Source organism: Diadema setosum, chromosome 16 (genome assembly GCF_964275005.1).
Source record: "Diadema setosum chromosome 16, eeDiaSeto1, whole genome shotgun sequence".
In the NCBI taxonomy this organism is placed as follows: Eukaryota; Metazoa; Echinodermata; class Echinoidea; order Diadematoida; family Diadematidae; genus Diadema; species Diadema setosum.
In genome coordinates this window covers 24,174,937-24,319,115 of record NC_092700.1, presented here as the reverse complement: position 1 = coordinate 24,319,115, position 144,179 = coordinate 24,174,937, and the positions used below count along the sequence as shown (strand labels likewise).

General features: G+C 37.9%; 2 protein-coding genes and 2 pseudogenes across 2 annotated transcripts in view; all 4 read right to left on the bottom strand.

The window, feature by feature from the left end:
* Positions 1–647: 647 nt before the first annotated feature.
* Positions 648–12,433, bottom strand: LOC140239731 (uncharacterized). Its single transcript, XM_072319553.1, has 8 exons — positions 12,271–12,433; positions 11,283–11,411; positions 10,295–10,363; positions 8,826–9,002; positions 7,997–8,158; positions 7,601–7,685; positions 2,712–2,779; positions 648–880 (listed from the first exon to the last, which is right to left on the bottom strand). Exons 1-8 carry the CDS (start codon positions 12,431–12,433, stop codon positions 648–650), a joined length of 1,086 nt encoding a protein of 361 aa, XP_072175654.1.
* Positions 12,434–36,190: 23,757 nt separating this feature from the next.
* LOC140239947 (uncharacterized) lies at positions 36,191–64,046 on the bottom strand (annotated as a pseudogene).
* A 13,975-nt stretch (positions 64,047–78,021) lies between these two features.
* Positions 78,022–120,466, bottom strand: LOC140239730 (uncharacterized; annotated as a pseudogene).
* Positions 120,467–130,747: 10,281 nt separating this feature from the next.
* Positions 130,748–144,179, bottom strand: part of LOC140239729 (uncharacterized) — a 22,443-nt gene continuing 9,011 nt past the window's right edge. Inside the window, exons 7-11 of the mRNA XM_072319551.1 lie at positions 143,126–143,287; positions 142,478–142,565; positions 135,067–135,134; positions 133,224–133,540; positions 130,748–130,777 (exon numbers count right to left, since the gene is read on the bottom strand). Coding sequence (XP_072175652.1) covers positions 130,748–130,777; positions 133,224–133,540; positions 135,067–135,134; positions 142,478–142,565; positions 143,126–143,287 — 665 coding nt within the window. The remainder of the gene's footprint in view (positions 130,778–133,223; positions 133,541–135,066; positions 135,135–142,477; positions 142,566–143,125; positions 143,288–144,179) is intronic.

The following is a 144,179-nucleotide window of genomic DNA, read 5'->3' as shown; positions in this document are numbered from 1 at the left end:
TCATTTGCTTCAGAACGGTCTCATATTCAAGTAATGTGCAGTTTAATGCCCCGTCACTGTACAGGCATGCTAGCCTGGAACCATTAAACTGCACATTACTTGAATATGAGACCATTCTGAATAATTTTCACACAACAATAGATATATAATGCACTCTTAAATGAATCCCACAAGAATTGGAACAACCATCCCACGGCATTCCCACTGATTCCCAATGATCAGATACTAGCCATACCCTTTAAGAATACCAATCAAAACTGTATTTCCGTTTTCTGATTTTTTTTTTTTTATATAAATTTAGCTGTGATTGCTGATACTGCTTTATTTACCAGCCTCTTCGAGTGAAATTGAATTCGTTGTTTCTTTGTTTAGAGAAACCTTCTGTGCTAATTGTTACTTGAGCACGTTATGGACAAATGATGCCGTGTTTTCTACGAGCTGGATAAAGCAAAATATTTCGTTTGTGAGGACTATTGATAATGGGATGACATACTAGAATGCTTTATATGTTGCTTTAAGAAAAACTGCTACTGCTAAAAGTGGCAATATCATCAAAGAATATCATAAACGAATTTCCCTTATACGCACTAAGACAAATGATAAACCATGATTGAACATTACGATTTTTATCCTTAACCTTTTTGACATTACAGAATCTTCTTCTTGCGGTGATAGATCGTCTCATCACAAGTCTGCAGAGCCGACCAGAGAAATTTTAGATATTCCGCGTCTTTTTCAATGACCTCCTCATTATTCGTAGGGGTGTAGTTCTCGAACATCCAGATTTTTCGCTTGCCTGTGGACCCTGATATCTCATGACAAACAGCCTCGGGGTCTTCATAGTCGCTTTTGTGAGTTACCACAATAAGTGGCTCTGTGCCTGTAAAGAAAAAAGGAGAAGAAGTAAAAGTTAAAAAAAAACAACAACAGCAACAACATACAGACTTGAATGCTATTTTCGCATCTGTAACATTAATTGGAGATCCAGCATTTGACCTTTCTAACACAACATAGTGGTATAACCTTAGACTAAATAGCGATAGACCAGAAATAGACTTGTTCTTTACAAAACAAACAAACAAACATAACTGCAGCAATGTAACCATCTATGGGGAGGCACTGGGGGGAGAATACACAGGAAAAGAAATGTTTTCAGAACTGTTTGTTTTAAGGAATGGGTAGCGCCATGATTAATTTTGAAAGCTGCTACCCATTTATAAGAAACATTTTGTTATGAAGATCACAAACGAAAAAGAAAATAAATTTTGTTTAGAAAGTAATGTGTTTGATTCGTTTCAGTAATATCTCTCATGTCATCTTCAAATGATGCGAGGTCAAACCACACTTCCCTTCGTCTTTAGATATCTGTCTCTTTGTATTGGCCTTCGTAATTTTTTTTCTAAAGTGCTCCTACTCAAGCTAAAATTGAGAACTATAACACTATTCAGACTAAAAAAATGCATGTCTCTGTTAAAGAAATCTATCAACGAATTGAATAAATATTTCTGTAACTGAATTAGAAATTACCTTAATCGTTGAATACGTTATGAACAGGAAGAGTCGGCAGTTGAGTAAGCTCTCTTTTTCACTCAAATGTGTTATAATAATTCAATGTGTTCAGCAACAGTTACTGCCATGTACTTTCATCTACCCAACTGAAAAACGAGAAATTATTTCTTGTGCCCTGTAAGCTAAGTCAAGCTAACTAAAGGTAACTTTCACCAATAACGCTATTTGTGATATACCCTTCAATTTCATTTGAACTGTTAACATTACAAAAAAAAGCCTGTTACATATAACTTCCAAGAAAATGTCATGTGTGCTTATTGTTATAATAATAGTTTCTATACCATTTGTCTGTAGGGGGAGGCATGTCTACTTAGTCTTCTGTTTTTTTCTCCGTGTGTGTGTGTGTGTGTGTGTGTTTGTGTGTGTGTGTGTGTACGTGTATCAGTGATTTGCCATGTATAAGTCAAGAGGACTGGTATTCTTTTTAGATCCTAGTGCGGCCGCTCGAAATACTTGCCTCTCTGAACACTGTTGAATGCAAGTATCACCCATGTTTATGTGTAGTAATTTTCAAATAATTCAGCTATAGATTATTCATTTTGATCCGTTGCAGTATTATCATTAACCTCAACCCAAGATTTGTTCTTCTTGTATTTAGTTCAAATCTCATATCGGACATTAGATGTTGAGTCAAGTACTCTCTAAAAAAAATCGAGTGAAAATATTCACTCTTAAAGGAGTGAATACAAAAAAGAGTGAATTTAGAGTGAAATTGGAGTGAATTTCGAGTGAAAATGCTCATTTTCACTCATTTTGGAGTGACCTCAGGGATCACTCGAAGATTTAGGAGTGATCCCTGAGGTCACTCCAAAACGAGTGAAAATGAGCATTTTCACTCAAAATTCACTCCAATTTCACTCTAAATTCACTCTTTTTTTGTATTCACTCCTTTAAAAGTGAATATTTTCACTCGATTTTTTTTTTAGAGAGTATATCGTTTTCATTATTTTATGTTTGGATAAAATGGGTGAAGTGATGCATTTATTTCAAAAATTCAGTCTCTAAAGTTTTATTTTAAGAATGCGCTCGATCAGTGTTTTTGGTGTACAGAATGATGTTTGTAGAGCGTTGAAGAAACTAGAGACGAATATCTCAAAGCTGACTTTATAGACTGATGACACCTAGGAAGTCTGAATACGTACCGAGATGACGCTTCACCATGTTGCAGAATGTTTTAATGAAGTTTTTCCCGTCCTTTTCCGCGTCTGGTCTGAAAGCATTCAGAAATATTTCCAACATCTTTGACATGCAGTTTTCTTTACGTTTGTCGTGTGAAAAACACGACAAGCAACACTTCCCAAGAGTAAAATTAATAAAAAAAAAAAGATGCCATCATTCATTGAATGAAAACAAACACGTAGATTAGATGTCATTAACATGAATGGCTAATATTGGCTATCATGTTTTTCACTGGGAACAGTTTGGTTACTGGTCGAATCAAATAATGAATCCATTGAAAAAACGAAAGACACCGTACACGACCATTGTACTAATTTAAATGATGAACAACAAAAATCACTAGAGTGATATTAAAGAATCTGCAATGAAATACAATACGGTAGCATAGACGCAATTTTGCATTAAAAAAAGACCTGAAACAAAAGAAAAAAGAATACTAAAAGATCCCTAAAATAAATTAGGCCTACTTCGCTTAGCCCTCAATAACGTATGCAACAAACATTCGTGCTCATGTTTTGGTTAAGATTCAAGGATAATTCTATAGCTCCCGCCCCCTCCCCACCTCTCTGTCTCTCTCTATCCTTGATGGGAATAATTTCCAAAGAGGAATTAATGTATTTCTGCAGGGGCGTCACCAGCTTTTTTTCAAGGGGGGGGGGTGCGTTTTGACCCTATATGTAACGAGATTTTTTTTTTTTTTTTTGACAGACATTTGGAATATAGGAAGCTCTCAATCCCTATAAACTTTTACTGTTTTTGAGGGAAACCAAGCGGCGAAAAGGCACCGGCGTAGCTAGGATTTCATCTTGGGGGGCGTTAGTATGCGAGGGAGCGAGGAAGGGGGGGGGAGGGTGTGGAAGTGCCTGTTGTCCCCCCCCCCCCCCGCACGGTGAGAACTTTTTGCATTTTGATGTTGTAAATGGTGCAATTTGATGCAGGCTTTTTGCGTGTTTTTATCGACTTGAAACAGTCCCACTTGTTTAAGGTAGCAGTACATTTTGATGGAATTTGTTGTTGAACAATGTGCCTATAAACTATATCATTTCAATAAACTTATTGTATTGATTCTTACACTGATGTCATGAACGCGACCGAGCCCGATCAAGCGGAGAGAGCGAAGGGGGATTTGATGCATGTTTTGCTTGTTTTATCGACTTCAAACAGTCCCACTTGTTTAAAGTAAAGCAGTATATTTTGATGCAGATTATTATCGAACAATTTGCCTATAAAATAGTTGTATCATCCAAATAAACTTCCTGAAAATCATGAACGCGGCCAAGCAAGAGCGAGAGGAGTGAGCGAGGGGGAGGATGTGGGAGGGAGTGTCCCCCTCCCACGGTGAGCACTTTTTGCATTTTGATGTTGTAAATGGTGCAATTTGATGCAGGTATTTTGCGTGTTTTATCGACTTGAAACAGTCCCACTTGTTTAAGGTATCAGTACATTTTGAAGCCGTAAATTGTTATTGAACAATTTGCCTATATAAATGGTATAATTCAAATAAACTTCTAGTAATAATTCTTACACTGATGTCATGAGCGCGACCGAGCCCGAACAAGCGGAACGAGCAAGGGGGAGGTTGTGGGAGGGGGTTGTCCCCCATAGAAATGGATTATGGAATGACGGTGTGAAACGACAAATTACTGGCAGCAATATCGAATATCAGGAGAATGGCTTAAATGTACATGCGAGCGAGCGGAGCGAGCGAGCTTTAACATTTTGACATTTTACAGTCCCAAACAAAACTGCCGATTGTAGCCATATTTTTCTGCTTTGGAAATTAAGGGGGGGGCGCACCGCGCGCAACTGCTGGCAATTACTGGCAGCAACATCAGGTGAATGGCATAACGATTAAATGCGAGTAAGCGAAGAGAGCGAGCTTGAAAATTTTGACATTTTACAGTCAAAAAACTACCATTTGGAGCTATATTTTATCGCTTTGGAAATAAAGGGGGAGGGCGCACATGGCGCAACTGCCGGCAATTACTGGCAGCAACATCAGGAGAAAGGCATAACAATTAAAGGCGAGCGAGCGGAGCGAGCGTGCTTGAATATTTTGACATTTTACAGTAAAAAAAAAAAAACACACACACACAAAAAAAAAAACTGCCGTTTGTTGCTATATTTTTTTCGCTTTGGAATTTAAGGGAGGCGCATCGGGCGCAACTACTGGCAATTACTGGCTGCAATATCAGGAGAGCGTAACGATTACGAAAATTTTACATTTTCCAGTCCAAAAGCTGCCGTTCTTAGCCATATGTTTTCGTTTTGGAAATCAAGGGAGGGGGCGCACCGGGAGGAACTGCTGGCAATTACTGGCAGCAACAACAGGTGAATGGCATAACGATTAAATGCGAGCGAGCTTGAAAATTTTACATTTTACAGTCCAAAAAATGTTGTTCTTAGCCATATTTTTTCGCTTTGGAAATTAAGGGGGATGGAGCGCATACCACCGGGCGCAACTGCTGGCAATTACTGGCAGCATCATCAGGTGAATTGCATAACGATTCAATGCGAGCGAGCGAAGAGAGTGAGCTTGAAATTTTTGACATTTTACAGTAGAAAAACTGTCGTTTGTAGCTATATTTTTTCGCTTTGGAAATCAAGGGGGGGGCGCACCGGGCGCAACTGCAGACAATTACTGGCAGTAACATCAGGGGAATTGCATAAAGATTAAATGAGAGCGAGCTTGAAAATTTGACATTAAACAGTCCAAAAACTGCCGTTTGAAGCTGTATCTTTTTTGCTTTCGAAATTAAGGGGGGCGCACCGGGCGCAACATATTACTGCTTGCAATTATTGACAGCAATATCAGGAGAATTTAAATGCGAGCGAGCGGAGCGAGCTAGCTTAAAAATTGTGACATTTTACAGTCCCAAAACTGCCGTTTGTAGCTATATATATATTTTTATTTTTTTTGCAGTAAGGGGGGGGGGGGCGCACCGGGTGGAACTGCCGGCAATTACTGGCAGCAACTTCAGGAGAATGGCATTACGACTAAATGCCAACGAGCGGAGCGAGCGAGCTTGAAAATTTTGACACTGTACAGTCCAAAAACTGCCGTTTGTAGCTATCCTTTTAGATTCGACTAGAAATGTGGACTGGTTATACCCCCGCCAAACAACATTTCATAAGCTTTGGTCAAAACAACATTTCATAAGCTTTGGTCAAAAAACTGAGGAAGTAGTTAAATCCGCAAGATCTTTCCTTGATCTTCTGCCATTAATATGCCGTTACCATGGCAACGTACTTTCGGGTACTGTCGAAAAATGCGTCTTGCACATCTACAACCAAAGGCACACATCTGTACCAAGTTTCATGGAAATTGGGCAAAAACTGAGGAAGTAGTTTGCAACACAAAATTTTCCATCATTTTGGCTCATAATATGTGAGCTGTTACCATGGCAACATACTTTTTGTCACTGTCAAGAAATGTGTCATGCTGACCTATATCCTAAGACAAACATTCAATATGAATTCCATGAGAATTGGAAAAACACTGATGAAGCAGTTTTGCCATGAAGCATTTTGCCCTATATTTTACCAATAACATGCCGTTACCATGGCAACGCACTTTTTGCCACTGCGGAAATATGTGTCTTGCACATTAACATATTCAGATGAACATCTGTACCAAATTTCATAAAAATTGATCAAAAACTGTGGGAGGAGTTCGCGACGCAAGATTTGTACCCATTTTTGCCCATAATATGCCGTTACCATGGCAACGTACTTTTGGGTACTGTCAAAAAATACGTCTTGCACATCTACAACCCAAGGCACACATCTGTGCCAAGTTTTAAGGGAATCGGTTGAAAACTGAGGAAGTAGTTCGCGACGCAAGATTTGCAACGGACCGACCGCCCGACCGCCCGACCGCCCGCCCGACCGACCGCCCGACCGACCGCCCGACCGTCCGCTGATTCCTATACCCCCTTCAAACTTCGTTTGGCGGGGGTATAAAAATTAAGAGGGGGCGGTGGGGGGGGGGGGGGGGGAGGGACGCCCGGTGCGCCCCTCCCCCTGATTCGCCACTGGTAGTCAAGGGTGTCGGTTTATGTTCATGACTGGGGGAGGTATGACCAGCGAGGTAGCGTCAAAGTGACCAAGCATGGGAACGATGTCCAAAATCTATCTAAATAGTAAACACTGTATAGAATACACTTGTACTATTGGATATGTATAAAATCAGTGCTGCCAGAACCAGGGGTGTGAATTGTTTTGTGTGTTTGTTTTTTTGTTTTTTTGTTTTTTTGTCCCCGATGCAAAATTTCAAAAAAAGAATAAGTAGATAAAAAATTATTATTATTTTGGGTCCGGCGTTGAGGTCGCTCGCAGACTTAAGTTGTTTCTGTTTTTTTTTTTTTTTTTTTTTTTTTTTTTTTTTTTTTTTTTTTTTTTTCAAAGGGTCTGAAGGGGGGTGCGTTCCCACCCAACGCACCCCCCCCCGTGATGCCCATGTTTCTGTGACTGTGTTTATTATCTTCTCATATTTTTTATTGTAGCAGCCCCCTCTCCCGTCGTTCCCCGGCTCCTGCATGAGAGGTATGTATGAGAACGTTTTACAAGGCAACTGATTTGTAAAATAATGAAGACTTGCGTAACGACCAAAGGGAGAAAGAGATGATTATCATTATCACTTCGAACGTCGTTTTACCAAATAACACTGTTGTTTAAAATACGTTGAACACAAGAATGGAATTACTCTCTAATTTATCGTGAGATAATAAACCTTCATCATTACAAATTATGGTGTTATAATCTAACTACCCCAACGAATGGAATGTGAACTGATAATATAAAGCTGATAACTATACTTCACTGTCTGAGAACGTGAAAATGAATCTCTCACCTTTGATGATAAACAAACACAGCACAATGACATTCTTCTTCCTTTCTTTTGACCCCTGTCTTACTACTTGCACGGAATATTCCCTCTGAAAGTAAGTAAAAAATAAGACGAAATAAAAATGACTATTCATATCGAAATGATGACTATACGTTTCACTGTTAATATTGGTTAGTATAGTAATAGTTATCATATAGGATACACAAAAGGAAGTGAAATTTGAGTGGTTTGTTGTTTCTGGTAGGGCCTATATAATTATTACAGAGTGGACGAGAATGACTGAATTGAAGTGGTAATGATATATTAATATGAACGATACATTATTGCTGAAATAATATCTGTTGAATACAAGTCAGGGAGTGTAACCTTAATTGATTTCATTTAATGTAATATACTTACTACACTCTTCCTTTAGGCGTTCCAAAGTCTTGGAAGAGAAATCTTGTATACCACACGTGTCGATCAAGTCGATTCTCTCTGCTAATATGTGGTGGAAGCGGCGACAGGTCATTCTTCCTCCGTCTTCTCCTACTCCTTCCTTCGTCACGATGGAATATTGTCCTGTCAGTGAACACAAGAACAAAGAAGACCCAATGTTTAGATTTCGTATTTGCAATAGACTTCTTGCTTTTTTTTTTTGTCCGTCCATTTAAATGGGAGTTAAGATATAGCAATGCATATTGTCACGGATACAGAACATTAATTATCTGTATCTACCTTTTCTTAGAAGGAGACTGCCCCTAGAATATTATTCATTGAGGCAAACTCATTGCCATCTTACTGTACTTTGGGTTTGCTACACCAAGTGTGAAAATAATCAAGATGAACGAACAAGGAGTAGATATTTCTGTGCAACGATCATATTATTGTAAGGGTATTCAATGTCATTGTCATGGTCTCTAATGTAGTGTCATTGTCACGACCATCAGTTCTTATACTTCTTCCGATGTATAATGCATACATTCACATATTATTCACTCGCACATGCATAACATTACATTGCGGGTATATAAATGATTTGTGAATTAACTTCATACTGTTCACTTTCGAAAAGCAAACAAGTAGCTGATATAAACCCAAAGTACTTTGACTATGTGGGTGTCAGAATTCCAATATAGTATGGTATTTCTAACTGTTTGTTACAGTAAGGGATATATGAAAATGAAAGCTTAGCACTCTCTGAAGTGCTGATAAATTTACATAAACAACAAGAAACAAAATCTCTCACCATTTAGGGCAAAGTTGAGCGAGTTGATAAGACATGATTTGCCAGCAGCAATTTCACCGAAGAAACTGATGTTCACCTTGGACGGGTTTTCAAAATCCTTTTCATAACGTGCCCTTCCAGGTTTGTAATCCTTGATTTTCTGTCGAAGCTCGTCTCGCTGATTCCGTGAATCAATCACTGCGTATAAAAAAGAAAAAAAGTTTTACAATGAATATTCAGATGCTATAATCATGGTAACGATATGAAGCCGTAACAGATAAAACGAGGGAGAGTCTGTCTTTTTTTTTTTTTAAATTGCGGGGGATACTATTGAGACTCACTTTGGCTCCAATAGCTTTTCATTTTGTTTTATCTTTTCCTTGATCAGGGTTGCGTTTCCAACAGACAAACAAAGACAATCATGGATGAAAGAGTACCTATTATTCCGTCAAAATGTTTAACTAACAAATTTTAATTAGTAATTGATTCACTCGTGTAAATATTCGACACTCTAATCTGTAGATTGCATGAATGGGATTTCAATAGCACCAGCGGAGATATTGCTAATTCTATTAACATGATAATACTAAATGATAAGAATGATTTCTTATGGTTAAAGAAAGACGCGTGCATTGCAACTAAATTCGACAACATCATGCTATAATTTATAAAATGATAATGAAAATATTATAAAAAAAAAATCGAAAGCCGGCACACGTGTAATCCCTTAAAATCAGTTTACAGAAGAAGAAAAAACATAAACAAGTTTTTTTTTCATTCTTGTATTTACATAGAGTTGCCTACAATAGAGTAAGAGACACAAGCCGTAGTTAACAACTACAGGTGTCATCAGAGGGTATAATAATGATTTTTTGCTTAATTAATAAACAACAGAGTTGTCTCTGACCTGAGGCATTTCCGTTTGCACTCTTGATCAAAATAAACAAATAAGAAAGGTTTGATTTACATTGATAGCCCAACTTGAATATTAGGCAAACAATATACACAACTTTAAAATCAATTTGACTTTATAAGTGATTAGTTATAGGTCGTCCAAATTTTAATAGAAAGTTTCAAAAAACCTTTAAAGATGAAACAACAAAAACAACAACAACAACAGGAAAAATTAGATTCGGTCAAAGTCATGCCGCGGAATACTTTAACTCGTAAATCAATTATCTATACGCCTCTTAAAGAAAATGTAATTTGTCTGCTTTATCTAAAGAAAATCTTTACATATCAGAATAGACCATCTCTCTCCTCGGAGAAACAAATACACAAACATGTTCCTTAAATTTTCCTGGCTCTTATAGACACCAATCATTCTTTTCTTGATTGATTGTAGAACAACAAATGCAGACAAAAATGTGTACAGATGATGCACAAAAGAATTGGTTATTTTGATATTGGCTACTGACTAATCAACCCCTCCCCATTTTTCTACCAAATTCAATCTGGACAAAGTGTGCATACACCAAGGATTTTCATACTCGATTCCATTTCCTCATCAGTTGGCTCTCCTTCCTGTGGTCTCCTCCAGCAGGGATTCCACTCACATCCTGTGAGATATTACATAATGAACAAAGTTAATGTTTATAAATATGAATGTGTAACATACTTTCTAAATGGGTAACTTGGTTTTCCATGAAGACGTACACGCTCATCGACAAAATTAATGTCTGCTCCAGTCGAGCTTTTTCGGCATTCTGTGAGGTCCTTCTTCTATACTGAGATCAATGATTGAGCTGTACACAATTCGTTACGATGATTCGTGAATACATCATGGCAATCTTTCCTAACCAAGGTTCGTGTATACCATACAGATTCGAAATATTTCTTGTAAGAAATATCAGCATTCTTATGTTTTCATAAAGGGTTAATTTCGAATCAGTTTAGGTCAGTATATTAGAAAATGTTCAGATTGCTATGAAATGTAAATCAATCTAATATAATAATTCAGCGACAATAAAATCCAGAAATGTATAGGTTGCTATATGTCTGACATTTTAAAGACTAGAAACTGCTAAATATCACTACACCATTGAATGTTTCAGAAATGATAAGAAAAGGGATGTTGGTGGTCAACTTGAATCATTTTCATCAATGCCTTTTCTTTTTTGATCGACCCTGTTCAAACAAAAACAAAAAACCCGAAAAGCCTCATAATAATCGCTATGACAAATTGAAGAGTTTGTTCGCAAATACCGATAAGTCCATTTTTGAAGATTTTGAAGTACGGTCTCTGTCATAAAGTACAAAATAATACCTTTTAAATGATATATTGGTCACTACATATAAAGGTACATTTTTGAAGTTATGGTCAAAAGAAGCAAAAATTGTCTTATTAATCTTTTTATTTTTCTTGACCTTTAATCGCAAATATAATAGTCCAGAAACGTCTGTGGCAATAGGCGTCAAGCGTGCCTGCCAATCAGCTAACAAACTAAACAAAATAAGGAACAGATGTTTGGGGAATACCTTTTCGCGGTAGGTAGTCTGGATGATACTTTTGAAGAATCTTTCCAACAAGGAAGAACAGCGTGACTAAGGCAACAGTAACACAGATGACTAGTCCAATAATGAGACCTAAGCTGTTATATTCCCCTGCTGTTTGATACAAAAACAACTGAAAGGCGTTAATCATCAAGAATCACATCTAAATGAGAATTGAACACGTAGTTATGATCTGCTTTGTGTTGTGCACAAGAGCTCAAAAATAGACCACAATAAACATATATTTTTTACATATTGTACGGAGAAAACACTATGAATACTTTTCAAGATTTGCTGCTTTTATTTGTAACTGAATTGTCAAGAAGATTGTTCACGTATGGCATGACGCTTCGACATTTGCGAGAGTTTTCCAGTGGAAAAAAAAAAAACAGCTTGTCACTGAAATGATTGGAACATTTAAAGAAACTTACTTTTGTTTTTGCTCTTTGAGGCTCATAGGAATTTAGAAGTGGTGATTTTGTTCTACTTCCATCAGAGAGAGAGAGAGAGAAAGAGAGATAGACAGACAGATGGGGGGGGGGGGTAGGGTAAGGATTGACATCTTATTTCGGTGTTAATTTCTGAAGAAAAATTAGGTGCATATTTCTCACAAAATTAAATGCCCTATAGGCCGAGAACAGGGAGATGTAAAAATGTATCTCTTGTGTGCTCTTATCAAAGTAAGACACTGTGTTCGTAATGTCCATCCCAGATGTAGAGAACTACAGATGTTATAATAAACAAGACAATTCCAAAATAAAGGGGATTTGTTCTTCCTATAAATATTCACGTAGCTCCAAACGTCATGATAAAAAAAAAAAATACTTACTGCTAACTGTCAGAAAAGTGGAATTTGAAAAAACCTCGAAATTCCTCAGTACAATCTGGCAGTGGTAGCGACCTTCATCTGCCGTTTGCAAATCAGTGATGACGAGACTAAAATTCCCGTCCATATCGAACCTCTCCTCCTTACTTATAAAGTTCCCATTGAAAAATGAAGCTTTTCGCGTTGTTAGCTCCTGATGCGTGCTGTTTTCTTTGGCCCAGATCGCAACGAGTGGCTCCTCCTCGAAGTAGCATGGCAATCTGATGTCTGCCCCTTCCCATAATTGAAACGTGGGGACAGTGTCAACCATAGACGCTACGCAACAAGAAAGAGAAGAACGTAATTCGTTATTTCATGCACTGATAGCTGGTACACGATAAAGCTGCTGTTAGCATCAGACCTATAGGATCAAGTATGCAAGAAACTCGTATGTGTACATCCAGCTTACCTCCCCCTCCCCCCCCCCCAAAAAAAAAAAAAAAAATAATAATCAACAACAAAGCTGTATTCTCCTTTGCTTTAATTCTTGGAATAATTCGGGCTGGTTCACTATCATTTCGAATAGCTGCTTTACCTATCAATACGAAGAGGTTTTGGCAGCCCATATGAATTGCACTCTTGGATTCAGCGATGGGTTTGTTTTGACACATTAACACAATTTAAAACAAAGAGACAAACAGAATATCCCAAGTTACGAGGACTAAAAGAACAAACAAACAAGCAAGCAAACTATAGTCCAATGCTACATGCGAAACTTGCCATTACCATACGCCTATTAATACCCTTTATATAGTTAATAGAAACAAAAAGCAGATGTAAAATGTACAATGATTATGTTAACCTAGCATTATCCATTTGTGGGCTCAACTACCTTTTACACCAGTCTGGGAACTGAAATGTAGTTGCACAAGTACTCGATTGTTGCAACGTATTATTAAAGTACATTCCCATAGACGTACGAAAGTATAGGCCTACTTGTCAAATGTACTAGCCCATTCTTATCATTCAGTTGTATATTTTATTCTTTATCATGCAAAGTTCACCTTGTTTCTTCCAATACAGTTTTACGTGCGTTTTTACAATCAACAATACGTGAACAACCATTGTTATGCTCTCTTGCTGTAAAGTTCCCGCCTGCTCTAAATGTTTTTTTTTTTTTTTCTCCTTCACGACGTGCTGGATCAAAGTGCGTTTGGGATTCCACACTGCCTCAGTGCTGACCTTTCTAACCCCAATGTTTGCTTCTGCGCCTTTTTTTGAACGGCATATCATAATTGCCTCCAGACAGAAACAAACAAACAAAAAATGCTATACTACGTCACGTGATGTTTGCTCTTTGTCTCTCTAAATGTACGAAGCTGACAGATTTTCTACATCGTGAAAATAACTTTAACTACATTTTTCAAGTACTTACAATTTTCATCTGTAAAAGCTTGGTGGCTGTCAAGACTCAAATTATGTTACTAGACTAGTATATATGATTTCATCAGTGTCGTCGGACCTCGTTGCATTACTTAACACCTCGCTTCCAAACCTCCATGTACACAAATGCATTGATCAATTGAATGTCTTCGCAATCAAAGCCCTGAATGATTATTACTGCAAAAGAAATAATTATGGAAATGATGGATACAAAATATTACGTGTCTATTCTGGTAAAAACTCCTTATACACTTAACATTTTAAGAGTGGTGTAAGACATTTCACTTAATTTATTTGGGTCTCAAAGAAGTAGGGTTGAATATTGAAATATTCATTATGTAAATACTTAAATGGCTATATGATTTACAAATGTTGCTCATATCTTCAAGTTCTATCCTCAATCATCCCCCTAAGAAATGCAAAAAAGAAACCACAAATTATGATCTAAATCCGAAGAAATAAACTCTTATTGTGGCATTCAGGTATAGGTGATATAAACCCTTCACAAGTTAAAATATAAGATTATTAGCAGTGTTACAAAGTCGTACATACGGAACTGGAGATACCGTTGGTGCTTTTTTAACCTATCATTCCATTCGCCCAATGATTTCTTTTTTTTTTTTTACGTTTCCTACTATTCACTTTTTATTTTTTATTCCCACATTTGCGAATACAGCTCAATCCACCTTTTTTTTTTCAATCGATAGTAAATGTATACATGTATATCGTTTCCACTCGACTCTAGAATACACTTCAACATTTCATTATTATCAAAGTACGTTTCTATACAAATAACGGAAGCTGCTTTAAACATTAAACGTATTATGTACTGTATTGCAGTAGGGAAGACCTGTCTGATTTCTAATTAAATCATAAAAATATTCCCCAAATTACTTCATATCTACAAACAAAATGAACTGATTGAAACTTATATATTATCATTACAAATACATTTTGGTTGTGATTACTCACACAACATTGATAAGAATTAGATCATATGTGACCGTACATTACAAAACGAACAAAAAGTCGCACCCCTTTATTTTACGTGAGCACTCAAAAAAGGTGACACGGGTCACCCACGTCAATATTAAGTTTTTCATATTATCTGAAAGGGCTACCCTTCTTCTACATTATTCTTAAGTTTGGGGTTATAAAATCAAAGCAAAAGTGCATTTTCAGCATTTCTCCTACAACCATTAATTTTTTTGTAGAGTAGTGATATCAGGTATAGCTTCATAGCCACTTACACACTCTTCACTTTCAAGTCTGATAACTTTTGCAGTGATAAGCTACTGGTTTGAAAATTGGCAGTATCAATGGACAAAATGTGTTGATAGAGCATGCCTAGTTTCAACTTAATGTGATAGTCCCTTCATTGTTGTCGCTCCAGTAGTTTGCATTGTTGTTGTTTTTTTGTCCCATTCATCAAATAGCTAGCACGGCTTGGTAAAGATTTAACGCTTGAATAGACAGTTAGCCCCGGTACTTTCGAACCTCTTTTCTCCTTTCACACATTTCCAGAGTGTATGCTTTCTTTCCAATATTTAGATAGGTTGGGATATTTCATTTCAATTGAGCTATACATCATTTTAAAGCTCAGAGTCTGCTCTTTCAGAATCTGCCCTTAATCAAAAATCCATGTCTGGCGACTTTTTGTTTGTTTTGTGGTGCAGGATCACATATATACTTCTCCGTCTAATGCTTAGAAACATTCCTGTTTATTTCCTATACTTTTTTTTTCTTCACAGTTTGTTTCCAATTCATTATGAGAGACAGAATGTAACGATCGCTTATTTATATACTCGGGCCAAAATCAGAACTGGTACAAGTGTGGTACAGCCCATAGGATATTCTTTGAATACTGCACTCAGTACGTCGCTAATTCATTACAATATCATCATTAGAAGTAGATGCATCAGTTCAGTGAGAATTTAGTTCTGACAATTAAAGGAACAAATTCCATAATCAAATGCATATAAAAAGTAATGCAAACCCACGATGTTGTTACATTTGTCTCTTATTTTTCTTCAAAGAGTTTGTTTTTAAATCACTCAAGTAATAATTTTCACCATTAAAGGGGCCCTGAAATCCAAATGCATGTTTATCTGTGTTGATTTATAATACCTTCAATATCACTTTTGCGGTGAAACGAATATCTAGAAACATTCCATAATTATAAGTGACCCTGCACCATAAAACAAACAAAATGTCGCCAGACATGAATTTTTAATTAAGATCATATTCTAAAAGAGCAGACTTTAAGCTTTAAAATGATGTATAACTCAAATCAAATGGACTCTCCTAACCTATCTAAATATTGGAAAGAAAGCACAAACTCAGGAAAAGTGTGAACTGAGAAAAGACGCTCTGAAGTACAGTGTCTATTCAAACGCTTAATCTTTACCAAACCGTGCTGGCTGTGCGATGAATGGGACAAAAAAGAAGTAAACCACCCGAGTAACAACAACGCTGAGATTATCAAATTAAACTGAAATTAGGCATGCTTCATTAACACATCCTGTCCATAATTAATGCCAACTTTCAAAGCAGTAGCACTATCCTTTCAAAAGTTATTAGAGTTGAAAGTGAAGAGTGTGTACAAGGTTTTTCAGAAATTGAAAAGGGACTGTAAAGACACCCTTAATCACACTATTCTGCCAAAAATGTTCGAGATAAACTGCTAAAAAAACACACTTTCCCGCCCGTTTTATGAATCCAAATTTTAGCATAATGTAGAAAAGACTTGCTCTTTCAGAAAATATGAAAAAGTCAAGATCGGCTAGGTTGACCCATTTCACTTATTTCCAGTCCTCACACAAAATCAGTGTGTGCGACTTTTTGTTCGTTTTGTGATGCACGGTCACATATTTTTAATGATTTTTTCTTTTATTTTTCTTCAGATTACATGGGAAAGCCCACAAAAAAATCCTTCCAAACCAATCAATATTCATATTCTTGAGATAAAATCATCTGTCAATCATTGCTAAAGTGCTGAAATGTTTAACAAAAGACATTGGAATGCACCTTCCCCTCGACTCAGCATAACTTGTATGTTTCTGTCATATTAATGTGACTAACCAAAGACATAGCGAGGGAGCATCACTATGATTTTTTTTTTTTCTGATAACAGTGAACGCTTCTTGTTGTTATTCGAAAGGACTCCTTTGGGTATTACCATTTGTTATGTAAGATTACATACTGGACAATGGCTCTTCTATCTGGCTAAAACATTTATAAGCAAGAGATGGCTCATTGCATATAATTCAATGGAGATATAACAAATATGTGCTGACTTACATTTGTGACCCTGCATCAAAAAACCAACAAAAAGTCGCCAGACATGAGTTTTTAGTTAAGGGCGGATTCTGAATGAGCAGACTCTAAGCTTTAAAATGATGTATAACTCAATTCAAATGGACTCCCCTAATCTGCCTAGATACAGGAAAGAAAGCACACACTCTGGAAAATTGTGAACTGAGAAAAGTGGCTCCGAAGTACAGGGTCTATTTAAACGCTTTAACTTTCACCAAGCCGCGCTAGCTGTGCGATGAAAGGGACAAAACATATGATGTTAACCACGTGAAGAGCAATAATGAAAGGATTATCAAATTAAGCTGAAATTGAGCATGTTGTATTAACACATTCTGTCCATGATTAATGCCAACTTTCAAAGCAGCAGAGTTATCCTTTCAAAAATTATTAGAATTGAAAATGAAGAGTGTGTAAAGGATTTCAAGAAATGAAAAGGGGACTCTTAAAGACATACCTGACCATTCCATTCTAGAAAAAAAAAAGGAGTTGTAGAAAAACTGCTGAAAACACATATTCCCATGCATGTTATGATCCCAAACTATAACAATGATGTAGAAGAAGGGTAGCTCTTTCAGAAAATATGAAAAACTGAAGATTGACTCTGTTGACCCATTTCCCCTTTTTTGAGCCCTTGTGAAATCAACGGGTGCGATGTTTGGTTTGTTTTGTGGTGCACGGTCACATTTTAATACATTCTGAATTATTTTTGATTACTAAGTCTCCACAATTAAAGGCTCATAACAACAAATACTGGGTACACAAGTCATGCATGTCAATAATCATTCACATGTACTGTATTGATCTATGCCGTTACCAAGTGAGCGGCAAGTAATCTACAGAGGCCCAGACTGCTCTTCGTATACATTCATTCTTGTTGAATGTGTTAAATGGAGAGTAACAGTGGAAACGCGTAGTGCAAAATGTATCAAAAATACGTACACTTACCTTTTGCCACGAAGATCACAAAAGCAGTTACCAGTAGAAGAAGTCTAGTGCAGGTTTTCATAAGTGAAAACATTTTGTTGCAACTGTCAAAACATTTATAGGGCCTACCACAGAAGTGATAAGTAGATCATATCTTCGCATATTATAACAGGAACAAATGCACTGCAGACCTTCTCATCTAATATCCACACAGCCGGTCTTCCTGAATCCTCATACGCACCCAGCCTTGTACATATGTGGGCATGGCAGCATGCACTTATGTTCTCAACCAGACGTCATGTGATCACGCCACAAACATTGATGACGTTCATGTTGGCGGGTTATGGGGAATCCCAAGAGGTGAGAAGGATCGATAGTTCCGTATGTACTATATGTACTCCGAAATGATATTCTGTGTAGTGATGGAATGAAGTGATCTCAGCGCGATCTTCACAACGATGTTGAAACCCGAGTATTGTGTGAATGGTTTTTATATCAAGAGCCTCATTTTACTTCGTCATAATTACATTCTTAAAGCGATGAACGTAGTTTGTTACCTTTGTTGTTGGTATTTTTTTTTCATATAACATAATTAATTATAGGTCTACGCATAACGTCAACACGCCAACATCCAGCTACTGGCAACCTCGTCTATGTGGTTTCATACTACCAAATTGTGAGCATGGAGACATGCCATTTTCTTTTCATAGGGAAAAGCGTTAAGTGCATCTGCACAGCTGAGTTCATTTTGTTTTCAGAAGAACAAACTTTATTTCACCTCTGGCATGACAAACAATATCTATATATTTTCCTGATTGACTGAACCACTCAATTTCTGATGCAGGCCTACAAACTACAAGCCTACAGAAATTACTATCTAACTGTCCATAATACCTTTCATACATTTAAAGAATGCTTGTAGATGATTTTTTGACTTTTGCAATTGAACATCAGAAATAGCTTTACAAGGAACAGAGTTAAAGAGTTTATATAGTTATTGGGATTTTGAATAGGTACATAGTTCTTAAGAAGAAAAAAAGCAACAAATCAAGATGAAAAATTAAGGAATATGACACAACATGCACCTTCATTTGAGAATACATGATTGGATGATCAAGGCAGCAGAACAAAAGAAGAAAGTGTGCATGAACACTAGACAGGTAAACATGTTGAAAGCAAGTGGTATTTTAATTGAACATTACATTTTTACGTCGTAATAACATGTGATTCGACTATGTCATCATCTGTGTTCCCTGTAATATGTTAGGGTTACCTTGGTCGACATGGTTGAACTGCCCAAGACCACAATATATTCCACAAATCTATACCATGCATTGCACTGTATATCTTTGTACTGCATGATGTGAAAATGACATACATTGTCCATGAAGAATGTCTATTTGTTAAAAACTGGCCGAAAGTCACTGGCATGAAATCAATCTTAAGTGAATGTAATAAATCAAAAATTTTCTTTTCCTCAGCTTTTCAATGGGTTGAACACATCTAATCTTGATGAGTTGCTTCAGAACTTACACAAGAGAGACTAATTTCAAAATTTCAGCTCGATAGAGATTATTCTGGTTGTTTGTTTATTTGTTAAAATGTATTCTGCTTATCAATTCAAACAAATACACTTCGTTGTAAAGAGTATAAAACATAACTAGATTACAAAGGAACAAAGAAAATCACAATACCAAGAGATAATATTCCATCTTTATTATAAGATATTCATAGTTGCATAACTCATAGAAGGCTGTATATGCCATTCAACAAGGAAGCAGGAGACATTCAGCATATCATAGCCTGGTTGGCTTGGTTGACGGCCTCATGGGCATCTGAACTCAAGTTTGCCTCTCCAAAACGCTAGATTTTTGTAATAATATGTCGTTAAAGAAAGATGTACGGTAGTGCTATGCGCGTGCAGCATGTTTGTACTTTGACCAAGTAACATAAAACGTTTCATTGATATTGATATAGTAAGGGATAAAACCAGAATCTAGACAAGCCTATTTAAAGGAAACAGTTAGGATGTTTGTGTCGCTAGGGAGTAAGAATCTCAATGTCTGGTCCGTGATGTCCTTATGATAATGTCGGCTGCCAGTTTTTGGATTGATTCAGTGAGTGTTTTTATTACAATTCAGTGCATTTACCTCCTTAATTGAAGAACGGGCAGAATACGCTACATACACAGAGTGTAAACTTTGGTATGCTTTGTTTACACGGAGTGAATAATTATTGGTTTATGTTGTGATGGGTCAAACAGTTTGTACATGAACGATTGTAGCTCTATCATTTCCAACCATGTGCTTTCAACTGAGCCTTCCTAATTAGCTATCTGTTGGAATATCAAAGATACAGGTGTAGGGGAGAGTGGGGTGAGTTGGGACGCGGGTCAAGTGGGACATGTTCCCTGAATCAAAAACTGTTCAACTGCAATCAGCGATTGGCTTATATCTACAATAAGCCCCTAGCAACCATACATCACACTAAGAAAGCCAAGCAGCTCGGCAAATTCTAAGTATGTATAAATTGCTATTGAAAATTTTCCCCTAAATATGACATTTTTTTTTAAATCAGGTTAATTAACCTGTTGTCTTTGTATTCATGATGTCAAGGGCACAATTTAAGCTGGTAGTGAGCCTTACTGATATGCAACTAATATAACTTGTTTTTGACCAATGCCTGCATGGTTACTGAGCAGTCGTACATATTTATGTATCTGCCATGCGAGGGACAGTTGGGACAACGTGTCCCATTTGTCCCTCATAGTAGCATTACATGTAAAACAGTTCAGATTTTCAAACATGTCGTTCAAACTTGTTTTGTTGAAATAAAGATCATTTTAAAGTATGTTTCACTGTTTTTATTACCATGTTCCATTGCGCCTTCCAACATTGACATTTCCGACATTTCTATAGGATGTCACACCTTACCAACACCGTCCCTTTTCTCCCTTGCCATTGTCCCACTTGACCCACGGGTGGGTCAACTTCTCCCCCCCCCCCCAAATAAGGTTTTTTCTTCTTATTAACTGCAGAAAATTAAGAATAGTGCCACCCCCAGTTTATAGCTCTTTATGTAACCTACCATATGAACCTTCATGCAAGCCCGAAAGGAAATGTAATCATCCCTTCTATAAAAAGATAAAAGAAGAAAATCGTCGAACTTGAAATAATGTCCCACTTCTCCCCGCTCTCCACTATTATGTCAACTCAATTCAATTCAATTTCCATTTCCATCATCAGAAGTAATACATAAGAATATGGATTTGTCTGCTCCCTGTGTTGGGCAATGTGAAAAAAAAAATGCAGATCATGTCAGATACTTCTGATTTGCAGACTCCTTTCCTGACAAAGACATCCACGCATTTGAGTTGCTCTTTCTATACACTATTTTGATTTAGATTTGTGGTTTTCAAAGCTGATAATTAGTTAACAGTAATGTAATTTTCGTCGATATAGGTGTATACACCCATATTGTATTATTATACATCTTCCCAATAAATATAGCTACTCAGTCTTGGCACTCTGTGTGTTGTGACGGAGAACCGTGATGTGCCTTGGTGAAACCAGGGTGGGGTGGAATAAAAGTGTCCATTCGGGACATGAGAGTTGGAGCTGGCAAACATGGCGTGAACAGCTGTAGTCATTCGGTGCTGATCCAAGAATGTTTTGTCGGTGTATGACAGATGTTATGTCGGTGCTGACGGGTGTTCTGTTGGTGCATGACATGTGGGGAACATGTCCGGGAAATGAACATACAAATAAGCTATCTTTTGGTAGTATTTCGGTGTTTGGTACATCGTTGTAAGTGTTGATGCCCGATGGAGGTATGTGTGTAGTGTTCGCACTCATGTGAGATGTGTACACATGGTAGCGAACGTAACAGTGTCGTTCGTTCGTGGCGGTATTGTATACTGCGTGACATTGCATGGTATGTGTAATGGGGCTGCGTTAGCAGTGGTTGTGAATGGAAGTGCGATTCGCGAAGCGATGCGATGAGTATGTTTTGCGCACTTGTACTGGTCTTCTCGATAGCTGAATACCAGGGTTGCAGCATTGATTGCTGGAAAGGAAGGGTACGTATTACCGTTTCCGTGATGTCATTCTATCAGATTAGTTTGTCACTTTCTGGTTATTTGGATTAGCATCGTTAGATGTGGCTTTACGAGGATTGGCCTCGAGATATACGAGTGTTTGTCAGGTCTGAATTGCTTAGACTATTCTCGTAGTTCGGTACGCAGTGGAGTGTACTGTGGAAGTTGCGTTAGCGACGTAGTCTTGAAATCTAGTCGGAAAGCTAGATGTGAATAATCATGGCAGCCAAGTTCGATGCTGCATAGTTTGTGAAAGACGTCACTCTTGGTAGATTGAGAGGGTTAGTGAAAGCCCAATTGATTGAAGTTGCAACTCATGTAGATGCTGATATCAGAGAGTGTAGTCGAAAGAAAGAAATCTTTGCAGTTCTGATGAAGAAGCTTGAACTGGGTGGTGTAGAATATGAACACACAGACCAGAGTGAGAGTACAGATGAGATAGAGAGTGCTGGTAGAAAAACTGCTCCAACTACTACTACTACTACTACTAGACCTAGTGAGATGAGGGTAGATTCCACACAACTAGAACTGGCTAGATTGAAGTGAGAAAAAGAAAAAATGAAGGCAGAAAATCTGAGACTCGAACAAGAGTTAATGCAACGTCAAATTGAGTTGACCCAGGCCCAGGCCAGTAGCGTCCCAGGGGATAGGCCTAATGTTACTATGTCGAGACCAAAGACGCCCGACATTGCAAAAATGGCAAACACAGTCCCCCGCTTTGATGAAGAGGATGTAGACTCTTTCTTTTTCTCCTTTGAGAGAATAGCTAGGAATTTGGAGTGGGAGAAGAAATATTGGTCCATGATAGTACAACAAAAGCTCACAGGCAAGGCACATTCAGTAGTGTCTGCTCTCTCGGATGAGGAGGCAAATAACTATGACACAGTTAAGGAAGCAGTCCTTCGTGCCTATCAGTTAGTCCCAGAAGCTTACAGGCAAAAGTTTCGAGGATATAGGAGAGGTTCGAGACAGACCTATGTAGAGTTTCAGAGAGAAAAAGAAATTCTGTTTGATCGATGGGTTCGATCAATGAAAGTAGATCTCACTTATGACAATTTGAGAGAGATAGTGTTGATGGAGGAGTTCAAGAAATCGACACCTCCAGATTTGAGAACATATTTGGAAGATCGAAGAGTACATGATGTAAAGAGTGCAGCAGTCACCGCTGACCAGTATGAGTTGACACATAAAGTGAAAACAAAAAGTCCTGAGGGAAGGAGGAAGTTTGATCAGTCGAGAAATCCTGACACTCAAAAGTGGCACAGTAGTCATAGTGAACGCAGGGATAAAGTAAAGACTGAATCACAGATAGAGCGCCCAAAATCGCCACGGCCTCAATACAAAGAAGTGAGATGCTTTTTCTGTGGGAAAACAGGTCACATTAAATCTGAATGTAGGCGATTGCTGGAACAAAATGAAGCAAAAGAAAAACAAAAGCAAAGAGCAACACATGGTTTAGTCCATGCAGACACACGTACACATAACAGTTCAGATGCTGAAACAAACGAGAAACCGAACCAGACAGCCACCAATGGTTTTGTTAAGTCAAGTGTAAGTGATGAACAGCGTCATCCAAATGTGAAAAGCAGTGTCTCAAAAATGACAGATAGGTGTTCAAGTGGTGTGGATGAAAAGTACAAGGACTTCATTTCCAAGGGTACAGTAACCATTGCTGAATTTAGAGTACCGGTTGTCATCCTTCGTGATACTGGAGCTACACAGTCCCTCGTGGTAGGAGATGTGAAGAGTATGCCCATAGACTGTAACACGGGTAGGAAAGTACTGATACATGATGTCAATGGAGGAACTCAGGCGGTCCCTCTTTTCCGAGTGAATTTGGATAGTGGACTGATTTCAGGGGAAGTGATTGTGGGAATTGTTCCATTTCTCCCCATGGATGGAGTTTCCTTTTTGCTTGGTAATGACCTTGCAGGAGGTCGAGTGAGTGTCCTTCCGGTTGTTTCTGAAGTCCCAGTGTACGAGCGGGAAACCGAAAAACTGGTCGATGAATTTCATTTTCATTTTCATTTTACACATGCATGTTCACATGCATGTTTTTTTTTTTTTTTTTTTCATTTCCAATCAAACACAGGTAATACACTTTGACATGATTACATATATTGGAACATAATAGTACATATTGGTTCTTAAAAGAACTTCATGGAAATGGAAATTGAGGGGCTGCTAAAAAGCGAACTTGTAGATTGAAGTCCCCTCACTTACGTTACGTTACTACAATACATTAATTATATATGACTTTATAACACAATACAACGGTATGTACCGTACAAGCTAATCATTGAAAGTATACAGTTTTCATTCAATCAAATCGGACGGTTACATGAAGTACAGTGTATACGCTTTCACATGTATACACATACACATAGACATAGACATAGACATAGACATAGACATACACATACACACATACACATAGACATACAAATACACATACACACAAGCACACACACGTACCCACATACACATACGCACACACACGCACGTACACACACATGTATGCATCCACATACATTGTGCTATCACAAGGTTTCGAGCAAGTGAAGCAGAGCGTGAGAGAAAGGAGTCTGAAAGTGAAATTTCTCTTGGTGACACATTCTTTGGAAAGGTGACTAGTGAAGGTGAAAGAGAACAAAGTTGGGAAGAAGGTGTGTTCAGTCAGCCAGCTTTAATCAAAGCACAGATGGAACATGAGGAGTTGTTGAAGTTGAGAGAGGGTGCATTGACTGTAGATGAGGCGAAGGGAGTGCCAGAATGTTTCTATGTAAAGTCTGGTGTTTTGATGAGGAAATGGCGTCCTCCAGATCGTCCCGCAGATGAGGACTGGACGGTTGTCGACCAGATAGTTGTTCCTCCGCCGTATCGAAAGGAAATTCTACGTCTTGCACATGAAATTCCAATGGCCGGGCACATGGGTGTCAAGAAGACTTTGTGTAGAATCACTGAACTCACTTCTTCTGGCCCAAGATGAGAAAGGATGTGTCTGAATTTTGTCGAGCGTGTCATGAATGTCAAGTGGTAGGAAAACCACAACATGCCATTAGACCTGCGCCGTTGATTCCTATTCCGGCTTTTGAGAAGTTATTTAGCCGTGTGATGGTAGAAGACCTAGGTGCAGTTGTGAGTGAGAGTGTCCTACACAGTGCTGAGAAAAGTGCAGAAGAGTTTGAATCTGATGCTCCAGATTCTCAGAGTGTGAGTTTCAAGTCAGGAATGATTCCGCGAGTAGAGAACTCAAAGGCACTAGAAAATCTAGAGTTACTGCTCAGTCATTTGTCTGATTCGGAGAGGCAAGATGTTGTCGACATCTTCCAGGAATTTCCGGAGGTTTGTGATAAATTGGGCTATGCGAAAGACACTGTTCATACGGTAGATGTTGGTGAAAATGCACCTATTAAGCAGCATCCATATCGGATGCATCCTGCTAAGAGAGAACAGGTGGATAGGGAGGTAGATTTCATGCTTGCAAATGGAATCATAGAGCCCAGTAACTCAAACTGGAGTTCCCCGGTAGTGCTAGTCCCAAAGGCAGACGGAGCGTCCAGGTTTTGTATCGATTACAGGAAGGTCAATACCATAACCAAGACTGATTCGTTTCCGCTTCCTTTGATTGAGGAATGTATTGATCGGGTAGGAAGTGCCGAGTATGTCAGCAAATTGGATTTGATGAAAGGGTATTGGCAGGTGCCATTAGACAAAGATGCAAGAGAGATCTCGGCGTTTGTCACGCCCTCCGGGTTATACCAGTGTCATGTCATGCCCTTCGAGATGAAAAAATCCCCCGCAACTTTTCAACGGATGATGAATCAAGTTATTGCTGGTCATGATAACTGTGTTGTCTATATAGACGATGTGTTGGTTTTCACCAATACGTGGGAGGAGCATGTTGCTCATCTTCGAGAGCTGTTCCAGAGGTTGTCACATGCAGGACTCGTGGTGAATCTGGCCAAATGCGAGTTCGGGAAAGCTTGTGTGACTTACCTAGGTCACAAGGTAGGCCGAGGTAGCGTCGCACCACGAGATGCTAAGGTCCGAGCCATCGTGGACTTCCCAGTGCCGTCATCGAAACGGGAGCTTCAGCGCTTTTTGGGAATGTGCGGATTCTACCGGAGATTCGTCCCCAACTTCAGTCACCTGGTGGTGCCCTTGACGGACCTGTTGAAAAAGGGTACAACGTTCCAGTGGTCGGCGAGCTGCCAGGATGCGTTCCAGAAGCTGAAGGCCGTCCTAATGAATGATCCCGTGCTTATCGCACCAAACTTCGAGAGGAGCTTCCAGCTAGCTACGGATGCTAGTGACCGAGGAGTAGGAGCCGTGCTACTTCAGGATGACGACAACGGACACAGCAAACCCGTGTGTTTCTTCTCCAAAAAACTGAATCGCCATCAGCAAAAGTATTCAACTGTGGAGAAGGAATGCCTCATTGTCGTTCTAGCCGTGCAACATTTCGAAGCGTATTTGGACGGTGGAAGAGACATCGTGGTGTACACTGACCATAACCCACTGACATTCTTAGAACGCTTCAAGCACAAGAATCAGCGTCTCTTCCGTTGGAGTTTGATTCTCCAACCGTACCCACTGAGAATTGTGCACATAGCAGGAAAGGACAACAAATTAGCAGACGCTTAAGTTGTCGCGAGTTTGAAACTGTGCGCGCGCTGATAATGTTGCCGAACGATAATTATATCAAATCTACAGTGAAACCTACATCAAGCTGAACATTTCGAACAGGACTCAAACCAGACAAGAAACTGATGTTGATTTTTTTTTTTTTGTATATGACAAAGTATACATGTGTTTATGTATTTTCGTTCAGTTTTTTCCTTTCCCAAGGATCTGTGAAGGAAGGAATTGTATTTATGTTAATCATGTTTGTTTTCAGCGAAAACAGTATATGTGAGTGATACTAGGAAGTATGAGAAAGTACTAGTACACAATATTCTGTCTTTATAAGAAGACATCGCTTGAAAAATTTCATGATGTGTTACACGCCAAGCATTATATGATACACTGTATTTTGAAAACCCAACATTACAGAAACCAGGATACAACATTTGTGGTGTGTAAGATTACAGTGAAAGTTGTGCTTCAGTTGCACACTTCTACATGTATTGTGATTTCATTCAATGTACCAAAGAGTCAAAGGATTCAGATTTGTATGTGTACCGATACGTTACCGAGTTAATGCTAGCAAATGCAAAAACAGTATAGCAAAACACAACCGGCCAGTCACCGGAAAACTGTTGATCAAATTTTGAGTTTTATATCAACGATTTGTGTTAAAACACAAGAATTTGTGTTGATTTGTAAAAATGAAAAAGTGTTGAGTGACAGTGAGGCATAAAGAAGCCAAGATGTTATAATGTCACTTTTGTAAATTAATAACCCGTATATGTATTTCGTTACAGAGTGACAGCGTCACATCTGTGTGTCGAGTATGATCTCGATATTTTCCAGAGTTTGCACATTATAATGGTATTACAACATCTTATCGCGTGACAATACATATGTGTGAAGGGACAAAAAGAAATGTCCGATGATTAAAATTTTGTTGTTGTTTTGGCTAACGTATGACGCAGAGTTTACATAAGTATAAGATGTATTAGCAAGTACATTGAGTAGATGTACACATGTGTTGACGTGTTTAAATACGATTTTATTATAATCAAGAAATGTGTGCTGTTACCACATTCAGTGAAACTCCAGTGAAAGTTTGTGTTGGAAAAACAGACATATCTTTGCAACAGTCAGAACAATTTCGTGAAGAAAGTGTATTTTTGGTTTTCACATTTTAAGATGAAGTGAATGTGTTACCAAAAACAAAATACTATTCATGCCTGAAGTTATGTAAGTTTCTTGGTCAAGTATGCGAGGATATAATTACAGTCGAGACTACCAGAAAGCACAGTCTCAGTCAAAATATTGATACTACTGGAGAAATGATTGATTACATTTGGTGTAATTTTTCCGGATTATGTGCACTCGTATGTGCACCCGTTGAAAACAGTTTCACATGTGTATTAGTGTAGACATGTATTGTGTTTACATGTTTTGTAGGGGGCTTGTCAAGTTTTCATATATTGTTCTAAAGGTGGACAATATGATGCCGGAGTGAACTGATTCTGATAAGGCTCAAAATCAGTAATTATAAGTGTAGTATGCCAGGTGAGGTTTTGAGAGAACAACACAAAACTATTTGAGTTTGTAATCGTGTGAGCTGAATACGTGTAGTAAGCAAGAACAGTGAAGTAAGCCTTACAACGAAGGTGTTTATAGTCGAAAAGTTACATTCATAACTTTCCTCTTGTTGGGGGGAGGTGTGACGGAGAACCGTGATGTGCCTTGGTGAAACCAGGGTGGGGTGGAATAAAAGTGTCCATTCGGGACATGAGAGTTGGAGTTGGCAAACATGGCGTGAACAGCTGTAGTCATTCGGTGCTGATCCAAGAATGTTTTGTCGGTGTATGACAGATGTTATGTCGGTGCTGACGAGTGTTCTGTTGGTGCATGACAGTGTAGATTGCGTCGGGTCATTTGTAGAAGCATGCACACAGACACAAAAAGAGCACTCATGAGGTATCATTTATGTCGATAATAAACTTGAGATTGTAATTATATCAATAATGGAAAAGGGTTAGTGTATGACTACAATCCAAAAAAAAAAAAAAAAAACCCAAAAATATAAATAATTGGTGTTAACTACTCCTGCTACTTCACCACCTCCTGTGCTGACAACCATGAGTATGACTAGACTAGAAAACATCCGTGCGAGCTTTGGGATGCATGATGCTATACATGCTACAAGTGGCATAGTGAAAAAAATAGATGTGATCTGAAGGCATGGAAAGCTCTGCGTTGAAGGATTAAAATAGTAATTTCGTAGAATGATCTGACATGGTTATTACGCACAGATACAATGAAGGCTCCTTGCAATGCCACTGACTACCATTTGATATTGTTGCACTATAAAATGTCTGTTTCCTCAAAAGAGTTCCGCTGCAGACATAGTCATTCAATTACGAAGAGAATATCATGTATTTCCCACTCAGATAGTCCATGGGCCAAGACCCGAAAAATGGGTTGTTGGTACCACCTGAGGTGGCATAACCTTTTTGGTGTCAGTTTGTTTGTCGGGCATAGATATGCTTATCAAGCTATGATAGCATTTCCAAATGAGTAGCTTTATAGTCATGATAAATGATTTTTTAACCAATTTGGTCTCGTTTTTATATCCGTATACTTCTGAATCGAAACTAACCGCTATACAAAGAAGAGCACTGTCTCCCGTATGTCCACAGGTGTTCTGTTGTAAACGCTGTGCGCTTAGTCTTTATTCAAGGCAGCGAAGGGAATATCCAAAGGGCTATGATGTCCACAGCTGTCACGCGGTGCGCGTAGTCTTTATCTAGACCAATGTACCGTTATCATATCTAAAGTTCCGCATAAAAGGGATTATCTATACTGTTTTTATACTACCCTATCAACAAATACATCAGTTTTAAACAAAAATCACTCTGTTCATTTACAATATTATTCATCATAATGTATCATAGTGTACATTGTTTTTGCATTATCTTATATTGTTGGATGGAAATAAAGCGACATTGGCTTGGTATTAGCGTTTTCACCGTAGCGTTTTCGCCGGAAAATGATATATAATTGAAAAATACGGTAAAATTCACGAGGAATTGCTTTATTGTTGTTGTTTTTAGATAAAAGGATATACAGTGTATCATACGCTTTGGATATTCCCTTCGCCGTCTAGAATAAAGACTAAGCGCTGTGGACATCATAACCTTTGGATATTCCCTTCGCTGCCTTGAATAGAGACTAAGCGCACCGCGTTTACAACAGAACACCTGTGAACATACCATAGAGCTGCATTTTACAGCTCTATTGAACATACAGAAGACAGTGCTCTTCTTTGTATAGCGGTTAGTTTCGATTCAGAAGTACAGGGATATAACAACGAGACCAAATTGGTTAAAAATTCATTTATTATGACTAAGCTACTCATTTGGAAATGCTATCATAGCTTGATAAGCATATCTATGCCCGACAAACAAACTGACACCAAAAAGGTTTTGCCACCTCAGATGGTACCAATATCTGGCCTGGCCCATGGACTAAGATCATCATACATTCATAGCACCGACATTATTTGAACGTGATCAGACAATGTGCGTGTTTACACAGGAGCCTCTCGCATCGGCGCGCATGAGCCGGTATTTTACCTCCCGCATGAGCGCTTATTTCTCGTGTTTATACAGAAGTCAAAATACCGGCTCATGCGAGCCGATGCGAGCCGATGCGAGCGGACATCAGCTGAACAGGACCTCTCGAATTTTGGGGTGAAGCATAGGTCACGTTCGCAGTGCAGTTTATTGCATGATGGGAAAAAATGAAAAAAATCAAGATGGCACCGGCAAAGTCATCAGGACCACCGAGCTTGAAGGTCATTCTTGTAACGTTCCTCTTGACAACCACCTGGCCAAATGATCAATTGAAATCCAGTTTTTCAGTAAGAAGGAGAAGACGTGGTTCGATCATGACAGATACTGAAATACACGCTTTCCGGTTTCCTCTCGAATTTCGGTCGTCTGTATAAACACACAGCAAAATACGCGAGGCTCCTCTCGCATCGGCCACCTCAAAAGGTGGCGGACGGAACCTCTCGCATGAGCCTGCATTTGGCGGCGTATGCCGGCATACGCCGTGTTTATACATAGCAAAATTCGAGAGGTCCTCTCGCATGAGCCGGCATGAGCCGGCATGAGCGCGTATTTTGCTTCTCTGTATAAACACGCTCAATGATGTTGTCTGCGTGTGGGATTTCCGTAGGGGTCTTTTTTCGCCTTGAATACAATCCCTGTGCCTGTGGTTTCTCTTTTGTCATGTGTGTGTGTGTGTGTGTGTGTGTGTGTGTGTGTGTGTGCGTGTGTGTGTGTGTGTGTGTGCGTGTGTGTTGTGTTTGCATTTGTCACTGGCGCATGTTGCCTGCCCTTTGATACCATTTTGAATGCGTACTGTTAGGATCTGTCCTTCCCTCAACACAGTCTGCATGATCATGGCACATTCATTACGTTTTATTTGATCTCATGTCATTCATTGTGATACTGGTTTTTTTTTTTGTTTTTTTTTGACTGTGTGTCTCTTACATGCTGCTGATATAAGTGTTAGCTTCATTGTGTAATGCATGGTGCATCTGTGCAGAACATGAAACGGGTGAACACAAATGATCAGGGCTGTAACATGATATGGCGCATACCCTTAGTCTTGTAAACTTAATCAAAGGCGGTTGCTGGATTTCAATATATCGCATTGTTTAAAATTGTCTGTAGGTAACCTGACTGAACATATGATTGTGTGTGCGCGCGGGCAAGGTATGATCTTTTTTTTTTTTCTAAAAGCCTGTATTATCAGGTAGGAATATGACTTCAGTGGTCTATCTGCCACGTCGATAAACAGACAATAGAGAAGCCTGACAGAAGTAGGGATGAAGGTGTTTTCAATAGCACAGTCTGGCATTTATCTATCGGGAAAAGAGAAAAAATAAAGTAGACCTGTTACGTAGAAACTTTTTGGCATGAATCCGTTGGGATCAACCGACCAGATACCTCTGTATTTTAGTGTTCTGGTATATTCTGTAGCACTACCCCCAGGCTTTTATTCCCTATCTCAAACGGTGAGCACTGCCAAAACTGATGCTTGTCTATAATGAAAGTAATTACTACCGGGTTAATCACTGTTAATTCTTAGGTATAGGCTTCCATCTGAAACAGCCAAGATAAGAACTTTCTAGTATCAGTTTTGATTATCTCTCCAGTAACGGTGCATGAACATAATATCAAAGAAATGACTCCCACGAAATGGAAATACTCTCCACAGCATTTCATTCATTTTATCCTTTTTAAGGTAGAGTGAATTTCCGAGACCTTCCCTGCAGTGCCAAGTTGGAATTCCGTAGCCGCTAATATAAAAAATCATATTCCTTACGTTTAAAGGTATCTAAGTGCAAGAAGATTATTGAAGTGAACAACTTAATGTCTCGGATACTCTTCAGCCTCTCAACGGTCCTCATTAGCGTTAAAGGGAGGGGTCTTCTTGGTTTGATATAGCTTTTATTCCTCTACCCCTAAAAAAAAAAAAGTCAAATTGTAATCAAAAGTTTGCAATACATATGGAGAGAAAAGTTACCTTATTCTTATTTCTGTAGCCTCATCAAGCTGGTGAGCATTCGAGTAACTCTGTCAAAGACAAAGCCGATGTCAGCTTTGACTGCCACTGCCAGATTAATGTATGTGCTCCTTATTTCTAGGATTTTCTACGTGCGGTGTGACTTTGAGCCTTTCCATTGGCTGAGCGTCGAGCCAACGAAGGCAGTAAGATCCCCCTTGAATACACAAGGACAGAGCATTCTTTGCCTTCCCATGTTCTACATGTGCTCTTAAACAATTGGCGCTTTTTCATTTTGCTTCTAGAATCTGTGCTTCCCAAAATAAAGGTCATTGCTTTCCATTCGTGTGAATTCATCTTTACAAACTAACAGCATTTTTGTAAGGAGCACTACAAAAACAACATAACAAAAACTAAAATATATACAAATCAATATATATATATATATATATATATATATATATATATATACACACACACACATATTATATCATCGGGACAGGTAGTTTTCTTTCGTTATATCGAACGTTCGTTACAACCGAACAACTAAACAAAAAAAAATATTCATTGCTGCGGCCTTAATTTTCACTTTTTTGCAACTGGAACTTCGTTATAACCATGTTCGTTAAAACGGGAGTGCACTGCATATTATATATATATATATATATATATATATATATATATATATATATATATATATCTGTGTGTGTGTGTGTGTGTTTGTGTGTGTGTGTGTGTGTTCATATAAATCTATACCTGTAGGCTCCTACATGAAGAGTTTCATCGCAAAATTTGTTACACGCCATATTTTTCATTTCTATTTCTTTTCCAGGTATTGTCCAATTTGAAGTATTTAGGACATATAGACAGATGGAGCGAAATTAAACATTTCAAGTTATACCTCCCTTGAGAGCACCACAACAGCAGCGCAGGTTTAATTGTGAATATTTCAGCTTAACAAGAATGGCGCTAGCTCCTTCTTTGACCTTTGATACTGTAATCCCTCTCGCAGCTCCAAGAAGCTATACTGGGATGAAACTACACATGTGTGCCATTGGGAGGTGCCATGGTGATGATCTCTATTTACAATAAAAGTGTGCACTGTGCGAGTAAAATCTGAATGCATCCTCCTTTAAAGGATGAGTGATCCAGAAGAAGGCTGCAGGGTTGTAATACATGGGAGAGCAGCTTCTCTGAATGTTGTTAAGGTGGTGGCATGTACAACTTGACTAGGTAGGCAGTTCCAGATCCAAATTGTCCTTGGAAAGAATGAGTACTTGAATGCATCAATAGTTGTCTTCTGCAATGAATCTCTCTCTCTCTCTCTCTCTCTCTCTCTCCCTATCTCTCATAAATTGACGGACAATTTGATGCAATTTTCAGTGTTATGATTAGCGCTTTTTAATTCCGAAATCTGAAACCCTGCAATTCAATGTACAAAGTATGGAGAAAGCAAAGTTTTTACAACACTTGGAAAGATAAATCTTTGCCAGAAATAAGATATAATTATCATATCAATGCCGTCCTATGTTCTACAAAAGATGATTGATCGGTCTCAGATGATAACATTAGGTTTTCTTAAGCCATGTAAGCCTTCTCTTTTCGTTCTTTACGACTACGCCTTGTTGTGTTACTTGCTGGCGTTGTGGATTTCGTTGACATATTCGTATGTCATGCGTATACGATGAAATTTCTTGTCCCCGGCTCTAGTTAACTTCAACGGTGTGCTTGCTAATAATTTTGCGTATCAGAGGAATACTGTGTTTGATATGTGCTGGGTTGAGACTAATCTGGCAAGAAACAGATGTGTAATTCTGGCATAGATATCACAAGCTGTATTTGATAGAACTGTCCCGTAAAGGGTTTTTTTTTTTTTGTGCCTGTATCCTTCCAAAAAAAGTAGTTTTGAAGCTACATTTGCGTAATTGAAGGTTACATAGTTTTCCCAGAACATGTTGGTGAGTACCCTGCGCCTATCATTTAGAATTAGTTATCTCTAAAACCCCCCAAAAAATGAAAAAAAAATGCGGAGGCTGTTTCATGTAATAATGAAAATAAATTCATATCAAGGTGAATGATAGATTATGACAAAAGTAACTCAGCCTTTTTGATGTATGATACAATTTCAAACTATGTACAGAACTAAATATAAAATGACACAAAAAATATCACAAGATCTGATAGTACTGTTTTTGGATTCTTCACAGAATTCGAAAATTCTTGTAAAAATGAAGGAATAAGATCGAGTGGGAACTTCGAGTATTAATAAGTAGCCATTTTCATGCGCTCGATGTACAAAAAAAAAGGCCTCAATTGATTACAAACATTGTGCAGCGAATAACATCAATCAGCCATGAATTTTGTCAGAAAGAAAAAAAAAAACTTGACCGAACAAAAATAATAGCAGAGTCACAGCATAAAACAATGCTCTTTCTTTTAGTCACTGCAAACATTCAATTTCCTCCACCGTTGTATCTTTCACAAACTGTGTAATACCAGATAGGATTGGAGAAACTGTCGCATTCAGTACCGCCAGAAAAAGAGAAAAACACATGAAATGACATTAAACTAAATTGGACATATGTAATATGTACAAGTTTCGATACACAGAAGAGAAGAGAAGCCTGTACAAAAAAAAAAAAAAATAGATATCAGTTCAGCAACTAGCATCGCTTCTATTATGCATCTGATACTCTTCAGTTAAACAAAAGAAAGCACCGAGCATTAAAACACAGCTATCAGTCTTGAACCAATTCCGGAAAGGTGTATTCACATGTACTTACTCTGCACTCATACATAATTATATTTTATGTATACTGCATGATACGTAGAATTTTGCTATGAAAAACACCCTCTGTACGTTTGCAATTTCGTTACCTGTAATCAATGCTTTTCTTTTAACAATGACCCATGCATGCCATTGTGTAAAAAATAAATATATACAATTTGCATGTAAAGAATGCAATCATTTTCGGGTAAGGCGGCATTATCATGCTGGTCTAGGGCTATTACCCCCTGGGCAATTACCTCGGACCCTCCCCAACCATAATCTTTACTCTAACCTTACCATTAACCAGTAATTAGACGGGGGTAATTGCCCGGATACGGGTATTATACATGCATCCATGGCATAATCATGGATTTAAAGGCTTTTAAACTGGTCTCTAATAAATACATATAACAAAACGTCTATAGATAGTTCATTTTCAACACACTGCAAAATATGGTGTCAACAGTGGGGAAGATATATGACAAATGGTAAAGAGAAAAAAATGGCATGGCTATCAGTATACGTTACAATCGGAGGTCTCTTTTAAAAATCATTATCATAACTGCTGTACATTTCTATGTGTATAACCTTGTGTACAAGTAATGTCGTCACAGTGCAGTTTCACAAGTATGGACTTGGAGTGCACTTATTCTAGTCATTATGAATTTAACCTCTCTTGATATATACTTTTTTTCTACAGCATTCAAATTCTACGATCTCAGTTGTGACTCACTTTTATTTTTCCTGAGAGGCCACGAAGAAAATAGCGCAGGTAGTGTAAAATTGTGTGACATTAATGAAAATTTACATCATTAATCGAAAGCCCGAGAAAAAAAAAGAAAGAAGACCAATTGAATAACAATTCAGAATCCAAATTGCACCGCAACATTTCTCGCTTTCTCTTTTTTAGATCTACCTCCACACACACACACACACACACACACACACACACACTCACACACACAGTCATACACCCATGGAGAACATCTGCTTTCAAACATTTTTAAAGAGTAATAGAAAGAACACAACAATTCTCACCTGTTTTTTTTTTCTGTGGTCTTTTCATGCAGGAACACATTATTTCATGATAGGTAAAGAGTTGTATTCACAACTCAAGGCTTTAACGAGAGATCTGTGTAACACGGAATAATTCAAACATACTTCTATTAACCTTTGACCTCTTTCAAATTACGGAATTATAAATTACATATGAAAAAAATAAGAATAATAACACATTAACTATTAAAACAATAGCTGACGGGCAGTTTCGGCGATTAAAGTTACTAATAGGTTTAACAATAACACATTTTGTCTGTAGGAAACGTTGATATACGCCCGATTACAACTTAATGTTCAGCAGAACTAGATCCGGCCATCCTGCCAAACCACTCCATCCAGGTTTCTCGAACAGGCGTTTCTCTCTCTTTGAGCTGGCGTTGATAGATCGTGCGATCACAGATTTGCAGAGCAGACCAGAGGAACTCTAGATAGTCCACGTCCTTCTTGACGTCTTCTTCATGATTATTAGAGGTGTAATTCTCAAACATCAATATCGTTGATTCACACAGCCTGTCGGACATCTCCTGATGAAGACTCTCAGGGTGAGTGTATGAGTTCTTATGGGTTATCACAATGATGGGACTTGTGCCTGGGGGAAGATAAAAGGAGAAAGAGAGATACACCAAAATTTCAAAACTACAAGGATTGCTGACTCAAGAGGTCTTATCTTTTGATGCAGCCTAAGTACGTCTCTTGTTTTCATTTTCCTTCAGTTTTCTATTGTGTCGTATATTTCATTTCATGTTTCATTCTATGTAGGAAAGTTGGACGGTCAAAAGCAAGTTTACACACCTAAGGAACTATAAAAAGTAGTAGGAACTCTAATGTGAACTCGAATTCGTATTTTACTGTCCATAACGATGTGGTGATTTTAGCTACCTTAATAATTCATTTTGCTATTCAAATCCTTTGCACCCCACTTTACAGGACAAATATTTTGACTGTTATAGACGCAGAGAAATAGAAACCCCTTCCCCGTTTTGTTTTGTTGTTGTTTTTTTAATTGTTGCAGGTTTCCTAATCCATTGAATGTCACCAACATTAGAGGCTTAACATAATAAAATCTGCCCTCACTAACCTCTTACTCCCGGGGAGAGCAGATGTGGACTCAAAATACCAAAGGGGATGGAACACTGAACATGTGAATTGAGCAATATAGTAGAATGCATCTGTAAATGTCCAACGAAAATCGGAAAATGTGAGTTATGATTTTCAAAACTTTGTTGTTGCCATCACGGGATAAGTAAACTAAACTACAATTCGTGACTTCACATATGAAAAAACAACAACATTGCTATGATGAAATTCAAGATGTTATTTTCTCATCGTAACGAAAGAGCACTGTCTATTATATGCTCTAAGAATGAGTATGGAACAAGTCGAGGGAAAATAATGTGTATTTTTTCACGAAAAAAGGTGAAATATTAAATAATTCTCTCCATACTTTCTTATAAGTGTTTCTATTTGGCATACACACACACACACACACAGATCTGTCATTCGAATCACTATTTCAGCAATGCCCATAATGAGAGGCATGATTAAAATTGCACGGTCTCGGCACTTGTGAAAACAGCCTTGCTTGAAAAAAAAAAGTCTTCGGTCTGTGTCCATCAGCTATCACGTTCGTGTAGACCAACCAGATCCGCAAGATTTCTCATGTCTGCTTCATGTCTGGTCCTTCTTTGTCACAACGATGCATCTCCTCTTTCATGTAATATGTTGTATTCAAGTTCTCTCTTTTATTACGATACTTAAATTTTCATTAGATCCTGCTAAACCAACAAAATCAACATAAAGGGAACGATATATACAACTACACGAGCACACAGAAAGAGCAAACCTCCATCAAGCAGCCAGGATTGAAAAATGTTTCGGAGGCAGTCTCTTCAACAGAAATAAAGAGTTATGGAGACATCTACGCAATACATTTAGTGAAAATCTAATAATACATGTACATTGTTGAATTATTGGGAAACTGAGCTTATGTCTTTATGAACCGCTTTGACCTTTGACGTCATGAACCCCAAATGGAACATTTTCTTTCTTGCTCTATTATATACACAAAATTTGGTTAAAGATCCGATTATCCTTACATAAATTCTTGAGAGATAACACTTTTTTAATGATCTTAATTGCCTTTTACCTTTTACTTGATGTTCCCATCACCTCATCACATCATTCCTTTCTTACTCCATTGCTAATATCCCTCCAAGTTTGGTGAAAATCCGGCCATATGTTTATGAGTTATTTGGGGAATTAATTCCATCCGTTTATGAGTTATTTGTGGAATTAATTCCATGCCCTTTTTGCCGTTATGTCATTTGGCCTATGGCCTTAAGACCCCCTAGAATTGTTTCTTTCTTGCCTCAGTATAAAAACTCAATGCAAAAAAAAAAAAAAAAAAATGAAAAAGAAAATTACCCTGCTCATCCGTTGTCGAGTTGTCTCGTACACAACAGACATACAGGCAAAAAGATAGACCCAAATACCAACATACGGAATCAAAGACGTCCTTTTATCCTCTGCAAGCCGTATAGGCTTGATGATCTTTCCCTTCAATGGTCTACTCCCACTTTGGCTAATACCGGTTAGTATCAACCGAAAATGTCTAATCCTGTTTCGTCCACAACCAGTTTCTAGCAACCATTCAGTCCGATCGCCACTTGACCTCCCTACCAGTTCGTGTACTTGGGCTAGGCCCACACTGAGTCTAATATCGATTTAGTCTCTCGCCATTTGGTGTACCACATTGTCTAATCACCTGACCAATCACCGTCTAACATTCAACTCGATAATTAACGTGCCACGATTGTGGATCTTATACTTACAAAGATTATCCCTCACCATCTCGGAGAATCTTCTGATGAATATGGTCGCATCATTTCTCGCAATAACTCTGAAAGAGTAAACCATGTCGATATCTACTAATAATTGTTTGCATTGCAAGTATTTTCATCTACTCTTAAAAAAAAAAAAAAAAACATCTCTCACTTGGAACAGACTCGATAACTCAAACTTACAATGAGGTATTTACCACGTAACGCAAGTTTCTATTTCTTTACATCAAATGGGCATATGTGATATGACTGACAGTCTTGATTTGAACCGCTATTTAGCATTCAAAAATGCAATGTGCTCAATGTAGCCACAACTGAATTGGCTCGAGAAGATTGTTAACGGCTAGAAGAAAAATATATGCATTAGAATTGTTATGGGAATTAAGACAAAGAGTTAAATTACTCAGGCGAAAAAAACAGAAGAATCAATGATAACTCGTTCAAAAAAGTTAAGTGAAATACCTCGCATAAAAAAGGCACGGTGAAATTGTCGTTAGAAAAAAAAAACTAGAAATGTTGCTACAGCGACTGGTTATACCCCCGCCAAACAACATTTCATAAGCTTTGGTCAAAACAACATTTCATAAGCTTTGGTCAAAAAACTGAGGAAGTAGTTAAATCCGCAAGATCTTTCCTTGATCTTCTGCCATTAATATGCCGTTACCATGGCAACGTACTTTCGGGTACTGTCGAAAAATGCGTCTTGCACATCTACAACCAAAGGCACACATCTGTACCAAGTTTCATGGAAATTGGGCAAAAACTGAGGAAGTAGTTTGCAACACAAAATTTTCCATCATTTTGGCTCATAATATGTGAGCTGTTACCATGGCAACATACTTTTTGTCACTGTCAAGAAATGTGTCATGCTGACCTATATCCTAAGACAAACATTCAATATGAATTCCATGAGAATTGGAAAAACACTGATGAAGCAGTTTTGCCATGAAGCATTTTGCCCTATATTTTACCAATAACATGCCGTTACCATGGCAACGCACTTTTTGCCACTGCGGAAATATGTGTCTTGCACATTAACATATTCAGATGAACATCTGTACCAAATTTCATAAAAATTGATCAAAAACTGTGGGAGGAGTTCGCGACGCAAGATTTGTACCCATTTTTGCACGTCTTGCACATCTACAACCCAAGGCACACATCTGTGCCAAGTTTTATGGGAATCGGTTGAAAACTGAGGAAGTAGTTCGCGACGCAAGATTTGCAACGGACCGACCGCCCGACCGCCCGACCGACCGCCCGACCGCCCGACCGTCCGCTGATTCCTATATACCCCCGCCAAACGAAGTTTTTTATACCCCCTTCAAACTTCGTTTGGCGGGGGTATAAAAACCCTTAGGGAAAATATCGAGTTTCATTTACTGATGGTTGGAAGCATGTCATGGGTAAAAATATCGGAGGCAAAGATGTCGAGAATGACTGAGAGCAATAAGAACGTGCAAGTTGCATTTTAATCTCCTCGATATTGACGCCTCTAAACTGTAACCTTGGATTTATTGAACCAATAACTATAAACATGCATCATGCATGACCTAGATTCGTTTTGACAAGAAAGCAAACGAAAATAAAGAACATTACTAATCCGTCCGTCAGGTCACATTATGACTCACATATATATTCTTCCTCCGTGGACAAAAAGCTTTAAAGGAGATTATTGTTTTCATTTTCATAACCATTACGTTTTCTGCGTGAAATATTTTACCTTCCACTTTCATCACTGTTTAAATTCTTTAACGTTACAACTGAAACAAAATCATCTTATTTAGTAATTATCTAGTCCTTAGAAGCTTATGTTATTGACAATATTATTAAATTTAACACATTTTTCTCTGAACTGTAATTTCTGTAACGGAAACCATTCTCCTTTGATGCTTTACCACTTTTCGATGTTTCGTTCAGACATTATTACGCCACATATCTTATGATTGTTTTCTATGTTGTTGTTGTGCTATACAGTTTCACTACCACGTAAATCTGAACAACATTTAACCCCTTTTAGTTTTTGATAATGACATTTTCCCCCATATATTTTTTTTTCTTTCCAACATTATTTTTTCCAATTAAATTTTACCCTGACATTTTTTTTTTCGAAGTGACATCGTTACCCTTTATATTATTGCTATTTTTTTTTTTTTTTACCGGTGAGGGTTTTACATGGCACCGCGTCATTGATGTGACTTATCTCACGTAAAGAATGCAGCTTGAAGCCTTTGCCAACTTCTTCTTGAAGAGGTAAGAAGGACAGGTGTTAAAGATGAAATTGTGCCTTTAGATTTTTATTGTACCGAATTATGATTTATATCGTACTCTGGTCACAAAGGGACCTACATGTATCACGTGCAATTGAGACCCTGCATCAAAACGAACATAAAGTCGCCAGACATGAAATTGTAGATAAGAGCATATTCTGAAACAGCAGACTTTAAGCTTTAAAATAATGTATAACTCAAATCAAATGGACTCTCCTAATCTATCTAAATATTGGAAAAAAAGCACACACTCAGGAAAAGTATGAACTAAGAAAAGAGGCTCTGAAGTACAGTGTCTATTCAAGTGGTAAATCTTTACCAAGCCGTGCTGGCTGCGCGATGAATGGGACAAAAAACATGGATGTAAACCACCGGAGTAACAACAATGACGGGATTATCAGATTAAACTGAAATTGAGCATGCCTTATTAACACATTCTGTCTATAATTTATGCCAACTTTCAAAGCAGAACCATTATCTTTTCAAAAGTGTGTAGAGTTGAAAATGAAGAGTGTGTACAAGGTTTTTAAGAAATGAAAAGGGGACTCTCAAGACACACCTTATCACACTATTCTACCAAAAGAAAGTTTGAGAAAAACACACTTTTCTGCCTGTTTTGTGATCCCAAATTTTAGCAAATTAAGAGTAGAAGAAGACTTGCTCTTTCAGAAAATATGAAAAAGTCAAGTTCGGCTAGGTTGTCCCATTTTACCTATTTTCAGTTCTCACACAAAACCAGTGTGTGCGTGTGCTTTATGTTCAATTTGTGATGCACGGTCACAATTAATCTCTCACCTGTCACGATAGACAAACACAGCGCAATGACATTCTTCATCCTTGCTTCTTTCGACACGTTTTGAGGGATCTATGCTGCGTTTCCCGTCTGCGAATACAACATTAATCAATGAAGAAAATAGCTATTATAGCAGCTGGCTTTATTGTTATTAACCACCTTCCCATCCTTTTTAATGCACCTGAATGTACGTATTCTGTTTCATATTCCACTTTCTTTTCTGCTCAGCTTCTTGTCTTATTCTCTTTAAGTCGCAACTTTAGAGTGTACGACGGCAACAAAATTATAACTTATCACAAAACAAGACAGCATTGGTATACAGTTGACACGTATACCTTATATATATATATATATATATATATGTATATATATATATATGGATAGCGAAACTTTGAGCAAAGAAAATGGGTTTTCATCGGGATTCGAACCCGAGACCTCCGGATTACTAGACCGGCTCTACCGACTGAGCTATTGAAAGCCCTAGATCGGTGTTCGCCCCAAACCCTTAACTCTCTTTGCTCGTGTGGTCAGAAGCTATAGTGTGTGTATGTGTGCCACACACACACACATTAACCTGACATAAACCCAAATGATGTAAATCAACTTTGGAATAAATGTGAGGGATCGCCGAAGCGATGCAGCTTTTTGTAATATATTTTGAAACAAGGAAGGAAAAACTGACCAGAAACAATTGTAATAATAGATAGCGAAAACTTTGAGCAAAGAAAATGGGTTTTCATCGGGATTCGAACCCGAGACCTCCGGATTACTAGACCGGTGCTCTACCGACTGAGCTATTGAAAGCCCTAGATCGGTGTTCGTCCCAAACCCTTAACTCTCTTTGCTCGTGTGGTCAGAAGCTATAGTGTGTGTATGTGTGCCACACACACACACACATTAACCTGACATAAACCCAAATGATGTAAATCAACTTTGGAATAAATGTGAGGGATCGCCGAAGCGATGCAGCTTTTTGTAATATATTTTGAAACAAGGAAGGAAAAACTGACCAGAAACAATTGTAATAATAGATAGCGAAAACTTTGAGCAAAGAAAATGGGTTTTCATCGGGATTCGAACCCGAGACCTCCGGATTACTAGACCGGTGCTCTACCGACTGAGCTATTGAAAGCCCTAGATCGGTGTTCGTATCAAACCCTTAACTCTCTTTGCTCGTGTGGTCAGAAGCTATAGTGTGTGTATGTGTGCCACACACACACACATTAACCTGACATAAACCCAAATGATGTAAATCAACTTTGGAATAAATGTGAGGGATCGCCGAAGCGATGCAGCTTTTTGTAATATATTTTGAAACAAGGAAGGAAAAACTGACCAGAAACAATTGTAATAATAGATAGCGAAAACTTTGAGCAAAGAAAATGGGTTTTCATCGGGATTCGAACCCGAGACCTCCGGATTACTAGACCGGTGCTCTACCGACTGAGCTATTAAAAGCCCTAGATCGGTGTTCGTCCCAAACCCTTAAGTTTTCGCTATCTATTATTACAATTGTTTCTGGTCAGTTTTTCCTTCCTTGTTTCAATATATATATATATATATATATATATATATATATATATATATATATACATATTATTACCTTTCATCAAGCAAGCTTGTTTTCTTTTCTTTTTGTATGCAGACTATATACATTTCGTACTTTCTTTCGAACCCCAGCGACTCCCAAGCAATTGAGTGTTTGTTTGCTGGCACTTTGTTCTGAAGTATGAAGCTCTATTGAGACTGTTATTTGGACGTAAATTATTCAGAGAACAATGGATAAAATTAACAGAATCTTATTTCATGAAGAGTGTCTGTGTAGAGATTCAAGAATGGTATATTACATTTTTGTGCATATGGTAAGTGTTATGTATGCAGGGACTTATTAAAGGGGAAGGCTAGTAACTGAAAACTGAGAATCAGTGGGAATGCTTGGGATGATTGTTGCAATTCTTGTGGGGTTCATTTAATAGTGCATTATATATTTATTGTTGTGTACAAATTGTTTGCTTCAGAATGGTCTCATATTCAATTAATGTAAAGATTAATGTCCCGTCACTGTACAGGCATGCTAACCTGGAAACATTAAACTGCACATTACAATGTACAGTACTTGAATATAAGACCATTCTGAAGCAAACAATTTCCACACAACAATAGATGTATAATGTACTCTTAAATGAATCCAACAAGGATTCGAACAATCATCCCCCAGCATTCCCACTGATTCTCACTGATCAGTTACTAGCCATCCCCTTTGAACTATTACTCTTGCTAATTTGATCCCTACAGCTGTCTCTTAAAGATGTATGTTGTAAAAATAAAATATCACTGTATGTTATCAATACCCCACCTACACCTGAGGGAGTTAGTTCAATCCACGATGTTGTTTTATGCTTTTTATTTTATTTGTGCTGTTAGAATGTAACGGGTTGTTCAAAAGTTAGATTTGCTCATTTACAATTTGTATTAATAACAAAGTCATGAAAGTTCCAAAACTCAAGTTAAATATCAATGTGCTAAATCAACTGGTAATATGTATAATCTTCCTGATTGATTTTTTTTTTTCATGGCAACGCATTATATGACATTGAAGAAAGATAAAGTATGCCATAGTTCAGTATAATCATACGCGCCAAATTTCAGGCCAAATCCTAAAAAAACGAGGGAGTAAGACAAAAGCTTAAACTGAAAGTTTTTAAAATCACAGTAACTATATGTTCAAAATCTCATGTCAAATAATCAAAAGATCAGTGAGCTGGCGCACTTGACAATATTTTCGTGTGGATTTTATTTTAAAAGATTGTAAACACGGGAACTAATCTTTTGGAAGATGATTAAAGATGAATTTTGCTGAAATTTATATTATGGAACTCCTATATGCAAAACCTCCGGTCAAATAATATAGATAAAAAGAGGGAGTAAGGACAATCAACGATATTGTTGAATGATTCTCATTAAAAAAAGTTTTTACCAAGGCAACACATTGTTCAACAATGACATAAGACATAACGTGTACAATGTGACATGTGACAAATTTCAAGCCAAATGCTCTAAATCTGAAGAACTTAGCTCAATCCTCCAAATATGTGTATGCTTTCAAAATCTTTACAAAGCAGTTACCATGACAACACATTGTTCAACATTGCCGATAAGGTGTGTTTTGCAGTTTTGTGATCAAACCTGCTAAATTTCAAGTCAAATGTACCCGCTACAATAAAAGGATAATAAAGTCGCTGACGGCTGAGACGAGAAAATCGAGATTGAAATGACATTATCAGAATTGGTCATTCCAATGGGATTTCTGTTTTCGGTATGATTTCGTAGTCTAATGTTTTGTCTATCATCTGCCAAAATTTCAAAGCTAAATGATGAAAGGAAAGGCAAGAAAGTAACATTTTTCTGGGCCACGATTTTGCGACTTTCAACGTAACAGAAACGTCTCCGAAGATTTGGATTTAGCGCCGCAGCTAGACTCCGCCCTTAGCAACGAGGGAGAGATCTTATTGGTCAGTGCTTGGCATCCTCATTACTGATTGGTCGTGCGTAACCACTGGCGCTAAGCTTGAATGAACATCGCGGAGGTCGCTAGGAGCATGCCTTCTATTTTCAAGCGGTGAAATCTGTCTTGCTTCCCCTTGATCATGACAGCGTCGGAAGGAAAACTTTGAAGGCGTTTTTCTTGAAACATTGATTTCTTTAACCACTCGACAAGCCCTAATAAAATCATCGATATCTCCGCAACCGAGTACTTTTATGAGTCATGTTATATATGTCATTCAAGTGGAAGAGTAAGGGATTAATGTCATGCCATTTTCCGAAAATTGTCCTCCTCGCCTTTCGGATCTTTTTGTTGCAGCGGGTCACATTTTATCTGGTATGCCTTAACACATTAAGTTTCAGGAAAAAAAAAATACCTTGACGCATTGAATAGATATGGGTGAAGAAGTGCAATGTCAAGAATTTGACCAAGAACTTTTGCCTTTACCATATTCAAAAAAGTTGACTGGCACAACTTTGCTCACTCATTCAGTCATATACCAAATTTCATTAGGATACCTAAAACTGTGTTGAATTTTTGCTGTCCTCAAAACTGATTACAGACGCACGAAAGAGCGGACGAACTGACAACCCGAAGAAATAATGCCTCCGGCGACACTTAGTGGTGGAGGCATAAAAACTGAGAGAGTTAGGTCAATCCACATATTTTTTGTCTGGTTTATAGTAACAAAATGTTATTATCACGGTAACATACTTCCTCACACTCACGCGATACTGAAGAAAGAGGTGTCTTCAACGGCCATACGTGCCACATTTGGCATCAGTTGCTCAAAAAAGCGAAGGAGTAGTTCGATTCACAAGATTTTGCAACATCTTGTGAATCGAACCGACTGATCGACCAACTGTCGGGCCAACCGACCTCACAGTAATTGATGAAAATTACCCGCACATACACTACGAGCATGATTTGTGGTTGGATAAAATGAATGCACCAAATGTGACCTTGCATCACAAAACCAACACAAGTTGCACGTCTTGATTTTACGTGAGAACTCGAGACCACTTTTCATTACTTGAAATCATTTATACACTCTTAACCATCAACTCTAAAAACTTTTAAAAGGAATATGCTACTGATTCAAAAGTTAGCAATAATCATGGACAAAATTTCAGCTTAGTCTGATAATCCCTTCATTGTTATTGCTCCGATGGTTTACCTTTTATGTTTTGTCCCTTTCATCGCACAGCTACGACGGCTTGGAAAAGATTAAGCGCTTGAATAGAGCCTGTACTAGTACTTCAGAGCCTCTTTTCTCAGTTCACACTTTTCCAGAGTGTGTGTTTTCTTTTTCTCATTTAGTTTCGTCAATTTTGACTGAGTTATACATCAATTTAAAGCTAAGACTCTGCTATTTTAAGAATTTGCCCTTGCCTAAAAATCCGTGTCTGGAGTGTTTTTTGTTGGTTTTGTAATGCGAGGTCACAAATAGTCCCGAAACGTCTCATGCAACACTATATTCTGAGAAACGCTGAAATCTTGATCATTGGCTCTACCTTAATGATCTATACAACTGTATACCCCATCACTGCAATTGAGTCCTGTATACCATAACTGTAAACCTTCGCCGGAGACATTTCACACCCGTTCGTGATATGATATAATATGATAGGTCGAATTTCCGAACGGACTACCCGCAATATGGTGCTATTAACACAACACTTTCGGTCAAGTGCTATAAAATGGTTACACTCATCAATACTTACTGCACTCCTCCTGAAGTCGTTTAAATATGTGCTCGTTAACAGAGAAGTCTTTCATTCCCCTATTGTCGATCAAGTCGATTTTCCCAGTTAATTTGTGGTGGAAGCGACGTTTCGTCATCCCTCCTCCACGATGCTTTTGTCCTTCATCTGTCACGATGGAATATTCTCCTGTCCATACACAGACCACAAACATTGCAAATTTTATGGATTTGTACAGAACCAACTTTCCTTTCTCTCTTTAATCTCCGAATGATTAAACTACTACCCTCGAAACTAAGCATTACGTGCATTTGGAGCGGTGTCTCAAGTGCTGTCTATGAAGTATAACTGAGATTGAGATTTGAATGTAATACAAAACAATTGATCGCTAGACAGATATCCCTTGATTAAAAGAGCATCTACGATCTACGACAATGTAAACAGATTTACACCTAAGTACCTTTATAAGCAAAGTTGAGAGAGTTGATGAAAGAAGATTTGCCAGCAGCCATTTCACCAAACAAACTGATGTTCACCTTCGATGGGAGAGACCCGGAACGGATATCAGACGTCGATCCTGGCGAATATTGCTTTATTTTCCGTCGGAGGTTTTTTCTTTTCTCAGCTGGACTGCTCACTGAAAAAAAAATGGAAGTAATTATGCAGGTCCATATGAAATGCACGAGGCCCTGACGCATGTGCACGTGAAGTTTAAGTCCTTGTTTTACTTTGCCGGGTAGGCCCATGTCGTACAAGAAACGGGCCATATTTTCCTCATTCTTTGTTCAAATCGTCAATCTAGCGGGGAAAAAATTAAGTTTCTGTTTTCTGCCCCCATCACAATTTCCTGGATATAAGGCAAAGGAATGAGAAACAAGGTCGATGTTTTTTATATCCGTTAATAATTGCTAACGCATGCATGTCATGTCCTCTTTATCCCTTGGATGGATATTTATCTTCCGGTGATTTCCACCAGAGGGAACAGAAACCTTTGTCCATGGCATTGTGCAAGCACGCCATTTTTTTATTTTTTTTTCTCGGATAGCGCGATCTGACCCTACTCTTGTACGTTAACTCCTGTATCTGTACTGCAATTAGTCGTTTTCTGCGCGTTTCCATCCGCTTGGCCTTCTGTAGAGTCCGTTGCTGAAAGAGACGGAACGGTTTTGTGCATAACATCAAATGTATACGCACGCTATATATCCCATGACGGGATGACGACTACCGGGCAAAACGCATGTAGTTATTGATTGGAAACGGACAGAACGGCCATATTAGTCAGGATTAACGCATATCTACGGATATCTACAGCACATCTACAGTATATGAACAGGAAATCAAGGTGATGTTTTACGAATATCGACATTGCTCCAACTGACCCGTCACATTCAATGGTTCCGTGACGTTCTAAGGTGTATGTACGTCGTATGGGTCACCCATTTGTTCTTCGTGCGATATGTGGGCAAGCTAGCTCATTCTTTGCGTTTGTGCACGATCCTCTGTGGGGTAAAAAATCTTCCAAGGTGCTTTTTTTCTTTTGTTCGGGCCCTACACCGTGCATGCATGTACACTCCTCTAGAACGGAAACTTTACACTTTGACAAGGGATAACCGAATTTTGTGAGAAGGACAATATTAACGATATGGACGGCAAATTATTGATTACAAAAAAAAAAAATGCACGACCTTTCTTTTTTTTTATTCGAATATAATGCAAGTTACAAGGTTTCATATGTGTATTCTTTATATACTCAGATGTTCTCCTTCAGGACTTGACTCCGGTTTTCTCCGCCAGCAAGGGTTCCAACCACATCCTGTTCGAAAATAACGAAACAAAGAGGCGGGAGAAGACGCCAAGAAATACGTTTATGACTTTGGATATGCGTATAGTAATTTGAATGATAAACTTCGAAGCACATTTGTTTAAATCGAAGCTGTATCATTGCAAACTTTTATACCAATTCTGAGGCACGTAGTTTCGCTTCTTCTCGTTTTCTTTTATTTCAAGAGAAGGAGAATTCACACGTCATTCGAAAGCTCATGATCTGAATAAATAAATATATCACAAAATAATGGAGAAGGACGTTAAAATGTACACAGCGTTATGTTTACTATTATGTCGTCTTGTTTATGTGTATTCGTTTTTGTTCTGTATCTAAATTCAACCGTTTTAGGTTGAATTGAGTGAAATTGCTTCCTCAGGTGCATCTGAAGAAAGTCCATTACCAGCTTGATTAAGTGTATCACAATCCCATGGAGATCAAGTGATAGGGTAGTATATCATAAGTGTTAAGCTCGCCCAAGCCGAATCCAAAGGAACTGGGGGAAAACATTTGACTTTAACACGTGAACTACGACTTGCACAAAATAATCAAACGTGTTCATATCCATCCGTGATAACAACTTTGCCCATATTCCGCCTTGTTGGAGGACTTTCTTAAACTTAATTATATAACACATACATGCTCTCACTATAGCTCTTTTTCCTTTCTGGGGAAAAAGTAGATCAAGAGTGATTATTTTACACACATAGTACTGGCTATAATAAATGCATTTCATTCCGCACACCTTTTCTTGGTAGATAGTGTGGGCAGCACTTCTGTAAACATTTTCCAAGAAGGAGGAAGAGAATAACAACAGCAGCAACCCCACCAACGACTACTCCAACAAAGATTACCCAGCGATTGCGAGGTCCTGAAAATGGAAATGATGCAATAAAATGAATACGACCATCTCTCTCACCTGAAAGGATTGCATTGTTTAGAACCTTTCCGTTGCAAGTGACCAAGGGTTGTTTTTTTTTTTTCTGCTAAACAAAATAATACCGTTTAATATGTAATAAATGCATCCTTCTGTCAACTTATCCCAACTTCTGGGCGAATTGTGACAAAAGTGGCCTACGACAATTTCCTTATTCTCTGATATGCCTTCATCTATACTTGTGTAAGTGTGAAGACTTTGTTCGCAAAAACCGGTAAGTCCATATTTGCCAAATGGAGATATTTGCGATTAAAGGTCAAGAAAAATAAAGAGAATTATAAGAAATGTTTTGCTTCTTTTGACCATAACTTCAAAAATGTACCTTTATATGTAGTGACCAATATATCATGTAAATGACAGAGACCGTACTTCAAAATCTTCAAAAATGGACTCATCGGTTTTTGCGAACAAACTCTTCATGTACTTTTGTTTATTTATCTTTTCCTATTTGAATTCATTTAAACAAAAAGACCTACAGAGCTCAAGATAAATCATTTCAAACTAAGAATATACCTATATAAGACTCTAAAATATGCACCGTACATACTTATCAATATAAAGACTTTCTGTCAATCTGGTTATATCAATATGTTGAGATTTTATACGTTTTTAATCGGTGTGTGTAGAAGCTAGACAGACAAAATATATTAATAAAAACATGTAAACTTGGTAAGAAAAGGAGAATTGGGCTTTTCCCCATATAAAAGCAATGGAATGAATTTTTGTCTCTATACTTTTGTCTCATGTTGGGGAATGCATTGTTACAATGTGGATAACATTAAATTTCGAATGTCCTCATTTGGTGAAATTAATACCCTTTTGCATTAACGAGGTAAAAAGAGATACATGGCCAAAAGTACGTACATCTAGTAATATGTGAAGAGTTTGTTCGCAAAAACCGATTAGTCCATATTTGCCAAATGGAGATATTTGCGATTAAAGGTCAAGAAAAATAGAGAGAATAATAAGCAAATTTTTGCTTCTTTTGACCATATCTTCAAAAAAAAATGTGCCTTTATATGTAGTGACCAAGATATCATTTAAAAGGTATTATTTTGTACTTTATGACAGAAACCGTACTTAAAATCTTTAAAAATGGACTTATCGGTTTTTGCAAACAAACTCTTCATGTACATCTCTGATATGTGTAATTATGTGTCTGTGTGTCTTTCTGATAAAAGCGAGAAAAGCAACGAGTTGGAGAGACATGAAACGAAACTCTATGTGACCTGAAATAGGCAGAACAGTGATTTCTTTGGTCGACGTTCCATTCACCGACTCTCCAGTAGCCATGCACATAAAGGTTTGCTCCGTCCCATGTTTGGCTGAAACAGTGATTGTTTCGAACCGCTCAAAAGTGTCATCAGGAAGTATTGTCTGCTGTGAAAGTACAGAATACTGTCTCTTTCCCGCTTTGTCGGTCCAAAGCATTGAAATATTATAGGCTTAAATCCACTCACAACACACATTAGGGTGAGCGAAGATGTCTTAGGCGGAGTTCTGTACGTACACCGGCTTGGTTGGGATTTACTTGTATCAACACATTCCTCAATCACGTGCGTTGATGCCATGGCTATGAAAATAAGGAATCAAATCTTTAAAATGAATCATATTATACACTTATGTGTTATGTCTTGAATGTAAATACTTTCTTTTGCATGTGAAAATTTTAAATGCAAAAATAGATAAATTCCATTTTCCTGTTTTTTTTTTTATATTAAAATCATTATGAAATACAAAGATATCGATGATCTTCAAGAATTCAACACTTCTTACATGACAAGATATTTTTCTAAATAGAATTAACATTATATTGATTTCAACTATCTTCTTTGTTTTACAGCAGCTTCAATCTGTTATCATTATCTAGTTGATAAAAGCGGACATATCACGTTTCATTTGTTTGTCTGTTTGCTCGCTTTCTTGCATTGCAACTCATCATTAGTACACGACCATATGAGCATCATCAGGTAGATGCCTTTATCTTTTAGTTTTGCTCAATCCGATCCCGTCATAAAAACAGATTTCTTTGTCTTTATTCAATGAGATTGACCGTAACTTTATGTAAACAGTAGTCAGAGATGGTCATCAGCAAGTATCTTTTAATATGAGCTTTATTCAATCAATTTTGAGAATCAAGACCTCCAACTGCTCCTCATCAATATTAATGACAATAAAAGTAAGAATGATGATAATAACATTGATAATAACAACAATAATTATGAAAAAATGAAACAATCTTCTTTTTATGCAGGGTAGGTTTTCAGTCTTGTCACTGCCCTAACAGCCCTGCAATCATTATTACCCTAGTTTTGCCAGTTATACCAATAAAATGAAAGATGAAGAATCTGTTTCTTTCGATGGATTTTACCATTTGATTTTATTTTTAGCTGTTAAAATTTGCAGGTGATATTATTTTCGAACCGGTAAATTCATTTTGTGTCGTTAACTACAAACAAATCAAATTCTAGCGGTTTTGCATGATACTCCGATAACAACAGTACAGTTGGTGGAACACTATTATGAAATTAATTGTTTTCAGCCTATAAACACTGCCAATGTATTTTTTTAATCAGAAAAAGAATGAAATATACAGCCGTGTAGTTTAATAACGAAAAGAAAGCAAATACGTATCTTCCCAATTGTCTGATAATAGTAGGCCATTACATTCTACACAAATCTGTGTTTGCGAAGATTTGGATAAGGGATATCTTATAGGGGCAATATTTCCAGGACCTTATGAAAACCGTTTGATATAATTCTTTTTTAGTAAGGTGTCTTATGCTGTTTCAAGTAGTATGGTTGGTGTAAATGTTATTTTCATTTAAGAATGTAGTGTGTATATTTAAATCAATGTACAATTGGCTATGTTATGATGACATTGTAGGTCTTTTCAGGGTCCATCCTGGCCCTCTATTTTTTGTTTGCATATTATACATGTATATTTTGTATGTTTGTAATTTGAAATCCATTTTTGTTCTTACCAAATTGTCGTTACATGCGATTGATATAGCAGTTTTAACAAATTAATGGACTCAACTTTTTCAATTCCAACAATATTTCCAATATTTTGGTAAGTTTTTACGGCCTCCCAAGACCAGTAGAGCTGACTTCCTCTCTAAATACATTAAGGTGTGTTCACATGCTTCCATCCTCCTTTCTATTAAACAAACATTTTCTTTTCAGTTCAGTTAGGAATAACCTAGGAAAGAGTTAAACCATATGAATGTAACAATCAAAATTTGGTCAAAATTGGATGAAAAGTAAGAACGTTATGAATAATGAACATTTCTCGTACAATTGATGTGACTATGCAAAGAATAGGCTTATGACGTAATTACCTTAAGATTTTCCGTGAGCGTGTGGAAAAAAAAAACATTTAACCAAATTTAAATATATTTGTTATTAGAGTGCGAAACGTGAAGTTGTTCCTGGGGGGATTGCTTCAGAATAATGATAAATTAGATAAATCAGCATTGGTGACAAGGGAATCATATGTTTGAGAGAAAAACGGGGAATTTTAACATTGCATGTGTAAACTCTTCAGGAATTTGTAATTGGATGACATTATCACTTAACTATCGGATTATTCGTGACTGTTCAAAATTTTCCCTTAAAAAAAATAAGAGAAAAGAATTGTCATAATTTCCTTATTTTAACTACAAACTACATTGAGATTAGCCTTAAGAAGGTTTAAATTGCTCATGCTCATGTCAATGCTTTGTTTTGGTGTGTATCATATTACTCCTTTGTTTTCCTTCATCGGAACAGGCGTCATTGTAAAGCAGCTGTCAAATTGAATGTGCCTACCCTGAAAGCATGAATAAATAACAGGTATATGGACAGAGACACAAGTTTCAGTTGTTAATAAAATGAATTATTATTTAATGTAAATCGAGAAAGAAACGGTAAGCAACCTTTTAGATATTTAAAGTGATATGCATTTTATTTTGAGTCACACGTCTAATCTACTTGAACACGTACGGCACCGATTCTATAATAAATGTAAGTAATAAGTTTTGTTTGGTATTGTTTCTCAGTCAATATCTCCCATTTCCCAATGTCAGGATAAAGAAAAAAACAAACAAAATACTTACAACTAACTGTCAGAGTAGTGAAATTCGAGTAATCCTGGAGATTATGCAGCGCCACCTGACAGTGGTAGCGTCCCTCATCTGCGACCTTCAAGTCGTTGATGACGAGACTGAAGTTGCTGTCAATGTCAAACCGTTCCTCCTTGAACGTAATGGCCCCGTCGAAGAGTATAGCCCTGTTCGTTACCTGGTTTGGATCTGAGCTGTTCTCTTTCACCCAATACACACCAAGAGGCTCTCCGTGGAAGATGCAGGGAAGTCGGATGTCTTCCCCTTTCCATCCCTGAACGACTTGGGCGGTGCCTACCACTGATGCTAAGATCATAATTATGTACAGAAAGAGACTGCCTATCATTCTAAATTTATTTTGAGGACACGCGTTTAGATGCGGAAAACTGGGATACATGACCCTAACCCAATGCAAAACTTATTATTATGACAGCATTCTAAGTATAATTTGTGATGAACATGATGACCATTAACGGCGAGCGAAAGCTCTCTAGACCTTATGTCGCAATAGACTTTGAAGAGAGTCACGCAAGTATGCTGGGGATAGAGAGTGAGTTGCATGATGTACCAATAACAGAATGTTAGAAATAACCCTTTTTCCACCTGCAACCATAGTAGAGAACGTAGATTTGGCCAAATGGAATTAAACTTCTAAATGAAAGATAGGAAACGGTAGGCACAATTTAGCAATCGATGACGTTTAGTAATATCTCTCTTAGGAAAAATTACGGAACAACGAATTCTAAAAATCCAAACCAGAAGGAATCAAAACATGGATAGGCATATCTACTACCGGTTGGGAGGATGGTTTATTTTATAACGCACTTTATACCTGAAATTTCCCTAAACTTGAGTTATTTACGGATTCGAACAGAAATTTTGTGACCAAATATCACATCTTAATTACGGAATGATTTTGATGAAATAATTCAAGTGCTACAGATCAAGAATCGGCCTTACTTAAGATGTGCCTTGAACCCCAAAACACGCTCAAAAAATATCATAATTCAGTTTCAGGCCACAGGTCTGCAAACATGCTTCAAGCAGGTTTGCCATGACAGATAACAATGAAGCCATATTGGTATGAAGACATACAGAATTGTATGTTATCTACACAACAGTTAGGCCTATAACTCATGCAATGTTTTGGAAATATTTGACTTATTGATTGTACATACAGGGGGTAAAAAGCAGCGTAAAGAACCTGAGGTACACCAAACTTCAGAACAAATGTTTTTATCAGAGGAAGAATCAGCATTTCTGACATAATCTATATTATAATCTAAAGGCATAGTCAAACAATTCAAAATGATTGTTTATTTTTTATCTGCATTTTTTTTCTCCAAAATTTGTCCATATTTGCGCTTAGCTGTCCTTTAATTTGCCTTTTGGGAAGGTAATATCTGCTCTCTTCTTTTTATAATTAATTGAACATTCAATAACTGAAACGTAGTTTCCCCAAACAAAATAAAACCACATTTCCATATCAAAGCATGCAAATATACGAAAATGTACAATACACGGGCTATTAGTAAAATATTATTTAAAAAGTGAAGAATCACCATAATGCCTCACATTATCCTTCAAAGGTTGATCACAAGAAGCATAGTCAATTTGTGATCACAGACACAACAACGCACACATCACAAAGTATGCATATGTAGCAGACTGCAAGGACTACAGAACGAGCAAAGTGCGGAGACAATGCAACCTAGCATAATATGATAGTACAATAATGATAATAAAAATCATGAGAAGCACATGATCCCTTGTCAAAAGAGATGGATTTCTTGTATTTTTTCATGGTAAAGTTTACTCTCTTGAGGGATGGTGCAGTGTTTGGTTGAGACGGTAGATTCAGGTGTTGGCTATTGACTGTTGACAGAAACCACATGGAAACAATTGAAGAGTTTATACAACTCTAAGGGCTATTTAAAGTTTATTTGATAAAAATGAATTTGAAATTGCTGAGATATCAAAAGACAAATGAAAAAAGATGGTCGTATTTGGTTGTCCTAGTAAAGGTGGGTCTCATCTTTCATTATAAAAAAAAAACACTTTGTTTCTGGATAGCTCAGGAATATTAAACACTAAAACTTGTTTCGTGAAATGGAAAATTTGAATTTCTCTTAGAATCATAATGTGCTCTTCATATTCCCAAGGGATTAATTGTTTTACCAAATAGATGTAAATCTGAAGCTCAATCTCAATAAAAACCACTCCTTTTCATTCACATAGCGAAGATTTACATATAAAAAATTACTGGTCTAAACATGACATAATTATCACAGAAGTTCGTTTAGGATGATTACGTATGTAGGCCTACTTTGAAATATTACACTTGTGAAATTACGTGTTATTGTTTATTTCCAGCAGCAGAAATACTGCAACGGTTTTGAAAAAGATAAAATGAAGAATTAATTGCATAAAATACAGACAGCAAATTCGTAGTAGTAGAATAGTGGATAATCGAAACTATGAGTCGTGATTGTCTCAGTTTTTGAAGGGCATAGATCCTAAATACGTTTTTAGCAAATATTTGTCACAATTTCCCCAAATACCTTGACAACACATAAGACGGAGTAGAGTCAATGTATATCGTAATTACGAAATGATATTTGAAGGACGGTACTGAAATGTATTGAACTGATTTTATTCATTGTGCAAACCGCTCTAGATACATTGAAATATTCAGACTGCAATCCTGTGTACAAAGTTCATTCAAGTAAAATTGTTACGAAGTCTCATGATTTGTTTGTAGACTTGTTAAAGGGGGTAAACACTGCATTTTTTTAGTACAACTATCGTACTTGGCGCAGATGTTCCCTCGGGCAATTCATTTTTTTTTTCATCCAAAGAGAAATTCTGTACTTATGCAAATAAGCTTAAGTTTTCATAATTTTTTGCAGAATATACAGTATGTAAAATATTTAGAAGTATTATACGCATCCAACAGAAAGGTCAATTTGGTAGAAATATTCCATAGAATATGTGTAAAAGAAATCATGCAAAATTGAGTTCATACCTGTGCAAATAAACATTAAATTTACGTAATTTTGAGGTTTATTTTGCAATAACTTGAATTTCCGACAGTATTTCTCTTTTTTATGTCAAATTTAGTACAGCATTTTTTGTACAAAGTTCTCACCCGGGATGCATGTTGCTTGTGTCAAAAGGAAATGATTCATCTAAGGAACAAACTGTCTGTATGCAAACAGCGTGCAATCGGAAGATATTGTTACAATTTCCTATACATAGATAATCAGGAACAAAACAAAGATTAATGTCTTAATCGCCTTGAACTTTTACCCATACAGCCAAAGGACTAAGAAAATATTCCAGCAACAAGACCCTTTAGTTGCTCAAAATTGTTCCACAGTATTCACATTACTCAGATATTTTATGCAAAATTATGTAATTAAGCATGCAAAATGTGAAGTTTCGAAAGATGTTGATCTTTGAAATTATTTAATACCAATTTTCTTTCATCATTGCATAAATGCTCAGTGGGGTGGGGAAATAATAACCGATAGTGACACAATTGGAACATGAATATAAAACACTGCACTGGAATCAGCTCTAATCTATGCAAATTGGAACAATGTTGTTTACAAATGGACTTTATTCCTTGCATGCAATACACAATTAAGGTCTTGATCAGAAAATCATCACAAAGCCAAGAACCACTCCCTATGGAAAGTGTGAATTCTATTTTTTTAATGTATTTTGGGGGGCATCCCAACGAATTACAGGCTTGTTACATCGTATTGATAAACATATGCAAAGCTGTGTGGATGCAAGGGTATCTACACAAATTAAGAACTATGCAAATGTGACATTTACCACAACAAAATGCAGCGATCACCCCCTTTTCTCGCCCTTAGCAAGCCTACTAGAAATCTTGTTGAGCGTACAAATCCTTGGTTAAGAGTCCAGGTGGAACATTGCTGGTTCCCCTCGCTAGACTTTTGTATTCAACAGGAAAATGTATCTCTGTGTGATGTGCACCCACACACCGCTAAACAAACTTGAAATGTACATGGCAGCTTATAGTGTAATGAAATTTGCTTCGGTTTTTTTTTAGTGAAATATATATGATTGAATTATTATCCCCTTCTGTCCTTGTTTTAGGAACTAACCTAAAAAACATGTCAGCTGATTTACTTTTTATCCTAAACTGAAATCGCATTCATTATTTAGTTTTCGTTCATTTCCATTTCCAAGACATATTTGATATTCAAATAAAAAAAAAAGATTATATTTCTTTAATAGAATATCTAATTGACTCAGTTTTCGATTTATAGTCAGCTTTGGTGAATTACTATTTGCATATTTCTATGACACTTTGAATTTTTGTGGGTGTGTGTCTGTGTGTGTGTGTGTGTGTGTGTTTATATTGTGAAATGAAAAAGACATATTTTCGCGAGCTCTTTTTCAATTCCAGAAAAAAAAAACACTAATACATTAACTGTTTTATACCCATGTGACAGGTTAAAAATTCTACAAAATTGCGAGAGTCAAACTAAAATAATTCAAATTGAAATAAAAGGCATTCAGTAGTGTAAATCATTTATTGAAGTTATTGCATGATATTCACTTGAATTATTCTTTCGGTGGATGTCACTCTGCTTGAACCAGGCATCACTGGTGTAATGTCTAATGCAGATTCACACAGAATATTCACTTACCTTCTGAACAGAGACCAAAGAACAGATTCCCACTTATGGATAGAAAAAACAGTAGGTTACCGTACCAGCTGTCCATCATAAGGTTCGAGAGATATTCAAATTTTTCACTGGTCCCAACCCTGCACTTGCATCGCTTGCAGTGGATCTATTTTGATTACGAGAGCTGATAGCAACGACAGCATATAATATCGGCATATCTATGGTTGCATTCACGCACGTAGGATTCTCTCAAGCAAATCAACTCAGTGAACGCCGCGTCGTTGAAGAACTTTAACCCTGTCGTAATTTGCATCAACAAAGTTGACACTCGACCTACAGGTCGGCGGGGATTCCCAATGGCCAACGATTTGCACATTTATAAGATCATCTCTTCTAATAAAGGCTTTGTTTTGTGTAGAGATTGAAAGCATTATTAACGTTTTAGCACTCATATTTTTATTTCAATTCTCATGGGTAAATGGGTAATAATCTCTTCCGTCGCCATGTTTCAGTCTTTTTCATATCAACATTTCTAAATGGGCACAATCTTAATCGTCATTGTCCCATTTCTTTATTGTTGTTTAAGGTGTTCAAAATTTCCAATTTCAAGTAGGGCCTATATCTGTGTACTGAATTATTTTTCATCAGATTTATTGTAAAATGTAATATTTTTACTTTACTTCTTCGAATAATAGGTGCGAGTGGTCACACATTTTCCAATTATTCACATTCTTTCATTCCTTGTGTTTCATAGGGTGTTTCTATTAAGTTGCATTTTTTTTTTCGGATGAGATTTGTTCAAATTAATTCGCATGACTTATGCAAATTATAGGGGTTGTCTTCAAAGATACAGATTGTCTCTTTTGATAAAAGTATTCCATTTGCTCTAAGGAAAAAGTATGCAGATGTGACATTTACCACTACAAAATGCAGCGATCGCCCCCGTTTTCGCCCATTACTACTCTTTTGAAGTCTTGTTGAGTGTACAACTTCTTTGTTAAGAGTTCACTTGCGATGTCCCTGTTTCCCCGCGCTACCATTTGTAGCTAGATCGTTTGTCACGATGAGACATATCACGTGACATTCCCAGACAGAGATGGTACAACTGCTGTATGACACAGAGCAGTGTCATTCTTTGTCTGCTAGCCTATGGTGAATGCAAGTGGCATTGTGTTCATTGTTCGATTTAATGTAGTGAATGTTTAAACGGCATGCAGCGCTAAACTTCTCAACACTTTTGCATGCAACAGGAAAATGTATCCTCATGGATATGTGCCTCATCATATAGTTACCCACACAATGCTAAACAAACTTGAAACATACATGAAAGCTTATACTGTAATGAAATTTGATTTTTTTTATTGAAACATTTGTGATTGCATAATTATCACTTCCTGTCCTTGTTTTAGGAACTAACCTAGAAAACCATGTCAGTAGATTTACTTTTCATCCTGAAGTGGAATCGAATTCATTATCTAATTTTCATTCATTTCAATTTCCAGGGTACTTCTGCTATTCAAACTAAAAAAAATAAAAAAATAAAAAAAAACGATTACATTTCCTTAATAGAATATCTTACTGCCTCAGTTTTCAATATACAAAGTGTATAGCTACCTTTGGTGAATTCATATTTGTACGTTTCTATAAGACTTCGAATTTTAAAGACCGTGTTTGTGTGTGCGTGTGTGTGTGTGTGTTTATCTATATTGTGACATGAAAAAGACACATTTTTGCAAGCTCTTTTTTTTTTCAATTCCAGGAAGAAAAAATATATTAACTGTTTTATACCCATATGACAGGTAAAAATTTGTACGAAAGTGCGAGGAGAACCAAAGTAAGATAATTCAAATTGAAATAAAAGACATTCAGTACTATAAATCATTTAATAAAATCATTGCATGATATTCACTTGAATTATTCTTTACCCAAATATCACTCTGCTTGAACCAGGCATCATGGGTTTAACGTCTAATGCAGATTCACAAAATACCCACTTACTTTCTGAACAGAGACCAAAGAACAGACTTGCACTTATGGATAGAAAAAGCAGTAGGACACCGTACCAGTTGTCCATCATAAAGTTCGAGGGATATTCCTTTTTTTTTCAGTGGCCCAAACCCTGCACTTGAATCGATTGCAGTGGATCTATTTTGATTACGAGAGCTGATGGCAACGAGAGCATACAATATCAGTGTCTCGTTGCTTGCATTTACACACGTAAAGATTCTCTCAAGCAAATCATCTCAGTGAACGCCGCGTCGTTGAAGAACTTTAACCCTATCATAATTTGCATGAAAGTCGTCACTTGACCTACAAGTCGGCGGGGATTTCCAGTGGCCAACGATTCGCACATGTATAAAGTTATCTCTTCTGATAATGACTACATTTTGTGTAGAGACTGAATGCAGTAGTTGATGTTTTAGCACTCATATATTTTTGTTTTCATTTTCAAGGGTAAATGGGTATTTCTCTCTTCCGTCACCATCTTTCAGTCTTTTTTCATATTGATATTTCTAAATGGACACAATCTTAATCATCATTGTTCCATTTCTTTATTGTTGTTTAAGGTGTTCAAAATTTTCCGATTTCAAGTGTATTGAATTAGTTTTCATCAGACTTACTGTAAAATTGCATTCATTTCAAATAGAGGGAATTTGCTTTGCGTGACCACTAAGGAAGCAATGGCTGCTTGTAGGTTACCAACCAAGTGACTGAGAGTTGTAGGTCCATGAGAGTTGTAGGTCCCCTACCGGCTGCAAAGCACTAGTAAAATTGAGTATCATCATGCCTTGTCCAAAGTGGGTAGAACTATTGCAGCCCCGGAGGACATGAATCGAGATACCATGATTCAGAGTACGCAATAATCAATATATATATATATATATATATATATATATATATATATATAGAAGATCGTGATAATATTTTCATGGGTGAGTAGCTATTCTTCATGCCTTTACTTGAAGGCGGATTTGAATGTGACATTTTGCCTGATTAAATAATTATCGTGTGAATTATAATTGTTGTATTACGTTTTCATCTTAAATTGGTTTTATATTTTTAAGATATAAAATATTAAGAGTGTCCTGTAAGGCACGTAAAAAAAAAGAAGAAAAAGAAGAAAAAGAACTGTGATATGTATGACTCGTGATATCGAACATAACAAAAAATGAAAGTTAAAGGGCGAAGCATTATATAGACAGGTGCGGATCCAGGAATTACGTACAGGGGAGGCGCCTTTACAACATTAAAGGGGGCGCACCCCCCCCCCCCCCCACACACACACACCAATTTTGTTTTTGTTTTTTTTTTCTTTAGTTTGTTTTAACAAAAAAAAATTAAGAGGGGCGCGCAGACGGTGCGCCCCCTTCTTGATCCGCCAACGATACAGAATGAGGCACAATCACTTAAAAAAGCCAAAATTTTAACTGAAGTAAATTAAAAGGTATTTCATATGCAAAACATTGTGAGGATGATATAGGCCTACGCCATATCTTTTCTTTAAGCGTAAGGCAAAGTTTTCAATAAAGTTACTGTTTTGTAAATGGAATTAATGTATTTTAACAAGAATAAACAAATTCAATTAGCTTGAAACGGAGTTGTTTAATGTGTCTGTGTTGAAAACTTTCCGTACACTCCAAAATTCAAATAGGTCTAAATGGAAGCGCACATGGATTGCTTTAACGACAACTATTGAGCGAATACTGAAAGGACGCGTTTGAAAACAGTTACACTGAAATGGTTTCGTGGATTTTCGCAAGTACTGTTGTACTTACAAAACTTAAAACTTAAAACTACAAAGATGACATTGTTTTTAATTGGTGGACGTTAAAAATTGCTTTTTAGTCTTCCATGACTTCATTTTTTGCCCTGTCTCTAAGTTCCGATCTCCATAGATATCAACCGATCCCGATGTGTTTTAACAAAACCGTGGCGCTCGTTTTCCTTTTGATGAAGAATATAGTTTTAGGAGGATTGAAAATTGAAGGTCGATTTTACAGAATGATGTCCATTGAAAGTCAAATTTTCACACGATTTTGTTTAAATCCGTGACACATAATCATACGACATTGAAGGCAGACAGTGCGAAGCTTTTTCACTGCATCTGTTCCAAGACCAAAACGGCAACAGTGCCACAAAGGCCATATAACGTCTTTCATCTTTAGATATTGCATCAAAGAATTCAATACAATTTATCCGTGCTATTCTACTTTATGCGATGTTCACAAAAATCTTCCTCATTATCATATTGACATCCACACTCATCTATGTTCTGTATTCTATACCTGTCCTTTCGCGCTTAACATACTGGGTTCAAAGTTCGCGTGGTTTTCCCCACTGCCTTGCAGCTGCTGCTGTTTGTAGCCCTGGTGAAGCATCTTACTAGTTCATGTATATGTGACATGGCCAGAAAGAACATAGTGCCACCGCGCTGTATAACATGAATTGCATGTCTCTGTGTTGAACAATTTCTGCACACTCTAAAAAGCAAGTCCACACACATGACACATGGAAGTATCCATGGGATTATTGTAAAACTTTAGACTACCCTTTGTAGACGGGAATGGTATTTCTGGTTTTTGCAAGTATATAGTGCCAAAAGGTTTAATATTTTCTTTTTGTTTTGTATGACCGTACTTTTTTTTACCCGTTTGCAAAGTGCCGATCTCTTCACATAGGTAAAGCCTCTAACGAAGTTATAAAAAAAAAAAAAAAAACATTTGCCGCCAAATTGAAAGGAGACAAAGCTTACGGTGCCTAAAATCGCGTAATTAAGGAAAATCCGCATTGATGCTTAGTATGCTTTTTATTCAAAGAAAGTTCAGACAACATTCCCGATTGCATACCCGCAGTGTACTTCATTAAAAAACAAAACATCACTTTTTATTGCCATTTATACGTATTATTACATACATTTACACATTGCAGATTTGTCTAAATCTCGTCATCTATAGAACGATTATTTTCTATCATTGCTTTCATTTATTTAATGACAAGAAATATTTTGAATACATTGTTTAACTACTTCATACTTTTCTTTTAATTTCCCTTGATTTTCTACAGCTTTAATCTCAAATATTATTTCAGTAGAAAGAAATGAATCCATTGTTGCTGGGGTTTTTTTTTTTGTAACTCTTCTTTTTATTCATAGGACATGTATTGAACACATTATGAGGTTGACAAAAAAAAAATAACACTCACAAGAGCCAAGATGAAAACAATCGTAATCGAAAAGATGGACTACTGGTGCTTTCCTTCATTTTTCAAACTGTGCGACTATGTCGCCTATTTGAGCTTGTTCCTTCGTCTGCTGTTAGCAAACTACATTCATTAAACATCTAGAGCAGACGCATAAAAGCACAGATACTTACCTTCAGAAAATGGACTACAGATAACGATAGTAGTCAGTGTTACGAGCCAAACCAAATTACTGAAGTCTGTATCCATTATTTTCCAAGAAGAGTACAATCTCAGCAGTCAAAACCAGGTGGCGATTATTGTGAATACAAATGAAAAGTGAACCTGATATGAACATAGAGCCAGGCGCAGCCACGCCTTTGCACACTCAGGATGAAACGCCGCGTCGCACAAGAATTACCCAGATGACAGGAACGCGCGCGTTTCACCATGATGACCTCAGCGGGGAATCCCCAGGACCAAGAAGGCACTCTCCTAGTAGGTCTACCTCCTTGCCATAAAAGGTCAGTGAATATTAGGTTTTATTTGCCGTTGGCTCTATTACTACAACATAGGCCTACTCATAAAAGTAGAAACTGCCATCTAATAGGATTACTTAAAGGTTCCGTTTACCTTTGGGAGCAGTGATTTAAAAAATGTTCAAGATATCACAACTAATTATAATAATAGTATGTCAGTTGTGTCACAAAACATCCTACTAAGTAAAAAAAAAAAAAAAACCACAATATAGTCTAAAATATAAGTAGATATCACAACTTGTCTCAATAAACCATAACTGTAGACGGTTGAGTCTGGAAACATTTTCATTGTAAGTGTTGTTGACATTTTGTATATTTGAAGAGCTTGCAACCAAAAGGCTCTAATCCATTGAAAATGATGGATTTAGTGCCTTTATGAAGTAAGCTCTTCATTTAACAATTCTTAACAAAAATCCTATTATACAATTATTCTTAAAGCAAACACCAACAAACACTGAAACAAATCCTCTTAATACATATAAACCACCTTAACACTTTTTATTGATATTTATGGATTTCATTCATATCATTCATAAATCAACCCATTCTGGGTGCAACGTGAACAAGAACGGTCAAAATGCAATTCAAAACACAAACAAATCCATTTGTCAATTTATAATACAAATAATCTCACTTCAACATCAACATAGATAACTCGATTATGAATCAATTCTACTAACAATTTCTTCGCGATAAAGTTTTGACATGTATCAAACCTATATCCCTTATATTGGAGCATGTAACTCCTTCTCGCTACAAGGGCATATACATAAAAACAAGCAAACAAAAAACAAATACATTATCCAAATTTAGAATGAAATCATTCATGAAGAAACTTGACCAACTCTTCTCCTCCCAACCGAAACAAATGAAGAGTTTGTTCGAAAAAACCGATAAGTCCATTTTTGAAGATTTTGAAGTACGGTCTCGGTCATAAAGTACAAAATAATACCTTTTAAATGACATATTGGTCCCTACATAATAAAGGTATATTTTCGAAGTAATGGTCAAAAGAAGCAAATATTTTCTTATTTTTCTCTTTATTTTTCTTGACCTTTAATCGTAAATATCTCCATTTGGCAAATATGGACTTTAGTATCGGTTTTTGCAAACAAACTCTTCAAATCTACATCTATCATAAATATTAAATCCTACCAATATCTGTCATACCATGCATTTATAATTATCCTTCTTCAAATCTAATCCCCATCCCACCAACCCCCAATTAACCAAAACCTAAATCATCCCACACCCACTTTCACCAACCCACACACACAGACATACACACTACCACACACACACACCCGAACCGATACCACCTTACTTTCTGATGAAACGACATCCCAATGTTGATACGTAAGACATAATAGACCGTATGCATAAAAACAGCATCCGCTCGCACGCAAGCACCACTCCGAATTCAAATACAAATCCGTCAAACAAACTTATCAACTCAAAGCTGCTGGTAAACTCAATATAACGTTTATGCCAGCAACAGCTTACCCCTCCCCACGCGCAGCCAAAACACGTAATAAACACATTCTTCCATAATATACAATAACACACACACACACACACACACACACACGGATATTCAATTATCATGTGCGCGCGCACATACACTGTACACACTTCCTTAAAACCTCATCGTGACTTTTTACATGGCTTGTTTGTATGGATGTAGCCATATAAGTTATGTTTTGGTATTTAATGACAGTGTCAAGAATGATATTACCCAGCAAGAATACAGTTAATGTGCTTTGAGAGCGGGCGACAATTTTTGCCGTCAGCCCTCATCATAAATTGTCGCCAGACAACAATTTTTGACGGGGCGAAAATTTATGTCGCAACAATTGTTGTAACTCAGAGTATAATTTGTTGTTGTTTTTTTTCTTTTGCAATCCAAGACGAACAAAAAAAAGTTCACACAAAGTAAGATTCTAGAACACACAAAAAATATGTTTATTATCATTTTTCCCCTACTCGATGCTTGGGAACTGCTTGCAAATCGTACAAAATACACAATATGCGGAACATACACAACATGAGCTATATACAATGTATATGCACTATGAGGACTGTACCCGGCACTCGACGTCTCCTACAAGGAATACTAGCCCGTACGGGAGGCTCAATTATTCAACCACAAAATTTCACCAAGTTCAGTTGAAATGTGTAGCGGTGTGAACCAATTCTTACCTTCAAACACTCATAACCCAAACAAAATCCTGACTCGATGTGCTGTGCTGGTGACTTTTTCTCCTCTCTCGGCTACAATCTAAGACCTGAATATAAAAACGACCAAAGTACAATTTTTGGCCTAATTCAGTTTGACATGGGAAATTGTAGCTTATGCATGGACTCATCTTGTTCATAAATGATAAAGCCTAATTACCCCCCGGAAGTGCCTGAAATGAATGAGTTTAATCTTATATGAATGTAAGAATGAAGGACTTGGGTCATTCTTACATTCATATTATAGCGCCCTCTCTCGTCCTTCTCTCATCTCTATAGCAGAATATCATGTATGTGATTCAAAGAACGACCCAAGTCCATCACACAAAATGGCCTCTCCACAATTAGTGTAAATGTTAATTGTCATAATTATGTTCTAATTTGTATAAACAATGTTGGCTTTCCATCACAGATAAATAGAATATTATTGGACAAATAAAAAAGACAAAATTATTAAGTTTTTTAAAGTTTACTCAAAATGGTCTTCCATGGACTTCAAATACTCAATTAAATTTTTGAAGAATTAAATGAGAGCCGTCATGTGCACTTCAATTTTTGCAAAACTACCTCACAATGTTGGGTGACATGGACGAAATTTTTTTTTTTTTAATTCATCTATATGTTTTATTGATTTCAACTATTGGCATACAAACAGAAATCATTTCTAATTATAGTGCATATTTTGTGCAAGGTTGCAGAAAATCCCTCTCCCCAACAAACACGAGTGTCCTATTGATGTGTCTTGCGTGTATTTTCGGCCACGAATGATGAGGAAGGGTTACACAACTCTGTTGAAGTAATTCTACAGATAACATTATTGTATACAATAGACCCTACAGGTTTATACTAATAGCACAAGAAGGCATAATCGACAGTGACTGTCTTCCTCATACATTTCGCATAACACAGTTCTACACAAATTTGTACTTTTGTTCGTAATTCGCCCTTACATTGAAATACATTACATATCAAAGTCAACTTATGCTATTATGGTATAATTATGATTTCAAGACAGAATCAAATGCGCCAGCAGATGATGATAAATTGACCTTCGCTTACAAGACATGGATTCAATGTATTTTCTACCATTGGGAGCAGTGATTTTAAGAATGTTCACGTTATTTAATACATTCTTTATGCATTTTTTTTTACACAAATCATCATACAATATAAACATTTTGCAATAAAGCCTAAGGTATAAGCAGATATCACTTTGGTTTGTCACTACAACATAACAGTAGACGGTTTAGTCTTGAAACTGCTTTATTATGACTATTGTTCGCATTTTGTATATTCAACAATACTTAACATTGTCATTATCATTAACTTCTTTTACATTGGTCGTTTCTTTACCTAACTCACACTTCAGAACTATTTTGACTAACTAAAGCTGCGTTTTGGTTTATCATCTGCAAATAATATTGTTAATAATGCAGTTAACTTCAAGTCAACTCAATAATAGTACTAGGTTTACTAACGAAAAAGAAAAGAGAAGAAAATTCTATCTGGATAAATTCTAAACAACTAAAACGTATACAAAAATCTGTTATTCACAGAGCATGCGTCTCCTTTGAATTTATAGCAAAAACAACATAAACAAAAGCACACAACAAAAAAGAAAACGCCGAGACTTATATGCCAGCCCTGCCAATCTGGCAGCATCTGCCCCCTTGTTCATAGGCCTACAGGTCAATACTTCTCCACGGATCTGACTCTCCTTTTCAATGAAACTGTAACTCTTTCTAATATTTGACGTTCTCTGTGTGTATGTGTCTTTGAACGTCAACCTGGCGACATGATGTAGTTCTTTTCGTTAATCACGGCATTGTGTTTATTTGCTTTAATTCACACGCATATACAAAATAATGTAGCCTCTGCACTTTTATTTCTTTCATATACATGCTCCACTTAAGGGAATGATTGCCATCTCAGTCATACTTTAAACATTGTGTTCGTATAAGCCAAATAGATCAAGATAATAAACTATATCCCATATGCATCCGTAGCTCTAGACAATAATGTAGATGAAGTGCATGGAACATGTTCTGGAATCCTGTTGACGTCTGTTGTCTTGTAAAGCAGAGATCAAACTGTTACATCGAACCCACCAACCACAATGCCCCCTTATAACTTGAGGTATCTTTAGGCACTGATGTGGGTCGATAGAAGTTATAGAGTGAACAATTAACGACATTACACCTAGCGCTCGATGGAGACGGACGTGTCGCCATAGCCCTCTTGGTTCTGCAGCCACCGCCACAATCCCTCACCACCACTTCATGGCTTATTTTCTGACTCTTCCTGCATAATTTTCAGCTCCAGCTCCAGAACAACTTTGCTTTTAACCTGCTGTAACGAACCTTTTGGAGCTTAAGCGGTGAAATTCATTAAAACTCGGAATTTGTTTGAAATTTGTGAACGCACAACATCAGTCCAAATGGCGACCCGCCTTACTCGAGCTACCAGCAAAGACCGGTCTGTTCCCACCCAACACCCTCCGCAACCCAGCCGTGCCGACGCAAGCCAGTCTCACTCAAGGAGCGATGATGGCGCATCTAGTGACCTGACTTTGGCGGACATACAACAAAGTATAACTCGTTCTTCATCTACAGTATGTGCAAAGCTTGATACTCTTTCGCAAGAGGTCGCTTCAATTAACGCCAAACTGTCAGAACTAGAAGACTCCGTAACCATGAACTCTGACAAGATAATCGAGATTGAGAGCAAGAAGCTTCCAGAAATGGAAAGCAAGATGGCAGCCGAAATTACCAAACTCCAAAATAAGCTCACGGCAATGGAGATTTACTGCCGTCGCGCAAACCTGCTCTTTTACGGAGTGAAGGAAACGCCAAACGAAAATGTTGAGCGCACACTTCGAGACACGTTTTGCTACTTCGGGATAAGCGCAGACGATGCCGCCAATATTGCCCTCGTGAACGTTCACCGGCTCCCCCGGCGCGACAACGCCAACGCTGCTTCCGGCCAGGCCAATGGAGCCCCATCTCGAGACCCTGTTCCGCGAGCCATAATTGCAAAGTTTGTCTATATCCGCGACAGGAATCGTGTTCTTGAATCGTTCGACCAGCGCCAGCGCCAAACAAGTCAACCGCGAGCCAGCACCGGCCCCGTTCAGGAATCCAAACGGATCACGGTCCGCACGGATCTGCCCCCTGCCCTCAAAGCCAGGAGAAGCCTTCTAGCGAAAACAGCCTACGACCTCAGAAAGCAAAAAAAAAACGCTTCTACCAAGATATACCTAGCTGGCACAGAAGTACTCCTTAAATGGAAAGTGAAAGGCTCCGCGACTTGGAACCTGTACCGTGACTGAATCTGTAAGTCGCGAGTCTCGTGTTATCTTCAGCTCCTATGTGCACCTTTAAGTTAGACAATTTCTTGCGAATTGATTGGTAAGCAAGAACCCAAGTTGTTATCGTTTACATTAGTGTTTCTTCTTTTTTAACTTACCCAGCCATTGCTGTGAATGCTGAATAATAATTCCAAATCTTCTGCCAACTACGTAAATTTAGTCTGACTTGTAACATTACTCCCAAATCTTTAAAAGGAAGTCTTGCCCAAATGGGTACCATGAGTGTTGATGACTTGTTCTTTTTCCCTTCCTTTTTTGTCATTTATATTAGAGAAACATAACACATAACTATCATAGTAAGTGTATAAGGCCGAAGCCACGGCTCAGACAGTCATTCGGTTGGAATTAATTTTGGAGTATAAACCTAGTTGTATTTTAACAGTGCGCTCATAATACGCTCATGTGATTGAATAGCAATGATTTAATATACTGTTCAACAAGTTTGCTTTTTATACTGACAGGAAGAAAGTGTCTTCCTCATTTTTCCCACATCTTTTTTAATATTCAGCAATTACAAAAAAAAAAAATGCAAAACATTATATGCCTTCTTTTGTAGTCATTGACTACTATATCCGACATGAAAAAAGAAATGCAAAACGTCATACGCTTTCATTTGTAGTCATTGACTACTATATCTGACACGAAATAGTTCAGTTCGTGTACTTCGTTAAGACTGAATTAAACATAACCTCTGTCTCTTTTATTTCACAACTTCATGAAAATGATAATATCATATTTCATATGTAATGAGAAAAGACGTAGATTGCAATGACGTTCATATTTTGACTGCAAAGGGTTTTTTTTTTTTTTTCATGGGTGGGGAGGGAGGGGGTGGCTGCGGGTAATATCTGGAGAAAACGGTTTATAGAAGACATGTATGTAAGCAATTTCTTTCTGATTATGTATTTTTCTGTGTGCTTCGAGTACGCACACGACACAGCCTGCGTTTGATCTTCGTTTCTACTTTGATGTTGTTTTGTGCTCAGTAGTGCTTGCTTTTTGCCTTGACATACATTCCTTGTACGCTACACCAAAATCGATCTCACCTGTGCGTACCAACAAATTGATTTTTCACAATTGTGCCAAGTGCATACTTATGATCGTACGTATAGCCACATGTATGTTAAGATCTAAACAGAGAACTTGTTTGTCATTTTCATTATGTAAAGTACCAGTACTTAGTATACCTGTCTATATTGCTATTTTCACGCCCACTGTGCTGTCTCTCTTAGCGAAATTCACAAAAATTTACATAACAGTGTTAACGAACTTCCTATTGCGTATGCAAAAATGTGTTATGCCGGTGCTCTCCACAGCTACCAACTTGTCAGCTTTCAGTAATCTGCCATCCTTGTGTATGCAAAAACGTGTTATTCCGGTGTCTTTGACCGCTCAAACCAACTTACTACCTGTTCTCAGCTATTCGTTATTGTATATGCAAAGATGTATTACCACGGTGCTTCCGACTCCTCTCAGAAATTTGTTATTAATGTTTACGCAAAAATGTGTCACCCTGGTGGTGTATCTGACTCCCCTATGTAAGTTGCCACCTACCCTGAGCAAACTGTTATCCATGTGTTTACACAAATGTGTTTCTACGGTGTCTTCGACCAACCCCAATAATTTATTGTCTGTTTGCCTTTGCAATTACTTCTCTGAACTGTTCAGTGCAATTTAGTCTGGGTGCCAAAGCGACTTTTTGGGCCTAACCTTGTTTTACCGTCCACCCAATGTTTATTGATGGTTTTACCCTATTTCGGGGGTGCTGAATCCGAATATGGATGATGCAACTCTTGCATCCTTGAGGGTTTTGAGATATTCAAGATGGCCGCCAAAATGGCCGCCCGAACGGGAAATTCCCACGTATTTCCTTCTAAATGGTGATAGATTGAAAACAATTGACGGTTTTACCCTATTTCGGGGGTGCTGAATCCGAATCTGGATGATGCAACTCTTGCATCCTTGAGGGTTTTGAGATATTCAAGATGGCCGCCAAAATGGCCGCCAAAACCGAAAATTCCCACGTATTTCCTTCTAGATGGTGTGAAATTGAAAATAATTGATAATTCTATCCTATTTGGAAGGTGCTGAATCCGAATATGGATGATGCAACTCATGCATCCATGAAGTTTTTGAGATATTCAAGATGTCCGTCAAAATGGCCGCACCAATTAAAACCAGAAATTCCCATGTATTTCCTTCTAAATGGTGAGAAATTGAAAATAATTGATGGTTTTACCCTATTTCGAGGGTGCTGAATCCGAAACTGGATGATGCAACTCTTGCATCTATGAAGTTTTTGAGATATTCAAGATGGCCGCCAAAATGGCCGCCAATTAAAAACGGGAATTCCCACGTATTTCCTTCTAAATGGTGAGATATGGAAAACAATTGATGGTTTTGCCCTATTTCGAGGGTGCTGAATCCGAATCTGGATGATGCAACTCTTGCATCCATGAAGTTTTTGAGATATTCAAGATGGCCGCCAGAATGGATGAATTTCAACAACCAAGTTTCGAGGGTGCTGAATAGGGTCTAAAATTTTCCAATTTTTGACAGTTATATTGGCGGTCATCTTGGACATCTCAAAAACCCTTCAAAAGAATATGAAAGTTGCATCAACCAGGTTCGGACTCAGCACCCTCGAAATAGAGTAAAACCGCCAATTGTTTTCAATTTTACACCATTTAGAAGGTAACAGAGGACTTACATGGAAAATTTCGTTTTTAACGGCCATTTAGGGGCCATTCTGGCGGCCATCTTTATTATCTCAAAACCCTCAAGGAAGCAAGAGCTGTATCCTGGAGCTTCAAATTCAGCAAACTCAAAATAGTGTAAAACCACCAACTGTTTTATATTTTACACCATTTAGAAGGAAATAGGGGGTCTACATATGAATTTCCCTTTTTGGCGGTCATTTTTGGCGACCATCTCTATCATCTCAAAACCCTTAAGGATGCAAGAGTTGTATCCTGAGCTTCGGATTCAGCACACTCAAAATAAGATAAAAACCAACAATGGCTTTCAATATATGGGAACTTCCGTTTTGGGTGGCCATTCTGGCGGCCATATTAAATATCTCAAAATCTTTAACAATGCAGGAGTTGCATCATCCAGATTCTCATTCAGCACCCTCGAAATAGGGCAAAACCATAAATTGTTTTCAATTTCTCACCATTTAGAAGGAAATACGAGGGAATTTTCGGTTTTGGCGGCCATTTTGGCGGCCATATTGAATATCTCAAAATCCTCAAGGAAGCAAGAGTTGCATCATCCGTATTCGGATTCAGCACCCTCGAAATAGGGTAAAATCATCAATTGTTTTCAATATCTCACCATTTAGAAGGAAATACATGGGAAATTCCGGTTTTGATTAGCGGCCATTTTGGCGGCCATCTTGAATATCTCGAAAACTTCATGGATGCAAGAGTTGCATCATCCAGATTCGGATTCAGCACCCTCGAAATAGGGCAAAACCATCAATTGTTTTCCATATCTCACCATTTAGAAGGAAATACGTGGGAATTTCCGGTTTTAATTGGCGGCCATTTTGGCGGCCATCTTGAATATCTCAAAAACTTCATGGATGCAAGAGTTGCATCATCCAGTTTCGGATTCAGCACCCTCGAAATAGGGTAAAACCATCAATTGTTTTCAATTTCTCACCATTTAGAAGGAAATACATGGAAATTTCCGGTTTTAATTGGCACGGCCATTTTGGCGGCCATCTTGAATATCTCAAAAACTTCATGGATGCATGAGTTGCATCATCCGTATGCGGAATCAGCACCTTCCAAATAGGATAGAATTATCAATTGTTTTCAATTTCACACCATTTAGAAGGAAATACGTGGGAATATTCGGTTTTGGCGGCCATTTTGGCGGCCATCTTGAATATCTCAAAACCCTCAAGGATGCAAGAGTTGCATCATCCAGATTCGGATTCAGCACCCTCGAAATAGGGTTAAACCATGAATTGTTTTCAATATCTCACCATTTAGAAGGAAATACATGGGAATTTCCAGTTCGGGCGGCCATTTTGGTGGCCATCTTGAATATCTCAAAACCCTCAAGGATGCAAGAGTTGCATCATCCAGATTCGAATTCAGCACCCCCGAAATAGGGTAAAACCATAAAAAAACATTGGGTGGACGGTAAAACAAGGTTCAGCCTCTGGCACCCAGACTAATTGTCCCCTCCTATAGACTAGTAACAACCACATTCCCTACGCATTATGCTCACGCAGATACCGTTGAATTTTTGACATGCCTTGTTTTGCGTACGGAAACTGAACATTCCTTAACCGTCTATTATCAGGGTAAATGTTCTTTCACCTATTTTCCTTTAAAATCCAACAGCAGATGTATTTCTAAGCACCTATTTTCTGTCAACAGCCTATCTTTATATTCACCTATTCTGTATCATGCACAATGATGAATCAAAATACCACTGTTAACTCGAACGCCGCTGCTGTTAGCATGCTTTATCCCCAGTCACCTGCTGATATGACACCAGTAATTTCAGTAAACAGCGAAGAGGGCGAAGATTCCGACATCGTCACTTTCTTAAATATGCAGACTTCTGAATTGAGACTAGATTTCGACTGTAACGATGCCGCAGTCCAAAATGTATTCATTCACTATCACACAGAGGATGAACTTCTTTCACTCACTCATAATGACGTAACTCAACTTTTTATTTCACATTTTAATATCAGAAGCTTAAACAAAAACTTTGATCAATTTCTTTCTCTTGTGAGCACGTTGAAAACCGAATATAATATTATAGGGCTCAGTGAAACTTGGTTAAAGGAGACATCACCCTCTTCGCTGCTTACAATAGACGGCTTTAGACTCATAACAAATAATAGAACATGGAAGAAAGGAGGAGGAGTCGGATTTTATATGTCACATAATTTAGATAGTGTTTTTTTGGAAAAATATAGCGTGATGTCAGAAGTTTTTGAGAGTGTTTTTATTGAGGTCAAAACCTTAAATAAAGGTAATATTATAATTGAGGAGATTTATCGACCACCCAGCTCAAACCCTGCTGAATTTTTAGAGTTATTTTGCGGCCTTATTTCAAGCAGTTATTTTGATAGTAAGACATGTTTTGTCATGGGTGACTTTAACCTCAATCTTCTTAATTACAATGATAATCTTATGTGCGCAGATTTTCTGAACCTTATGTTGTCGAAATCATTTATTCCCCTTACAAGAAAACCGACTCGAATAACCGATGATGTATCTACTCTAATTGATAACATTTTTGTAAATGACTTATTTTCTGACATCACATCTGGCATAATAGTTTCTGACGTCACTGATCATTTTCCAATCTATGTCCTTGTGTCAAATTTTATGACTGCTCATGTTTCTCACACCCACAATCCGGGTATTCGTGTAATGTCTGAATCTAACCTTAACAAACATAGGGAGAAATTAAGTTCAGAAGATTGGTCCACTGTATACTCTCAAAGCGATACTGATTTAGCATTTGAAAATTTTATGAATATTTTGACCACTAACTATGAATCTAGTGTTCCTCTTCAAAGGCCTCACCATTCAAATTACAAAAAAGTACCCCGACAACCATGGGTAACAAAATCTCTACTCAGGTCCATTAACCGCAAGAATAGTCTTTTTCATAAATATCGCAAAGATCCATGCCCTCGAAATAAATCAAGATATTCTCGATATCGGAATATATTGACCTCCTTAATACGTGTTGCTAAGCGGAATTATTTTTCGCGACAGTTTGTTAAATATAAACATGATGTGAAGAGTACGTGGAAGGTGATTAACGAGACTCTCAAATACAAAACCAATACTGATCTTCCCAAATATATTTCGGCGGACGGCCGGCAGATAAACAATCCGGTTAGCATGGCGGAATCTTTTAATAATTATTTCGCAAGTCTTGGTCCACATCTTGCCAGTAAAATCCCGAAATCCCCAACTGAATATCATAGATATTTAGGTAATAGGAATCCTCAATCAATATTTTTTGAACCTATTGTTGAAGAAAAAAATTGTTGATATCGTCAAGAATCTAAACGATAAAAAAAAGTTCAGGATATGATGGAATCACAAATTTTCTTTTAAAAAATGTTTTGAATCAAATCATTTCTCCTTTAACATACATTTTTAATCAATTTCTAGTTAATGGTAAAGTCCCCAATAAAATGAAAGTTGCAAAAGTTGTCCCTATCTTTAAGAAGGGACAGAAAGATTTGGTGAATAATTACCGACCAATTTCTCTATTGACTTCGATCTCTAAAATCCTTGAAAGGTTAGTTTACACGCGATTATTGAAATTTCTCACAAATCATAATATTTTATCAGATTCTCAGTTTGGTTTCAGAAAACATTATAATACAACCCACGCTTTACTCACTTTTATAGACAAGGTAGCTCATGCTATAGACAATTTTGAGCATACAATTGGAGTTTTTCTTGATTTCTCTAAAGCTTTTGATACGATAGATCACGAAATTTTATTGTCTAAACTGTATCATTATGGAATTCGCGGGCCACCTCTCGAATGGTTTAAGAGTTACTTAACTGATAGAAAGCAATTTGTTAACATTAACGGCTATGATTCGCAGTTAAAACTTATTTCATGTGGAGTTCCTCAGGGCTCCCTCTTGGGCCCACTTTTATTTATTTTATACATAAATGACCTTCAAAAATCATCGCCAATTTTATCATTTATTTGTTTTGCTGATGACACAAGTTTGTTTTGTTCTCATCGAGACCCTAATACATTAATTGATATGATGAATACTGAGCTTAGGTCTGTGCAATCCTGGATTTATGCCAACAAATTATCCCTGAATATAGAAAAAAACTTATTATTTGGTATTCAGTAATTCTTTCAATGTTGTCCAACATGAGATCAAAATAAATGATATATGTTTAACGCAGGTCAATAACGCAAAGTTTTTAGGGCTTTGGATTGACCGAGAATTATCCTGGAAAACTCATATCAATTTTGTAAGTAAAATTTTGTCCAGAAATATTCGAATTTTAAACAAGCTTAAACATTATTTTTTGTTCCCTGTTTATATTTTGCAGAGTATATATTCTTCTTTAATATCTCCACACTTTAATTATGGAATTTTGGCGTGGGGAAATGCAATCAATTTACTATTAGATTCCTTTCTTCGTATTCAAAAGCGTGCAATAAGAATTATAAACCACGCCGGATATTTTGCTCATACCAACTGTTTTTTTTTTTTTCATCTAAACAGAATTCTGAAAATTCCAGACCTATTTTATTATAATCTTGGAATTTTCATGTATAAACTAACAACTAATGAACTACCATCCGTTTTTATTCACATGTTCAAAAGAAATCGCTCTATTCATTGCTACCCCACTCGTCAGAGTGACGCTTATCACCTTCCCCGTACTCGCACTATTTTTGCAAAGAAAACAATTATGTTTACTGGACCCAGATACTGGAATGACCTCCCTCAAGATATTACTTCTTCCTTATCCTTATTCACCTTCAAACGCAAACTAAAACGGCTATTACTTAGTGGATACACACTACCCGGCTCTTAGCAACATTTTTTTTTTTAATACCCCCAGTCTTTTGTCTTTGTCTGCAGCTCCAAGTTGTTTGACGATACCGTTATAGCACTTTTGTGTGTGTATGTGTGTGTAAACACGGCGAAATATGTACAGTCTCGTTTAAGCGATACTAAAGTATTCATGTGGTTCGATAGTTCGTTTTTGATACTGATTTTGCACTGGTACAATTTAAGTTGGTCGAGGTAAACATGTCCGTTCTCCGTATAATTTCACGCCTATAAATTCGGGAACCTACAGTTTTTACAAGCATCATTGCTTTAATGTAGGCCCCATCATATTTCTAACATTTATTTGTAATAGCCTCAGATGAAAACGACCATTTATATTTGTGTGTAATGTTTGTTTGTCTTTTTTTTTCCTCAAACACAAGATATGGTTGTATATGTTTTGTACTTTTGTTTTATTGTCAATCATTTTGTAATCCCATCACTGAGAAAGTGGAAATATGAAATAAACTTGAAACTTGTAACTTGAAATAGTGAAAATGAGAAGTGACATACAGGGCGGCTATAAAATGTTTGATCACATGACACTGCACCGGCTCTCATCATTTTGTTTTCGTGATTCTAGATCTGGTTTCGTGTTTTTTGCAGGCTTTTCGACTGGCTTGGGTTCCTCGATAATAACCTCCTGGTTCTTTAATTCAAGATTGTAGGCATTCTGATCACAAGTCCACAAAATCGTCCAAAGAAACTGCAGCAGCTGAATGTCTTTATCGATGTCCTCCTCGTGAATTTCTTCCGTGTAATTTGTCAACAAGATAACTCTGTTTTTGTTGTCGACAATGTGATGTACACTCTGGAGTACCGCGTTGGAGTCTGGGTATTTGTCCCCATGGGTTATGACAAGCAGCGGTGAAGTCACTGTAGAAAGATTTGAGAGGGAAAATGTGATGAATGACTCGTCTATTAGGGACAGACGAAGCGCTGAGAGCAACAAGCATGTACAATTACATTCATTGGGATATATGTGAGGTAAAACAACGTACAAAAACGGAGGATAAACATAAGTATTATGGTAAAGCTTAGTAGTACACACCATTATTTCTACCACAAGGAACTACAATCGAGCGTCTTCAGTAATGAAGATAAGTCGTTCTGAAAGTTTGTGAGTATATTACACTCACTTTTAAAATCAGTAGACCTTCGCTTGTGCGTTTGTTCGTGTTATTCTTTTTATGTCGTCTTTTGATTATCTGCATGGAAGTGTTTCAAACGTCTCAAAAGTTCAATCCTTGACAAGAAAAAATCATAGCACATGAATAAAAGCCCCTCTGAATGAATGAAAACAAACGATTATGAAAAAGAAAATTACCGGATGTTTACATTCCCAACATGAACTCACGTTGACATCAATGAAGTAGTCATAAAAGATTATGGGTCACAAAATAATCATTGCTTGTTTATCTAATTCCATTCCAATTCTATCATTTTATCATTTCATTTCATTTTATGTTATGCCATTACCAACAACACATAAAATTTGAATACACATACTAACACAAAATCGACACAATCTTGAAGCAAAGAAAACTACTGGTACCAAATAATACTGTGCCCTTTCAGATTATACCGAAATGAGACGGAGGGGCTGATGATAGCAAATCTTGTAATTTGCAGTCTCCTTGTGGATAGTAGATAGTTATTTTGTCGACCAAAAAAGGAAGAATTGAAATCAATTGTAAGATTATTCATGATAACACCAGTTCATTGTAACTGATTGACGAATTGTCCTACGTCGAAGTAAGTTATTTTTATCGATGTCGGGCAATTTGTCGATCAGTTGCAATGAAAACATCTCGACGGAATGATTTCATAAATATAAATAATACTAGTTTGATATTTTTTTTCCATTCAATACTGAAATTCAATGAGTCAGAATTTGTATCAGTTCAGAATCAAATTTGTTTCTGTATTCATTTGGCTTTTTTCATCATTTCGCCCTACCTGACTGACGCGTATGACATTTAAACTGTTATAGACGTTCAACACCTCGATAAAGAAAAAAAAAAAGATAATGTCATGACTAAAGGTGTGTTTGTGCTCAATTTGCGAAGGGAGAATCGGGGTTTTGAAACGTTGAATCAAAATACTCATCCGCCGCCCCCCCCCCCCACCCCTACTCAAGAAAGAGCTTTGTTGTCGCTACACGTCGACCATAAGAGGCAGGTCAAAAGGTCAAATAAGGAACCACACTTTCTTGGAAGTTATGTTATATTGAGTTTGAGCAATGTTCACTTTTGGAAAAGCTACCTTTTGCATATGTATTGATTCGGTTATCAGACAATGATGGGAAATACGATAATTTATGTTGTCAACAAGTTTGGACAAAATCGTATTGTAATTAGCGATTCATGTCTGTATATTATACACCAAGTCAAGTCTACCAGTACATGTATGATAATAATGAAAAGATAGTGGACTGTAGGGTAAAGTGGGGTGGGACGCCTTTATTCGCAAATCAAAAAAAAAAAATTAAAACGCGCTAAGAAATATTCCAGCATCACAGTTTGACCATAAACTCCATACAAATATGTGACATTGTTTTGGGTAAATATTATTCATAATTAAGTTCAGGATTACACTTTAGTCATGACTACTCCATTCTTCCACTTACCCCGATATACTGGGGTAAGTGGAACAGCATGGTACGCATAGGATTTCTACACAAAATGAGAAAGGTGAAAGTACGCATGTCGAACTGACAAAGTTACCAAGCCGTCCATTCATTAATACACGCGTTCCACTTACACCAACTACATGGGGTTAATGGAACAGGAAATGCTTTAATGCTGTAATTGATGGAATGGAAGATTTTTCTCCTCTAATTTTGACAGTTAATTGAATAAATAGTTCCCTTCAAGAAGTTTTGGGGAAAAAAGTAGCACCATAAACACGATAAATAATCTTAAGACCAATTTTCAGTAGCGTGTGCATCATTTCGATTTTCAAATTTATCGCCATGACGTCATGGTTTTCTACAAAGCACAAGATGCAATTTCTACGAGTAATGTGTCCACAAAATTATCATTTTTTGCTTAAGAAATAAGCTCTGAAGACTAAAACGATTCTTTTCAGGAGTTTTCGAACCGGAAAACTTGTCAATAAAATATTTTAAAGAAAAAATAAGCTTAAAATGAATCTGAATATAAAAAAAAAACCAAAGCATTGACAGGAAGCTCTGTCATCTCGATGATGACGTCGTTCTCAGCACGCCGTCGATCAATAATTAATCCGAGGAGAAAATGCCCGATATTAAACTAAAAGATAAAAAAAGAAACATATCTACCAACGTTTTGTTGAACGTCTAGTTACCTGTTGTACAATCTTTCAATCACGACACAAAAACACGCTTTTTTAATCAAATAGGACACCAAACACTACCACGTCTTATCCACCGTTGTTTATAAAATAGTTACGACGCACAATTTTGGAGTGAGGCTGTGGGATGTTCAGGATTTTTGACGATTTTAGCTCTGATAATTCTAATTTTTGTCACAATGTAGGCATCCGTTTTTGTTTCTACGTATTTGTTTGTTCGTAAAAAACTTTTACTCCACTAATGCTTTCTCCTAAACAATGCATGTATCCATAATCCTTCAAGTGTTCCACGTACCCCAGTGTGCCAGTTACCCCACTTTACCCTATACTCCAACTTGGAAAAGAAAAACAAGAACCAAGTGGGAGCTCGAGCTATGAATTAAGACAAATGCGAATTGTACATCGCGCAATAATCGAAAAAGCTGCTGGTCGGGGCGCATTTCACGTGAACCGGCGAGGTGTTTAGATGACATCGTTATAAACGTCTGTGTTTTGCGTTTTTGCCCTCATTGTAAACGCTATTTGAGAGAACCACCAACCGTTAACGCACTTTTAATGTGCGTATAGAACCAGTCTTTTAAAATGCTGCTTATAATCACCTATAAAATAAAAGATGATGGCGCCGAAAAAGTGAAGAAAAATCGCTCCCTCTGAGAGTCACAAGTGTCTTTATGTTCGTTTCTTCTACATGTAGGTCGTTTTAACTCTTTATATGCCATGTTTGCACGTCCCACTCAGTTGACGGCGTGCCAACTTCGCATATTCCGCTCAAACGCATTAATCCGCTTAAACCGAACCCGCGGTACAATGAAAGCTTTTCTCGCGCTTTTGTTCCTTCTACATACAGTTTGCATTCTATGTGCTGATTGACTATCAAGCGGTGTTCCCAGCTAAATTTGCTTGTAAATTCTAAGTTTCTCTCACGGTTTCACGTGCAAAAGTCACGCCTTTTCAGTAATGTAGCAACTGGTCATTAAGAAAAAGATAAGTAGAAATAGATTTCAGGTTTCAGTTTCTTCAGTTTGTCTCCCTCTACATATGAAAATTTGTTAAGATCGCAACTACTGATCTGTAAATTAACAAACATGTCGGAAAAAAGGAACCAGTGTGGGACTCGAACCTGTCATCTACTGCTTTCCGGGCAGCGACACTACCACCAGGCTGTCCCTTTTTCCGGCATGTTTGTAGTTGCGATCTTAACAAATTTTCATTTGTAGAAGGAGACAAACTGAAGAAACTCAAACATGAACCCGTCAATCCTCTCCATAATATTCTTTTTTTTTCATTTAGAAATAGATTTGTCTTACAATTTATACCAAAGCAAAACTTCTGGCAATTCTCTACAACTTTGCTCTCTATTATGTCCAGCTTAACAAAAATTTGTAAAAGTTATATAGGTTGGAAAAACAGAATTCTTTTTCAAAGCCTGACTACCTTCGTGTCTCAGAATAACGGGGCACACAGGGGTTTCCACCATGGCATACACAGAGTTAACTGTTACTGATGTTTAACCCCCTAAAAAAATGAAATACACACACTGACAAAAAAATCAAGAAATGGTTAACAATTCAACAGGCAATTTGTTTCTAGGTGAACGTACCAACGTTTGGGTAAAATGGTTAAGCTGATTGACAGTAGTTGAATTTTAATCGGTTTTTTTTTAATGGTAAAATAAAAGAAAATAGCACATTAATTTAGCCAACCAAAGTTGGTGGTAATAGCTTGTGAACTGTTTATCGAAATTGCACGTTACTAACTCATGCTGGTAAAAATCAAACACCACGCAAAATTCACTGCACTAGCGTAACCACTAATGTTAAGTACACTTTAATAATGCAAACAACAAGTGTAAAACTTGATCTCGAGACCTGCTATTGTGACTAAAATGACTTGAAATAAAAAAAGAGGATACGAAACACTTAGTACCTGGAAAAACACTTTGACGATTCTATAGAAATCGCACAAAGGATTCAATTATCTGCATCAACAGAATGCTTTTTTTTTTATCAACAGAAATCACCCCACTTTTCACTGTCTGGTTGACATTATCCGTCGTCTTAAACTAAACCTCAAGTAGTTATCGAAAGATGAATGATTCCGTGACAATATTTAACACCAAGTGAGTGATTGCACATTTTATCCTGCGATGAAACTTTGATTTTGAAGATATTAATGGCATGGTGAGTATACTATCATGCGCTGTGGTCTGTACTCTTAAGAAGAGCGGATTGTATTAAAGCAACATTGTAGTAATTCTCTAAAACCGGGCGATTTTAATCGGATAACTCGTTACTGTGACTCGGAAGAAAATGTCTTTGCTTTCCATTCACCGGAAAAGCTGAGACTGGCCACTACAGCTCAACAGGACGTCTGTCTAAACAATCGGCAGGTCGTTTGTTTGAATCCCACCCAATGTCTGTTTATGATTTCTTTTCTTGTTTTCAATCGTGACAGAAAAAATACTACTCACACACTGAATAATTGGTGTTTTCCATTTGTATCAAGTAAACTTATAATAATTTTACGTAATACAAATGGAATTAACGATATCAATTAATTACAATTTTATTACAACGATTTAACGAATTACCTTGCGTCGATGCATTCAAAAACACCAATTATTCAGTGTGTGAGTGGTATTTTTTTGTCACAATTGAAAACAAGAAAAGAAAACATGAACAAACATTTTTTGGGTGGGATTCAAACCCACGACCTGCCGATTGGTAGACAGACGTCATCATTAATTACGTCCTGTTGAGCTGTGGTGGCCAGTCACAGCTTTTTCGGTGAATGGAAAGAAATGACGCAGACCTACCGTGAATAGTCTTCACCTCTTCGAAGAATCGGTTAATGAATGTGTGAGCTTCCTGCTCCCCCATCTCCCTGCAATCGGAAATATATGTTTACACACATGTAGGCCTATATGAATATATATATATATATATATATATATATATATGAAGGGTTTGTTTGCAAAAAACCGATAAGTCCATTTTTGAAGATTTTGAAGTACGATCTCTGTCATAAAGTACAAAATAATACCTTTTAAATGATATATTGGTCACTACATATAAAGGTATATTTTTGAAGTTATGGTCAAAAGAAGCAACATTTTTCTTATTATTCTCTTTATATTTCTTGACCTTTAATCGCAAATATCTCCATTTGGCAAATATGGACTTATCGGTTTTTGCAAACAAACTCTTCATATATATATATATATATATATATATATATATATATAATGTTACAATATTCAATTACAAATGATCTTTATTCTGAAGTTGCATAAGTTGTCATCTCTGTACTGTATGCATTGTTTTTGTCACTTAAGAAAGTGAGATTTATGTTTGTATTTTGTGGAAAAACGAATAATAATATTAACTTGAACTTGAAAATAATGTGAAATAGAGGTACTTTAAGAGGCTGAAAGGTACGGCGAAATGGCCTTGAAGAGTAAAATTTGTTCTTCAGTTTTAATAGCCAACGACGCAATGCATGTGAAGTTCCTAATCCTTAAAGGGGGTGTACAGTACTGGTAGAGGTGGGGATTCATGTTTTTTACATTAGTAAGTGAGATAATGAGAAACCTCTTATGAAATACGAAAGAGCAAGTGATTTTAAGAAGGATTCAACGTTTATTTGATGAAAATTGGTTTTCAAATGACCGAGATATCCAAAAAAAAAAGTAATACAAGTGTATAATAAAAGGCGACATGCCACCACTTTATTAGGATCTCTTTGTTTCACCTTGTTTTTGGATATCTCAGCCACTTCAAAACCGATTTTCATCAAATAAACCTTTGATACCCCTTAGAATTGCATGCTCTTTGACATCTCATAGAGTGGTTTCTGAATATCTCACAAAATGTTAAAATCTAAATCCTCACCTCGACCAGAACTGTACACACCCTTTAAATCGTGTGAACAGCCCTGTGACAAGGCAATCTATTAAAGGGGATGGCTAGTAACTGATTAGTTGGAATCAGTGGGAATGCTGGGGGATGGTTGTTCCAATCCTTGTGGGATTCATTTAAGAATACATTATATATCTATTGTTGTGGGAAATTATTGGCTTCAGAATGGTTTCATATTCAGGCAATGTGCAATTGAATGTTTCCAGGTTAGCATGCCTGTAGAGTGTCGCGGCGATCGTTAACGATCACCCCGTCATGTATATGATATACTCTTAAATGAATTTAACAAGGATCGGAACAATCATCCCCCAGTATTCCCACTGATTCGCACTGATCAGTTACCATCCATCCCCTTTAAGGACGTACAAAACATAGGGTTTTTTTTTTTCTAAATCAACAATTTACTCTTCTGCAATTTGGTTCGCGTCAATTTGTATCTTGATAATATCATTTTAAACTCCTATAGCTGTTGAACCTAACTTCTCTAAGTATGACATGTAAAGGTCAAGGGATTGCTAGACCTGAGTGTTGTATTTATATTATATGCACAATCAGGCAACATATCATCCTTGGCAACTTAGAAACTTGTGTAACCTTGTTCACCAAAGCGAATATTAAAGGAAAAAAATTATGTCCAACTTATCACTCATGCTTTCAGAAAAGACTCAATACGGTTTGCGAATTGCTAATTTTTTTTTTTTTGTTTTGTTTTGTTTTTTTTTTTTTTTTTGGGGGGGGGGAGTGTTTTTTGGTTGTTTTTAGGTTGTTGTTTTTTTTTTTTTTTTTGATAAAAAGCATACCAAAATCATAAATGCTTTATGCAATACAAAACTTTTTGACACGGGCATTTAACTTACTCTTGACTCATGCTGTTATATAAACCTAAAGTCTTTAGGAAAGAAAAAAAGAGAAAGAAATTGAAACCATCTGATTTTCTTTTTTGTTTTTCATTTTGTCGAGGTTGTTTTACTCACGTCTTGTGGTATACTAGGACAGCTGCATGGCATTCTTGAGACTTGTCTTTCTGTATTTTGTGCTGCGCATCCATGCTTCTGCAACCACCTGAAAATATATTTTCAGTATAGACTGCGTACTACTTTGTACGACACACTGACATAAAATATTTCTTTCAAGCATTTCAAGTAATAAAACAATTTGCGATGCGATGAACTGTTTGTAATCCGTTTATATTGTGCGTGAGTGTCCACATTTGTTATCTACTCTAACTTGCATTGTATTGAAATTGCTCTTTCCCAGTGACTGCCTGAAAGTAATGCTTTAGTTGCGGGAAAAAACTCTCGATTCAATCACAAATCTGATTCCTCGACTCTACAAGTAATAAAGTGTTGGTACAATAATGTTGGATAGGTGTTTAAATGTTCAGAAACTTTTGGTTTATCGTGATTACCATAATATGGACAGCATAATCGCTGCCAATGCTTCACAAAGTGTTGGTAGAAACTCTTTTGACCGTCATAAAGAAAAATATATTGTTTTGTATGCCGTAACAAACCCTGATATTTTTTTAACCTCTCTCTCTCTCTGAACGGAAAACTTGATCACTCTGCTCTTTTGTTGCTTTTCATCTTCCTCATAATGTTCATCTTATTTCGTCATATAGAATGATAATGCCGTTCAACTTACGGATTTCCTCTTTAATTCGTTTTAGTTCATCTAAGTCAAAGCTCTGCATCCCTCGGTTGTCCTGCACCGAGACGAATTCTGTCAATGGATGGTAGGTACGCTGTTTGGTCTGGCCGCCTCCGCTCTCGACAGATCCTTCAACTGCTACGTTTACGTAGATTCCTGTCAATAAAGGAGCACGTTGAAACGAAAGCATGGTTGGTTAATAGATCAGCGAAAAAAATCTACATGATGTTATGGAAGGAATTACGGATCTCTTTACACCGCATCTATATACACATAATTATGCAATCAAACACTTTGAGAGAATGTACGGTCAGTTATTGACATTGTGTGGAGAGTGGTAAAGACGTTGCCCGCCCCCTCCATAATATACCTGTAACATTCTTTGTGCATATCAAAATTAAAATTAGAAGAAACAAGCTCGCTTTATTATGTCTGTGAATGCCACCTCTGGGCCATTTCCTCCATGAATTGACTACAGTTTCAGGTAAGTAAAAGTTGAGTGAAAAATAAAGAGTAACGACAGGAATTTGCTTCACGATTCTCAATAAAATCCTTTAACATTCAATTTTAATATTATGATTCTTGCAATCAGTCAGAATAACTACGATTGATGCATAAAATTACCTTAGCTTTAAATGTCAGCAAAATATAGTGACACACAAACATAATATATTACACACTTTTTGGAGTCCGCGTAGTTTTAAAACAAAATGTTCTCTATTTTTTGCTCTTATCTAAAGAATTGATGTGTTATTTAAAACACATACTTTGATCCAGGAGTTAGTCCTCAGAGGATTTGTTGTGGAAAGTTTCTTAACTTTATGCGTTATTCATTTCATTTTTATTTCATTTCCAACAACATTTTCATACACAAAATAACACAACATCAATGCAATGTAGTAACAAAGAAAAATACGTGAAGTTGACAATACTACGCATCACAAAAGCAAAGTGAACAATGAAAATTGAATTGAAACTAAAGTTGCAGGAAATGGAGGAGACATGATAAAACGCTAAGCTTGTGCAGTCTCCTCGTGGACAAAAAGACTAAATAACATCAAAAAGCAATTAGCTAGATATAATATATCGGTATATATTATTATATCGGTATATATTATTGTCTCTCACGTTTCCTTTTTCCCTTCTCTCTCTCTCTCTCTCTCTCTCTTTATTTCAAATATACAAGGTATCTGCATCGTGGGTAAAATTGTTTTTACGTTTGATGAAAAAAAAAGAATTTAGTGTGTATGTTGTAAGTCTGATTTTCTCCCTTTATATGAATACAGCTAACAGTTTATTTCCTTACATTCTAACTCTAGGATTTTAGTTTTTGTTCTTGTTCGTGTTGTTTGTTCGTTTGTCTGTTTATTGTTGTTGTTGTTGTTGTTGTTGTTGTTTTTTTTTTTTTTTTTGCCTGACTTTCTCCCTGACATTTTGAAAGCTGAGGCCTTTTACCAGTGTAATTTTGCCCACAACATTCTCGCTGCTTATATGTTAATTTATATAAAGTACTTGTAACTTACTGGTACCCACGGCAAATTTCAATTTTTTTGCATTATTTACCCCAGTTTTGTTGTTGTTGTTATTAGGTGATTCGAGTATCCTCTCGGATCACCTTCTGTTTTTGTACGGATTCCTTCTTCTTCTTCTTCTTCTTCTTTTTCTTATTTCTCCCCAAAAGTTGTGCATCGATTAGCTCAGAAAGTCCTCTTCCTATCAATTTCAAACTTATACCATGTATGTATCGTCTCCCAAAGACGGCAATCGAACTAAAATCAAAGTGATCAGTCGACCGTGACGTCACTATGACGTCATTATATGAAAACACATTCTCAATCATATCTCATTAATGGAATGGAATTTTTCAATGAAATTTACGTCACATATATTTCAAGTCAAGCGCATTCTACTCATATTCTCAAAATTCATCTATACCTTAAAACGTGCGCGTACGCGCGCGTTGAAATATTTGTATGCTCAAATAGAGCTCAAATTTTTTTTGCACACGTTTCAGACGATTTAAAGCATTTTTGGAAAAATTGAAAAAATCGGACGGACACGTACGCGCGCGCGCATATACGCACGCACAGCTCATATGCAATGGAAATTTCCCGTTTTTCCACACTTATCACCTGCCTGAAATGTCAGGGAATATTTCTACCAAGTTTCAAGTCAATCCGACTCAATATGACGTCATACGGGCCCGTCAAAGTTGAAATTCCACGCGCGCGTCAATGGCGATATACAGTGCAACAATGCCTAAAACCGCCAATTTTAAATCCGATTTTACTCCTCAGGATGGACGGTGACCCCCCATTTTCTTTACATATTCTGAAAGCTGATAAGTTGTACATGTCATTTCATGGGTTGGCGATGCTGGAAAAATGATTAAAAGATATCAAATTTCTTAATAAAATAAAAAGAGTAAATTTTCAAAATGACGTCATCAAATTACAAGTTCACTCGAGCGTATCTCACTTATCCTTTGCTTATTTTCACCCAGATTTCAGTATGTTGTAGCTTACTAAATGCTCTTTCATTAATATGATAACAACATTTTGATTAGATGACGGCATCACCTCGAAATACTGGATTGAAAGTAATCTTGTCAAATTTGACCAGTTTACGTGTTATCTTAATGGGAGTGCAGTTTTTCTGGAAATGAAAATTGACATGACTATCTTTTTCGAGCACTAGCTCACCTATGCTTCGGTGAATTTCTCTAAGATTTTAATATGTTGTAGCTTAGACTTTGGGCTATCGTAATGTACCCTTCATTTTTTCATACGGTATCGAGATCACGTCCAAAAACTTAATTGAAATCAAAGCCTATCTTCGATGTATTTTCATATTTCTTTCTTTTTCCAACTTTCTTTGCAATAACTCAAGAAAAACATACTCTATCACCACCATATTTTGCACATGTTTAGTTCATGTCACGTACATTATTTCATAAAATAACAACTACTTTATTAGACGCCATCTTGGGTATGTAAATTAGGGTCAAAGGTCATAAATGTTTCATCCTGTATCTTGGTGAATACATGTTCTATCTTCCCCATATTTTGCACACGTAAAGACCGTATTACAAGGATCATTTCACAAAATAACCACTTTTTGCTCAGATGCCATCTTGTCTGTGCAGATCGGGGTCAAAGGTCATATGTACTTCTTTCTTTATCTTCGTTATGACGTGTTATCTCTATGGGAGGGAATTTTTCTAGATGTGAAAATTGACATGATTGTCTTTATCGAGCACTAGCTCATTTACCCTTCGGTGAATTTCTCCTAGATTTTAATATGTTGTAGCTGAGACTTTGCGGTATCGTACGTGTCCCCTTTGTTTTTCATATGTTGTCGGGATCACGTCCAAAAACGTGGTTGAATTAAAGGTTATCTTCGATGTATTTTCATCTTTCTTTTTCCAATTTTCTTTGCAATAACGCAAGAAAAATAGCCCCTATCAACCCCATATTTTGCACATGTTTAGTTAATGTTACGTACATTATTTCATAAAATAACAACTACTTGATCAGACACCATCTTGGGTATGTAAATTAGGGTCAAAGGTCATAAATGTTTCTTCCTGTATCTTGGTGAATACATGTCTTATCTTTCCCATATTTTACACACGCAAAGACCATGTTACAAGAATCATTTCACAAAATAACCACTTTTTGCTCAGATGCCATCTTGGGGGTGCAAAGTGGGGTCAAAGGTCAAATATACTTCATTCTGCATCTTTGATAGTGTATACGGAATTCGGTACCCAAGATGGCAGGTCTGACTCCCTTTTCAAAATGAGAATCCAAACATCACACGACCAATGTCCCTAATCTCAGGTGAAAACTCGAATCATTGATTTAAAAAAAATCGGATCACCTAATTTGTCAGTCTTGACAAATTTCGAGTCTAGTTAGGTGATACGCTATCAGCGTATCACCTATTGTGATTGTCAAAATCTCTCTTTATTTCTTTTTATTCTTCTTTCTTTCTGGACAATTTTGTGTCATCAATATCTCAAGAGTGACATTACAGAATGACATGACATTTTCAGGGAACATGTCTCATGACAATATCTAGCCACAATAAGGTTTTCATGACAGTAACATGTCTATGACGTCATCTAGGCGCCATTTTGTGATTTTCGGACCATGTTACATGATCGATCATAACTTCATAACTAAAGGTCATTTCTGTATCATTTTCGGTGGACATTAAGTTCAGGTCACGCTCTATCTTACATTTTAATGCTAATTACCTAGGACATTAATACGCGCGCGTACGCGCGCGTCAAACTTTTAAAAGGCTCAAAACAACTTACCAATGGGAAATCTCGAAGTTTCAGACAATTTTAAGCGTTTCGCGCGTTCGCGTCCGTCCGCACATTTTCGCGCGTAGTGCGCGTAAGCAAAATGAAAATGCACATTTTTTGACAGATTTGGATTCCTGATACATTAAGTAACAATATCCATTGATTTCCGATCAATTTCGACCTATAACAAAGGAATGCGTTGGCGTCAAAGTTGAAATTTCGTGTGCGCGTCTCTGTGCAAATATAGCGAAAAACATGTCTTTGTTTATTTCGCCATAGCTCTCTAAAACGTCTGGTTACCCTATGTTTTTATTGCATATTACAAAAACATATGAATTGGAAATAACGTTTCAAGTATCAATATCTCCATAAATACATTATGACGTCATCATATCATCATCTGAAATCAAAAAAGTGGAATTAATTTTTTTAAGGTACTGTTTGTGACATTCATTTGCTCGTATCTCTGTTGTTTAAGCTCAATATTATCCCAAATTCAGATATATTGTACTTTGAACGTTTGCCTTTCAGGGCCATGTCATAGTTTTGAAATTTGATGACGTCATCATGCTTTAAATTGTGCTTAAAGGTAAAGACGCAAAATCGGACAAGTTTACGTGTTATGTCTATGGGAGGTGACTTTTTTAGAAACCATATATTGACTTGACAACGTTTAAGCACCTTTATCTCAGCTGATTTTGCTTCATTTCCTCTGAAACTTAAGTATGTTGTAGCTGTGACAATAAGCTGCAGTAATCATGCATTTTATTCTTTGAAATCTCCTCATCATGTTGACAATTTTGCAATTTAAAACTGAAAATGAGAATGGAATGCGGACGAAACGATTCCTGATTCATCTTTCACGTACATAAGTTTACGTTCCTCTAATTTTCTCGTCGAGACGTATGGCCGAGTGGTTAGAGGCGTCGTCTCTGAAACGTGAGGTTGCACACGTACGGGTTCGAACCTCACAGGAGCACGAAAGAATGTAATTTTTTTTTTTACTTTTTTTCTTCAATTGAGTACTACACCTTCGTCCATGTAGAAATCACGTTCTCATGTAAACACACCTATACGCACACACTCGCACAGTATCCCTTTGTTTTCCGTTGGAGATTGCATTACTTCGACTGCTGCAAATTTTGCAGGCTGGGCTTGTCAAACTGAGCTAGTATATTGTAACAAAATGAAATTTGTTCATGTCAATTCAGTAACACAATATAGTCGTGGTTACTTTGTGCTGATTTATACATGTAACAAGCTATACATTGTAAAAAAGGTATTTGCATTGTTCCTTTAAGTCTGTCTTCTGTATTGATGATTATTTGTCAATTAGTTGTTTTTGTGGAGTTTCAGATAGTGATAAAAAGTATGGATGATAAGTGCAGCGATAATTCCTACAGTTAGTTCAAAGTTGTGTTACAGAGGTTTGATACATACATTTAGCAGGGTGTGTGTATATACGTGTGTATACAGGTTGGCCATATGACACATTCTAGACAATTAATCTTAATTAATTAGCAAACGTGATCAGCTATGGAACTGAATATGGTACTAATGTATGTTGTTAATGATTCTAATTAAACTGTGACGAGTTTAAAGGGATAACTTAACTGTGTGCAAAAATAAAGCAATTATAAGGAAATTTTAGGGGAATTTGATAACCATGCCTATAATAATTTCATACAGGTACTAATAGCTGTCTCATATTCGCATCATCTGTCGTCTTGTCAATAGCAAACTGACAACGTACGATGAATATGCTTTACCTTGAACATCGGTCTCTCAAGTCCATATCGATATTTTCTAATTTGATGACGTCATCATGCTAGAAGTTGTGATTAAAGGCAAGATACCGAAATCAGCGAGGATTATACGTTATGTCTATGGGAGTTGATTTTTGTTTTTTTTTAACCATGCATTGACTCGATAACGCTCGAGCACCTTTACCTCACTTGATTTTGCTTCATTTCCTCTGAAACTTAAGTATGTTGTAGCTGAGACAACAAGCTGCAGAAATCATACATTTTATTATTTTTATTTTTTGATCTTCTCACCAGGTTGAGAATTTTGCAGCATAGAACTGAAAATGAGAATGGAAGGTGGACGAAACGATTCCTGAGTCATCTTTCACATATAAGCTTACGTTCCTCATATTTTCTCGTCGAGATGTATGACTGAGAGGTTAAAGGCGACGTCTCAGAGACGTAAGGTTGCAAACGTGCGGGTTCGAACCCCATAAGAGCACGAAACAAAATACTTATCTATTTTACTTTTTTTTTTCTTCAATGGTGTATTACACATTCGTCCATGTACAAAATCAGGTTCGTATATAAACGCACCTATACACAGCCACACACCGACACACACAATCACTCTGTTTTGTGTTGGAGACCACATTGCTTAGACTGCTGCAAAATTCTGCAGGCTGGGTTTTTCAAACCGATCATAGTATGTAATGACGACGACGGAGGTGTTGTACTTTGAACAATTGTCTTTCAAGACCATGTCATTGTTTTGTACTTTGATGACGTCATCACACTGAAAATTGTGATTAAAGGCAAGGTATCAAAACCAGCCGATTATAGGTTGTATGTCTGCGGGACGTATTTTTCCCGAGTTGCCAGAAATGGCCTAGCGACATCAATCGTTAAAAGGCCGCATTTCCATCTAGCAATGCAATACATGTTCACGCGGCCACGTTTGTTGAGTGGTCATTGACTCTTCCCCTGTTATATCTATACATTGTTTTTGGGGTTTTTTTTTTTGTCTTAACATTTTCGTGGATGTCCCGTGCCCGAGTGGTTAGAGAAACGGTTTTGCATGCAGGTTCAATATAACTTCAAGGTGCTTATATCACATTCTTTTCTTTGTCGATCACAGATGACCGACATCTGATGACCCCAAGCGTATCACCTAACTCGTCCTCAGTGTGACGAGTTTTCATATCTCGTTGGTGTTGTTGTTGTTGTGACATTTTAATCCTTGACATAGGATTTTTCACCCTTCATACGTTTACCCCTGACTTTTGCACCATCATGGGCGTCACGGGGGGGAGGGGGGGGGGGTGCGTTGGGTGCGAACGCACCCCCCCCCCCCTTCAGCCCCTTTAAAGAAATATATATATATATCTCAGAGTGCGAGCGACATCAACGCCGGACGCTAAATAATTATTATTTTTTTAATTCATTTTTATTATTTTCACCAGGGACAATAAATTTGTGGGCAAAAACAATTTACACCCCTGGCTCTGGCAGCACGTATTTTATACGTATCTACTAGTATTCTATACAGTGTTTACTATTTATCGACCGTACTGTACATCCGTACAGTACGGAGCACGTACACGTTTGCATGTACGTGTGCTACTTACAAGTATGTAGGGTCTATGTACGTTACTTCTGACCAATCCATATTGCCAGCCCAAGTGCGAGCCTTAGCCTCATTAACAACAACAAAAAAAAAAATAAAAAATGAAAAAATGAAGGGGCAATTATATCATTTTTTTTTGACAGAAAAAAAAAAAATTGCCCCCATAAAGATATTGGAGGAGCAAGCATATTGTAATTTTCCCCCATAATTGATAATTAATAATTAATAATCAATAATTAATGATTGATAATTAATAAGTGAGAAGATTTTCTTGCTTTTGGAAGAAAAAAAAATGTTGCCCCCATAAAAATATTGGAAGGTAAGAGCACCATTTGCCCCACCCCACATAATCATAATTCCCGCGATGAAAAGAAATTCCTGCTTTTTTGTTAGAAATCTGTCCAATCATTTCACCCAAAAGCAGTGACGTAACTACGGAGGGGGGGGGGGGTCCCCCTCCCAATCCGCTTGTTAAAAAAAAAGACTTACTAAAATGGTAATTCAAGGGTTATTAAACTGCTTTTGAAATCGACATGAAAGGGTGATCAAGAAATAAGATATTTTTCTATAATTTCTTTTAACCATAATTCAAGAGGTAGAGTCGTAATGTGAAACATTGTTCAAAAAGCCCGGAGCCGACAAAAGATTGTGATTTAGCGTGATTAATGGTTGGTATTCTGCATACATCATAAGGAGGATGTGCGCAGTGCATTCAGAACATCCGAACGGCAAAAAGAGTCGGTGCAATGTTGCGCAATGTGATGTAGAATGTACACTTTTGTATACCTTACGCTTCGTTATATCAAAGCTAGATCATTGATTTTGTAGTGTTGCTTTACATACTAGTCTAAATAAAAATGTATTGCATTCCCATAAAAAGACTTGACCCGGGCGCGAATATTTTTTCCGTACATGGAAACGCTATGGGACATGAATTATTCATAAGTTGAGCTGAAATTTTAAAGTGCGCAAGCGCGTGGACTGACTAAAATTCTACAGTATAGCTTGGCCAATTTGTACACGAATGAACGGACTCGCATATTGTACATACATACATGATCACGTGTGATCACTGCGTGCGTACGTACGTGCTCGCTATTCAGTTTACATTCGATTCGCAGTTCATGCAGGGAGGTGTTACAGAGATGGAGTGGCAACTCTTCGTAATTCATGCAAACACATGTTAAGGTTCAAGGCGTTACAATGGGATGTCCAGCATTCCATTACGCTTTGAAGTCATGCTCGGCACCGCTCTAGTTGCAAGACGAAGTTCGGAGACGAAGAACGCATTTCACCTTTCGTTGAATTACAAGCTTTATTCACCGCAAAATTTTAAATGAAATACTCGAATTGATTTAGAATAGTTTAGGAAAGAATTCAATATTATTAACATGTATTTCTAGTTTCTTCGTAATTCGCAAATCGAAAGGAAATGAAAATTAGGCCCTCATAAAAACCTATTTTTTTTTTTATAATGCGCACATTTCCGCATGATAATTTTCTATCTGTTAATAAGGGAATATTTTGATCTTTCAAATAAAGTACTCCGTTAAAGCGTGTTCCAGCGTGTTTTTAAACTATTTGCTGTAATAATTGTGAGTTTTACACTGCATTTTGATTCGCTGCTCCAATTCAAGGTACATTAATAAGCCAGTTCGGTGTTCCACTTTGAGCATGAGCAGAAAAAGGTCATCAGTACCGGTAGAGCATGTTGGTTTTTTATTCACTGAGATAAGCATCTGTGATGTAATGATTATTCAAGTGATCATTATGAGTGGTGCTTGCCAGCACATCCACCTGACAGCAAAAGCGGAATTCGACAATATCAATTGAAAAGGATTGTTAATACATTCAATGCGAAATAATGAAATGGATGCTTTCCAAAGTGCTAATTGTGGATCAGTCTGGTCACCTGGTCTACGCACGTTCATTTTCTGTTTGAACATGACTGATGAATTCCATAAATTGTTACGTAGGCTGAAATACCTTCTCTTGCTTGAAAACTCGTGGAGTGCCTAATCAACTGAGAAAGAAGAAAGGTCATTTGTACCGATGTGCCCATGAGCTAACCCCGAACTGGCTTATTCATTGTTGCCATCACATTGAAAGCCTGAGAGAGCGAATTGCAGTAGGAGCAAATATTTCTAGATGTGAGAGCGCTAGTCCCGATTATGGATGCTTTCTTTTGTCAAAGCACATGGGTGACACCTGTAGTTGAACGCATAACTTCTCGGCGGTGCCGCGCATGACTTCAAAGGAGAGCTTTAGTTGCCTCTCCTTCTCTAGCACCTCCCTGGTTCATGAGCGCCCTACGTAACCCCGCATGCGGGGAGCGGAGAGCATCCTGATTGTCGCCGGCAGCCGGCGTGGCGAGCATAGTTCGTAGAAAGTGCAGTAGATTGTGGAAAGCAGGTACACGCGCAGCTCGCGTGAAATGTACAACTTTACAAGCTACAACCTCTGCAGCCATAGGCTTGGAATTGATGCCACATTACCACTATTCGTACATGCATAAATGGCCAAATAAGAGCTCTTCCGAAATCTTTTGCACGCCCTTTTTGTCGGTCGGGCACTAGTATTCGTAAATACACCGCTACCACAGCTCACAGTAGGCCTACTTCGTACTTGGCTATGAAGCGGACATGCATGTGTTCACAATCGACTTCTCAGTGCTGCCAGTGACTCGAGCATTACGAGTGCACTTTCGAAATACAACGATAAGATCATTACCAATCCACATGTAAACTAATAATAGTAGATCGAACTTCCGTAGAGTCTGGTTCTGCGTTTTCAAACTGATTAGTCAATTAAACGTACGTGATATGTGAGCGTGATTGTAGCCAATGTACAAAGTGTTACTGTTATGTGTGTGCAATGTGATGTATGTTGTAGAGCTATCGCAAGCGACAGTTCAGTTTCCTGCAGTTGTTCACTGATATGATCGGACGAACCTGTACCTCGTGAGGGCAGCAGTGACATGTTTACGCACACGTGCACAGCCCGCATTTAGAAACCATGTTCTCGATCGCATAAATACGTTCCATGTGTACACAGAGACCCCGTTTACAGTGCGAGGCTCGGCCGCAGCCGAGCCGCGGCCGAGCCCAGCCCCGCTTCAGTGTAAACGCGCAAAAGGCCAAATGCGAGGCCAAAATTGGCCTCGCATTTGGCATCGCTCTGGAGGTGGTCTCGGCCGCGGCCGAGCCGCGGCCGAGCCCGGCCTCTTCTTGGTGTAAACGCAAACTGGGCCAAATGCGAGGCCAATTGCGCGGCCAATTTTAGTCTGGCTTCCAAACCCTCTGCCTGTATCTTTCGCTATTCAGGATATCAACCCCCTCAACGTGGAAAACTAGTATAGTTTAAGGTGGTTTTGTCCTGCAAAGGATTCTTTCCTTCGGCAAAGGCCTTTGCCCGAACGGCGACTTCGTCGCCACGGAATTCATTTGGCAAAGGGTCTGAAAACCAGACAATACCAAATTGCATTTGTTTACAAGCAGAGCGCCACTACGACAAAATATTGAAAGGTTTGAATCAAAAGCGCGGCCGAGCCCAGCAGTGTAAACGGACAAAATTGCGAGGCTCGGCCGCGCAATTGAGGCCGGGCTCGGCCGCGGCCGAGCCGCGGCCGAGCCCGGCCCCGCACTGTAAACGGGGTCTTTGACTCCTGAGAGTAGGCCTGGCGCCTGTGCGAGTCGAGTCCTTTTGTTGCGACATGGATTGTTGCCCCTACACGGAGTGTCGCCTCCTGCTCCCGGGGCGACAATCCGTGACGAGGGCTGGCGGCACGGATTGTCGCCCGCCCTCGAAGCACATTTTGCTGGGTAATATCGTTCTGGACATAATCATTGAAATACTAACACATAACTTACATGGCTACATCCATGCAAACATGCCACGTAAAAAGTCATGGTGAGGTTTCAAGGAAGTGTGTATGTGCGCGTGCACATGATAATTTAGTGTCCGTTTGTGCGTGTGTATGTGTGTGTGTGTGTGTGTGATGGAAGAAGAGCCCGGCCTCTTCTTGGTGTAAACGCAAACTGGGCCAAATGCGAGGCCAATTGCGCGGCCAATTTTAGTCTGGCTTCCAAACCCTCTGCCTGTATCTTTCGCTATTCAGGATATCAACCCCCTCAACGTGGAAAACTAGTATAGTTTAAGGTGGTTTTGTCCTGCAAAGGATTCTTTCCTTCGGCAAAGGCCTTTGCCCGAACGGCGACTTCGTCGCCACGGAATTCATTTGGCAAAGGGTCTGAAAACCAGACAATACCAAATTGCATTTGTTTACAAGCAGAGCGCCACTACGACAAAATATTGAAAGGTTTGAATCAAAAGCGCGGCCGAGCCCAGCAGTGTAAACGGACAAAATTGCGAGGCTCGGCCGCGCAATTGAGGCCGGGCTGTAAACGGGGTCTTTGACTCCTGAGAGTAGGCCTGGCGCCTGTGCGAGTCGAGTCCTTTTGTTGTGACATGGATTGTTGCCCCTACACGGAGTGTCGCCTCCTGCTCCCGGGGCGACAATCCGTGACGAGGGCTGGCGGCACGGATTGTCGCCCGCCCTCGAAGCACATTTTGCTGGGTAATATCGTTCTGGACATAATCATTGAAATACTAACACATAACTTACATGGCTACATCCATGCAAACATGCCACGTAAAAAGTCATGGTGAGGTTTCAAGGAAGTGTGTATGTGCGCGTGCACATGATAATTTAGTGTCCGTTTGTGCGTGTGTATGTGTGTGTGTGTGTGTGATGGAAGAATGTGTTTATTATGTCAGTTTTTTGCGTATGCGTTTTTTTAGCTGCGCGTGGGGAGGGATACCTAGTAAGCTGTTGCTGGCATTAAATGTTGATATTGATTTTATCAGCAGCTTTGAATTTGATGAGTTTGTTTGGCAGATTTGTATATGAATTCGGAGTGGAGGTTGCGTGCGGGCGGATGCTGCTTTTCTGCATGCAGTCCATTAGGTCTTAATTATCAACATTGGGAAATCGTTTCATCAGGAAGGAATGTGGTATCGGTTCGGGCGTGCGTCGGTATGTGGGAGGGGGTTACATTTCGTTATTGCAAAAGTTTGTTATTCTGAAGGCTCATTCGTCCGAAGGCTCATTATTCCGATGGTTCGTTATTCCGAATTTCATTTTTGGATCAACGAACCTCTAGGTATAGGGAATTGTGTGTTTCGGATAAATGAGGCCTTGGAAAAAAACGAAACTTCGGAATAACGAACCTTCGTGTGTGTGTGTGTGGGTGTATGTATGTATTTGGGTTGGTGAATGTGGGATGATTATAGGTTTTGTTTTCAGGGGTTGGTGGGTTGGGGATTGGATTTGAAGAAGGATAGTTATAAATGGTATGACAGATGTTGGCAGGATTTAATATTTAGGATAGATGTAGGCCCTAGATTTGTTTCGGTTGGGGAGGGGAGGGGGTGGTCGGGGTTTTTTTTTATAACTGATTTCATTCTAGATTTGTGTAATGTATTTGTGGGTTTTTTTTTTTTTATTGTATATGCCCTTGTAAGTAAGCAGGTGTTACATGATCCAAACCAATATATTCAAGGAATATAGGTTTGGTAGGGCCCTACATGTCAAAACTTTCTCGTGAAGAAATTATTAGTAGGGTTGGTCTATAATCGAGTTATCTATGTTGAAGGGAGATTATTTGAGGTATAAATTAACAAATGGATTTGTTTGTGTTTCGAATTGCCATTTGTAACTTTTTTTGTTCTTGTTACATCCAGAATGGGTCGATTTATGAATGATTAGAATGAAATCAATGAATATCAAGGAAAAAAAGTGTTGAGTTGGTTTATTTGCATTATGAGGATTTGTTTGAGTGCTTGTTGGTGTTTGTTTGTATTATGTATGTATTAGCAGTGTGCAATGGCAGTTCGCTTGTGCTAACATCAACTAACGATTGACAAATTTTTACGGCGTGTGGAAATTATTCGCTCATGCATAAAGCATGCCAAACCTATTCTGGCACAAAGAATAGTGGTATGGACGTTCTAATTTATAAGACTGATGGAAGGAAATGACTGCAGTGAAAAATGAACAAAGTCAAATAACATTTGGGGAGGGTACCTCCCTCGTATGTATTTTCTCTCGGTCTCTCTCTCGCCTAGCCCGCCTGCGAATATTTTTTCCGTACATGGAAACGCTATGGGACATGACTTATTCATAAGTTGAGCTGAAAGACTAAAGTGCGCAAGCGCGTGGACGAAAACTGTAGCTTGGCCAACTTGTACACAATGAACGGATGTTGCGACACGGATTGTCGCCCCTACACGGATTGTCGCCTCCTGCTCGGGGCGACAATCCGTGACGGGCGCTGGCGGCACGGATTGTCGCCCCCGTCACGGATTGTCGCCTGGCGACAATCCGTGACGCTTGTGCAGTTCCCAGTTTTTGACCTCGAAGGCGACAATCCGTGTTGGCAAAAAATTTGTTGCGACACGGATTGTCGCCCCGTCACGGATTGTCGCCCCGGGCTCGGGGTGGTTACTCCGGTTTTAAGCTCTGGTGGGATGGGTCGCAACATCCGTTCATTGTGTACAAGTTGGCCAAGCTACAGTTTTCGTCCACGCGCTTGCGCACTTTAGTCTTTCAGCTCAACTTATGAATAATTCATGTCCCATAGCGTTTCCATGTACGGAAAAAATATTCGCAGGCGGGGCGGGCTAGGCGAGAGAGAGACCGAGAGAAAATACATACGAGGGAGGTACCCTCCCCAAATGTTATTTGTCTTTGTTCATTTTTCACTGCAGTCATTTCCTTCCATCAGTCTTATAAATTAGAACGTCCATACCACTATTCTTTGTCCCAGAATAGGTTTGGCATGCTTTATGCATGAGCGAATAGTTTCCACACGCCGTAAAAAATTGTCAATCGTTAGTTGATGTTAGCACAAGCGAACTGCCATTGCACACTGCTAATACATACATAATACAAACAAACACCAACAAGCACTCAAACAAATCCTCATAATGCAAATAAACCAACTCAACACTTTTTTCCTTGATATTTATTGATTTCATTCTAATCATTCATAAATCGACCCATTCTGGATGTAACAAGAACAAAAAAAGTTACAAATGGCAATTCGAAACACAAACAAATCCATTTGTTAATTTATACCTCAAATAATCTCACTTCAACATAGATAACTCGATTATAGACCAACCCTACTAATAATTTCTTCACGAGAAAGTTTTGACATGTAGGGCCCTACCAAACCTATATTCCTTGAATATATTGGTTTGGATCATGTAACACCTGCTTACTTACAAGGGCATATACATAAAAAAAAAAACCCACAAATACATTACACAAATCTAGAATGAAATCAGTTACAAGAAACCCCGACCACCCCCTCCCCTCCCCAACCGAAACAAATCTAGGGCCTACATCTATCCTAAATATTAAATCCTATCAACATCTGTCATACCATTTATAACTATCTTTCTTCAAATCCAATCCCCAACCCACCAACCCCTGAAAACAAAACCTATAATCATCCCACATTCACCAACCCAAATACATACATACACCCACACACACACACACACACACACACACACGAAGGTTCGTTATTCCGAAGTTTCGTTTTTTTCCGAGGCCTCATTTATCCGAAACACACAATTCCCTATACCTAGAGGTTCGTTGATCCAAAAATGAAATTCGGAATAACGAACCATCGGAATGAGCCTTCGGACGAATGAGCCTTCAGAATAACAAACTTTTGCAATAACGAAATGTAACCCCCTCCCACATACCGACGCACGCCCGAACCGATACCACATTCCTTCCTGATGAAACGATTTCCCAATGTTGATAAATAAGACATAATGGACTGCATGCAGAAAAGCAGCATCCGCCCGCACGCAACCTCCACTCCGAATTCATATACAAATCTGCCAAACAAACTCATCAAATTCAAAGCTGCTGATAAAATCAATATCAACATTTAATGCCAGCATCAGCTTACTAGGTATCCCTCCCCACGCGCAGCTAAAAAACGCATACGCAAAAAACTGACATAATACACACATTCTTCCATCACACACACACACACACACATACACACGCACAAACGGACACTAAATTATCATGTGCACGCGCACATACACACTTCCTTGAAACCTCACCATGACTTTTCACGTGGCATGTTTGCATGGATGTAGCCATGTAAGTTATGTGTTAGTATTTCAATGATTATGTCCAGAACGATATTACCCAGCAAAATGTGCTTCGAGGGCGGGCGACAATCCGTGCCGCCAGCCCTCGTCACGGATTGTCGCCCCGAGCAGGAGGCGACACTCCGTGTAGGGGCAACAATCCATGTCGCAACAAAAGGACTCGATCGCACAGGCCTACTCTCAGGAGTCTCTGTGTACACATGGAACGTATTTATGCGATCGAGAACATGGTTTCTAAATGCGGGCTGTGCACGTGTGCGTAAACATGTCACTGCTGCCCTCACGAGGTACAGGTTCGTCCGATCATATCAGTGAACAACTGCAGGAAACTGAACTGTCGCTTGCGATAGCTCTACAACATACATCACATTGCACACACGATAACAGTAACACTTTGTACATTGGGTACAATCACGCTCACATATCACGTACGTTTAATTGACTAATCAGTTTGAAAACGCAGAACCAGACTCTACGGAAGTTCGATCTACTATTATTAGTTTACATGTGGATTGGTAATGATCTTATCGTTGTATTTCGAAAGTGCACTCGTAATGCTCGAGTCACTGGCAGCACTGAGAAGTCGATTGTGAACACATGCATGTCCGCTTCATAGCCAAGTACGAAGTAGGCCTACTGTGAGCTGTGGTAGCGGTGTATTTACGAATACTACAGGGCCGGCGCAGTGTTTTCAAAAGTGTGGGGGTCCACTTCCGGGTTTCACGAGCTAACAAGCCAAAAAAAAAAAAAAAAAAAAAAAAAAGTTCATCTGTTCTCCCCGTCTACTTCTGGGTTTCTTCAGCTGACAAGCAAAACAAAAACAAAAACAAAAAACAACAACAACAACAACAAAAAAGGAGGTCCTCAGATCATCTCTACCCGTCCGCTGCCGGGTTTCTTCAGCTGACAAGCAAAAAAGAAAAAGGTCTTCAGAGAAGAAACATAAACTTACCGCCGCCATACTTCAAGATCCCTATCTATTTCTATATTAGTGCCACTTACGTACTTCCGGGTTAAAAATAAAGTGTGGGGGCCCAAAGTGATGACACCTTATGTACAGGCGCGCCGGAAGCAGTTTTGGATTGGGGGGGGGGGGCAAATATTGGAGGGGGCTCAAGATAGACATAAATGTTACACAATATACACATACACACACACACACACACACACATCTATATATATATATATATTAATATATATATATACATGTATATATATATATATATATATATATATATATATATATGTGTGTGTGTGTGTGTGTGTGTGTATATATATGTATATATATATATATGTGTGTGTAAAGTGGCGTACGGTGGGTCGAAACATTGGGGGTGGGCACCTTGTGGAAAAGTAATTTTGACGGTGTGTATGCATGTGCGCAATAATGGGACTACAATTAACATTGCGGAATGTGATACATTCAACAACGCATTGAGCAACATTGAAAGTTTTCCTTACATGGATTATGGAATGACGGTGTGAAACGACAAATTATATACTGTCAGCAACATCAGGAGAATTGCATAACAATAAAATTCGAGCGAGCGGAGCGAGAGAGCTTGAAAATTTTGACATTTTACAGTCCTAAAACTGCCGTTTGTAGCTATATCTTTCGCTTTGGAAACTAAGAGGGGGGGGGGCATCGGGCGCAACTGCTAGCAATTACTGGCGGCAACATTAGGAGAATGGCATAACCATTCAATGCGAGCGAGCGAAGCGAGCGAGCTTGAAAATTTTGACATTCTACAGTCCCAAAACTGGCGTTTGTCTCTATATCTTTCGCTCTGGAAATTAATGGGGGCGCATCGGGCGCAATTGCTGGCAATTACTGGCAGCAACATTAGGAGAATGGCATAACCATTCAATGCGAGCGAGCGAAGTGAGCGAGCTTGAAAATTTTGACATTCTACAGTCCCGAAACTGGCGTTTGTAGCTATATCTTTCGCTTTACAAATTAATGGGGCGCATCGGGCGCAACTGCTGGCAATTACTGGCTGCAACATTAGGAGAATGACATAATGATTCAATGCGAGCAAGCGAAGCGAGCGAGCTTGAAAATTTTGGCATTCTACAGTCCAAAAACTGCCGTTGTAGCTATGTTTTTCGCTTTGGAAATTAAGGGGGAGGCGCACCGGGCTCAACTGCTGGCAATTACTTGCTGCAACGTTAGGAAAATGGCATAACAAATAAATTTGACCATTAATTTTGACATTTTACAGTCCCCAAACTGCCGTTTATATATATATATTAGCTTTGGAAATTAAGGGGGGGGGGCAGCCCAGGCGCAACTGCTGGCAATTACTGGCAGCAACATTAGGAGAATGGCATAGCGATTGAATGCGAGCGAGCGGAGCGAGCGAGCTTGGAAATTTTGACATTTTACAGTCCAAAAACTGCCGTTTGTATAGTAGCTACGTTTTTTTTTTTTCGCGTTATCTATCTTATTTTATCTATATTATTTATTTGTTTATTTATTTATTTATTTGTTTTATTTATTTATTTATTTATTTATTTTTTTTTTTTTTTTTGGGGGGGAGGGGCTTTTTGGGGGGGCAAAAATCGTTTTGCCCCCCACTTTTTGGATTGGGGGGGGGGGGGCGGCCGCCCCCCCCCCCCTGCCCCCCCACTTCCGGCGCCTACGCTTATGTATTCCTTTGTATGGTGCACAAAAAGTGTGGGGGCCCGAGCCCCCACGGCCCCCACGGCTGCGCCGGCCATGTACTAGTGCCCGACAAAAAGGGCGTGCAAAAGATTTCGGAAGAGCTCTTATTTGGCCATTTATGCATGTACGAATAGTGGTAATGTGGCATCAATTCCAAGCCTTTGGCTGCAGAGGTTGTAGCTTGTAAAGTTGTACATTTCACGCGAGCTGCGCGTGTACCTGCTCTCCACAATCTACTGCACTTTCTACGAACTATGCTCGCCACGCCGGCTGCCGGCGACAATCAGGATGCTCTCCGCTCCCCGCATGCGGGGTTACGTAGGGCGCTCATGAACCAGGGAGGTGCTAGAGAAGGAGAGGCAACTAAAGCTCTCCTTTGAAGTCATGCGCGGCACCGCCGAGAAGTTATGCGTTCAACTACAGGTGTCACCCATGTGCTTTGACAAAAGAAAGCATCCATAATCGGGACTAGCGCTCTCACATCTAGAAATATTTGCTCCTACTGCAATTCGCTCTCTCAGGCTTTCAATGTGATGGCAACAATGAATAAGCCAGTTCGGGGTTAGCTCATGGGCACATCGGTACAAATGACCTTTCTTCTTTCTCAGTTGATTAGGCACTCCACGAGTTTTCAAGCAAGAGAAGGTATTTCAGCCTACGTAACAATTTATGGAATTCATCAGTCATGTTCAAACAGAAAATGAACTTGCGCAGACCAGGTGACCAGAATGATCCACAATTAGCACTTTGGAAAGCATCCATTTCATTATTTCGCATTGAATGTATTAACAATCCTTTTCAATTGATATTGTCAAATTCCGCTTTTGCTGTCAGGTGGATGTGCTGGCAAGCACCACTCATAATGATCACTTGAATAATCATTACATCACAGATGCTTATCTCAGTGAATAAAAAAACCAACATGCTCTACCGGTACTGATGACCTTTTTCTGCTCATGCTCAAAGGGAACACCGAACTGGCTTATTAATGTACCTTGAATTGGAGCAGCGAATCAAAATGCAGTGTAAAACTCACAATAATTACAGCAAATAGTTTAAAAGCACGCTGGAACACGCTTTAACGGAGTACTTTATTTGAAAGATCAAAATATTCCCTTATTAACAGATAGAAAATTATCATGCGGAAATGTGCGCATTATAGAAAAAAAAAAGGGTTTTTATGAGGGCCTAATTTTCATTTCCTTTCGATTTGCGAATTACGAAGAAACTAGAAATACATGTTAATAATATTGAATTCTTTCCTAAACTATTCTAAATCAATTCGAGTATTTCATTTAAAATTTTGTGGTGAAATAAAGCTTGAAATTCAACGAAAGGTGAAATGCGTTCTTCGTCTCCGAACTTCGTCTTGCAACTAGAGCGGTGCCGAGCATGACTTCAAAGCGTAATGGAATGCTAGACATCCCATTGTAACGCCTTGAACCTAAACATGTGTTCGCATGAATTACGAAGAGTTGCCACTCCATCTCTGTAACACCTCCCTGCATGAACTGCGAATCGAATGTAAACTGAATAGCGAGCACGTACGTACGCACGCAGTGATCACACGTGATCATGTATGTATGTACAATATGCGAGTCCGTTCATTCGTGTACAAATTGGCCAAGCTATACTATAGAATTTTAGTCAGACCACGCGCTTGCGCACTTTAAAATTTCAGCTCAACTTATGAATAATTCATGTCCCATAGCGTTTCCATGTACGAAAAAAATATTCGCAGCCCGCCTCACCGCTGATATTGGTTGACACACCCATACTATTTTTAGATCAACGCTGGGGTGAATTCTTTAAACACGTGCTCACACACTCTGAAGGCGTTTGTATTGCCACAGTAGCGCCACTATATTCCACATACACACGTAAGCATCAGGGGCGGATCCAGGAATTCCGTAAAGAGGGGGCGTGTTTACAAAATTAAAGGGGGGCGCACGCACCCCTCCCCCATTTTTTTTCTCTTTATTTCTTTTGTTTCAACAAAAAATAATGGGGGGGGGGCGTGCGCCGGTTGCGGTCCTCCCTGGATCCGCCCCTGAGCATACAGGCACACGTATGCACACAGACAAACAAACCACAACCACTATACAACCACCACACATGCACAGTTTCTACATATTGTATTATTATACTCCAAACACACACACATACACAAACACACACACACACAACAAATCATACACATCACATATCATGCAGCTCACAATAACGCACACACGCACACACACACACACACATACGCGTAACTTACCAGTCATACCCATCCCACCAAAGCTTAACACGGGAGGAACCACCCCGAGCCCGGGGCGACAATCCGTGACGGGGCGACAATCCGTGTCGCAACAAATTTTTTGCCAACATGGATTGTCGCCTTCGAGGTCAAAAACTGGGAACTGCACAAGCGTCACGGATTGTCGCCAGGCGACAATCCGTGACGGGGGCGACAATCCGTGCCGCCAGCGCCCGTCACGGATTGTCGCCCCGAGCAGGAGGCGACAATCCGTGTAGGGGCGACAATCCGTGTCGCAACATCCGTTCATTGTGTACAAGTTGGCCAAGCTACAGTTTTCGTCCACGCGCTTGCGCACTTTAGTCTTTCAGCTCAACTTATGAATAATTCATGTCCCATAGCGTTTCCATGTACGGAAAAAATATTCGCGACCCGGGCTAATTCCTAACTTTTCCATGTATATAATACACACACATAAACAAACACCCACAATTAGAGGATGCTCTATAGTGCAATTTTGGACATCCTTCCCCCGCTCCATCAAGTCTTCGACGCCACCTCGCTGGTCATATCTCCCCCAATCATGAGTAAACCGACACCCTCGACTACCAGTGGCGGATCCGGGGGCGCACCCTTCCCTCCCCCCCCCCCTTAATTTCCAAAGCGAAAAAGTATAGCTACAAACGGCAGTTTTTGGACTGTAAAATGTCAAAATTTTCAAGCTCGCTCTCTCCGCTCGCTCGCATTGAATTGTTATTCCATTCTCCTGATGTTGCTGCCAGTAATTGCCGGCAGTTGCGCCCGGTGCGCCCCCTTCCTTTATTTCGAAAGCGAAAAAAATATAGCTGCAAACGGCAGTTTTGGGACTGTAAAATGTCAAAAATTTCAAGTTCGCTCTCTTCGCTCGCTCGCACTTAATCGCTATGCCATTCTCCTGGTGTTGCTGCCAGTATTGCCTTAGTCCACTGCCTGGACTGTTTTGTGTGATCATTTACCGCGCGCACACACCGCTACAGCACGCGTATGCCCTACCGTACGCTCGTGTATTATTTGCCACGCACGCACGCATCTCGACCTCCAAAACAGTCCAGTCTGGTTTGCCAAGTCTCCCCGAAATATTTCGGAAAAAATTGGCCCCACCCTCACCCGCTCATTCATTTCGAGCATCCTGATTGGTCGATGAGATCGCGTCCAGCAGGCGTTTGTGGGATCGAAAAAAGTCGATCGATCTCTAATCTTGTAGTCTTATTGCAAAGAGGTATATTGCATGTAGCAATATAACATACGTATTTTACGCCAATACTTGTATCAATCTCTACATATGTTGATGAAATTTCAAAATTATTTTTCTTTTTATTAAAAATTGCTCAAATGATATATTTTAGAGATCATAAGAGGAGAATGAAATTAGAACGTACATAAACCGTGCGTAAGAATAAGACTAACTTCTACTCGTTTCCATAACTGTTATGAATTAAATTACAAATATCACAATAACTAACATTTTAAATCTATGTTTCGACAGAAAAAAATAAATTTAAAATCAAAAATAAAAAAATTGATAAATACATGTAAAAAAGATATTCGCCCATTTAAAGCATCGTGACTTACCGTACATGTCAATTTCGAGGTGGCTTTTACTTCTCGATCGGGGATCCCCCGGATCGCGTGTACAGCATACAGCTTGTGCAACAAATGTGCTTTTCGTATTGATTCCGAGTCTTGCGTTTTCCGACCAAAATCTGTGCAGCATTTCAAGTATTTCCTCCAAACCTTGTTTGCATGATCAATGGATGTCAACATCAGCGTCTCCGCGTCGCTTTTCTGACAGTGATAATGAGAAGAGCATTCAATGCAATGTGCTACTGAGAAGCTTGGATTCGTTGACGGTTTCGGGGAGCAGCAGCAGAACCAGAACTTAGAAGTCCCAGGTACTCGTTTCTCCGTGCGTGGTCATAGACTCATGATTTCGTTTATCTCCATGCCGACTGGTTTCGGCAATAGTGTGGTGTTCCAACTTCCAAGCTGCACCGTTGTGCGTTGATATTCTTTGCAAACTAGATCTTCATGATGGACCAGACTCTCCGAAAGCTGTGGCTCTTGTCATGCCTTTGAAGTCTTTAATTTAGGACCAGATGAGCAGGGCTAATGGATCTTGCTTGGCCTGCGTGACAAAGTCGAAGACTCAAGCGGCCTAGCGGTGAGCTAATCATTTAACGTTAGATCTATCCAGTTTCTACAAATGATTCGTCAAGGCAACTTTCATTACGTGTCTCTTGTCTTGAATTACAAACTGTAACTGTAGGCCCCTAGTTGAACAACAACAAAAAAATGATTGTAAAACTAAATGTAGTTAAAATGTCTGGCCTCTGGGCCGGGTAGGGTAAACACATGTCAGGCTTCTACTACAGTACTACTCTTGTGAGTGTTCCTAGGTGCACTGAGCTGAGTCAAATCCTGTGTAATTGTAATAAATTGTTAACACCATAACTGCACTGGTTTAATTGTTTTGTACAGTACAGTAACTACTGTAACTTTCTCGCATACAAATGTAATTACACATATAGGCCTACTGCCTTAGCTTTAATCTGTGAGACACAGCCTGTGTCTCGTCGGCTTTGCTCCTCTACACAGACAGAGGAGCAATCGAGACACACGCTGTGGCCCACAGACTAATTCTTCATGTGCATGTACATCGAGAAAAAACTCAAATAGGAACATGCTTCAGTATGCAAATGTACTATACTGAAAGGGGACAACTTTGCACAACAGGGAATGACACTAGAACCAGACAGGGTTTGCCTTTTGAACACTTTAATTCGGTCTCCGGCACCGAATCGTCAACATAGGTCCTCTGAGGACAGTCGCCATCTTACGTTCTTCTTACCGCCCTCTCTCGGCGTATCTGTTACAATCGTTTACACATTATGTTCCCTTGCAATACTTGTTCATCTATAGATTAAAATTATGCAGTCTTATAGCTATGCGATATGCATTGAAGAGACTGCAGGCATTATTGAAATCACATGTGCAATGTAGAAATTTTTTTTTTTATTTTAATCTTACTGTTTTTTTTTTTTTTTCTTATTTTTCAAATAGAGGGACTGCATCTGGAGACACCAAAGCATTTCGAGCAGTGTATGGAAAATTTGGTAAATTACGATCGGAACTCAAGTCGTCAGTCCCGCTGTTGCCCTGACAGCCACTGCAACCAGAGATGTGCGTAGCGGTATCATCGAAAAATTTGGTCTTCGCAATTATGTCTGGGTAAATCAGTTGCCGGACAAGTAAAATATAAAACATGTGGTCAAGTCTGCTGCAAGAGATTTAGATACAATGTTCAAGTGGCTGGCAGATGACTTGAAGATCCATGGTGCATGTTGTGAAAGGATGATAAGAAAAATGTGCAGTAATGTGTACGCGACCTTTATGGCACTGCTTCCAGAAGGTTGCCACAGGTATGTTAATAAGTTTATATGTACCACCAGAACATGGAAACTGATATCCAAAAGGAAATTGTTGACAGCATGTTAGCAACAGATGGTGAAATCAGAGTTCTGATAGCTACCATTGCATCTGGCCTGGGTGTTGACGTAAGCAACGTATACAGTACGGTTTTGTGTGGCTGCCCAAGTGATCTAGACGATCATATCCACTTTTTAAAAGCACTAAATTTTCAGGCCTTATCAGATATATTGGTAACATGAAGAATCATGTACAGCTGTACAGCTGTACATAGTAGCTGAGATTTTTTATTTTTTTTTAATGAAAAATGTCACGTATACACGTGTACATGTAGCTTAGCTTGTACCTTTGGGATTTGAAAATTGTTTTTTAGAGAATTCATATGATTGTTTTAAAACAAGAATCCACTGTGGGTGTTTTTCCTCCTTAAGGTTTGTAATGGTGAGTGGTTGGTACATTGGTTTCTGGTGTACCTGAATTTTTGCAGTTCCATGCTACATGTACAATAATTTTCTTTTTATCACTGCAATTACTGTACCTTGCTCTTATTCATGGAAGCAAATACAATGTACATTTGTACACACCTACTTTTCATACTGTACTTTGTTTTTTAGGCGTGAATATTTTCATTTCATCGGACATGTTGATGGGTACATATCGTAATTACAAGTGATAAAATTATGGAAAAGTTGAAATATTTTAGTTCAAGGTTGTGTTTTTGTGATGTAGTGGATTACATGTACATGTACATACAGACCATGCCAAGTGGGGATGGGCTGTGTGTTTTGGGTGTTTGGGTGGGTGTTTGAAAATTGAACTGAAAATGCTGTTTGTCTGCACATGTAATTGTACATCGCATGTTCATCTATGCATACATGTACATACAAGTGTACAAATGTGTAGAGTGTGTTTGTGAGTTGTACAACTACCAAGAACTTGTTTACATATAATACTTTCTTTACATACAAAATCATTCATGAGAAGTACAGTATGTTCTTTGGCCCATTTTGATAAAACTAAAACTAGTTCTGTTAATGCACATGAACATTTGTACCTATAGTTTGAACTGTGTAGCAATGAATTTATTTTCTTTTTTGAACTTTGAAGCATTTTTTTTTTTACCAAGAATTGTTGTAAAGCGCAACAAATGAAAAAACAAAGATTTCTTTGTCATAACTTGTAACCAGTTTGTGTTAATCCTGTGTTTTTGATGTGTAATGAGAGTCTACTACACATGGTAATCAGACTGAAATGTGACATATCAAATGATTTCTCTGACATCAAAATTCAGAGTCAAACAGTTTACAATGTATTTTGTTTGAAATAATGCACTGTTGTTGAACAATGATCATGAACTATCATGAATATACTGTAAATGTATTGTATATTACAGTACTTGTACATGTACATGTACAAATGAAAGTGTATAATGAAGGAATTTCAAGAGCATGGAGAAACAACTGAAATATGCCTGATATTTTATCAACTATAGAACATTTAATTTCAGTTCCTTATGAGTAATTGGTGGCACAGAATATCCAACTTTAAAGACACTTATACACCTGAGGAATTATTTTGAATGTCCTTCCCAGAGTGACAACTTTTTGAACTCATTATTGACAGTTGGGAGTGGGATGCTAGCTTCGAAACTTTCTTGGTAGTTGGTACAACATTAACAGTTTTACCATCATGGCCAAATTTTTATAATGAAGGCTTAAGAAGTAATGTGATAAAAAAAATGTACAATTATACATATGCTCAAATTACACTACTCGTAGTTCATTTGTTTTCACTTTGCTGTCTGCTCTTACTGTACGTGAAATGATGAAGACTACACAGTGTGTTTAACAGATATTGCACATATGTGTAATGTACACGTACACTGTACATTGTACATTTCAAAGTACAATAGTGATAAATTGATGTATTTCCTGACCACACCTCAACACTGAAAAAAAAATCTAAACTTATTTGCCAATAATCAGGTGCCATAAACGTTGAAAAAAGTAAAGTCTACTACACTGTACAGCTGTATGTACAAAGTACATATACAATGTTTTAATTTGGATGTGATTTGTAATAGGAGGTTTAATCAAATTGCCAACATGTGAGTGTGTGTGTGTGTGTGTGTGTGTGTGCGTGTGTTTGTGTATGTTTGTGTGTGTGTGTGTGTTTGTGTGTGTTGTGTGCATGGCCCACACATTTCCCAAGCATAATTTCACACTGATATCCCCCTTAAATGTTTGTGAATAAGAAAAAAACAAGTTGCTTTGTCAGACTGTCTTTTGATATGAATAGGCCTACTTATTTAATAATGTATATATACATTGAGCTAGTATTTTGAGCAAATACAGGTATGGTTTGCCAAAAAAAGGAAGATATATATATATATATATATATATATAACCTTTATATGCATATGCAGAAGGGCAGTTCAACCAAAACTGTTCACTTGTAATGCCAGAGACAGATGGACCAATATCTCTAGCAAAAATGCTCTTAAGAGTCTTCGTCTTGGTTTACTAAGTTTAGCTTTACTATATCACGAAGACTCACAAACAAAAAACTGAGTGACGGGGTATTCTTACAACAGGAATATTGGTCTGATTGTCTCTGTTACAGAAATTATCAAAGTGAATAGTGTCGGTCTAACTGCCCAGTAGGCCCTACATGAAGTGGTAATAAAATTATAAAAGTTGTACAAACTTAGCGCAATTCTTTAAATTTAGACTGCTCTCTAAAAAAGGCACCTTCTGGTTCATTACATGTACTTCAAATCTTTGCACTACAAATTGTGTAATGTGGTAGTACCTTATCCCCTTCACCTCCACCACCCCTGATCAGAATATGCTTGATATCTTGTATACCATAGCTAAGTAGCGGTTCATAGAACCTACATCTCACAGCCCTGAGCTTATAATAAACAAAATTACATTGTTATTTAGTGGGCCACAAGTGCCTATGTCAATTAAAGAATTTCTTTAATTTCTGAATATTTCATCATACAATATTATTAAGGAAGAATAATTGATGACAAAATTATTTCCTTTAATGAATATGATTGGCACAATCCCCCCTCAAAAAAAAAATATTGATCCCCTTTACCAACAATATCATCGCCAAACAAATCTTCCAACTTTTCTTGAGGTCCACATCTCACGACCTTCACAGAGTTCTTTGCAGTTTTATGTAGTGTTTGGACGTTAGAAGTGGCACATCACAAATCATACATCGGCGAGCTGGCGATTTGTAGCTCGCCATTTTCAATCTTAAGAATAATATTCAAGTCATCATCGAATCTGGGCACAACAAAGTCCAAAACACCACGTGAAAGTAGGTCGGACATAACATGACTGCAACCATAACTTTCAGCCAGTCAAAAACGTTGCACGAATCAGCTGTGCAACAATGCATGGTACGGATCACTGAAGAACTGAATACATGTATCGCATTGCATTGTGATCAAAGAGTTAGAGTTGGCTCTTTGATTGTGATAATGTGTGTTGTGCAAAAATGCAGGCATCTCTGTGCACATAATTGTTGCAGATCGCACTGTATTCACGGTGCAATGCACACAGCTGGCTGCAGATCGATCGATCCCACATAACTTTTCTGTGATCGATCCCTTAGTTTTCATGCATACGCAATGAGCTTGCGAGAGATAGGGCATTACGTAAGCATACCTAATATGAACTTTTGACCCTACGCACTGTCAAACCATTCTGGACGTTTTTTTCGGACAGGTTTTGTTGGCGCCCTCATCGATATCGAGCGGTTACAGGGGATAGCGCGATAAGCTGTGGAGCGCGCGTGGATGCGTAATGATAAAAAACGTCCAGAATCTGGACTAGTATTGCCTGCAGATGGGTCCGGTGCGCCCCCCCCCCCCCCTCTCCTTTATTTCTAAAGCGAAAAATATAGCTACAAACGGCAGTTTTTGGACTGTAAAATGTCATAATTTTCATGTTCGCTCGCACTTAATCGTTATGCCATTCTCCAGATATTGCTGCTAGTTATTGCAAGCAGTTGCGCCCGGTGCTCAGTAAAATGTCAAAATTTTCAAGCTCGCTCGCGTTTGATTGTTATGCAGTTTTCCTGATGTTGCTGCCAGAAATGTGTCATTTTACACCGTCATTCCATAATCCATTAGGGGGAACAACTCCATCCCACAACCTCCCCCCTTGCTCGCTCCCCTTGCTCGGGCTCGGTCGCGTTCATGACATCAGTGTATCTAAAGAATGCTAAAAGTTTATTTAAAGGATACCATTAAATAGGCAAATTGTTCAATAACAATTTACTTCAAAATGTACTGATACCTTAAACAAGTGGGACTGTTTCGAGTCGATAAAACACGCAAAAAACCTGCATCAAATTGCACGTTTTTACAACATCAAAATGCAAAAAGTGCTCACCGTGGGAGGGGGTCACTGCCTCCCACATCCTCTCCCTCACTCACTCCGCTCACTCTTGCTAGGCCGCGTTCATGAAATTCAGTGTAAATATACAAACAGGAAGTTTATTTGGATGATACTATTTCATAGGCAGATATTATTGTTCAATAATAATCTACATCAAAATATACTTCTACCTTAAACAAGTGGAACTGTTTCAAGTCGATAAAACAAGCAAAAACATGCACCAAATTGCACCATGTACAACATCAAAATGCAATTTCAGTTCTAACCGTGGGAGGGGGGTTGGCCCCCTCCCACACCCTCCCCCCCCCCCCCCCCTCGCTCGCTCCGCTAGCTCGTGCTCGGTCGCGTTCATGACATCAGCGTAAGAATCAATAAAAGAAGTTTATTGAAATGATATGATAACTATTTATAGGCACATTGTTCAACAACAATTATCAACAAAATGTACTGCTACCTTAAACAGGTGGGACTGTTTCAAGTCGCTAAAAACACGCAAAAAACCTGCATCAAATTGCACCATTTACAACATCAAAATGCAAAAAGTTCTCATTGTTGGAGGAGCGGGGACAACAGGCATTTTCACACTCCCCCCCCCCCCCCCGTGTGCCCCTTGCTCGCTTCCTCGCATACTAACCCCCCCCCCCCCAGAAGAAATCCTAGCTACGCCGGACCGGTGCCCTTTCCCCGCTTGGTTTCCGTCAAAAAACACTAAAAGTCTGGAGATTGAGAGCTTCCTGTATTCCAAATGTCTGTCCAAAAATCGCGCTACATTTAGTGTCAAAACGCACCCTCCTTGAAAAAAAAGCTGGTGACGCTCCTGACCATTGACATTTTCGCCCATTAAACTTTAATACCACTGATATTTTTGCCTTGCACCAACTTCCCTAGTTTGGCTTCAATCCGTTCAAATATAATAAATTGCTGTGATAGAAATGATTTTGGTGAGAAACGTAATTGTACCAGCTATCAATCTATCTAAGTTTCTTTTTTTATATCCATGAAGTATTTTACCATCGAAATTGTACCATGACATTTTTTTCCCACTGATATTTAGATCATTAAATGTTTAAGACATATTTCCCTCCAGTAACCTCTACTTCTGATTTGATATCCATGACTTTGCCTTACGTGTAATTCCAATGAGATTTACTTTTGATTTCGATCTATTTCTATACGTTCTGTGCTTTCAACTACATCTCGCAAAGAACAATTATCATACACTCCCACAAAACAAGATTCTATTAAGCCAAAATTCGCTGTCTTGTCCTGTCGCTTTTATATGCTTTAAAGTGAAGTGAAATCATTCTGCCTGAATTTTGTAACAAAGAACTATCACGTTATATCAAAAAAAAAAAAAAAAAAAAAAAAAAAAAAAAAAAAAAAAAAAAAAACTTCCATCCTAAAATGATATGAATACTTACCCTTCAGAGCAAAGAAAATTGAATTAATGAAAGCGGACTTTCCTGCGCTCATCTGCCCAAATAGATTGATGTTTACTCTCTTCAAGCTGCCAAGGTCACATCCCGAAGCTTTTCCAGGTTGGTAGTCGCTTATCTTGGCTCGTAGCTTTTCACGCTCTTCGACTTTGCACCGTAACATGGAGAAAACATTACAACTATGAGACACTGAAACTGCTTTATTTCTAGGAATATGTTGAAGTTGTTTTTTTTTTTTTTTTGTGAAAGGCCTTATCCATTTTTAGGGATCAAATTGTGATATTTTTTTGGATTTGTTTCATTCATTTTATGTCACCACAATAGTGTCAATGGAAAACGATTATATTATTGAAACAAAAGAACCACAAGAATCATATCTAAATTCTTAATTCAGTTGAGAAAGACATATCATTAGACACTGCAAAACTTTGTGTTGCATGGGCAGCGGTGTTGGCATGATGGTATGTTGCGTGTTGTCTAAGCTGCAGATACTGGGTTCTAACGTACCTGCGGCTGACATCCTTTTTGTCCTTTGATAAGCAGTTTCACCTTCTACATGCTAATATTGGTCCTAGAAGCACCACTTGCAGAATAGCGCTAATGAACCTTGCCGAGAAAACCTGAATAACATTATGCCAACAACATAAATTCGAGAAAACATGATTTTTCAATATTATTTGATAAATGTATTCCCTTACTCCTTGGATCTATGAGAGGTTTCTTCCAGCCTGGAATCCGCGATAAACCTGCAAGTGTATAAACAAGAGAAGTGCTATAAGATAAGACTGCATAAATGATAATTCCCAAACGTTTATGGAATACATATAACATGTATAACACGTAAGGACTAAGTAAAAACGTTATTCTTGATGAATTCTAAGTTTTCTTATTTCATTTCCTTCTGCCTGACATCGACATTTTTTCGGTCCTGAAAATTACAATCAACAAAGTGTACAGCCAAACTAAACTCCAGTACTGATGTTTAACCATCTGACCATTAAACTTAAACAATTCCCTTGGGTTATGGGACCAGATTTATTTGAAACCAACTAACTCCAAAAGCAATTCTTTCTTTACACTGTTTTTATCATTATGGTACAAGATACAGGATTTTTCATAAAATTCAAATATATAATTTCCCCATGGTGAGTTTACTGTAAATATGGAAATCAACATCTTAAATCAGATGGAAGATTTTATTTCCCTTCAACTCGTAATGCATCCAAAACCGAGAAAAAAAGCAAGATATCAAACTGCGATTTGCAGCTAGTGTAAAGCCAACTATGAAATTGATTTAAAAAGATAAAGTCTGAGACAAGACACGTTAACATTACCGTCAGGAATGAGCTCTGGCTTGTAAATCTGCAAAAGTTTTCCAGTCGCGAAAAACATCACTGTTACAAGAACTACGAAGAGAACCGTTAGGCCGATTCCAAGTGCGATTTTGTTTGGACCTGGGACGTCTTTGTTCCGTTATATAGAAGACAGGAAGAAAGAACCACTGTTATTGAATAAAGTGTGCCCGTTATGTAATACATACATGTGTATTTATATCTATATATATGTATATATATATATATATATATGCATATATTATATAGATATGACTACCCACTGACACCCCCAATGAGTAGGCCAAAATGAATTTTTCACTTTTCTCCATAATTCATGTTACCAGATTACACTCTAATCTTTGAAATGACACCTTGTTATTAAAAGTGGATCATCTCAAGCCAATCAAAAAGTGATTAGATCACAAAGAGTTACAAGCTAGGATCAGTTTCATGAAAAGAAAAGACAAGAAGAGATCTTTTTCAGTTAGTTGTCAGGTACAATTGTAGTTCCCACAGAGAGTAATGATGTAATATACTGTGAGGATAGTGTCATTAAAGTTGAGATTCAGATTAGCTCAATATGAAACTACAAACTTAAAATACATTTGGTATTTAGATGACGAAAGAGAAGCGAACTTCAACCTCATTGAGATTTTTGTTTGTTTGTTTGTTTGTTTTTTTTAATACAGATTGTCACTATCTATGCGCCCCAGCTATGATCACACTATATTGGTTGAGAAGAAAGACGTTTTAGTTGACATTGATTTACCACATTAGCTAGAAGGTGAAAAAAAAAGATAAGCACACGCTGTGTCTTCGGGGCGCACTCATAATTCTGAATCGTGAAGCAATGAAAAAAGCATTTCCAGATTACATGTTGTAGGAAAACCAAAAGGAGAAACTTTAATATTTCTTCACCGCTTACCATGAAAAGATAAAACGGTGATAACTTTCGCTGAGGTTCCCTCGACTGAAAGACCGGACGCCGTACACTTGAAGTCTTGGTCCGTGTTGTCATTGGCGGTAACAGTAATTGTCTCGAGTCTTTCGAATGTTCCGTCTGACAAAGTGTACTGGTCGGACCACAGCGGGGGCAGTACTCGACCAGACTTGCTCCACATGAGTGAAACATTTGGCCGAAACCCCGTGACTCTGCAGTCAAGATGAAAAGTTGGGGCTTCCCTCCACGTTTGGATGGTACAAGAATTCGAACTGCGGACCTGTCCGACACACTGCTCGATGATATGCTCAGTCGCCTTGGCTGCCAGAAGTGACAATGATAAGTATGGCGACTGATTCAAGAACGATTGATGACAACAATTAAGGTAATACGCACGTGAAGAGAACAATAAACAAAGAGCATTTATTGTGAAAATTGGACGACGCATCAGCAATGATGTTATCAGTGTGTTTTACTGCTTGTATCCAGTTCATTTCAATTCAGTTCACTTTATTTAATTTTTTCTCTTCTTCCATAGAACCTTACATGATATATGACTATCAAATATGATCTTAATACTACAAAATCTTTGACTGTACAACGTAAATTTTACAGGTTATTTGTGTATCGAAAGCATGTCTACATAGTTTCACGCAAACTTATGTTATATTATACAATCATTGACGACAATGTTGCATATAAAAATTGTGCTCTATTATTATATACACTATACTGCATGTATAACTTTATGAGAATTAAGATTGAGCAAGTTTACAATCCAATTAAAAAATCTTCACTCCATGTAGTTTCAAACACTTATTCTTCACTTGCATAGACACGTTAAAAGAAAATTATCGTGACATTATGAAACTACCTAGCATGTTATATCACAATTTTCTTCTAATAAATGCAGGTTGGCAAAGTACTTTTTCTTTTTCTTTTTGCAGGAAAACAAATGCACACGCAGTTATTAAACCAGCTGGCACTTACGTTGGCTTGCATTCGCATATTTGGTAAATCTTGTACAGTATGCTTTCTGTCGTATCTATTTATGCACGACCTGTTCATGACGTATAATTTACTACGAAAGTGTCGATGAAGAACAGCAGCACTTTTGCGTTCCTTTTTTGGAGAGCTTTCTTTTCCAGTAAAAGAAACACATTTTTTTTTCTTCCATTGAGTCACCTCCCAACAGCAATCGCTTGCATCTATAAGCCTGCAATTTCACAAAAGTTTCACTCACATGACAAGAATATTGTATCGTTCTGCTGTTTCTGTTTTTCAGCAATCGTGACAACTTATATAAATCAAAATCATCATCTCCGTTTTCCATTCTTCCGTTTTAAGAGTATGTAAACCCTGCTTTGGTGAACTGTTAACTTACCATTTATGGTGAGACTGGTGGAATTCGAGAAATCCTGGAAAGACTCTAGAACCACTTGACAATGGTAGTTACCCTCATCCGCCACCTCCAGATCTGTGATGACGAGATTGAAGCTTGTGTCGATAACAAATCGTTTCTCCTTGCTGGAGAACTCCCCGTTGAAGTAAGTAGCTTTGTTCGTCAACTGGTCAGGTTCTGACCTGTTTTCTTTCGACCAGTACACAGCGAAGGGCTCCTCGTGGAAGATGCACGGCAGTCGGATGTCGTTCCCTTTCCATCCTTCAGCGATAGGGTCGGTACCTACCATCGAGGCTTGACGAAGGTGTGTGACGAACGTAAGACATTAAAAAAAATAGTTGGTTAAGTTCGCAATATTTCATACATTATTTCAGCATCTTGGCAAGAATCAGCTGCTGTATATTAAGCAAATTGACTACGAACCCAAAGTGTTTCAAATCCTTCCATGTGGCAGAACGAAACGCTTCGCAAAAAGCGTTTCCATTGCACATGAAGTTTCATTTGGCTATAATTTTGTCTTTTTTCGGGGGAGGGGGCACCACTGCTTGCGTGCTGATAATTCATCTGTTTCCAAATGAAGCCCTTTGCTATCCATTAAACATGTATTCTCTGATTTTATCTTACGGTGTGAATTGTTGCTACCTCGTTGAACTAAGGGTTACAGTCAATCAACTCTGTTTGTTTGTTTTTTTCTGTTTTTTACGATGAACACTATGATCACCTCAACGAGTGTTTTACATGAAACACTGAAGAAAACGTATTCACCTTCCTGGTGGATATTCATATAGTATATTATGATTAAGAAGTCTGTAACAATGATAGAGAAATCTTACATTAATTTATCTGGCCTATAGTTGTTCTGGGCACATGTAGTTATAGTACTGCGTATCTTGCAGTGAGGGTGATAGTATTAATCTTTGCTGGCTCTTGAATTATTTCCATCAAGATGGAAAACATAGGTCCTAAATAATATCAATCCAACTGTGCAGTTCAATGTTCAAATGTACGAGAGATATTCATTCATATAACACTAGACAAACTGGTAACTATAATGTATATTTACCCATCTTAGATATGTTACATCGCAAAGATCTGTTAAATCAGGGAGGTGTCTCACCTCCCTGGTTAAATATCAAGAAGTACATGTTGGTAATTCTGTGCCTGATGAAGTGAAGTTATGTCCTACCCTTGCCTCTTTTAAACGTATATAGATATAATAGATATTTGTTAGATAATTTTAGTTTTTGCAGAAGTTTTATCAAACATTCACGTGATGTCTTCAATGTGTATTTTTACACATTTTTCACTCATAGTTTGCCTGTTTTTATGTTTTTGTGTTATTTGTCTTTCTTTCCCTTCTTTTAAGCGTATATTACAATGTACATACAATCTCAAGTGGGAGTCCAGCCGTTACAGGTAGAAAGACCAATGGCCTCTGCTGGCTCCTCCATTTTCTCTCTTAGAATTTCATTTTTTTCTATCTCCATTGTGTGTGTGTGTGTGTGTGTGTGTGTGTGTGTGTTTTATTGTACATGACTGTATACTGTTACCAAATGTAATGTTATTTATCTCCACTTTGTCTTTGTTACATGCATTTTAATGAGAATTTTGGAAATAAATGAAATGAAATGAAATGAAATGAATCACCGGCACAGCTGTAAAATGCCAGCACTATTACTGTTCATCATCAGTGCAGCGAGTCATGATATAACCAGATAGATATAAAATCGACGAATTTCGTTCTATTGGCAGTCGCTTCCCAAAGTCCCAATAGGACTGCAAAAAGCTTTCCCTCATTACTATCAATTCTCGTATAATCATCATACCCACTCCTTTATCTTTTCAATATGAATTTCCTATATGCACTTGTGCATCTTTTCCCACTTATTCCAATTTACAACCTGCGTCGTCTTTTACACCGTGTACCATCAGCGACAAGATTAGGTCCAATACTACTATTGAACAAGATTATAAACGTATATCACCAATGTGCGAGCAAAGATCATGTTCCTTGAAACATGGACCTTGTCGTTTAAGTGCACATATATCTGCTTATCTTTCTTTCAATGACTTAAAATTACCCAGTTCTCGATATACCACCATGATGATATCAGGTACAAAGTACATCTTTCCTGTTGTAACAATAAATCCCATCTCCTCATGCAGTCATAGTATTCACTCCACGTCACGCACATGCCAACTGAGCAGTGGAAAATTCCCCTAAACGTTTGCAAAGTCATTTTCTATGTAAATTTCTATCATAATTCATGACTGAAACTACGAAAATTTGAAGACATGAAAAAGGAGCTGCAGGAGTGTACCATTGTACCATCCGCACGCATTATTGTCTCTTGGCCTACCTATCCGGCAAAAGATGTGTCTAAAATGCCGTTTTAGTACACTAACAACTTCACAATTTTAGAGCAGACTAATTGCAGTTCTCGGTGTAATATTTTGAGTAATTTCTGTAAATCCAAAATCTCACCAGCGCGATGGGCCTACGGCTAAATCTGCAGAAAAAAAAAAAAGCCTGTGCAGTAAGCTTATCGCATAGTGTCTAGGACCTTTACTCTTGTAAATAAATCAGTATGGTAATCATATATCTCAGTCGGCTTTTTCAACAACATTCCTGGGTAAAGGCAATCATATCTCCTCTCCTACTAATGATCAATAGTGTTGTCTCTATGAGTAGCTTAATTCCAAAATCACATTCCAACTTTACTACTCGTTCAAATTCTAGATTGTAAATCAAGGACATGTGTTACAATGGAGAGCAACATATTAAGCATATATATTGAATTCAAAAGTGAAATAAATCATTTATTGTTCTCTTTCATTACGTTTTAGCGAACTTAGATTATCATCATTACATTTTTTTTCCTGAATATCTTCAAAGTGTCCTAGATTATGACCTAGGCTGAAAATATTGGTAAAGATGAAGAATACACAGCACATCTTCATGCTAATAAGAGGTGCAACACAATTATTATGCAATGAAATTGAATTGAACTGAAAAGACTTCAATTGAATACGTAGGTTGGGACTTGAATCAAATCTCTTTACGCAAATACAGTTTCAAAGAATTATGTGTAAGCTTACCTTTTGCAACAGGACAACAAAACACACAAGCGGTCACAATAAAAAGAAAAATGAGTTCGTTGCTTCTTTCCATTACGACTGTAGGGCACCACAGTGTGGAAGTTGTCAATGACTGAAAAAAAAAAAGAAATTGAGAAAACCAACTGACGGCAGATTGTGACAATAAAAAATTATTCGGTCAAATGAATACATAAAACGGTCGCGGGAATGGCGCGATTTCGTCGTTCATTGTAACGTGCCGCATCGAAATAGTAGGGCCTCCTTTGCCCAAGGTAGGATTTCCTGCACCTATCCGAACCACGCCAAACTACGGTTCGTTATTCTCTCCTGGTGACGTCTGGCTACTTAGTATTCTACGCTGAAATGCCGTGTCGAAGGTTCCATATACGCCCCTACGCTAAATTTCAAAGATGCAGAGCACCAATTACAATGCCTGCTTATCTACGAGTAATTGAAGACATAGTTCAAGGTCCAAAGGGAGATTAATCTAAGACTTGTGTTTACCCAGTATATGCAAAGACAGTGTACATGGCGTCAGGTGCACAAGTTATAATAGGGGCATGTTTTTATTTTCTGCAGCAATAGGGTGGGATATTAACATGGAATGATATTATATGATTTCAGTCTGGAATACTCCATGATAGAGCATTCGCCAATTAATTTGATGATTTATTGAATGTCTAATATCAGCAACATTTCATGGTAGAAGTTTTCCACATATTCCTATGATAGTATAAGAACCCACACATGTATGTTATTTTTCTATGAGAAAAATATCTCAGGCAAAGTATGAATAATCCGAACTACTACTATGTAGCGGGCGGCATGACATGACTTGCTGAAACATTCGACGCATGGCGGCAAGGTGGGTAGCATACATGCCTCCGTTAATTGTCACAAAGCACGGTAAACTGCATCGGTCTGGTTTCTTGCTATGATTCGTTAAAAAAAAAAAAACATATCTAGTTCTGTTTAACATAAAATGAAATCTTGAATTTGGTACAAAAAAAAAAAGGAAAAGTGAAACATGAAGGGTTTTTTCATTGAACAGAATTAACTGGTATATTTAGAAAACAAATATTTTTTGAGTTTATACTTAAATGTAATTAACTTCACAGATTCTTTTAGATCATTATCTAAGCTATTCCAAAATCTGGGTCCGTATAAACAAATGTATTTTGAGTGTGTACAGTTCTCACTAAGGGAAAATTACTTTACAAATTAATGCCTATCAGCAGCTGGCGCTCTATTAGTATCAGGCCACTGACCACAAAGAAAGTGATCAGAAATTTCAAAACCAAAGACAAAAAAATGTAGCAGTCGTGATACTACAAAAGTTGTCCCTACTAGTAGTATTCGAGCCTTCGTATGGCCGTTGAATACTTGCATTTTTGATGAGTTGATTGTTACCACAAGATTAGGTCGGACATCATTTCACAAATAGTGCCGCCTATAAACACGATAAAGAAATACGACGTAATAAAAACTGACGATATTTTCGAAATAGTGTATCATGGAGAGTCAAACTTGCAAATACATGTATTCGGAATTAGTTTGAAATGTGAACGATCTATGAAGCTCAATCAACCAATCACTTTAATAGAGGATGCATTTTCTTATCAATAATATAAAACTATTATGACGTGCACGATACATGTACAACCTTGTTCTGATAGACCGCTTTCTACTTCAGTCACCTTGCCGGACGGTCGTATAGATTCCCCAACCCTCTTTATTTCTTTCTACCTTTTTTTTTTCTAATTACTTTGCGATCAAACTCAAGACACGCCTTGACATCACATTTCTTGCTCTAGGATCTCGTGTATCTGAAGAAAAAAAAAGGTGTATTTCTACGACATTTGCAATTTTCCCTCCTGCAGAAAGGAGGGAATGGTAAATGCATCCAACCCCTTTGGAGTAATGATTATCTTGAAAAGTTGTGTGTCACTGTCTTTTGGAAAAATAGTTGTACAATATCTGTCAAGTAAAACAACGAATGCGCAATTATATTGTATTATGCTTATACTTATAATTGTCGAAGGTGGCAGAATATAATTCCTTTTCTGTGAATGTCCCAAAATAAAGTCCCGCTATATGTTGAAGTTCATTGTCGAAGGATGCCGAGGGTCAAGAAAAAATTACAGTCATCAGGCAGAAATCACGTTTAAAGAACTTTATTATGAAGAATCACTCGAACACAGTTACAGGGATGGATTTTGAGGAAGTCTCGCCCGGCATGAGAGGTGAAGGACTTATAACTAACCAATACAATAAGCTTACAAGACTGGAGACCGTTTCTTGACTGGTTGACTCTTTATCTCTTTAGTTGGTTACTCTCTCGCTGTCCAAACACGGGTTTCGCTCTTAGCTGACAAACTCTTCACTCCATCTCCTCTCAATAATTCTTCCAAGCAAGTGAACCCCAAGATAAGCATAAAGTCTGCCTTACATACCCCTTTCAAACATGCTCCTCTTGTTCGAGAGTGATAAAGAGGACCTGTCATGAAGGTCATGAGAAAGACGGTTATCGCGCTGCAGAGAAAAAAAGAAGGACGTCTTTGAGAACATAGATAAGAAATTCAAAGTCATACATGTAGGGAAGGAGAGGATACAAGGACAGGAGAAAGTCAAGATAAGAAGCAAGCACAAAGGGCTGAAGGACAGTGAGAGTTAAGGGCAAAGGGAGCAAGCTGAAAAGGCTGAAGGACAGTGAGAGGCCAGGGCGCAGGGTAAGGGCAAGGATTCTAAAAGTCAGGACAAAGTTGAGCTTAGGAGAACAAGGCAAGAGTTCTGAAAGACCAAGTAAAGTCAAAGTGAGAAGGGACAAAGCGAAAGTGCTGAAGTGAAAGCAAGGTCAAAGCGAGGGAAGCACACAAAAGGACATGTGAAGGTCAAAAGAACAAGCGAGCACAAGGTTAAAGTGGTGAGAGCGCAAAACAGACTAATGAAGATCAGAAGGACAAAGAAAGATGAACAAAGAAGGGCTTTTTACACTTGTAAATTTTTGCTTAGCCCCGGACTATCGGTGGGGCTAAGGGGGGGCCTTAGCCCCACCGATAGTACGGGACTATCCTTAGCCCACTTTCTGTTTACACTCGTTTTTGCCAAAGTGGGCTAGCCCCACCGATAGTACGGTACTATCTGGCCCTGCAAAATAGCAGGGGTTAGCACCGCAATTGCGGTGCTAGCACCGCAATTGCGGTGCCAAGCAAGTGAGTGTAAACAGAACGAAAAAATAATCCTGGGCTAAGCGACGGAGACGAAGTGCGACCCTCACTGACCAATCAGAAACGAGGTAATCAAGTGCTGCCGGTGCGTGCGTGTACGTGTACAGTACACAGCGTAATTATGAATATTCATGTGGTTTGGAAAGTCCGGGGCTAAGAAAGACGAGTGTAAAAAGGTCAGTTTTCTCCTTAGCCCCGGACAAGAAATAGTACGGGACTAATTGGCGAGTGTAAAAAGCTGAAAAAATTGGTACGGGACTAACGATAGTCCTGGGTCAGAGAAAGTCCGGGGTTAAGAAACACAAGTGTAAAAAGCCCTTGAGAGAACTCCGCTGAATGCAAAGCAATTGACATCGAGCTAGCTAAACTTGTAATTTGTAATAGCCTTGGCGAGACATCCTTTGCATAGATTTGTACAATAATTATGAAAGCAATGAAAAACATGTGTAATGCTATATACACATGTTACATCAAACGTCTCACCAAAATGCGTGACAATATAAAATGACATCATAATTTCATCAAATCGCTGAGAATTAACGAGAAAGACATAATGTCGTCATTGACAATAAAGTCACAGAATCTGGCTGTAAATTCACAGAAAATTCAAAGACATGTATTATGTTTAGGAACCTCTATACAGCCAAGAAGAAAGCAACGTTCGAAATGTATGTATTTTGAATTCCATCGTTTGATTGAATTTTGATTGAAATTGAAATCCTCAGTAGAAAGTTATTCAAGTTTTTGTAGCGTTACGGACAGACGACGGAGGACGGATGGACGACGGACGGACGTACAGACGGACGACGGACGGACGGACGGACGGACGGACGACGGACGGACAAACGCCGCAGGCGATCCCTTATTCTCCTCACACCTCCGGTTTGCTCGACAAAAACCACAACAACAACAGCATCAAGGCATCATGTACAGTATCACAAATGCGACTAGTTTAGACAGCGTCTTGTAGCCTCATAGATGATAAATTAAAAACAACACACTAAAATAAATTGTATTCAAACGCACCATCGTAACTTCTTTTCTCAAGTTTCAAAGTTTCTCAACGTCCGGTTTTGTTTTTATTTTGTTTTGGTTTTTTACTTGTTTTTGCAAAAACGAGGACATTGATAACACTGGCATAGAGATATATACTAATATCTCTATGAACACTGGTTAGAACGGTTATTGACTTAGTATAAGGTGTCAAGTGCAACGCTATTCACAGAGTATACTCTATTCGCTAAGGATCAAGTTTTAGCAGAGAATTATGTTCTCATTAATACCTCACAAGAGTTTGGGGATAGACATCCGAACTCATGTCTGTCTCGTAAACATCCATAGCATCGTTCATGTCTAAACAAAGTTATAACTGTGCATTCAAATCAGGCTTTACCGATCATCCAGTGTAATATTTAGACAAACATTTTGTACCTACAATTTTTACTTTATTTTCAACATTTAGGCAATAATTACGGCATGATTATCCAAAATCAACGATTGCATTAATGTTGTTTTTTTTTTCTGTCACATGAACACCACTGAGTCTATATGACTAAGGGAAATAGACATTCTTCAATTTTGCTTGATGTTGCTCAGTATGATTAAATGTTGTGCACGCGTGCTTGACCTCAATAGCGAAGAGTCTAAAGTGATACATTACATCTACCAACATATACATACAACAATGACATATTATGGAACTGCTCTTGCAAATTTGCTAACTACATGCTAACTGCTATCTAACTGATTGCCCACCACCTTACCTCCACCTCACATCACTTCTTCACCTCTACTGTGCCGCGGATTAATCACATGAAAATCGTGAAATGATTATGTATAATGATGATACACACACAGACAAACACACACACTCAAACGTTTCAATTTAATTGCGTCAAATATGTAGTGAAGAGATCATGTTTAATCACATCTAAAAGTCATCGCTTTAGTCTTGCAATAACCAGTTTTAGTCATCAAAGCTCCAAAGTTGAGGAAAATGACATAAACACATTTTCATACATGTATGATGCCATGCTTACCGCACCCTGTGAAGTGAATGTTTACTCCATTTTAAAGATGATTTGTGTCATTCAACCAAATTGTTGGCAAAAACGGTCTCCCAATTTAGTTTCCAAATCTTCTTTTTCTTCTTCTTTTTCTTCTTCTCGTATACTGTCCAGCGACCCTTAGTAGGTGTTTTCTTTTGTTTTTTCTCTTTAGTTTACGGTAATCGGAAACGGTACAAAATACACAATTCGCGAAACATAAGCAAAACATATACACAATAAATAGACAATAGACTCTCTAAGGCACTATTATAGTTACAGCCACACACCCAGCGGCACCCTACGCCGCGGCTCTAGTCTCTCACTAAAGGAACGTCAGCCTTTTGACTATTTAACCTACTTTCAAGTTTCTCAGTCTCTCAACGTCCGGTTTTCGTTTTTATTTGTGTTTTTGTTTTTTATTTGTCTTTGCAAAAAGAGGACATTGATAACACTGGTTAGAACGGATATTGACGTCGTATACGGTATAAGTGCAAGGCAATTCACAGGAATACACCATTCGAAGGATTTTTTTTTACAGACAATCATGTTCTCATTAATATACTTCACAATAAAAACGATTTCAATGACATGATTCTTCTTTTTTTCTGTCTCATGAACATCACTGAGATAATAGCATGAATTAGGGAAATATACATTTTCTATATTTGCTTGATTTTGCTCGGTATGAGTAAATACTAGTAATGTGCATGTTTGCTTAACCTCCTGATTATTTAGTGAACAGTCAGAAGTGTTATTATACATATTATATCAACATATACATACAACAAGCGTGACATATGCAACTGCTCTTGCAATTTGCTAGCTATCTACTAAACGTGCTAACTGCTTCCTATTTATACTGATTGCCCATCCACCTCACCCCCACCCCACATCACTTTTCACCTCCACTGTGCCGTGGATCTATCACATGAGAATCGTGAAAATGACTATTATAAACGCACCACAGACACACACGCAGACGTTTAAATTTCATTTTCTCAAATACGAAGTCAAGACCTCAACTTTGTTTGACCACATGTAAAAGGCATCGCTTTGGTCTTGGAATAACCAGCTCTTGTCATTGAAAGCTCCAAGACTGCGGAAAATGGCAAGCGTAACATAATGCAACTGCTCTTGCAATTTGCTAGCTATCTACTAACTGCTTTCTATTGATTGACCATCCACCTCACCCCCACCCCACATCACTTCTTCACCTCCGCTTTGCCGTGGATCAATCACAAGAGAATCATGAAATGATTATGTATATACACACAGACACACAGACACACACACACATAGACGTTTCAATTTCAATTTCAATATGTATTGAATAGCTCAAATATGTTTAAACACTTCTTAAAGTCATCGCTTTAGTCTTGAAATAACCAGCTCTGGTCATCAAAAGCTCCAAGAATGAGGAAAATAACATAAATATATTTTCATATCCATGTAAGATGTCATGTTTACCGCACCCTGGGAAGTGAATTTCCACTCCATTTTCAAGTTCACTTGTGTCATTCAACAAAACCGATGGCAACAGCGGTTTTCTAATTAAGTTTCCAAATATTCTTCTTCTTAATGTTGTACACTGTCCAAGACCCCTGAGTAAGTTTTTTTTTTTTTTTTTTAAATTAGTTTACGATGATCAGAAACGGTACAAAATACACAATTCGAGAAGCATAAGCAAAACAAATGCACAATAAATAGACAATAGACTCTCTAATGCACTATTATAGTTACAGCCACACACCCAGCAGGACCCTACGCCGCGGCTCTGGTCTCAGACCCAAGGAACCAAAGCCTCTGTGGAAAAAAAAAATGCAAACCAGCATTACAACACCATGTACAGTCTCACAAATGCGACTAGTTTATACAGCGTCATTTAGCCTCATAATTATAGATGATGCATTGAAAACAGCACACATTAAAAGAAATCATATAAAGTATACAAACGCACCTTCGGATTCAACCTACTTTCTCAAGTTCCAGAAGTGTTACAATACATATTATATCAGAAGTGTTACAATACATATTATATCAGAAGTGTTACAATACATATTATATCAGAAGTGTTACTATACATATTATATCAACATATACATACAAGCGTAACATATGCAACTGCTCTTGCAATTTGCTAGCTATCTACTTACACTGCTTCCTACTGACTGCCCATCCACCTCACCCCAACCCACATCACTTCTTCACCTCCACTGTGCCGTGGATCTATCACATGAGAATCGTGAAAATGACTATAATACACAAACACAGACACACACACAGACGCAGACGTTTCAATTTCATTTTGTCAAATATGAAGTCAAGACCTAAAATATGTTTGACCACATCTAAAAGGCATCGCTTTGGTCTCGGAATAACCAGCTTTAGTCATCAAAAGCTCCAAAATTGAGGAAAATGGCATAAATATATTTTCATACATGATGACATGCTAAGCGCACCCTCTAGTCTGAAGTGAATTTTCACTCCATTCTCCAGTTGACTTGTGTCATTCAACAAAACTGATGGCAATAACGATTTTCCAATTTAGTTTCCAAACCTCGGTCATAAACTTTTTTTTTGTTTAGTTTACGGTGATCGGAAACGGTACAAAATACACGATTCGCTAAACATAAGCAAAACATATACACAATAAATAGACAGTAGATTCTCTAATGCACTATTATAGTTACAGCCACATACCCAGCGGGACCCTACGCCGCAGCTCTGGGTGGCATTTCATGAACCATTTTGTCAGATATTTCGTCTGACAAAATGTTAAAAGCTACTGAAATCCTTGCATCTGATTGGCTGAGAGCAAATTTGTCCGACAAGTTGTCGGACAAAATGCTTCATGAAATGCCCCCCTGGTCTCTCACTCAAGGAACGCCAGCCTCTGTTTTAAAACATTATATTGGCAACCCATGTGTGCTGTACGTAGCTTGCCACATTAAAGTGAAATTAACGCCAAATATACAATGTTCTTTCAATGCACATTCGAAGAATAAAGCAATAATTTGAGGCCTGACAATAATTACTTTTAACGTACTGTGGCTAGATGTCCCATGCCGCTGCTCATTCTCCTCTCTGAGATTCTACTTCGCTAAACTGAAAACCGTTTGTATTTACACTGTAGTTCTTACCACAACTCATGCATTAAGGCATTCGGCCCTACGAATTTGGCTGACTGGGACGAAAATGGTCAAATGACAGTTCATTGCAAATTCTTTGCACACAAAATATCTCTCGCTGGCGAATATGTCACGGCGTGACACTCTTTGTTTTCATCGTCTATCATCTACTTTAATGTCTGCGACGTACATCGAGGATAGGATCACGAGGTCGTAGACGTGTCATACAGTGGGACCTCGATTATCCGGCCATTGCTTAACCAGATTCTCTGTTATCCGGACGTCGACTGGCTTACATATCTTGTTACATTTTGTTGCATTTTTAGTGCCAGTCACACTCAAAACGAACACAAGTTCAACCATTATCGTGCGAATACACGTCGGGACATCTTCTAATCATTGCAGCGGATTGTAACTTTTTAAGTCAGTTCGTGAGACGACGTCAATGACAGGTAATGTGTCGCACGTGTCACTGGCACTGAGTGCACAGCAGTGGTTACAGTATAACTGTCGATCCCATTATTGGTCAATATCAATCATATAAACATTATACGTGAAGGATATATTACTATTATATTTCGTTTCATGTTAGTATCAATTAATTAGATATGACACATGCAGATAATCATAATAATAGCGAATTGGTAATAATATAAGTATACCCCTAGCATAATCATGCTGGAAAGTGCTGTGCTGAGCATGATATATCTCGTATCCGGCTAAATCGATTATCGCGGATGCCTGCCGGTCCCAACGTGGCCGGATATTGGAGGTCCTACTGTACTTGGCATTGCCTTTTTATCCATCATGTCCACTGCGTAATAAACCTCCACATTAATATCATCAAACGGCAAATCAGTCTCATTTTCCCCTTTCTACCCTCATTTCCCCAATTAGGGAGTTTATTTTCTTTTATTTCGATTAAGTATCACACCTTCTCCCCCCCCCCCCCACACACACACACATGGGCACATAATCTAACTCATGTCTATACCTCCAGACGAAAACACACGCGTAGAAAACTGTTTGCTGCAACTGGACTGGAAAATTTGTCTACTCCAAACTGGCAAGATGAAGACCCTCTATTATACCCGACTTCACTATCACACAGACATAATCGGTTATAAAAGACTTATAACATATCGGTCAAAATGGGAGGGGCTTATATATAAAACAAATGATTCAAGAAAGATAATTCACTGGGTTATGGAAAATGGTCAGTTGCATTCTCACTCTCTCTCTCTCTCTCTCTCAGACAACTGAAGTTCCCCAAGTTATGACTGAATTAGGTATTGACATAATAAACAGCATCCAAACCGAACATGATTGTCTATAACGACTTTCACCCTTCATTTAGTGGGGCTCTATAACTCCAGTGAGAATTGCTTTCTTGCCATCAACAGCATGATGTTTCCTTCAGACCATAGCATATTTTCCTAACTTGTAATCGTAGACAAACTTACCAGGACTGAGTTGACAATAAAGGGCGGGCATAAAATGTTGGATTACATTACACTGCACGAGCTTTCATTTTTTGGTTTTACGCTAGGTCTTTGCGCTTCTCTTTCCCGATGACTTTGAGAGGAAGTGGTGGGACGTTTTGGCTTGGGCTCTTCGACAATAATCTCCTCGTTCTTGATAGCAAGATTGTAGGCATTCTGATCGCAAGTCTTCAAAGTCGTCCACAGAAACTGCAACAGCTCGATGTCCTTCTCGACGTCCTCATTGTGATCATCCTCTCTGTAATTAGCCAACAAAAGGATTCTTTTCTGGTCGCCGACGAAGTTTTTGACATTCTGAACTACAGTCCTGGCGTCTGGGTATTCATCCCCGTGAGTTATAACGAGCAGTGGTGAAGACGCTGAGGGAAGATTCAAGAGACATTTTGAGTGGAGAGTCACCATGGCTGGCGTAATGTCCCGAAATTGACGCAAGCAAATTTTCAATATCGCGCGAAGTGATGAAAGTCAAAGCAATTTCGATCTTCAGTTAGCAATTATATCTCTTTCCATCTTTGCTCAACTTCAGGACAGTGTAACGCCTGATGTAATGCCTCAAAAGACAAGTCCAAATAGAGGGTCTACCAAAAGCACATACCCATATAGATACACACACACACACACACACACACACACATACCCACAACAACCACTTGACAACTTCTGTTGGCAAAGAGGATGTTTGTTTTAGTCAATATAATTGCAAATTAAAAAATATAGATAAATAAGACCCTCACATACATACACACACACACACACACACACACACACACATATACATGCATTTATTACGCATATATGTCATACATTATTCTGTATATGAAGAGTTTGTTCGCAAAAACCGATATGTCCATTTCTGAAGATTTTGAAGTACGGTCTCTGTCATAAAGTACAAAATAATATCTTTTAAATGATATATTGGTCACTACATATAAAGGTACATTTTTGAAGTTATGGTCAAAAGAACCAAAACATTTCTTATTCTCTTTATTTCTCTTGACCTTTAATCGCAAATATCTCCATTTGGCAAATATGGACTTATCGTTTTTTGCGAACAAACTCTTCATATATGAATGCATTTATATATTTGTGTGTTTCTACATGTTTGTGCGTTGACTAATGCAAGCTAAAGTGTGAGATGAAAAATGTAAAGAGAGTGAAGAAAACCCGAATGTCTCTGAGTCATAGTTACACAGTGATTTGAGAGTTTGTCTCTACATCCATCTAATCATCTTTGTTTGTTCCAAATCTGCCGCCATATTATATCCGACAATCTGCCTGACTTTTCAAACTTCACAGACTAAAAAAATGCAAACAGATAATGTGAAATGAAGAACAATCAAACAGGATACGACGCAGAAAATCCTAGAACGTAAACCTGACCAAAATGAGCTTACGTCGATTTCAATATAGTATAGTAGTCATCAAGGATTAAAAATTCCTCTGATTCACAAGCATAGCTATATTGTGAACAAGGTATCACAAGTATTGTGTAACTGATGGTTTCAGTGGTCTGAAACTCAATTTTCTCACACGTATTGGAATCGCAGGATTCCTTTGTGTTCTTTAAAAGTACGCGTGTGACTGCACGAGTTCTGCAATGGCTTCTTGACCAAAAAAAAAATAGTGAAAAAGGACAAGTTTATATGCGTATAGCCTGCATTTTTCTTGAAAAATAGTTTATGACAACAGAACGGAGATTCTGTAGAGGATGATTGCTATCATTAGAAATTAAATTATTGTATTTGCAGTGCCTGTGATCTTTATTCATCGAACAAGCTGTGTCTTGTCACTTCAGCTCAACAAGATGATTATTTGACTTCAATGCTCTTATTTTTATCATCTCAAGAACACGTATCTAAAAAGAGAAGGAGCAAATTAAACGTACCATGAATTTTCTTCACCTCTTGGAAGAAGTGGTGGATGAATCTATGAGCTTCATGCTCGCCTATCTGCCTGCAAATCAAAGCAAAAACATTTCTATTTACTACACATTGTGATGCGAATAACACTTTTTGATAATAGAATAAATGAACATTTTTTTTTGAAATCTTATTGTATACAACTGCATTATGTTCGCTTAATTATGTTAATCAAGTCACCATTCATTTAGCCATTAAACGATAATAGATATGTATTTTTTGCCATTAGAGAAAAATAACCTGTCAAACACAAGTTCTCCGCATTATGTTCCTGTTATCACACGGTATATACCATTGTGTCTAGTCTCTCCTTCTTTTATGTCAGCTCTTCTTCAATCTTACAGGTATAACTTTGTACACAAACATTCTTTGTAATATATTCAATCCCGGTTGATTTTAATCAATATTCTTACATCATGAGATCCACTTTTCTTCTGTCCACGATGGCGGTGTTGTAGTTTCATTTCTCCCCTTTAATCTTCTTTTTCTTTCCTTCTTAAGTTCATTTCATGTCAGTTGACATTGGCTCTTTTGATTTTGTTTTATATGGGTTTGTAGTTTGTTAATTCATTACTCATTTTCTCATGTATTTTCTGAAGGTCTCATATAGTACAAGGTTTGCATTTTAGTGGTACCCTCTATTTCCATCCCCTTCCTTATTTAATTCAAAATATGCGAATACATATGTTTTCTTCATCTTGCTACTCATTTTTACATGTACTTTGTTAATTAACGTTTTTGCAATTATTACAAATGTGTTCTGCTTCTACATCATAATGTGCATAGAATATAAGGCAAAATATCGCGGACGTAAAAGCCATCCGACTTTGTTTTCCTTTATCAAAAAAATGTGCATTTTCTGCGATTTTTATTTCATGAATATCGCATGCCCAATGTCATTTTCAATCTCGGCGGCTGTTCACCGTGACTTCCTACTGTAAGTATGTCATTAAAGTATTGAGGGATTTCCGTCGGATATCGCACTATCTGAAAACACGCTTAACCTATCGCGAGTTGAATGTTTACAGTAATTTGTCCCATCCTGTCCTACGTATAGCAGAAACTACACACAGAGAAATTACGGTTCTAATTTGCACCCTAGAGGGTGCATATCGTTGTAACACCAGCGGCTCCATTTAGGGTTCTATTTTGGGGGGTGCTTATTTAGCACCCTATATTTAACACCATATATGGTGCATATTTGCACCCCTCCATTGGGTTCCCTTTTGCACCCAATAGGGTTCATATCGTTGTAACACCAGCGGCTCCATTTAGGGTTCTATTTTTGAGGGTGCTTATTTAGCACCCTATATTTAACACCAGATATGGTGCATATTTGCACCCCTCCATTGGGTTCCCTTTCTGCACCCCATAGGGTGAACAAAAATTCAGGTGCAAATTTGCACCCTTTCAGGTTCATATCGTTGTAACACCAGCGGCTCCATTTAGGGTTCTATTTTGGGGGGTTCTTATTTAGCACCCTATATTCAACACCCTATAAGGTGCAAATATGGACCTCTATACAGGGTTCCCCTTCTGCACCTCATACCTGTACCCATTATGGTTCATACTGTTATTGTTGTAATTTTGCACCCTATGGGGTGATAAAGTCACCGCAATATAGGATGCAATACAATTTGCACACGTCTCTATTTAGGGTTACCTTTCTGCACCCCATGTGGTGAAAATTATAACCTTTTTTTTAAACCAAAATAATCATATACTGGATGCATTCACTGACTTCACAAACAATTACCTACGGTAACACTCCAGACATGAAGCAAAAATAGCATGCACAGATTTACACACAGTTTCTCAGTCAATTAAATCCACAATCTTTCGAAAACTGAAGTCAGAGACTTCAATTCAACAACAAATAGAACATAAACATGATGAATACAGTGCATACTTACATATAAATTATTAACATTTTATTATATGTCTCATGGAAGAGGGACAAGTTAACAGCGATTTTCTTTTTCATGGTTTACTTTAAAATGAACATCAAATATACATTGTATTTCTACAAATTCTCATACGAGATGCATATTTTGTCATAAAAAGGGCAATGTAAATCAAAAATGTATGAAATTTGGTCAGTACATTGAATAAGAAGAAAAATATTTGTTCTTTCCATCAAATGATTACTTTTGCTTCTTTTAAAGGAAGTTACCACATTGACAAAAAGCACTAATTCTTTTTATACAAAAAATCCCTGAAGCTTGTGCAGAGTAATAGTAAACTATGTGACAAATATCTTTCACATTGTCCTTTTACTTCTAGAATGGATCATAGATATGTACCTTGAATTTACCGGTACATCTTACGGTAATCAAAAGCACCTTTATGACGCTCTTAGACATTAACAGCGATATGTCAACTCTGATTTCTTGTACACAAGTTACTGCCAAAACAATGAAGGGTATGGCAAAGTTCTGTCATATATATTTGAAACTCACTACTTGTACTGACATATTCCATCCAATTCCAAGCTTGAGAGCTTGCGAATGTGCCCCATTATACAATTAGTATACTTCACATTTTGTTTTTCATATACAATTACACCAATGATAAGGTGAAAAAAGAATCAAAAAATGAAGAATGCACATCTAAATTTGGTTACTTTTTTATGCACACAGCTAAAGATATGTCCCAGTTATAAATCTCGGGCAGAATAGCACATCTGAATACACTTTTTATTGCATCAAATTAACACTAACAATTCCACAGAAAATGTTACCTAAGAAAGGGAAAATAAGGTTAACCAATCAGTGGTATGACAAACAGGACATAAAGAGGAAGGAATATGTCTTCAGTGAGACAAGTTTAAAAACAGTTTTGTTTTTTTGATACATTGGGTTTTTTTTTTCCAAGCGATGGAAACAAGAAGCACATTGTACTCAGTAGACCAAAAATATAATTACACAATGTATGCAGTTTAGCCCCAACATTCAAAATATTGTAAAGAGCAGTCGATTTTTCACATTTATAAGCAGTTATTGGTATTGGCACCATCACAAGCATAATGATCGGGAGCAAAATATATTATTATTACTATTATCATCATTATTATTCCTATTATTATTATCATCATTATTATTATTATTATTACTATTACCATCAATATTTTACAGAGATTTATGATCATGCACGAGAAATACCTCAAGTGTTGATGTTACAGTCTCACAACTCTCCCAATCATTTATGATTTCAACACTTAATTTTCACCAAACCTTACACAAATATATCACCACTTTATACAACCTACTTAAAGAAAGCTTGAAATTATAATCAGAGTTAGAGGGCAAGTCCACCTTCATATAGACCTACATGTGGATTGAGTGAATGCGCAGCAATAAGCCAGTCCGGAGATAGCTCATGTGCACATAGGTACAAATGACCTTTCATTTTTCTCAGTTGGTTAGGCACTTCACTCAATGCAAAGTGACATAATGCAGCAGCTTGCCCACCATAGCCATTTATGGAACTCATATTCAAACAAAGAATGAACCTAACCAGTGTAGATGAAGTGACCAGTATGGTTCGTCAATCAACACTTAGGGAATCATCTATTTTATCAAGTGCTGTCTTGAATATGTTAACAAACTTTTTTTGTGTGTTAACATTGCCAAATACCAGGCTTGCTGTCAAGTGGATGTACTGGCAGGCACCATTTATAAGGATTCCATGAATAATCCTAGCATTACACATGCTTATCTCAGTGAAATTAAAAAAACCAACCTGTCTCTCGGTACAAATAACCTTTTTCTGCACATGCTCAAACTGGTACCCCAAGCTAGCTTATACTATTAGAACACATCAGAAAAAAAAATTGAAAAGCGGACATTCAGTTCAAAAGTTAATAATCTTTAAAACATTTGTGCAGTCGCAGCAGAGTGAGAAGAGTTTATGATGTCACATGCGTAGAACAATTCAAGGAAAACCTAAAAAGAATTTCATTTTTTTTTCTTTTAGGAAAAACATGCACATTTCCTTGACAAGTCACTGACGTATGTAAGGAATTGATAATAGTTTCTGCCTTCTTAAAGAGTGAAGTCCAGTGTTCTTTTATATGCAAAAAAAAAAAAAAAAAAAGAAGTAGATATGATATGTTGAGCTTTCTCAGGTTTTGGAACAAACTCTATTTTTTTAATCCTTATATACATAAAGGGTTTGTGAGAAAATCATGCTTTTGTCAAGTGTCACAAAGCTACTCCACTTATGACATTGCATTGCCAGAGATTGCCCAAAATTGACATGTTATTGTGTGGCTGTCTACTACAAAAAACAGCAGGCGACTTATTTTTTTTGTGTTCCCTACTTAAACAATCAATTCAAAGTGTGCATGTGTTGTTGAAGCACTGAGGCTATCGATGGTGAAGAAATAACTATATAAAATATGAACAATACAAACTAACCCCATCTAGTATGAAATATAATGGAAAGCATACTTTGAGTATTTCATATCCATTAGCAGATTCATATTTTCATTCATTATGCACCCCCCCCCCCCAAAAAAGAAGAAGATAAAAGTGAATAGAAGTCAAGTTCTTTTTAGACTGTGTTTAAATTTGTAATTTGCAAGTTCGTTCTCTTGTATTTTTCTATTATATATTTCTTTAGAGTATTCTTGTTAATATTAAAGGCCAGTGCATTCTAAGAAAGGGAATAACCTGACAACAGTTTAGAAGACAGAATAAATAGTTACTGTTATCTATGAAATTAGACATTTTCACATATATTTTGCAAAAAAAAAAATGCTAATCTTCATTTCATGGAGTGGCTTTATTCTCACCCTCGGCTAAAAACAGGGAGGTGATTACTTTCTGGATTAAAATGGAAAGATGTTTCTAGAGCCGTGGTGTTTAGCAATTCTAATGGGGGGGGGGGAATTCAATGTGGCCCGTCTCAAATTTTATATGGTTTAAACATACATGACATATAGGAGTCTCATTATTATGCCTCCGCCCTGAATGGTGCCGGAGGCATATGTTTTCAGGTTGCCTGTCTGTCTCCCGGTCTGTACGGATGTATCTACGGAAAAATTGATGGGCTTTCATCAAACCTGGTTCAGGGATACTACATGATGCTGATGATCTTATTGGCTTTTGCATTATATCTGCTAAAAGTCAAAGAAAATTTGAAAATAACTTTTTTGCTACTTCTCTAGTCAGGGAAATCGGTGCACTCGTGTGTACTGGTTGGTTGGCACATTCAGTTGGGTACAGCAAGGTTTCATCCTCTGCTTTCACAGGAAAGCCGACTCCCAACTTCTTGTTCTCGTAGTCAAGGTATATCTGCTCCTCTGCTTCAGCAACATGCAGCATGGTCTTCATAGCTAATCTCATCTTACGCTGCATAAGTCGAAACTCCTCGAGCTCTAGTTTTTTATGCGTTTCTATAGCAGCTGCTTCAGCTGCCAAATAATATGCCCTTCTGGCCATCACTCTCAGAAGAACTGGCATGGCTTCCACACTGACTCAACGAGGAACCAGGATTGACATCCTGAACATCTTCCATCTCCAGCTCTGGCATCCTATATGGCTCACCAGTCTCTCGAGGTTGACCTGCATCACTCATCCTGAAGACCATCATTAAACTTCATGCATAGTGAACTCGATGATAAATAATCAATCAAACACAGGTCCCTTTGGCCCAGTATGAGACCAAGCTAACACCATGCATCAGCATGGATCAGCAAGGTTCAACCTGTAATTGAATAAAACAAAGTTCAACATACAGTCAATATTGGAATATCTACCTGCTAAAGTATGGGATCAAGTATTTGAACTTCTGGAGTGATTTACCATTTACATACCTTGTTTGTGTGACTTATTTTATGTCATGTCTAGCACATGCAACTTCTCCAGTGGATATTATCTAAATTCACATATCGTGTATCATTGCTTATGCTCTGTGATAACAGACATTTTATGTTTATAACACACATTCTATTTTCATTGATAGACAACAAGGAGTCAAGGCCAACCTAAATTTTCTGACTTCAATCTTCATACATGTCTTAAATTCTCCTAAATGAACCAGGAACACTATTTTTCTTCATTAGGCACATCATACATGCCTACATCGTTCTTTCTGTCAACTTCACAGAAACCAATATCCAACTGAGCCTCAACTCGGCTCAAACGTAATAATTCCCATTAACGAAAATGATGCGACAATATCCGGTCACCTATTTACGTACGTACCTTGGTAACTGCGTCCAGCAGCCCCATACGCATAGCGTAATTACGCTATGCATATGGGGCTGTTGGTCGTAGTTAGTACCTTGGTTGAGGCTTTCCGTATTAACGTGCACTTTCATTGACTTATTCGCTATGCTTTACTGTATGTATGATCGCACTTCTGACATGTTAGTACACACGTACCTCGATACAACTCTTTCGCATCAGTTTTCACCACTCAGCATTCTATGAGCATAATTCACACATATCATCGATCACTGTGAAATATTTTCAACGGAATTACAGTACAATTATCTACTCACAACGTTTGGCCCATCAAAAAGATTAATTCATCATCCAAACCTCACGGTCGTCTGTCCATTCCAAACGAGGAACGTCAGTAGTATGCACGTACGTATACCGCGCGACCTACGGCGTGGCGTGCGCATGCGATTTTAGTTTTGCCATTGACCAAGTGCTCAACGGTCCACGCGTCAAGTGCACGCATAATACGTGTACTTGTACTCGTTTGCTTTCTCTCTATGATAACGTCATTGAAATGATATTCTTGATCCCGGTGCGAGAAGAAAAAACAAATGTTTAATTCAAGTAGTATTTTTTTAGTACAGTATTACGGATGACACTGTCAGTCTTTAACAACGTGTAGTTATATTTTCAAATAAAAATATACGATAATATCCAAAAATAGTGTGGCATTTTAAGCAAACACCATTCAACACCCACATGTCAGCTTTCGGGAAAGACTATGGAATGGTTCCAAATTCGAACCCTTAAGACTTGGCTCCCTTTAGGGTTCGGATTTGCACCTCTACATCCATCCCGAACCCTATAAGGTGCCACTTAGTTAGATTTGCTCGTAGGGTGCAAATAAGAACCCTAATAGAACCCTAATTTCTCTGTGTGTATGGATAAGATTAGTTCATACTTCGGCTTCACAAAAGGAAGCAGCCTTAGGATTCTTCTTTTTTTTAATCGATCCGGTATAGAGAGCATCATGAATATACATTTGCGTTTCACAATTCGTATACTTGGTATAACAATAGTGCAAAAGACAAATTCCCTTATACAAATAACAAATAGAGTGAAATCTAACATGCTCCATTTTGTCTAATCATTTCATATATACATGAAGGGCCTACTTCTTTTATTTTCCAGTTGATGTTTAACTCACGTTTTGTGGTATACTAAGACAGCTGCATGGCATTCTTGAGACTTGTCTTTCTTTATTTTGTGCTCCGTGTCCATGCTTCTGCAACCCTCTGAAAAAAAAAATAGTCAGCATTAACAACGTGTTAATGTTATTGACACTCACTGTCAAAATAAATGTTAGTTCAAATATCCTACGGTAATGTTATGAACATGATGAACTGTATACATGCATGGGAAAGCAAGAGGTACATTGTTTATCATTGCACGCATCTACTCTCAGTTAGGATTTTCTTGAAATTGCCTAATCAGTACAACCCCTACACGCTTTAAATCGCTTCTCCTGGCAGGGCAAATGGTAAAGTATCAGCTGGTACCTATGGTAAAAAAAAAAAAATGATAAACATTGAAACTTTTTTTTTGATAATCAACAGTGTGATATAAATTAACTCTAAGAATACAACGTTTCTATTGTCAGTGCCTTATTACTAAGTACAATTACATTATCAGATATTGGTTTAAAAACGATGTTAATGTCGTGACAATGAAACTGATTCTAGAAATGTCGACGGAAAGTGAGAAAGAATAATTTCATTTATCGCTCCCTTTCTCCTCCTATGTACATCCTCGTGTTCCCCTTGAGTAAGAATATGACGTTGGACGTTGAACTTACTTATTTCATCTTTAATCCGGTCTAGTTCATCTAAGTCAAAGTTCTGCATTCCACGGTTGTCCTGCACTGTAATGTAGTCAGTCAACGGATGGTGGTTACGCTGTTTGGTGTGACCACCCCCGCTCTCAGCAGTTCCTTCAGCTGCTACATCGTCAAATGTTCCTGTACGAGAGGCATATTTAATCCTATAAAACCCAAGCTATTTTGACATTACCAGGACTCGGAGGGGGGGGGGAGGGGGAGACATTGAGCCCCATATAGAATTACTTCGTTATCTTGATTTTCCATGTATTGCCATCAAATTTGGCACATGTATGGGTACAGCAGCTCAAACTCTCTATGACCCTGCATTTTGAACTTTCTGAAGGTCAGCCATGGAGGGGGATGTTTACTAAAATTTAATGAAATACATACATGTAGGAAATAATCCCCAGTATCGTTATACTCATATATAAAATAGGGTTTTTTTAATTTTTTTATGAAATATTACAAGAACCTTCAGTTTCAAATGAAGAATGTTATCTAATGGGTGACTTTAATATTGATTTAAGTAAATGTAATGATTTGTATAACCCCGAGGAATTTCTCAATATTATGCTCTCTGCATATTTCTCACCCTTGATTTCAAAACCAAACCGTGTGACAGAATAATCTGCCACTTTAATAGATATGTATATTTTTTTTGGAATGTTAACCCTCTTCCTGATTCTGCTATTATACTTACGGATATATCTGATCATTATGCAATTTACATGTGCTCATCTTTACATTTAAAGACTAAGAAAGTTCAAAATTATGAAAGAAGGCGTAAGTTTACATCTCAGAATATAGTCCGGTTTCAAGAGTCTTTGATGGAAATCGCATCGTCTGATTTATATGTGTTGCAAGATACGAATATAGCTTATATTTTTTTCATAAATAAGATTGTTACTTTATTAGATATGCATATTCCATTAGTTAGAAAGAAGTTGCGTAATTACAAGTGTGATCTTAGATTGCCATGGGTGTCAAAGTCATTATTACGTTCATTTAATCGTAAAAATAATCTATATTA

Excerpts from the sequence above, each read along its gene's own strand:
- LOC140239731 (XM_072319553.1), bottom strand. The coding sequence starts at position 12,433 with ATGGTTGACACTGTCCCCACGTTTCAATTATGGGAAGGGGCAGACATC. Across the intron at positions 2,780-7,600 it reads GTGTTTGTTTATCATCAAAG|ACCAGACGCGGAAAAGGACG; the intron begins GTGAGAGATTCA and ends GAATGCTTTCAG. Across the intron at positions 881-2,711 it reads CATGGTGAAGCGTCATCTCG|GCACAGAGCCACTTATTGTG; the intron begins GTACGTATTCAG and ends TTTTCTTTACAG.